The sequence below is a fragment of the Bos indicus x Bos taurus genome, chromosome 7 (assembly GCF_003369695.1).
Source record: "Bos indicus x Bos taurus breed Angus x Brahman F1 hybrid chromosome 7, Bos_hybrid_MaternalHap_v2.0, whole genome shotgun sequence".
In the NCBI taxonomy this organism is placed as follows: Eukaryota; Metazoa; Chordata; class Mammalia; order Artiodactyla; family Bovidae; genus Bos; species Bos indicus x Bos taurus.
In genome coordinates this window covers 14,833,934-14,978,112 of record NC_040082.1, presented here as the reverse complement: position 1 = coordinate 14,978,112, position 144,179 = coordinate 14,833,934, and the positions used below count along the sequence as shown (strand labels likewise).

Genomic DNA, 144,179 nt, shown 5'->3' with positions numbered 1-144,179 from the left:
GCAGCATGTTGGTGCCAGGAGGTGGGTGCTGGAAGGGGCGGCTGCTCTGAGGATAGAATGGATGAGACTAAACCAGCTGAAGCGCTGTGATGCTGGGTGGCCTTAGATAGAATCCTTAGCCTCTCTGAACTCTATTCTCATTGGTAAAATATTCTAAATATTCTAAATATTTATAATATTATATTTATATATAAATCTAAATATTTAATAATATTTAATTTATATTTAAATCAAATATTATAAATATTTATATAGAATATATAAAATATTCTGCAGGAGACGCAGCAGAACCTAGACTGAGTTCAGCAGATCTCTTCCAATATCAGCATTCTTTGATCCCATGAGTCTAAAGATTTAAAAACTGATTTTATGTGGCTCAGACCCTTCATTCAACATGTATTCCATGTTCTCCTCACTTTGAGCAAACTTTCTGTCTGCTTTGTCAAGAAAATAGAGATGTGTTGGGGATGAAGTTTCTCCATGATGCTCAGGTGCAAGAATGGTCATATTGCACTATTAAAAAAAAAAAAATCAAGTTCCAAATTGTCCCTTAAGAGTGGTGTTAGGAGTCATTAACGCAGTGCCTTCTCTTTAGGGATGGTCAGGCCTCCTTGGAGGATGGCCCAGCCCAGAAAATTCAGAGAGAGATATCTTCCCCCTCCAGCTTATCAGGGTCATTTATTATCTGGGCAGAATTGTCCCTGGTAAGGCTGGAGGCTCTGTTCCCCACGCCTACTCCCACACTCTACCCTGCCCAGTGCAGGCAAGGTGGCCAGGTTCTTGTGGCTGGGGAACTCAGGACCACTCACAGCCACTTCTCTAGAGAGCCTGCCGTCTTCAAGGAGCTGCATGGCTTTCAGCCTCTTGCACAACTTGCTACCTCGTCTGGCCCCTTTCTTCATTCCAGGGAAGTCACCCCCAGGGTCTCACACTTACCTTCTTCAACTGCAGTACGCCAACTCTGTCTCCTCTCACCTCACCTGTGAACCCAGTCACACAGTAGGGTTCTTCACTCCTAATGACCATTTGGAGAAACCCAATATGTTTTTTCCAGTAGTCATGTATGGATGTGAGAGTTGGACTATAAAGAAAGCCGAGGACTGAAGAATTGATGCTTTTGAACTGTGGTGTTGGAGAAGACTCTTGAGAGTCCCTTGGACTGCAAGGAGATCCAACCAGTTCATCCTAAAGGAGACCAGTCCTGAATATTCACTGGAAGGACTGATGTTGAAGCTGAAACTCCAATACTTTGACCACTTAATGTGAAGAACTGACTTATTGGGAAAGACCCTGATGCTGGGAAGGATCGAAGGCAGGAGGAGAAGGGGACAACAGAGGATGAGATATTTGGATGGCATCACCAATTCAATGGACTTGAGTTTGAGTAAACTCTGGGAGTTGGTGATGTACAGGGAGGCCTGGCATGCTGCAGTCCATGGGGTCGCAAAGAGTTGGACACGACTAACTGAACTGAGTTAAATAAATACTTGAAAGGAAAGGCTGGGAGGGAGTTTCCACCCTGGTATCCCAGAGACTCGCTTGCGGCCCCAGAAGCACAAAAGTCATCCCAGTTCTTCGAGGCGGGACCAGGAAACACAACACAAAGGCTGACTTGTTCGTTCACTAGAGATTACTACAGTAAAGTGAGCAATATCGAATGTGATATCTCAATGGATTTTCCTGCCGCAGAAGCAGCAGGGCATGAATTCCCTCAGTCTCTCGCCTCCCCCACACCCGGACGCGGAGCTGCACTGACAGCTCTCAGACTCTTCCTCCAGTTTCCTAAGAGGTGGTGCCCCCTTTCGTTCTGGGCCAGGATCAGGCAAAGCCATTCTCCTTGAAACTCCATCTTTGCCTCTTGCAGGTATGTGTTCCCTTCAGACGGTAAGCTTATTCGTTTCCCTGCCATTTATTAAAAAGGAAATCTATCTGTGACCTCATGTGCCCTGGAAAATATCCCATATCCCCTTCCCCCTTATTCAAACTTCTTAGAGGAGGAACGCGTACTCAGTGTGACCACTCGAGGTGCCATTCATTCGCTCTGCGCCCCCTGCAGTCTGGCTTGAGCCCTTGTTAAGGCCCCCAGTGCTCTTCTAATGACAAACTCCAACGGACGTTTTCCAGTCTTTGTTTTGTGATGCGTTTCTGGGGCATTTGGCAACGTGGGTTATGCGCACTGCTGCTCCCCCAAGGTAACAGCATCTTTCCCAGTTTGTCTCATTCATTTCTGTTTCTTCTTAACCACAGGCTCCTCTCTCTGCACTCACCACTCACATGCTTATGTTCCCTAGGTGTCTGTTTCCAGCTCGCTGCTTCTCATTATAGCTACTCTTCTTGGGTGAATTTATCTCCTCTCTGGAGTTCAACTACCACCTGTATGCTAATGACTCTCTAATTCGATCTCCTGCTCAGATTCCTTCCCCAAGCTTCAGACTCAACAATTCCATTACCTGTCAGGTACCTTCCCTGGGGATTCATCAGACTTTTCAGATTGGAGTTTTCAAAAACCAAGTAGCACATCCCTCCAAACTCAGTCTCTCTCTGTCATGTCACCACCTCTTTACCCGGTGATCCAGATTATAAAATAATAGCCTTAATGCTTCTGTCTTTCTCACCCTCTTCATCCAACTGATCATTACATTCTGCTGGTTTCCCCTCCCTTGGATTCCTTAAAATCCATCCTCCCATCTGCCACTGCTCCTGTTTCCAAATGTGCCTTCTCTTCCTGGATTGGCACAGCCACCTCAACTGGCTTCCTGGTTTCTAGACTTGCTGCCCTCAATTCTGCTCAGTTCAGAGCTACCTCAGTGATCCACATGAAACACAAGTCTGACCCCGTCCCTCTCTGCTTCCTGGAATCTACATGAACAAGTTCAGCTTCCCTTCCGGGCACACATGGCCCTCTGTGGCCGTCTCTTGCCTAATTCTCAGGCCTTGGCTCCTACCACTTGGGTTCCAGCAACAGTCAACCGGAGGTAGTTCCTTGTACACATCTCATTTTCCCTCTATTCTTTGCTTCTGCTTTTAAAATTAAGTATCAGGCTGGTATTATAAGGGAAGTTTCAAGTTCAGCTGCTATTAAATATTACAGGCTCTGTGCTTGGGGAGGGAGGAAAGAGAAAAGACTCACAGTTATATTCTCATTTCAGCCCCCTTTCTCCCCCACACAGACAAAAAGTATACCAGGCTTGATAGATTTGTGGGTTCTACTTATTTAAAGCTGTTAATAAGTATTTCAAACCCCGCTCGGTTTTCACGCCAGGCTGTTCTTCCAAACCGAGGAGATTCTTGTTTGTTACAAAGAGTGTGCTACCCTCTAGAGGTGGCTTTCAGAGAAAGAGCAGATACCCACATAACAAACCCATTCTGCAGTTTCTCCTGTGAAAGAACTTCATAGTAAGACCTGTACTATTATTGCTGTTTGTCCAAAATGTGTGTTCCCCAGTTGCATCATTTTGATTCACAGAATTTTTATGTGCTTCCATAATAGGGTTTGGGGATAAAGCACACAGTGTACCTCCAGGGGCACTCAATTTGGAGTTAGAGAACTCAAGCTCCAGTTCAAGTTGTTCCACTAAAGTCTCCGAACTTAGATCTCTGACCTGTTAAACAAGGAGTGGAAGACCCCATCCAGAAAACTGTGAATTATCTGAAATTATATTTTGGCCAAACAACTGGGAACAGACTTAGCAATAAATACGTGTTATACACTAAGTATACACAAGGCAGTAGGCTAAGAGCTGTTTTGCAGAGGTTATATATTTACATTTGATTTCTAGACAGTTAAATGAAAAATATTTGAAGAGAATCTGGAAGACATTCAAGGTTTCAATTTAAATGGAGGAGTTTAACCCTGACCCTGAAAATAAAACTGAGCTAAAACAAATTAAAACTTACTCTGAGGTTTCCAAGAGTCTATTACAATATGAAAGCAGAAGTTAATCACACAACAACACACACACACTTTAATTTGTCAGTAAGCTCTGGTGTAAACCACCTTTAGCCTGATCTTCCCTCTGTTTTCAATCAAAAGAAGAAAAAGAAGTCTTTTATTTAATGACTGAGCCAACTGTGATTTCTCTGTATCTGTGTAATGATGACTGATGATAGGTAAAATTATATTTATTACCTTACAATGGCAGTGGACTCCTGAGAATTTCTTTGAAGTTTCCCCCAGAAAGGGAAAAATGATTAAGACACCATGGGTGTTCATAGTCAGATTCGGAAGAAGAGGCCACAAAGCCCAGAACACAGTAGCTGGGAGACGAGAGGTGTGTGTTCTTGTGAATCCACTGGGGGTGTGGGCACCAGGTGAGTCTTCTGAGTCGTGGGGAGCCACATCTGTGTGCTGTGCTTACGGTGCTGCTGCTATGCTGTGTAATGCCCATGCTCCCTCTGGCATCTGCCTCTTTAGGTGGAAAATGCTGCCAAGGTCAAAGCTGGCCTGCTGTGCCAGGAGACCAGTATGGCAGACTGAGTGAATGGAATCTTCTTCTCAGTTACACGTCTTGGCGTCTTTGGACATGATTTCTCACATCAAGCCCATCATTCTCCCTCTCTTCATCAGTTTTACTCTCTATAAACTGCCAAAGTCCTGTGGACAGCATCGGAGAGATGTACCTAAGAGAGTATCCCAAACATTTTGAACACATACAAGGCACTCTTACTTAAAATTATCTCTTTAGATTCTATAGCTAAGGAACCCTTTGAAAATCTTTGGGGGGCCTTGACCTACTCCACTCAGAATTCCTTGCTGGAGGAGCAGCTGGGGAGAAGGTCTTGGACTGAGAAATGAAGAGAGTGAATAGACTTGACTGATGGTGCTTATATTTTCCTTCCAGAAAATCGTGGCACAACTATTGGCTAGACCACGGTCGTTAAGAAATTCTCAGTGTCATCCTCCACGTGTCAGGCTGAAAACACCAAAACAAAGAAACAAACCAAAATGCTAGAACCGAATTTTATCCTGCTCTCATATTTCAAATGCATTTCAAAGTTCGGCTCCAAATCCTGTGAAGGTAAGACCCTTTGCTTGCTGTTCATCGCTCTCTGATTTCTGACAATCACCATAGGCTATTACCTCCACCTTTGTCATGTTTTGTGCTACTTATTATTCTCCTCTTTCCTCTCTTTTTTCTTCGTAATGCTGATTTACCCTATTAATAGAACTTTAAGTTTGGTGGAGTGAGGTCACAGTATAGGTAGCTTGTAAGACCTAACAGTATATCTAGATACCTGATAATATAGAATGCTAAGTCTGGAGGAGGAAAAGTTATTTGTATCACTTCTCGCACAAAAACACACTTCTCTGTGATTCAGTCTATATTTCTGGTGGGAGGGGGGGAGCCACTTCACATGTGCAGCATGTGGAATCCTAGATCCCTGATCACAGATCAAACCCATGCTCCCCGCGTTGGAAGGGCAGAGTCTTAACCACCAGACCACCAGGGCAATCCCATGAGTTCTGGTCTAAAGAGACTGCATCTTCAATGTCAGGACCGTGATTTGGTGGATGGTCTTGTAGCTCTTCCGAGGGAGATCCCATTGCTTTTCCTGGCAGAGGGGGCGTGTGGTGAGCAGGAAGCGGACGCCCTGCCCAGAGGCCAGGGTAATGGGAAATGCAGCAGAACATCCTGTTCCTGGGAGACCTTCCGCCTGGTTGTTTGTGCTCTGGAGACTTGGCTTCTGGTATTTTTGCGCAGACCTTTGGACCTTGGCAAGGCCACCTGTGTTTCTGTCTTGATGCGTGTGCTAGCCTGGCTCTGGTTATGTGTGTGGTGTGGCAGTGGAGACCGCCTGGACTCTCTCTGCTGAGTTTCCGAAGCACTTTACTCAGAAATAGAAACTATTACTTGGGCAAAAAAGAAAGAGTTTCTTTCCTAATTCTTGCCTGAAGAATGAGGGGATAGGCTTCTGGCTTTAGTGGTGATTTTTAAAGTTTCTGCCTATTGTCAGATACCTATGCAGAATACTTTTAGCTGTATAACTTGAATAATATATACCAGGAAAGCACCAAAAGAGGCTTTTGATAACATAGTGCCAAGTGAGGATAATAGCTTAATGATCCCAAGAAAAATCTTTCCAACAACTTGGTGCTTGGTATTTGTATCAGTAAAATGGAACCAAAATGTAAAAGCAGTATGAATAACAAAACCTTCCTCACTAGGGCTTTGGGAAGGATGCCAGGTAGTCCTCATGAATTATTTTAAATCTCCTGGAAGGAGGGCCCATTTTAAACTCAAGTTATTGCTGTCACTCATTCTTTGTCATGACATTGCACACTGTAAATGGGAAATGAAAGAGTGGATGAGTTAAGTGATGAAGCTAAAACCACACAATAAGCTGGGGAAAACCCCTAAAAGCAAAGAGGTATATTTGCTTCATCAAGAAACACAGCCATATCTGGGCAAAGCCCCAGAGTTTAAAGTGACAAGGACACTTAACATAGACCCTGAATTCACAGACATGTAGACAAATAATATAATTACACTGGTGCAATGCACAGGAAATCACCATGGTCCTTTTCTTAGGAGGAGACAGGAGGTGGGACTTGCCCAGGATGAGACTCTTCTGTGATTGATTTGTGGGTGCAGGGAGCAGGTGACCTTGGGGAAGCGCCCCCCCCCCCCAGGTTCCTGATGGAGACTGGGGGGAGAGGCTGAAGGTGGGAAGGGACAGATGCCTTGAGCTCTGTGTGGTGGGATCCTCAACTTCATCCCCCCAGACACTTGAAGTCTGGCTTGAACTCATGGCCTTTCAACCAGAAAAGCATTACAGAAACATGTTATGACAACAGGCTGTGGAACGGAAAAGATGACAGGGCGAGACTTTGTGAGCAGTCAGTATGAAGAGAAAGAAGGAGATTCAGCCAAGTATTATCTTTACTGTTTGCCCCAAGGTTATTTTTTGCAATACATAATGACAACAATTAAACAAGGACACAATATTATTTAATTTGTGCTGCTGTCTCCCTGGAACTGGAACATATTCTGCAGGAGCCCACTTTTATCTCGAAGGTCCTCTGGCTAACAGTTCCCTTTCAACCAGGTCTCTTTGTGGAAGGAACTTGATACCGAAAACCACTGGTTCCTTTTGCCCTCACCTCCCCCTGGTGGTTACCATGTTTTTCATCTTTGTTCCAAGTTATACCAGTCTGCTTCAATTTTTATTTCTGTTAATTTTTAATGGTTTAGTAACTCAATGATCCTGGCTTTGAATCTCTTGAATGTGGATTGTCAGTAAGGATTGAATCAGCCTGTTGGCTCCAAATAGACTCTGAAATCCAGTAACACTCACGGTGTGTTTATTTACTCAGGTGGCTATTGGATCCCAGAAGGAGAAATGGCCAAAGAGTAGAATCCAGTCAAAGCATCTTTGGTTGCCAAGAGAGTTCTGGTTGCATAAGCTCTGCCTTCATGGAAGCATTCTCCCTTCCAAGGAGGATGTGACTGTCCTCTTTTCTTATCACTTACTTTATTTTACAGGAAGCTTTCATATCCTCCCAACCAGTAATCATATCAGATTTGGTTCCAAGCTCTACAAAGAAAATGCTATGATGATTTTCTGATTAGAAATTAACTTATATTACAGCTGTAACTCTATATGCTGAGCCTTATGCAGAATAATGGAAATTAACTGAGTAGTCAGTAATTTATATCTAAGTGTTACCATCACCACATATGCTGAGGGGAGCATTAGTGAGTGTACTTGAGATGTATTTACATGGAAAAAATTAAAACAGTGTAATAGAGAAATTCTGGCCCTAGGATTAATAAAACTGCATTTTGTTAAACCCTACTGCCTAAACTATTACATACAAAAGAATACTTTGTCATAGCATGTAAATAATCATGATTCTCAGTGCGAATTATTTGCATTTTAATTGTCACCAGTAATGAAGAGTTTGTATCTTACTCATCCCCTTGTCATTGGAATGGATACATTACCATAATTCACATTTTTATCATAAAAATGTTATCCTAAAAATTTTGGTTACAATCTCCTTTTGTAGAATGACTTTCTGTCTGACTCTGTTTTGTTTTGTTTGTTTGTTTAAATCAACTGTTGTAACAGTTGATTAAGCTCAACGTGGCTTTTCTGAAAGCCAGCCTGAAGGTTGAATTAGGGATAACAACTTTCACTTTGAGGAGAGGAGCTGAATTTGAGTTCTCATTAGTGTAAGCGCCAGAATAACAACCCACAGTCTTCCTTAATATAGTGGTTCCATTTACATACCATATCCTCAGACTACCTCTACTATGACTTTCTCATGTTGTTCTTTAAAATGATGCATCTCTCACTTAAATAAACTTTCCTTAAGTGGAACTTTTAGATAATGACCTCAGATGAAAAATCAGAATTCCCTACCACAATAGAAGGTAACTGTGAAAAGAAATAATGGTGAAAACAAGAAAATATTATTGAGTTCCAGCTAGAAACAGGAGCCTACCAAGGCACTTGAGCCTAAGGATTTCTATCTTTTGGTCTCTGTTTTGTAGAGAGTTAAAGACACTAAATGGAGACTTTCCTTAGATGTAATGAAGAAAAGAGTGTAGGAAAACATTCTCACACTGTGCTTGAGTGGTGCTGATGCTGAAGCTCCAATACTTTGGCCACCTGGTGGGAATAGCCAACTCATTGGAAAAGACCCTGATGCTGGGAAAGATTGAAGGCAGGAGGAGAAGGGGGCTTCAGAGGATGAGATGGTTGGATGACATCACTGACTCAACGGACATGCGTTTGAGCAAACTCTGGGAGATAGGGAAGGACAGGGAAGCCTGGCGTGCTGCAGTCCATGGGGTCACAAAGTTGGACATGACTGAGCAATGGCGGAACAACAACAGTACCTTCCCCTAGCCCCAAGTCACCTTCAGCTTAGAAAACAATACCTCGGTAAAATGAACTAAACCCTATTAAAACCTCAATGTTTAACAACTGGAGTTTCAGTTCAGTTCAGTTTAGTCGCTCAGTCGTGTCTGACTCTTCATGACCCCATGGACCACAGCACACCAGTCCTCCCTGTCCATCACCAACTCCTGGAGTTCACTCAAATTCATGTCCATTGAGCCGGTGATGCCATCCAACCATCTCATCCTCTGTCATCTCCTTCTCCTCCTGCCTTCAATCTTTCCCAGCATTGGTGGTGTACAGCTCTCCAAGTGAGATCACGTTGAACCTATGGCTCTTATTCTCCAGAAGTCTCCTTCCTCTTGGGGATTCTCACTGCTGCCGCCGTTGCCACCAGGGTGGCCTCGGGATGTGTCCCCCTGGACATCTTGGCTCAAGTAGGAACAGAGCCTTGCTCCTTCACTCCTCTGGGGACATCTGAGAAGAAACTAGACATGTACATAAAACCACAAACCCATGGGATAATAGAAAGGAAATAAGCAGGATAACTTCCTTTGCCTTTTTATCTTTGGAGTTCCCCTGAGGCAGTGGTTCTCAAACTTTCACTTGCATGGAAATCACCTGGAGGGCTTGTTGAACCAACAGCATGCGGGGCCCACCCCAATATCTTCTGATTCAGCAGGTCTGTGCTGGGATGTGAGACGCTCACCAGAGCCCAAGGCTGAAGGTCTGGCGATCGCACTGGGATGAACCCCTGTCCAGAGGAGAGGAGATGCGGTGTCCACCTGCCTTCAGCCCAGGCCCCTGTTGGAGGTTATGTGGGCATGGATCCTAGTTCCAAAGTGGAGAGGCAGCCTATCTCATAAATGAGTTTGAATTTAATTCTCTGTCTCAAGCTAGAACAGCTCTTCCCTCCTGGCTGCCCACACGGCTCCCTTGCACTGAGGTCAGGCTGCCGTGTTTCTCAATCCTAAGGTGCGCATTTCCCTCATTTTTGCATTTCTGAAACTGACATGTATTTCACAGGCATTGTCGGTCATACTGCAAATCCGGTCTTAATTGTTCAAGTTATTTGCACGTGTTTTGGTACTGCCTGAGTGGATTTCATTGTGGCTTAAAATGTTTTTAAAATGATGGTCTTGTGACTGAGCACCTAACCAGAAGTGATTGTGTATGAAGAAAAGCATGGGAACAGGACATTGGGTCCTACAGTTGGTATTGAAGCAAATATTTTGTTACGAGAAGAGTGATAGCAATTCTGTACTTCTAAAAAGCTATGACGTTAAGATACTTTTAAAATAGTAACATTTATAACACAGCCATTTAAATGATGGTGAAAATGTTACTCTCAAAAATAAGGCATACGTAGAAATTTAAAAATTCCTTTAGGGGGATACATAAGCAAAAAAAATTGAAGACCTCAGTTCTACATTGCAGTTCTCTAAATGGTCCTCACAGAACTGACATCTGGCCAAAATGAATTCTTGATCCATTGAAAAATGTGAAAGTAAGGACAGTTTATTCATTTAAAAAAAAAAAACTAAGCTTTTCAGTTAAAGTTCTGAATTCTGAATCAGGTCCTTTCTACATTTTTTGATTAGAGGAAGTTAAAATATTCTTTAGTTTCAAAATAGTGATGTTAACACAGAACAGCTCCCCCCTTTCCCGTATTTCCTTTTAAACAACCATGGCTTCATAGAGCCTATGTGAAGAGGCTATATGAATAAAACCAGATTTCATTTTGCTACTGTGATACACAAGTATGACCATAACTTGAAAAGTATTGCAGTTGAAAGCAGAAAAAAATTGCGAGATCCCTGAGAATACATGGGATAAATGTCAGCATCACTAGATTGTTTCAGGCATTGCAGCACAATTCAACTGACATTACTTTTCTTAGTGGTTGATGATGCTTTAGGTTTGATCAGCCATCCCAGCACCTGGATGAACCCAGGTTCAATACATATGTGCTGAATGAACTGATCGCTAAAGAACTTGGACTAAAGCTCCTACATGGATTATCACTTTATATTTAACCTTATGAACTTGATAGAACTAGTGTTGTTCAGTCACCATTTCCTCCACCAGGGGCTTTTCCCAACCCAGGGATCGAACCCACATCTCCTGCATTGGCAGGTGGATTCTTTACCCCTTGAGGCACCTGGGAAGCTCCTCTTCTTGTATAGCCTGGTATATAGTTAATGCTAAAATGTGTTGAATATACGAGCAATATGGAACAGTTGAAAATTTCTCCCAATACGAATTTTTTTCTGATTAGCTAATAGTTAGCTTTTTTGAGTATTAATCTCATTACTCATCCAGGGTCAAACACGAGTATCAATCAAATGGCGTGAGAAGGAAATCACTTATTAACTACAAAAGCAAGCAGTGGCTCATATGTCATAAAGATAATTCAGATTAGAATGAATGAGAATCAGGTAGATGGAATTAATATTCTGACAATTGGACCATGATCTAATGAGAAATGAAACATAGTCTCCTTTTGCTTTATGTCCTCATTTATTTTTGTTGGGGCTTGTGGGGATATGCTGGCTTAATTTGCTTTTTGTTGAGTGTATTTCTTGGGACTGGAATAAACGACTAATACCTGGAAAGTGGGTGGCAGGCACGCTGAATTGAGAGGCAGAGCAGACATAATTTCTGTGTCAAGCACAGTTTCTCAGGCTGGATTATATTTGAGATTTGTTTGTATTGGTTCTTTCATTTTCTCTTAACACAAACCTCTGAAAAACCACTTCAAGTGGTTAAGCGTGGAATCACAGGATGCAACGTCTCTTCGACGCAAGAGGTCAGCATTTCAACACAGATGAACGGGGTGAGGGTTTGCCTTCAGTTCTGCTGCTTTTCACGGGCTTGATGTGCTTACGTGTGCAAGGGTGTAATTTGTCTTTTGCACGCCGCTTTCATTTCCAGTTTAGAATGTAGACGGCTTCCTTTTAATCAGTCTGCTAGTGCTGTGGGAAATGGTGTCTAACAGTGAGTCTTCCCAGTATTATTGCCCCCACCCCCGCCCCTGCCATGGTTTCAGAAAGCTTCAGTCACCTCTTGATTTATATTAATTTTCCTTTCCCTAAAAGAGGTTCTTAAACTGAGAAGTCTTTAATCTGTGCTTGCTTAATAAATGTCTTGGATGATTTCCTAGACTGCACTATTTTATTGATTCCAATTTGCCAAGAAAAAGGGCCATGGGATGAGTGAGACTGTATATCGATTCTGGGTTTATTTGGGACTTTTGACTTGGCATTGGGTTTCATGATCATGACTCTTTTTTTAAATCGAAGTACTGTTGGTTTACAGCACTGTGTTTCAAATGTACCGCAAAATAATTAAGTTATGTATGTGTGTGTGTATATTTACTTTTTCAGATTATTTTCATTACAGGTTATTATTAGATATTAAATATAGTTCCTTGTGCTATACAGTAGATCCTTACTGATTATATGTTTTATGTATAGTAGTGTGTATCTGATAATGTTAAACTCCTAATTTATCCCTCTTGGCCTTTCCCCTTTGGTAACTATAAGTTTGTTTTCTATGTCTGTAAGTCTATTTCTGCTTTGCAAATAAGTTCATCTGTATCATTTTTTTTTAATTTTAATTTTTAAACTTTAAAATATTGTATTAGTTTTGCCAAATATTGAAATGAATCCACCACAGGTATACATGTGTTCCCCATCCTGAACCCTCCTCCCTCCTCCCTCCCCATACCATCCCTCTGGGTCGTCCCAGTGCACCAGCCCCAAGCATCCAGTATCGTGCATCGAACCTGGACTGGCGACTTGTTTCATACATGATATTATACATGTTTCAATGCCATTCTCCCAAATCTTCCCACCCTCTCCCTCTCCCACAGAGTCCATAAGACTGTTCTATACATCAGTGTCTCTTTTGCTGTCTCGTACACAGGGTTATTGTTACCATCTTTCTAAATTCCATATATATGCGTTAGTATACTGTATTGGTGTTTTTCCTTCTGGCTTACTTCACTCTGTATAATGGGCTCCAGTTTCATCCACCTCATTAGAACTGATTCAAATGTATTCTTTTTAATGGCTGAGTAATACTCCATTGTGTATATGTATCACAGCTTTCTTATCCATTCATCTGCTGATGGACATCTAGGTTGCTTCCATGTCCTGGCTATTATAAACAGTGCTGCGATGAACATTGGGGTACACGTATCTCTTTCCCTTCTGGTTTCCTCAGTGTGTATGCCCAGCAGTGGGATTGCTGGATCATAAGGCAGTTCTATTTCCAGTTTCTTAAGGAATCTCCACACTGTTCTCTATAGTGTCTGTACTAGTTTGCATTCCCACCAACAGTGTAAGAGGGTTCCCTTTTCTCCACACCCTCTCCAGCATTTATTGCTTGTAGACTTTTGATCGCAGCCCTTCTGACTGGTGTGAAATGGTACCTCATAGTGGTTTTGATTTGCATTTCTCTGATAATGAGTGATGTTGAGCATCTTATCGTGTGTTTGTTAGCCATCTGTATGTCTTTGGAGAAATGTCTATTTAGTTCTTTGGCCCATTTTTTTGATTGGGTCATTTATTTTTCGGGAGTTGAGCTGTACGAGTTGCTTGTATATTTTTGAGATTAGTTGTTTGTCAGTTGCTTCATTTGCTATTATTTTCTCCCATTCTGAAGGCTACCTTTTCACCTTGCTAATAGTTTCCTTTATTGTGCAGAAGCTCTTAAGTTTAATTGGGTCCCATTTGTTTGTTTTTGCTTTTATTTCCAATATTCTGGGAGGTGGGTCATAGAGGATCCTGCTGTGATGTATGTCAGAGAGTGTTTTGCCTATGTTCTCCTCTAGGAATTTTATAGTTTCTGGTCTTATGTTTAGATCTTTAATCCATTTTGAGTTTATTTTTGTGTATTGTGTTAGAAAGTGTTCTAGTTTCATTCTTTTACAAGTGGTTGACCAGTTTTCCCAGCACCACTTGTTAAAGAGATTGTCTTTAATTCATTGTATATTCTTGCCTCCTTTGTCAAAGATAAGGTGTCCATATGTGTGTGGATTTATCTCTGGGCTTTCTATTTTGTTCCATTGATCTATATTTCTGTCTTTGTGCCAGTACCATACTGTCTTGATGACTGTGGCTTTGTAGTAGAGCCTGAAGTCAGGTATGTTTATTCCTCCAGTTCCATTCTTCTTTCTCAAGATTGCTTTGGCTAATCGAGGTTTTTTGTATTTCCATACAAATTGTGAAATTATTTGTTCTAGCTCTGTGAAGAATACCGTTGGTAGCTTGATAGGGATTGCATTGAATCTATAAGTTGCTTTGGGTAGTATACTCATTTTCACTATATTGATTCTTCCAATCCATGAACAATGTATATTTCTCCATCTATTAGTGTCCTCTTTGATTTCTTTCACCAGTGTTTTATAGTTTTCTATATATAGGTCTTTAGTTTCTTTAGGTAGATATATTCCTAAGTATTTTATTCCTTCTGTTGCAATGGTGAATGGAATTGTTTCCTTTATTTCTCTTTCTGTTTTCTCATTATTAGTGTATAGGAATGCAAGGGATTTCTGTGTGTTGATTTTATATCCTGCAACTTTACTATATTCATTGATTAGTTCTAGTAATTTTCTGGTGGAGTCTTTAGGGTTTTCTATGTAGAGGATCATGTCATCTGCAAACAGTGAGAGTTTTACTTCTTCTTTTCCAATTTGGATTCCTTTTATTTCTTTTTCTGCTCTGATTGCTGTGGCCAGAACTTCCAAAACTATGTTGAATAGTAATGGTGAAAGTGGGCACCCTTGTCTTGTTCCTGACTTTAGAGGAAATGCTTTCAATTTTTCACCATTGAGGATAATGTTTGCTGTGGGTTTGTCATATATAGCTTTTATTATGTTGAGGTATGTTCCTTCTATTCCTGCTTTCTGGAGAGTTCTTATCATAAATGGATGCTGAATTTTGTCAAAGGCTTTCTCTGCATCTATTGAGATAATCATATGGTTTTTGTTTTTCAATTTGTTATGTGGTGTATTACATTGATTGATTTGCGGATACTGAAGAATCCTTGCATCCTTGGGATAAAGCCCACTTGGTCATGGTGTATGATCTTTTTAATGTGTTGTTGGATTCTGATTGCTAGAATTTTGTTAAGGATTTTTGCATCTATGTTCATCAGTGATATTGGCCTGTAGTTTTCTTTTTTTGTGGCATCTTTGTCAGGTTTTGCTATTAGGGTGATGGTGGCCTCATAGAATGAGTTTGGAAGTTTACCTTCCTCTGCAATTTTCTGGAAGAGTTTGAGCAGGATAGGTGTTAGCTCTTCTCTAAATTTCTGGTAGAATTCAGCTGTGAAGCCGTCTGGACCTGGGCTTTTGTTTGCTGGAAGATTTTTGATTACTGTTTCAATTTCCGTGCTTGTGATGGGTCTGTTAAGATTTTCTATTTCTTCCTGGTCCAGTTTTGGAAAGTTGTACTTTTCTAAGAATTTGTCCATTTCTTCCACGTTGTTCATTTTATTGGCATATAATTGTTGATAGTAGTCTCTTATGATCCTTTGTATTTCTGTGTTGTCTGTTGTGATCTCTCCATTTTCATTTCTAATTTTATTGATTTGATTTTTCTCCCTTTGTTTCTTGATGAGTCTGGCTAATGGTTTGTCAATTTTATTTATCCTTTCAAAGAACCAGCTTTTGGCTTTGTTGATTTTTGCTATGGTCTCTTTTGTTTCTTTTGCATTTATTTCTGCCCTAATTTTTAAGATTTCTTTCCTTCTACTAACCCTGGGGTTCTTCATTTGTTCCTTTTCTAGTTGCTTTAGGTGTAGAGTTAGGTTATTTATTTGACTTTTTTCTTGTTTCTTGAGGTATACCTGTATTGCTATGAACTTTCCCCTTAGGACTGCTTTTACAGTGTCCCATAGGTTTTGGGTTGTTGTGTTTTCATTTTCATTCATTTCTATGCAAATTTTTATTTCTTTTTTGATTTCTTCTATGATTTGTTGGTTATTCAGCAGCGTGTTGTTCAGCCTCCATATGTTGGAATTTCTAATAGTTTTTCTCCTGTAATTGAGATCTAATCTTACTGCATCGTGGTCAGAAAAGATGCTTGGAATGATTTCTATTTTTTTGAATTTACCAAGGCTAGATTTATGGCCCAGGATGTGATCTATCCTGGAGAAGGTTCCATGTGCGCTTGAGAAAAAGGTGAAATTCATTGTTTTGGGATGAAATATCCTGTAGATATCAATTAGGTCTAACTGGTCTATTGTATCCTTTAAAGTTTGTGTTTCCTTGTTAATTTTCTGTTTAGTTGATATATCCATAGGTGTGAGTGGGGTATTAAAGTATCCCACTATTATTGTGTTATTGTTAATTTCTCCTTTCATACTTGTTAGCATTTGTCTTACATATTGTGGTGCTCCCGTGTTGGGTGCATATATATTTATAATTGTTATATCTTCTTCTTGGATTGATCCTTTGATCATTATGTAGTGACCATCTTTGTCTCTTTTCACAGCCTTTGTTTTAAAGTCTGTTTTATCTGATATGAGTATTGCTCCTCCTGCTTTCTTTTGGTCTCTATTTGCATGGAAAATCTTTTTCTAGCCCTTCACTTTCAGTCTGTATGTGTCCCCTGTTTTGAGGTGGGTCTCTTGTAGACAACATATGTAGGGGTCTTGTTTTTGTATCCATTCAGCCAGTCTTTGTCTTTTGGTTGGGGCATTCAACCCACTTACATTTAAGGTAATTACTGATAAGTATGATCCCTTTGCCATTTACTTTATTGTTTTGGGTTCGAATTTATACACCATCTTTGTGTTTCCTATCTAGAGAATATCCTTTAGTATTTGTTGGAGAGCTGGTTTGGTGGTGCTGAATTCTCTCAGCTTTTGCTTGTCTGAAAAGCTTTTGATTTCTCCTTCATACTTGAATGAGATCCTTGCTGGGTACAATAATCTGGGCTGTAGGTTATTTTCTTTCATCATTTTAAGTATGTCTTGCCATTCCCTCCTGGCTTGAAGAGTTTCTATTGAAAGATCAGCTGTTATCCTAATGGGAATTCCCTTGTGTGTTATTTGTTGTTTTTCCCTTGCTGCTTTTAATATTGTTCTTTGTGTTTGATCTTTGTTAATTTGATTAATATGTGTCTTGGGGTGTTTTGCCTTGGGTTTATCCTGTTTGGAACTCTCTGGGTTTCTTGGACTTGGGTGATTATTTCCTTCCCCATTTTAGGGAAGTTTTCAACTATTATCTCCTCAAGTATTTTCTCATGGTCTTTCTTTTTGTCTTCTTCTTCTGGGACCCCTATGATTCGAATGTTGTAGCGTTTAATATTGTCCTGGAGGTCTCTGAGATTGTCCTCATTTCTTTTAATTCGTTTTTCTTTTATCCTCTCTGATTCATTTATTTCTACCATTCTATCTTCTAATTCACTAATCCTTTCTTCTGCCTCTGTTATTCTACTATTTGTTGCCTCTAGAGTGTTTTTAATTTCATTTATTGCATTATTCATTATATATTGACTCTTTTTTATTTCTTCTAGGTCCTTGTTAAACCTTTCTTGCATCTTCTCAATCCTTGTCTCCAGGCTATTTATCTGTGATTCCATTTTGATTTCAAGATTTTGGATTAATTTCACTATCATTATTCGGAATTCTTTATCAGGTAGATTCCCTATCTCGTCCTCTTTGGTTTGGTTTGGTGGGCATTTATCCTGTTCCTTTATCTGCTGGGTATTCCTCTGTCTCTTCATCTTGTTTAAATTGCTGAGTTTGGGGTGTCCTCTCTGTATTCTGGCAGTTTGTGGAGTTCTCTTTATTGTGGTGTTTCCTCGCTGTGTGTGGGTTTGTACAGGTGGCTTGTCAAGGTTTCTTGGTTAGGGAAGCTTGTGTCAGTGTTCTGGTGGGTGGAGCTGTATTTCTTCTCTCTGGAGTGCAATGAAGTGTCCAGTAATGAGTTATGAGATGTCTATGGTTTTGGGGTGACTTTGGGTAGCCTGTATCTTGGAGCTCACGGCTGTGTTCCTTTGTTGCTGGAGAATTTTCTTGGTATGTCTTGCCCTGGAACTTGTTGGCCCTTGTGTGGTGCTTGGGTTCAGTGTAGGTATGGAGGCATTTGATAAGCTTCTGTCAATTAATGTTCCTTGGAGTGAGGAGTTCCCTGGAGTCAGGGTTTGGACTTAAGCTTCCTGCTTCCAGTTATCGGTCTTATTTTTAACAGTAGTTTCAAAACTTCTCCTTCTATACAGCACCATTGACAAAACATCTACATTAAAGATGAAAAGTTTCTCTACCGTGAGGGTCACCCAGAGAGGTTCCCAGCGTTACATGAAGAGAAGAGGGAGGAGGGAGTTAGAGGTGACCTGAATGAGATGAGGTGGAATCAATAGAGGAGAGAGTGGGCTAGCCAGTAATCACTTCCTTATGTGCACTCCACAACTGGACCGCTCAGAGATGTTCATGGAGTTATACAGAGAAGAGAAGAAGGAGGAAGGAGACAGAGGTGGCCAGAAGGATAAAAGGGGGGAATGAAAAAGAGGGAGACAGATCCAGTCAGTAATCAGTTCCCTAAGTGTTCTCCACTGTCTGGAACACACAGAAATTCACAGAGATGGGTAGAGTGGAGAGGGGTTAGGGAGGAGACACAGGCGACCTGGTGGAGAAAAATGAGAGTTCAAAGGGAGAGAGAGCAGTCAAGCTAGTAATCTCACTCCCTAGTGAAAAATGGGTACTGAAGATTGGGTTCTTAAAGGTACAAAATTGGTAACAAATACATAAAAGCAAAAATTAAAAATGTAGAGTAGAGTTTGGAATTTCAAAAATATGATGTTAAAGAAAAGAAGGGAAAGAAAGAGAGAAAAAATGAACAAACAAAAACAAACAAGGTAGTGAAAATTATAAAGAAAATATAGGTACAAAATTGATAACTAATACCAAAAAGCAAAAGTTAAAAATCTAGAGTAGAGTTTGGAATTTCAAAAATACAATGTTAAAAAAAAGAAGAAGAAAAAGAAAGAGAGAAAAACAAACAAACAAACAAAAACAAAGTTGCAAAAATTATAAAGAAAATACAGGTACAAAATTGATAACAAATACCAAAAAGCATAAATTGAAAATCTAGAGTAGAGTTTGGAATTTCAGAAATACAATGTTATATAAAAGAAGAAGAGAAAGAAACAGAGAAAAAGAAAAAAAAAAGAAAAAAACAAGTCACAGAAATTGTAAAAAAAAAAAAAAACTATAGGTTAAAAATCTAGAGTAGAGTTTGGAATTTCAAAAATATAATGTTAAAGAAAAGAGGAAAAACAAAAACAAACAAACAAAAAAAACAAGGTCAAAAAAATTATAAAAAATATATATGTGAAGTTTGCTTTAAAAAAAAGGGTCTTTTTTTTTTCGCAAAGTAATAGGTTATAAAAGTGAAAATTAAAGGAATAATACAGGACTTAAAATTTTTTTTAAAAATTAAAAAAAAAACAGAAAAAGAATGATCGTAAAAATAGTAAAAACATATCTAGGACTTTCTCTGGTTTTGTTGTGAGTATTGTGGGTTCAGTTCATTTTCGGCTAGTTCCTTGGTCCGACTTTTATTTCTCAAGATCTATAGGCCCCTTCCGATATAGTTGGTACTAACCACAGGGTTTTAATCTATTGCCTGTAGCTTCCAAGGCGGTTCCCTCTGTTATAGCTTCTTCTGTTTGCTGGTCTCTTCAGTGTCTGGTTTCCACCCTGACACAAAGGGGACGGTGGAGGACACTTTTTTTTTTTTTTTTTAGGCTCACTTGTTCAGTCGCACTGTGGGGAGGGAGGGAGGGAGGGATGCTGTAAGCAAATAACACTGGCGTGTGCTCTCAGTGCCTCAGCCACACTGGGTCTGCCCCCGCTCACGGCGCATGTAGCCTCCCTGCCCACACTGCTCAGGTTTTAGGTTGCTCCTACGGGAACCATCTGTGGCCGGCCCTGGGCTGCCTGCACCTCCCAGATCCAAGCCGCTTAGGTTCAGGCACTTGGGTAGTCCTCAGAGGCGCAGACTCGGTTGAGCTTGCGTTTTGTGCCCTTCCCAGATCCGAGCAGCTCAGGTGATGAGGTGTTGGCGAGCACGATTGCTGCGACTTATCACCTCCCCACCGCTCAGTTATCTAGGTGTACAACCGGCTCACCTTCTCAGGCAGATGTTGACCGTCCAGACCCCCAAGAAGTTTTAGTTAGCAAAGAAGCCTGCTTACAGTTTTATAGATAATGTCTCTCTGGGGCTGCAATTGCCCCCTTCCGGCTCTGGCTGCCTGTCACCGGAGGGGGATGGTCTGCAGCCGGCTATCTCTGTTCGGTGCTTTGTTCCGTGTGCGGGCCTGGCGGTGTCTTAGGTTAGGGCTGGCTTTTCACGTGGTAGATATCCCACAGTCTGGTTTGCTAGCCCAAATTATTTTCCTCAGAAAGCGCTCAGGGTATTCAGGCCAGATCTTTACTCTAAGCGATGCAGCCCGTGCTGCGCCTCCCTACCCAACCCCCACTTGCTAGTGGCGTGTGCTGGCATCTGTGCCACTTCTCCGCTGGGGGAGTTACCGTAGGGCTTGCAATCTGTGAGTTTTAATTGTTTATTTATTTTTCCTCCCTGTTATGTTGCCCTCTGTGCTTCCAAGGCTTGGCACAGATTCAGCAGTGAGAAGGTTTCCTGGTGTTTGGAAACTTCTCTCTTTTTAAGACTCCCTTCCCAGGACGGAACTCCATCCCTCCCTCTTTTGTCTCTTTTTTTGTCTTTTATATTTTTTCCTACCTCCTTTCGAAGACTTGGGTTGCTTTTCTGGGTGCCTGCTTTTCTGGGTGCCTGATGTTCTCTGCCGGTATTCAGAAGTTGTTTTGTGGAATTTGCTCGGCGTTTAAATGTTCTTTTGATGAATTTGTGGGGGAGAAAGTGTTCTCCCCGTCCTACTCCTCCGCCATCTTAGCTCCTCCTCCCATTTGTATCATTTTTTAAGATTCCACTTATGGGTGATACCATATGCTATTTATCTTTGTTCCAGTTACTTCACTTAGTATGATAATCTCTAGGTCCATCCATGTTGCTGCAAAATAGTGCTAGTGCGTTCTTTTTATGGCTGAGTAATATTCCATTGTGGACTTCCCAGGTAACTTGGTAGTAAAGAATCCACCTTTCAAAGCAGAAGACTTGAGTTCAATCCCTGGTCAGGAAGATCCCCTGGAGGAGGAAATGCAACCCACTCTTGTATTAAGGAAATCCTGGGAAATCCCATGAGCAGGGGAACCTGGCAGGAAGGGGTTGCAAAGAGTTGACACAACTTAGTGACTGAGTAGCAGCAGCAGACACAATATTCCATTGTGTGTGTGAGTGTGTGTGTGTGTGTGTGCGTATGTGCGTGCATGTGTGCATGCTTCCCGGGTAGCTCAGCTGGTAAAGAATCCGCCTGCAATGCAGGAGACACTGGTTCGATTCCTGGGTCAGGAAGTTCCCCTGGAGAAGGCAACAGCTACCCACTCCAGTATTCTGGCCTGGAGAATTCCATGGACAGAGGAGCCTGGCAGGCTGCAGTCCATGGGGTCACAAGGAGTCAGACACGACTGAGTGCCTTTCACATATATATATGTGTGTGTGCACACCACATCTTCTATATCCATTCATCTGTCGATGGACAGTTAGGTACCTTTCCTGTCTTGGCTCTTATAAATAGTGCTGCTATGAATGTTAGGGTGCATGTATTTTTCCAAATCAGAGTTTTCATTTTTTTTCTAGGTATACGCCCAGGAGTGGGATTGCTGGATCATATGATAACTCTATTTTTAGTTTTTCAAAGAACTTTCAGACTGTTGTCCACAATGGGTGCACCAATTTACATTCCCACCAATGGTGTAGGAGGGTTAACTTTTCTCCATACCCTCTCTGACATTTATTATTTGTAGACTTTTTGATGATGACCATGCTGATGGGGTGAAGTGATACCTCATTGTAGTTTTGATCTGCATTTCTTTAGTAGCAATTTGAGCATCTTTTCATGTACATATAAGAGCATCTGTCTGTCTTCTTGGAGAAATGTCTATTTAGGTCTTTTGTTCATTTTTTTTGGACTGGGTTGTTTGTTTTTTTAATATTGAGCTGAATGAGCTGTTTATATATTTTGGAAAATAATCCCATTTTGGTCACATCATTTGTGAATATTTTCTCCACTTCCACGGATTGTCTTTAATTTTGTTTATGGTTTCCTTTATGCAAAAGCTTTTAAGTTTAATTAGATCCCATTTGTTTTTATTTCCATTACTCTAGGAGATGTATTCAAAAAATATTGCTGCAATTTACGTTAAAGAGTATTTGCCTATGTTTTCCTCTAGTTTTATTGGAGAAGACAATGGCACCCCACTCCAGTACTCTTGCCTGGAAAATCCCATGGACGGAGGAGCCTGGTAGGCTGCAGTCCATGGGGTCGCTAAGAGTCAGACATGACTGAGCGACTTCCCTTTCACTTTCCACTTTCATGCATTGGAGAAGGCAATGGCAACCCACTCAAGTGTTCTTGCCTGGAGAATCCCAGGGACAGGGGAGCCTGGTGGGCTGCCATCTATGGGGTCGCACAGAGTCGGACACGACTGAAGTGACTTAGCAGCAGCAGGAGTTTTATAGTATCCAGTCTTACATTTAGGTCTTTGATCCAATTTGAGTTTATTTTTGTGTATAGTTTTAGAGTGTTCTAATTCTTTCTTTTACATGTGGTGTCCAGTTTTCCCAACACCACTTTACTGAAAAGATGGTCTCTTCTCTCTTTATATCCTTGCCTCCTCTGTTGTAGATCAGTTGACCACAAGGTCGTGGGTTTATTTCTAGGCTGTCTATCCTGTTCCATTGGTCTATGTATCTGGTTTTGTGTGTGTGTGTGCCAGGACCATACTGTTTGATTACTATATGGTAATCAAGTCAAACTTTGTAATCTGTTATGAAGTCATGGAGTATGACTCCTCTAGCTCTGTTCTTTTTCAAGATTGTTTGACTATTTGAGGTCTTCTGTGGTTGCATACAAATTTTAGTTATGTGAAATATAGTGTTGATAATTTGATAGGCATTGCATTGAATCTATAGATTGCCTTGGGTAGCATCGTCATTTTAGCAACATGGATTCTTCCAGTTCAAGGATGTGGTGTATCTTTCCATCTCTTTATGTTATCTTCAGTTTCTTTTATCATTGTCCTAATAGTTTTCAGAGTGCAGCTCTTTGTCTCTTTGGACAGGCTTATTCCTCAGATGTCATTGCTTTTGGATCTGCCCTTTCACTGCTATTCCTAACTCAGTGTAAGTGCATGCTGCAGTATGTCTTGGGACATGCTGTATGTTCCTCATAATTTAAAAAGAAATTGCAGTAGAGTTCACCCCATTTGGTGAAAATTTCTATTAATTTTGACAAGTGAATAGTCATGTAGTGAAAGTGAAAGCAACAGTTAGAACTGGACATGGAGCAACAGACTGGTTCCAAACAGGAAAAGGAGTACGTCAAGGCTGTATATTGTCACCCTGCTTATTTAACTTATATGCAGAGTACATCATGAGAAACGCTGGGCTGGAAGAAGCACAAGCTGGAATCAAGATTGCTGGGAGAAATCTCAATAACCTCACATATGCACATGATGGAGAAGGCAATGGCACCCTACTCTAGTACTCTTGCCTGGAAAATTCCATGGATGGAGGAGCCTGGAAGGCTGTAGTCCATGGGGTCGCTGAGGGTTGGACACGACTGCTCGACTTCACTTTCACTTTTCACTTTCATGCATTGGAGAAGGTAATGGCAACCCACTCCAGTGTTCTTGCCTGGAGAATCCCAGGGACAGGGGAGCCTGATGGGCTGCAGTCTATGGGGTCACACAGAGTCAGACACGACTGAAGTGACAGCAGCAGCAGCAGCATGCATATGACACCACCCTTATGGCAGAAAGTGAAGAGGAACTAAAAAGCCTCTTGATGAAAGAGGAGAGTGAAAAAGTTGGCTTAAAGTTCAACATTCGGAAAACGAAGATCATGGCATCTGGTCCCATCACTTCATGGGAAATAGATGGGGAAACAGTGGAAACAGTGTCAGACTTTATTTTTTGGGGGCTCCAAAATCACTGCAGATGGTGATTGCAGCCACAAAATTAAAAGACGCTTACTCCTTGGAAGGAAAGTTATGACCAACCTAGATAGCATATTCAAAAGCAGAAATATTACTTTGCCAACAAAGGTCTATCTAGTCAAGGCTATGGTTTTTCCTGTGGTCATGTATGGATGTGAGAGTTGGACTGTGAAGAAGGCTGAGTGCCAAAGAATTGATGCTTTTGAACTGTGGTGTTGGAGAAGACTCTTGAGAGTCCCTTGGACTGCAAGGAGATCCAACCAGTCCATTCTGAAGGAGATCAGTCCTGGGTGTTCATTGGAAGGACTGATGCTGAAGCTGAAACTCTAATACTTTGGGCCACCTCATGCAAAGAGTTGACTCATTGGAAAAGACCCTGATTCTGGGAGGGATTGGGGGCAGGAGGAGAAGGGGATGACAGAGGATGAGATGGCTGGATGGCATCACTGACTCGATGGACATAAGTTTGAGTGAACTCCGGGAGTTTGTGATTGACAGGGAGGCCTGGCGTGCTGCGATTCATGGGTTCAGTCAGACACGACTGAGCGACTGAACGGAACTGAAGCTTTTATAATGCTTTTAATTCATTAAAGAATTGTTACTTTTGTCATAACCTGTCCCTCCCTAGTTTTTCCCATCTTGGTTACCATCACCTCCATTCATCCAGTTACTCAGGCAAGAAACTTCATTACTGTCTCTGTTCTCAGCTTAGAAAATTTCCCATCAGAAAGCAGACATTCAATAAATGTTTGTGGAGAGAAAGAGCACTTGGACAAACATATGCACTTGAATGTCTAAAGTCTGATTGATTCGCACTGCTTTCATATCCTAGGTTGTAAAGGCTTTCGCATGAGCAGTCAATCTCAGACATTTGGCACATAAAGCATGGGATGCTTTTTGGTGTGCTTCCTCGTGTTTAAGGTGGTTTGAAATAATCGACCATATTTTGTCATGCTGTAAGATGATACATTTTTCTCAATTTGTTGGTCCGTTGCTTCCCTTCACGAATAATCAATTTATGAGGTTGTTGCCGTGTACCAGACCCTGGTGATGAGGACGTGAACAACGGAGTTATCTTCTCTGCCCTCAGGGCGTTTGCAGTTTGGCAGGAGAGGCAGGCAGAACAAATAATGACAAATATCCCTTGTCATGTTGGGGTGATGTATTATGGCAATGTGTCACGGGCAATGCTCAACTTAGCCTGAGATGGAATCAGTAAAGCCTTCTGGGGGAGGTGACGTCTGAGACGATCTGAGAGCAGGGTGGCAGTGAGCAGGCGAAGAACAGGGGTGCATGTTTCAGACGGAGGGAACAATGTACAGAAAGGAGGAAGAAACATTGCTTGTTAAAGACAAAACAACAACAACCCCAACAATCTGGAAGAAGGCCTGAGGGGTTGGATCAGAGTGAGTGGATGGGAAAAGGGATGTGAAATGAGACCAAAAAAAGAAAAAAGCCAGCTAGAGCCAGATCACGGGGGCCTCAAAGGGCAGAGTAAAGATTTTTGGCCTTAATACCAACAGCAGTAGGCAATTTGAGGGTTAATAAAGAAAGCAACACAACTGTAGTTTTCTCTTGTAAAGGGAGACTTTGGCTTCAGTGGGGAGATTGATTAGAGAAGGTAAGAATGAATGCACAGGCGGACACCAGTAAGGTGACTGTGTTCAACCTGTTGAAAGTGAAAGTCGCTCAGTCGTGTCAGACTCTTTGCAACCCCATGGACTATACAGTCCATGGAATTCTCCAGGCCAGAATACTGGAGTGGGTAGCCTTTCCCTTCTCCAGGGGATCTTCCCAACCCAGGCATCGAACCCAGGTCTCCTGCATTTCAGGTGGATACTTTACCAGCTGAGCCACAAGGGAAGCCCAAGAATACAGGAGTGGGTAGCCTATCACTTCTCCAGGGGCTCTTCCCAACCGAGGAATCCAACCAGGGTCTCCTGCATTGTAGGCGGATTCTTTACCAACTGAGTTACTCTTGCTAAGTCGCTTCAGTCTTGTCCGACTCTGTGCAACCCCATAGACGGCGGCCCACCAGGCTCCCCCGTCCCTGGGATTCTCCAGGCAAGAACACTGGAGTGGGTTGCCATTTCCTTCTCCAATGCATGAAAGGGAAAAGTGAAAGTGAAGTCGCTCAGTTGTGTCCGACTCCTTGCGACCCCATGGTCTGCAGCCTACCAGGCTCCTCCATCCATGGGATTTTCCAGGCAAGAGTACTGGAGTGGGGTGCCATTGCCTTCTCTGAGTTACTGTTACTGTATCACAAATCCCTCCAAAGCTTAGCAGCTTACAGCAAACACCCTCATCGTTCGTGGGTTGGGATCCTGGCCCAGCTTGCCTAGAGACACTGGTTGAGGCTTCACAGGGCTACAGCCCAGGTGTCTGCCAGGATGATGCCAAGTCTCAGGCCCACAGGAGGGAGGGCCACATCCATGCTCACTCATGTGGCTGTTGACCAGAATCAGCTCCTCTGGGACTATTGGACTGGGGACTTCTGGTCCTTGTGTGATAGTTGTTGTTGGAGGCTTCTGTTCGGTTCTGTGCCATCCAGGTCTCTGCGGGGCGGCTCTCAGCACAGCGGCAGCTGGATTCCTTCAGAACAAGCAAGTGAGAGAATGAGAAGGAAATGAAAGCTCGAGTAATCTTGTCACCCTCTCAGCAGTCGCATCCCATCATGTTCACTGTGTTCTATTAGAGGTGGAGGGCGAGAGGGCCATACCACAGTGTGAACAGCAGCGGGTGGGAGTCCCTGGGGGTCGTCATAGAGGCTGCCACCATGTGGCTGTTCCAATGATCTGACTCAGAAAGATGCAGTTTGACCTTGGAGGGTAGGAGGTAGAATTGGCAAAACTTGATCATTGCTTTGGATATGGTGGATAAAGAAATGAGAGATTTTAAAGACTGCAGATTTCAGGCTTGAGCTCCTGAGTTGATGCCAGCACTGTTCACTTGCAGTGACATCCTGCAAGAACGGAGAGATAAGTTCAGTTCTGGACATACTAGGTTTCAGGTGACTCTGCAGTATCTAATTTGAAAATCAGACAGGTGGTTCTGTATTCAGATTTGGAGCTCATAAGAAAACTATGGGTCAGATGATTGTTGTTCAGTCACTCAGTCGTGTCCGACTCTTTGCGGCCCCATGAACTGCAACCTGCCAGGCTTCCCTGTCCTTCAGTATCTCCTGGAGTCCGCTCAGACTCATGTCCATTGAGTCAGTGATGCCATCCAACCATCTCATCCTCTGTTGCCCCCTTCTCCTCCTGCCCTCAATCTTTCCCAGCATCAGGGTCTTTTTCAGTGAGTCAGCTCTTTACATCAGGTGGCCAAAATATTGGAGCTTCAGCTTTAGCATCAGTCCTTCCAGTGACTATTCAGGGTTTATTTCCTTTAGGATTGACTGGTTTGATCTCCTTGCAGTCCAAGGGACTCTCAAGAGTCTTCTCCAACACCACAGTGTGAAAGCATCAATTCTTCAGTGCTCAGCCTTCTTTATGGTCCAACTCTCACATCCATACATGACTACTGGAAAGATCATAGCTTTGACTATATGGACCTTTATCAGCAAAATGATGTCTCTGCTTTTTAATATGCTGTCTAGGCTTGTCATAGCTTTCTTCCAAGGAGAAAGTGTCTTTTAATTTCATAGCTGCAGTCACCATCCACAGTGATTGGAGCCCAAGAAAATAAAATATATCCCTGTTTCCCCATCTATTTGCTATGAAATGATAGCACCAGATGCCATAATCTTAGTTTTTGAATGCTGAGTTTTAAGTCAATGTTTTCACTCTGTTCTTTCACTCTCATCAAGAGGCTCTTTGGTTCTTTTCTTTCTATCATTAGAGTGGTATCCTCTCCATATTTGAGGTTGTTGATATTTCTCCCAGCAATCTTGATTCAGATGATAGAGCTTGCATTTGTCAGCATGGGGATGGTAATTAAAGTCTGTCTAGGTCCCTGGAAGTGCAAATTTCCCAAGAGACAAGAGGCCACTGGGAATGGGGTGAGTAGACTCTAATTCTACTCTGGTTCCTGGATTCATCCGTTCTACATACTGGAGACAGAATAACACGTAATGAACATTGGCATAACATGTTACATCCTGAAAGCAACACCCTGACCTCACTGGGTGTCATCTCCAGGCTGTAACCTTAGTTGTCCCTTCATGCTATTCCAGCCTGTTTCAGGACAGCAATGTCTGGGTTATGCAGGGTGTGAGAGACTAGCAGCAGTCTGTGTTTAGTTTGTACCAGTGTACCAAGCTGACCCACCTATGAACCAGACCTAGCTACTTTCTTCCTCCATCACCAGATGGGTTCTCGGGTATTATATAACAGGGCCATTCCAAAATGCCCACATCTTGGAGCCTTTAGATCTTCTCCTTGGAACTCTAATGAGACTGTCCTGGTATCTTCACCTCATTTAACATGAAGCAGTGTCTTTGACACTTACGTCCTAAGAGTCGTCTCAGAAATGCGTTAGAACCAACTCCAAAGCTTGAAGGAAACTGGAGGTGCCACTGAAAGAAAAAAGACCCAAAACCAAGGGAGAGGCCCACAGACTGGTAAAAGTGATTTGAGGGGACCAGTAGACCCCCCTTGATGTCTACTACAAAGTGATAGGGGTGGATGATGTGAAGAGAGTGTAGAGAGAGAAGAGCAAAGATTTCAGATAAAGCCCTCCCAACATGACCCCAGTAGTCAATGGTTAAGGAGAAGAGATTGCCAACAAATGAGACAGGAACAAAGTTGCATAAGAGACGATGCTCAGGTAGAAAAAAAGGATCATTCTATTGAATTGGCAGGTGCTAAGTCATTAAGTTAGCTGAGATCTCAGATACCTTCAATGGATGTAGTGTCAAGCGACAATGATGACCTTGGTGAGAGCAATGTCAGTGGGATAGTGAGCCCAGGAACCAGATTTAAAGTGAAGAGGGGAAGAGAAGAAAATGAAGTCAAATTAAAAAAAAAATTAACACCAGAAGGAAGTAAATAGGATGGTGGATGGAAAGACTATGGGGTTATCTAGGGTTTTATTCTGTATTTGATTTTTAAAGAAAAAAGTTTGCAGAGACATGAGCATGGCTAAATGTTAGTGGGAAGGAGCTAGGAGACATAGAGGGAGAGGGGAATTTTGGGGTGGGGGGAGAGAGAGAGGCAAACTGAGATTCTTTTGTACACAATTTTGGAGAAGAAAAATCTAGAAGAGTTTAAGCCTGGATGGAGGGATTGATTTTGATGGGAATAGGCAACCTCTGCTTTGAAACAGGAGGGAAGAGGATGGGAGAGTTTAGGGCTTTGGTGTGAGAAGCTGAAATTATATAATTTAAACCTGATGGCTTATTTTCCTTGAGTAGGAGTTAAGGCCATTTGAGAAGAGTCTCAGGGTCAGAGGAAGTAGGAGGTGTGAGATTGGTGGACAGTGTCTAAAAGGAAGCTCAGCTATTGTGCAGAAGGTGGACAGATGACTTCAGCAATGACAATTAGAGAGTGGTCTTACCAGGTAACACGCAGCTCAGCAGGGTCAGTTCAGCAGGTCCAGGGTTGGCAGAGAATAGACAATATGTGTCTGAAGCGTGGACATGCTGCCAACCCTGAGGTTCTTGGGAAACTAGAAAATAAGCAACTTTTACTAGAAGGGAAGTGGTATTAGGTTTAGTTAGAGGAAGATTAGAGGTTAGGTTAGAGGAAGTTGGGTTTAGTTATGAGCAGGAAGTAGAAAAGTGCGAAGTTTGAGGTTGTGGAGTTGTTTGTAGTAGAGCTGGGCCTTCTAGAGGGAAAACCCAAAGGGAGCAAAGATTAGAGTGCGTATAAGGTCAGGGAGAGGGCTTCCTGGTGGCTCAGAAGGTAAAGAGTCTCCCTGCAATGCAGGAGACCTGGGTTCTATCCCTGGGTCAGAAAGATCCCCTGGAGAAGGAAATATCAATCCACTCCAGTATTATTGCCTACAAAATCCCATGGACAGAAGAGCCTAGTGGGCTAAAGTCCATGAGGTCACAAAGAGTCAGACACAACTGACCCACTAATACCCAAGGTCAGGGAGAAGAAAACAGAACATTATACAAATAAGCTAACAAACAAAAATACTCTAAATGTGTCTTTTAACCAGTGAAAACACTATTGTTTTCTACTCAACAGTATAAACTTTCTTAGCCAGTGTAGCCAATTGGGATGATTTGAAAAATTGAATTAAAATAAATCTTACCAGGAACTGAAGTTTATTAGTTGCTCAGGTCCAAACTAAGCTATTGGTTTTAAGGCTACATTCATGTTTGGGTATTAAAATACACCGTTTTTGCTGTGATGATAACTAAATATAATCATTTCTTCTTTCTATTCTTGACTTCACTCTGATATGACTGTTTTAAGATAATTTTTAAGTGATCTACTTTTTATTTTTAAATGCAACATATATAACTGTTCATCAAAAACTGGCTGCAGATATTCCGTTTCTATCTGGAGGCCTGTTATCAATGAGTCTTTCAAAGACCATTTGGGTCAGTGAAAAGTGAAAGTCACTCAGTTGAGTCCCGCTCTTTGTGACCCACTGGGCTGCAGCCTGCCAGGTTCCTCTGTCCATGGAGTTCTCCAGGCAAGAATACGGGAGTGTGTTGCCTTTCCTTCTTCAGGGGATCTTCTCAACCCTGGATTGGATCCAGAGAGACATACAAGTTTATGGAGAAGAGCAGCTATACCTTTATCTTTCAAAACCGGGCATGTTTGCAGCTGAGAAGTGTTCACTGTTGTCAGTTTCATACTGCACAAAACCTGAGTGTTTTGGAAAATAAAGAATGAAAAGTAAGTTGGATTGGAATTGTTGACAGAATGTTGTGCTTAGGGTCTCTGTAAGTAACTCTGTGTTGCATTCTTTAAGCAATAAGGTGCCACTAAACTCCTTGCTGATGGTGACTTTCACCATCAGAACTGAACTTCAGTAGGATAACTCTTGGCTGCTTTGTGGAAGTTGGAGTGAAAAGCAAAAGGCAGTGAGACTAGAGGCAAAAGAAAAGTGACATAGTCTAGGGAAGAAATATCGAATCGAGTCTGTACAAATGACCACTATACGAAGATGGTTGGCAGGCAAGCTTTTTTTTTTTTACCACCAGTGCCACCTAGGAAGATACCATACAAAGATGGTAAAAGAACAAAACTCTTTTCTGTTTCTCCTCTACTTTAAACATTTCTGACACCAAGTGTCTATTTTTTTTTCCCCACACCAACTAATTTTCCAACTTCTTGGACACCGATTAAATAGGTGCCATACAATTCAGTTATAACACTGTCTGGAGTCAGCTTAGACCCCACAAGTTAAGAACTCAGTCCCCAAAGGCTGCCCTCCCCAGAGCGTCAGACATCAGTCACAGCTCCATGCTGTCATCTGTGTTCTGGCTGACCAGCTATGAATCAAAGGTTTCTGTGACCCCCCGCTTCCCTTCAGTTTGACAATTTGCTAGAACAGCTCACGGGACAGGACTCAGAAACAACAATTTATTTACTATATATCTATATGTGTATCTACTATATACTATATATACTATTTATTTACTATATATTTATATATAATAATTAATAATTAATTAGTATTAATTATTAATTGTTATTTATATATTTGTATACTATATATTTACTATATCATTTTATTATCAAAGGATACAACTCAGATGCAAGAAGGCACAAGGCAAGGCATGGGGAAAGGGAGGGGAGCTTCCATGTCCTCTCCAGGGGCACTGCCTTCCAAGTACTTCCATGCATTCACCAGCCAAGAAGTTCTCTGAGCCCCTTTGGTTGTTAGGATTTTCACGCAGGCTGTATTACATTGGCACGATTGATCAGATCATTGGTCATTGGTGATTAACTCAACCTCCAACTAGGTCAAGGGGAAAGACTGAAAATTTCAACCCTCTCAACGTTGAGCCTTCTTGCGCCCAGCCCAACCATCCAGGAGTCACCACATTAGCATCAAAACAAGTATGGTTGAAAGGGGCCTCTCATGAATAACAAAAGCTGCTCCTCTTACCCCTGCCACTTAAGAAATTTCAAGAGTTTTAGGAGTGCTGTGCCAGGAACTGGAGACAAGAGCAAAATATTTCTTACTGTATCACAATATCACAGATGGGGATGGAGTAAGCTGTGGATGTACAACCTACACGTGATTGGCAACTGGGTGAACTGCCTGATTTGTCCAATTATACTAGAAAGGTCATGATTCCTGAACTTCACTGCTCCTACTTCAATTAAATCCTTCTCCACATGCACCCAAATATCTCCCTGAGCCATGTAGACTCTGTCAGAAAGAACAGCACGTTTCCTGACACCAATAACATTAGGGAGAAGGGAGGGAAAACAGTCGCATAATTACTGTTGCACAATTGCAATTGGAACTGATTCTGCCAGCCAGAAATTGGCTCCTGGCCTCCCCTGCTGACATTTCAGACCTTCATTATAAGTGAAGAACCTTGGTAACCGTGTCACACATTTTCCTGTGGTCTGAAACATACTCATTTAATGAGATGATGACCTTTATTTATCTACAGAATGTGACACCATTAGCCAAACACACAGAGTGATTTGGAACTCACAATTTAGATGTTTTTCTGAAAAACATCTAGGCAAAAATGAACAGAAATGTCCTCTATTACTAGGGATTGTGATTTAAGATCAGATGCACTGTAACTTGGGTGTAGAGTGTGAATAATAGGGTGTATAACTCTTCACTCATATTCAATGCCCCTTTTGCAAAAACGTTAATGCTTACCCGACCCTTTGAAATGAGGTTTGGTCACATGACTTGCTTTGTTTGAAGAAATGTGATGGCAGTAATGCGCATGTCCTTTCCAGATGGATGTTTAAGAACCAGTGCATTTTTTTCAGGGCTGCCCTTCTCTTCTGCCTTGGCAACTGATAGTTGTAGCGTCTCCAGCTGGATCTTTGGGTGAGGACGCAGTGACATGGAGCTAGCACGTAAAGGAAATGTATTATGCTCGAGAGAGAAACCTTTATTGCGTTAAGCCACTGGGATTTGGAGCTGTTTGTTACCACAACATAGTCAACCTATCTTAACTGATAAAAGGTGTATATTTCTACTGTATACCACTATTATATATATGGAGTCATTTTTATAAGAAAAAACATTGGGGGGAAAGGCAGTGTGGGTGTAACAAGAAAATTTGGTAGAAAATAGTCTTTAAATTGTCACTAGAAATTGGTGAAAATAACCTACTTGTTCTTTCATGTTTAACTATATACTGCTATAAAAATGATCAAATATTTTGTTTCAAGTGCTTAGGGGTAGAGAAAGAGGTGGAGGAGTTGGAACTTGAAAATAATGAATGTACAAAAAATGGAAAGTTCTCCGGATTTTCTAAAAGGATCAAAGAAGTGTGAACTAATAGAAATGTCTGTAACCGCAGAGAGCCAAAAAAAACCTGTTGGCTGGGTGTTTTTCTGACTCCTCATCTAGAATTAGCCTGTGAAGGTCAACCCACTCTGCTTGGCTCATCTTAGAGGATCATTCCAATGCTTGGAATATTGAAGGGATCTATCAGATCTGCCCCGACACATGAGGTAGGTCAAGTACGACAGCCAAAAACTAGTCAGAACTCAAGAAAAGTCTTCAAAGAGCCTTTCTGTAATTGCTTAAGACCTTATCAGGTCAATATGTTTTCTTGGTTCAAAAGGATTTCTTTATGTCTCTTAGAGTGTTTCTCAGAGTGAAATGTGAATTGAAAAGTCAGATGAGATGCATTTATGTATTGCAGTATGATTACCACCATAGCAGGGCTTTCCTGATCGCTCAGTTGGTAAAGAATTTGCCTGCAACGCATGAGACCCTGGTTCGATTCCTGGGTTGGGAAGATCCACTGGAGAAGGGATAGGCTACCCACTCCAGTATTCTAGCCTAGAGAATTCCATGGACTATACCCATGGGGTCACAAAGAGTTGGACATGACTGAGCGACTTTCACTCACCACCATAGCATCAGCTAACACCTCTGTCATATCATGTAGTATGTGTGTGTGTGTGTGTGTGTGTGTGGTAAACAAAATAAAATATGGAGAACAGTTAAGGTATAATCTCTTAGCAACTCTTAAGTTTATGGTATGGTATTGTTGACTATAATCATATATGAATGTATCAAATCAACATGTTGCACATGTCAATTACAGCTCAAAAAAAGTCTGAAAAGATAAAAGCAGGACCTGACTATAGTGATCTTTGAAGAATGTAAGCTTGAGTTGCTTCATCTGACTTGAATGTAGTTATCTTTAATTGCTTTGCAGGGTGTGTATGTGTGTGTGTGTGTGGAGGGAGTGCCGAGAAATTAGACATGATGTTATTGACCAGTCAGCTGTTTGCAGGGGCTTCCAGCAGGTTACTTAAGAGATGTGGCATCCATCATTCAATGCAGAGAGGAGCCCTGGTTTTAGATTTTTCTCCAAGCAGGATGTATCCACTTTCACAAACAGGGTTTATAGCATCCCTTTAAACACAATACTTAGAGTAGAATAATTCTGCATAAAAGAACCAAAGTCTAAGTGAAACCTGCTTAGATTTACTGGAGGGGTATGCTGTCTTACTTTGCTGTAATGTGCATTTGCTGACAATGCCTGGCTGCTGTGGCGGCAGTGGCACAGAAGTGTGATGGCAGCAGTGGCAGCATACAAGCATTGCCGAGAGGAGCAACCCCATGCCCAAGGTCAGGAGCAGCCATGAAGAGATACCCCACCTCCAAGGTAAGGGAAACCAAGTAAGATGGTAGGCACTGAGAGAGGGCATCAGAGGGCAGACACACTGAAACCACAATCACAGACAACTAGCCAATCTAATCACATGGACCACAGCCTTGTCTAACTCAATGAAACTAAGTCATGCCATGTGGGGCCACCCAAGATGGATGGGTCATGGTGGAGAGGTCTGACAGAATACGGTCCACTGGAGAAGGGAATGGCAAATCAATTCAGTATTGTTGCCTTGAGAACCCCATGAACAGTATGAAAAGGCAAATAGGACACTGAAAGAGGAACCCTCCAGGTCAGTAGGTGCCCAATGTGCTACTGGTGATCAGTGGAGAAATAACTCCAGAGAGAATGAAGGGATGGAGCCAAAGCAAAAACAACACCCACTTGTGGATGGGACTGGTGATAGAAGTAAGGTTTGATGCTGTAAAGAGCAATATTGCATAGGAACCTGGAATGTCAGGTCCATGAATCAAGGCAAATTGGAAGTGGTCAAACAGGAGATGGCAAGAGTGAACATTGACATTCTAGAAATCAACAAACTAAGTTAGACTGGAATGGGTGAATTTAACACAGATGACCATTATATCTACTACGGTGGGCAGGAATCCCTTAGAAGAAATGGAGTAGCCATCACAGTTAAAAAAAGAGTCCAAAATGCAGTACTTGGATGCAATCTCGAAAATGACAGAATGATCTCTGTTTGTTTCCAAGGCAAGCCATTCAATGTCACAGTAATACAAGTCTATGCCCCGATCAGTAATGCTGAAGTTGAACAGTTCTACGAAAATCTACAAGACCTTCTAGAACTAACACCCCAAAAAGACGTCCTTCTCATTATAGGGGACTGGAATGCAAAAGTAGGAAGTCAAGAAACACCTGGGGTAACAGGCAAATTTGGCCTTGGAGTACAGAATGAAGCAGGGCAAAGGCTAATAGAGTTCTGCAGAGAGAATGCACTGGTTATAGCAAACACCTTCTTCCAACAACACAAGAGAAGGCTCCACACATGGACATCACCAGATGGTCAACACCGAAATCAGATTGATTATATTCTATGCAGCCAAAGATGGAGAAGCTCTATACAGTCAGCAAAAACAAGACTGGGAGCTGACAGTGACTTGGATCATGAACTCCTTATTGCCAAATTCAGACTTAAATTGAAGAAAGTAGGGAAAACCACTAGATCATTCAGGTGTGACCTAAATCAAATCCCTTATGATTATACAGTGGAAGTGAGAAATAGATTTAAGGGACTAGATCTGATAGATAGAGTGCCTGATGAACTATGGACTGAGGTTTGTGACATTGTTCGGGAGACAGGGATCAAGACCATCCCCAAGAAAAAGAAATGCATAAAAGCAAAATGGCTGTCTGAGGAGGCCTTACAAATATCTGTGAAAAGAGAAGTGAAAAGCAAAGGAGAAAAGAAAAGATATAAGCATCTGAATGCAGAGTTCCAAAGAATAGCAAGAAGAGATAAGAAAGCCTCCCTCAGTGATCAATGCAAAGAAATAGAGGGAAACAACAGAATGGGAAAGGCTAGAGATCTCTTCAAGAAAATTAGAGATACCAAGGGGACATTTCATGCAAAGATGGGCTCAATAAAAGACAGAAATGTTAGGGACCTAACAGAAGCAGAAGATGTTAAGAAGAGGTGGCAAGAATACACAGAAGAACTGTACAAAAAGTCAAGTGGGCCTTAGAAATCATCACTATGAACAAAGCTAGTAGAGATGATAGAATTCCAGTTGAGCTATTTCAAATCCTGAAAGATGATGCTGTGAAAGTGCTGCACTCAATATGCCAGCAAATTTGGAAAACTCAGCAGTGGCCACAGGACTGGAAAAGGTCAGTTTTCATTCCAATCCCAAAGAAAGGCAATGCCAAAGAATGTTCAAACTACCGCACAATTGCGCTCATCTCACACGCTAGTAAAGTAACGCTCAAAATTCTCCAAGCCAGGCTTCAGCAATATGTGAACCGTGAACTTTCAGATGTTCAAACTGGTTTTAGGAAAGGCAGAGGAACCAGAGATCAAATTGCCAACATCAGCTGGATCATGGAAAAAGCACAAGAGTTCCAGAAAAACATCTATTTCTGCTTTATTGACTATGCCAAAGCCTCTGACTGTGTGGATCACAATAAACTGTGGAAAATTCTGAAAGAGATGGGCATACCAGACCACCTGACTTGCCTCTTGAGAAATCTGTATGCAGGTCAGGAAGCAACAGTTAGAACTGCACATGGAACACCAGACTGGTTCCAAATAGGAAAAGGAGTAAGTCAAGGCTGTATATTGTCACCCTGCTTATTTAACTTATATGCAGATTACATCATGAGAAACGCTGGGCTGGAAGAAGCACAAGCTGGAATCAAGATTGCTGGGAGAAATATCAATAACCTCAGATATGCAGATGACACCACCCTTATGGCAGAAAGTGAAGAAGAATTAAAGAGCCTCTTGATGAAAGGGAAAGAGGAGAGTGAAAAAGTTGGCTTAAAGCTCAACATTCAGAAAACTAAGATCATGGTATCTGGTCCCATCACTTCATGGCAAATAGATGGGAAACAGTGGAAATAGTGGCTGACTTTATTTTTCTGGGCTCCAAAATCACTACAGATGGTGACTGCAGCCATGAAATTAAAAGACACTTACTCCTTGGAAGGAAAGTTATGACCAACATAGACAGCATATAAAAAAGCAGAGACATTACTTTGTCAACAAAGGTCCATCTAGTCAAGGCTATGGTTTTTCCAGTGGTTGTGTATGGATGTAAGTGTTGGACTATAAAGAAAGCTGAACGCCAAAGAACTGATGCTTTTGAACTGTGGTATTGGAGAAGACTCTTGAGAGTCCCTTGGACTGCAAAGAGATCCAACCAGTCCATTCTAAAGGAGATCAGCCCTGGGTGTTCTTTGGAAGTGAAAAGTGAAAGTGAAGTTGCTCAGTCGTGTCCGACTCTTTTCGACCCCATGGACTGTAGCCTACCATGCTCCTCCCTCCATAGGATTCTCCAGGAAAGAGTACTGGAGTGGGTTTCCATTTCCTTCTCCAGGGGATCTTCCTGACCCAGGGATCGAACCTGGGTCTCCCGAGTTCCAGGCAGACGCTTTAACCTCTGAGCCACCAGAGAAGTCCTTTGGAAGGAATAATGCTAAAGCTGAAACTCCAGTACTTTGGCCACCTGATGCAAAGAGCTGACTCATTTGAAAATACCCTGATGCTGGGAAAGATTGAGGGCAGGAGGAGAAGGGGACGACAGAGGATGAGATGGCTGGATGGCATCACTGACACGATGAATGTGAGTCTGAGTGAACTCCAGGAGATGGTGATGAACAGGGAGGCCTGGCCTGCTGCGGTTCATGTGGTCACAAAGAGTCAGACACAACTGAGTGACTGAACTGAACTGAACCAGTTGACAGAAAATAAAATTTTACTTTTGTTTGAGTATGTGTGCAAACAAAAAAAAAAGGCTTACTTTATTACTATCTATAGAAGCAAGCGAAAAATTACCCTACTGTTAAAGGGGGGAGATAGGAACATGAAGAAACAAAGCCACACTTGACCTTTGGTGTAGCTAGAACAGAGCTCCAGGTTTAGGCAGTCTGCCTGCCAGCCACGCCCACTTGGGCATCTAATGGGATCCTGACGTCCGTCCGTGTCTCGCCTGCACTCCTGATGTTTTCCTCCTTTAACCTGCTTTCCCTGCAGACTTTCCATTGCCGGAAACGGAAACTTCATTTTCTGGCTGCTCAGGCCGAACACTTTGGAGTTACGTTTGACTCTCCTTTTTCTTTCATGCTAAATCCATGGGAAGATTTGAGCAGCTTTTTAAAAAATATATATCCTGTATCTGGCCACTTATCACCACCTCCATTGTTCTCAGTCTAGTCCAAGCCATCACCAGTCCCCTTCTGATCTATGAACAAGCTCCTACTCATCTCCTCCTTCCCAGTCTTGTCCTCTTAGGGACATTTCTCCACAAGGCGGTTGAAGGAATTTTTTTTAACATGTATTTTTAAAAATAATGTATGAAAAAAGTGAAAGTGTTTTCCCCCTCAGTCCTATCTGACTCTTTGTAACCCCGTGGACTGTGGCCTGCCAGGCTCCTCTGTCCAAGGGATTCTCCAGGCAAAAATCCTGGAGTGGGTTGCCATTTCCTCCTCCAGGGAATCTCTTGACACAGGAATTGAACTGTTGCCTCCTGCACTGCAGGCAGATTCTTTACCATTGGAGCCATCAGAGAAAATAATGTATACCTGGACATAATTTAAAGAGTCAGTTTCAAAAGTTTGTTACTTAAACAGTAGTCCCTTTCACCCGCCCTCCCAATTACTGCTTCCCAGAGGCAGGCAGCCAGCCTTTGTCTGATTTTAATATTGGCCGCATTTCATTCAGTCACTAATGCCTGTGATTATATGATGCTATAAAGGCTGCCAGTTACACTGTGTCACACCATGGGTTGAGACATAGCCTCATTATGGACATGTTGAAATGCAAAAAAGTTGTCTCAGAATTGAAGAAATATGGTACTTTCATTTCTTTGAATAATTTGGGGATATATAAATATATTTTATTTCTTCTAAAATTGCTCAGTTATGTCCAACTCTTTGAGACCCCATGGACTATACAGTTCATGGAATTCTCCAGGCCAGAATACTGGAGTGGGTAGCCTTTTTCCTTCTTCAAGGATCTTCCCAACCCAGGCATCGAACCCAGGTCTCCTGCATTGCAGGCAGATTCTTTACCAGCTGAGCCATAAGGGAAGCCCAAGAATACAGGAGTGGGTAGCCTATCCTTTCTCCAGCAGATCTTCCCAACTCAGGAATTGAACTGGGGTCTGCTGCATTGCAGTTGGATTCTTTACCAACTGAGCAATTACGGAAGCCCCATATAAATATATATATTATATATATATATATATATATATATATATATATATATATGGCTTCCAGGTGGTGCTGCTGCTGCTGCAGCTAAGTTGCTTCAGTCGTGTCTGACTCTGTGTGACCCCATAGACGGCAGCCCACCAGGCTCCCCCATCCCTGGGATTCTCCAGGCAAGAACACTGGAGTGGGTTGCCATTTCCTTCTCCAATGCATGAAAGTGAAAAGTGAAAGTGAAGTTGCTCAGTCATGTCCGACTCTAGCGACCCTATGGACTGCAGCCTACCAGGCTTCTCCATCCATGGGATTTTCCAGGCAAGAGTACTGGAGTGGGGTGCCATTGCCTTCTCCCCAGGTGGTGCTAGTGGTAAAAAATCCCCCTGCCAATGCAGGAGACGCAAGAGGCTCAGGTTTGATCCCTAGGTAGGGAAGATCCCCTGGAAGAGAATGGCTACCCACTCCAGTATTCTTACCTGGAAAATTCCATGGTCAGAGGAGCCTGGTGGGCTACAGTCCATGGGGTTACAAAGTGTCAGACATGACTGAATGACTGAGCAGCAGCAGCATGATTATCTATATTCCTAATTCTTGGGTTTAGCCATTAAGCACTGACTTCCCACTATGGAAGGTGAAGGTCTATTATGCTTTTATAGCCTCTCCCCTACTGTCGTATCCCTCATCCACAGTAAGACATCATTTGATTATCCCATATCTTCATAGTATGACTATATAAACATTTTCATAGCTGGATCATATAATACTCTTTAATTATCTTGTCTTTTCCTCCCCATTCCTTTCTGTTTGCCACTGGAGTTTTTAATCATCTTTTTAAAACTTTCAGTTATTTATTTAATTTTTAAAGTCACTCAGTCATGTCCGACTCTTTGCGACCCCATAGCCCATGGAATTCTCCAGGCCAGAATACTGGAGTGGGTAGCTTTTCCTTTCTGCAGGGGATCTTCCTAACCCAGGGATCGAACCCAGGTCTCCCGCATTACAGGCAGATTCTTTACCAGCTGAGCCACAAGGGAAGCTGAAGACTGGAGTGGGTTGCCTATCCCTTCTCTATGGGATTTTCCCACCTGAGCAATCACAATGGGGTCTCCTGCATTTCAGGCGGATTCTTTACCAACTGAGCTATTATATTTACTTATATTTCTGTGTAATTATGCTCAAGCTCACTCTCCTGTGTATAAATTTTAGGCACTCAGGTCTTCATCCTAGAGTCTTCTGAGTTCTCTAGCCAGGTTGCAGAGTTGTGAGCTTGGCATTTCTTTTTACCATCTCTCTGGTATTCTTGTTCCCTATGTCAACAGGCTCCTGTTCCTTGGATTTTGTAATCTTTCTTGTTTTGCTTCTTTGTATGGAACATCTATTGTATTACTTTTCTGAGTAAGTTTTAAAGTAATGTTTTGAAACCTTGCATGTCTAAAAATAATTTTATTCTACTCCTGCGTTTAATTGCCTGGGTACGAAATTTCAAGCTAGAAAGAATTTCTCCCAGTCTGGATAAAGTATTGCTTCATTTCCCCCAGTATAGTCCAGGATCGTTGTGTGAAACCTGTCTTCTCCCCTTTCTGAAAATGCTCCTTTCTTTGTGCCCAGGGTTCTGAAACTTCATAATGATTTTGGTAACTTATTGAATTATTTAACTGAAAATTTCATTCCCTCCTCCCCAATATTCTCTTCTCTCTATTTAAAAACTTTCATTATTTGAATATTGACCTTGTGGATGGTTGTCTTTTTTAACCTATATATATTTTTTCTATTTTTATTTTTCACCTTTGTCTACATTCCTCTATTTTCTATAATTTTTAGTTATTTTCTAGGAGATTTGCAACCACCTCACTGAGTTTTTTTCCTTCATCTCCAGTATAGATTTGTTTATTTCTTAGAGTTATTTTATTTTCCAAATTTTTCTTTAAACAGTTAAGTATCCATTTCTTCTCTCCTCTCTCTGAAGACATCAAAGAACTTTGACCTTTTCTTTTTGTGAAGTTTTGTTTCTTCTAAGTTACTGTTCGTTGGTGTTGTCTCCTGACCTTAAGATGAGCAGCTATCCTCAAACACCTGTCAGTCCCGGATGCCTGTTTATATTTAAGAGTTGTTGTTTGGTCACCCAGTCGTGTTTGACTCTTTGCAACCCTGTGTACTGCAGCATGCCAGACTTCCCTGCCCCTCACCATCTCCCAAAGTTTGCCCGAGTTCATATCTTTTGCATCAGTGATGCCATCCAGCCATTTCATCCTCTGTTGTCCCCTTCTCCTTCTGCCCTCAATCTTCCCCAGCATCAGGGTCTTTTCCAGTGATTCAGCTGTTCTGTTCACATCAGGTGACCAAAATACTGGAGTTTCAGCTGTAGCATCAGTCCTTCCAATGAGTATTCAGGGTTGATTTCCTTTAAGATTTACTGGTTTGATCTCCTTGCTGCCCAAGGGACTCTCAGGAGTCTTCTCCAGCACCACAGTTCAAAGGCATCAATTCTTTGGTGCTTTGCCTTCTTTACGGTCCAGCTATCCAAACCATATGTGACCACTGGGAAGACCATAGTCTTGACTATATGGACATTACCAGCAGAGTAATGTCTCTACTTTTCAACACACTGTCTAGGTTTGTCATACTTTCCTGCCAAGAAGCAATCATCTTCTGATTTCATGGCTGTAGTCACTATCTGCAGTGATTTTAGAGCTCAAGAAGAGGAAACTTCTTCCACATTTTCACTACTTCCACATTTCTCCCTTCTGTTTGCCATGAAATAATGGGACTGGATGCCATGATCTTAGTTTTTTCAGTATTTAGTTTTAAGCCAGCTTTTTCATTCTCCTTCACCCTCATCAAGAGATTCTTTAGTTCCTCTTCACTTTCTGCCATTAGAGTGGTATCTGCGTGTCCGAGATTGTTGATATTTCTCCCATCTATCTTGATTCCAGCTTGTAACTTATCCACTCCAGCATTTCTGATGATGTGTTCAGTGTATAGGTTAAATAAACAGAGTGACAACAGACAGACCTGTCATACTCCTTTCTCAGTCCTACACAAATCAGTTGTTCCATACAGGGTTCTAACTGTTGCTTCTTGACCCGCATATAGGTTTCTCAGGAGACAGGTAAGATGGTCTGGTGTTCCCATCCCTTTAAGAGCTTTCCATAGTTTCTTATGATCCACACAGCCAAAGGCTTTAGTGTAGTCAATGAAACAGAAGTAGATGTTTTTCTGGAATTCTTTTGCTTTCTCTATGATCTAGAGAATGTCAGCAATTTGATCTCTGGTTCCTCTGCCTGTTTTAAACCCAGCATGGATGTCTGGCAGTTCTTAGTTCACGTAATGCTGAAGCCTAGCATGCAAGATTTTAAGCATGACCTTACTAGCATGGGAAATGAGTGCAATTGTCCTGTGGTTTGAACATTATTTAGCATTATCCTTCTTGTGAAGGGTTGAGGATTGACCTTTTCCAGTCCTGTGGACACTGCTGGGTCTTTCAGATTTGCTGACATATTGAGTGCAACACTTGGATAGCATCATTTATTAGGGTTTTGAATAGCTCTACTGGAATTCCATTGCATCCACTAGCTTTATTGACAGCAGTGTTTCCTAAGGCCCACTTGACTTCACCCTTCATGGATCACTGCCTTGTCATAGTGAAGGGGCTTGCATGACTCAATGAAGCTATGAGCCATGTCGGGCCACCAAAAATGGTTGGGTCATAGTGGAGAGTTCTGACAAAACGTGATTCACTGGAGGAGGGAATGGCCAACCACCCCAGTATTCTTGCTGTGAGAACCCCATGAACTGGCTGCCCAGCCGATGTAGTGCTCCTATTTTCCTATCTCATCGTGGAGAGTTGCTGCCAACTGGGCACTCGTGTTCGGGTTGTCAGGACAAGTTCCGAATACATGAGCCCGGAGCAGCTGGCTGGCTTTGATAAGTACAAGTACAGTGCTGCGGATACCAGTCCACTCTCTCTGTATGTCATGCACCCATTTTGGAACACTGTAGTACAGGTACTTCCTACTTGGCTGGCTCCAGATCTGATAAGCTTCTCTGGCCTTCTGCTGGTCGTGTTCAATTTCCTACTTATGGCATACTCTGATCCTGACTTTTATGCTTCAGCACCAGGTCACAAGCATGTACCCGACTGGGTCTGGATTGTAGTGGGCATCCTCAACTCCATGGCCTGCACTCTAGATGGCGTGGATGGAAACCAAACCCGCAGAACCAGTTCCAGCACCCCGCTGGGGGAGCTTTTTGACCAGGCCTGGGGAGTTGGTCATGTGTTTACTTTGTTGTCACCGTGTATTCCATTTTTGGTTGAGGATCATCTGGTTCCAGTGTTTTTGTTCTTTATCTCCTGCTATGGGTAGTTTTGTTCTCTTTCATCCTGTCTCACTGGGGAAAGTATAACACAGGGATTCTTTTCCTGCCATGGGGACATAACATTGGCCTGGTGACTATTGCTTTTGTCTACATAGTGACTGCGGCCGTGGGAGCTGAGGCCTGGTATGAACCTTTCCTGTTTAATTTCTTACATAGAGACCTATTCACTGCCATGATCATTGGTTGTGCACTGTGTGTGACTCTTCCAATGAGTTTGTTCAATTTTTTCAGACGCTATAAAAATAACACGTTGAAACACAGTTCAGTCTATGAAGCTGTGGTTCCATTCTTTTCTCCATGTTTGCTATTCATTTTGCCTACAGCATGGATCCTCCTGTCACCTTCAGCTATTTTAGAGTTACACCCTAGAGTGTTCTCCTTAATGGTTGGAACAGCCTTTGCCAACAGCACATGTCAGCTGATTGTCAGATGAGCAGTACCCGGTGCCCAACTTTGAATTGATTGCTGCTTCCTGTTTTTGTGATTGTCATGGTGGTGAATGTAGGAGTAACCCCTTACGTTGAGAGCACTCTCCTGTTTGCCTTGACGGCTGCTTTCACTCTGGCCCACGTCCACTATGGAGTACGAGTGGTAAAGCAGCTGAGCAACCATTTTCACATTTACCCCTTCTCACTGAGAAAACCAAACTCGGATTGACTGGGAGTGGAAGAAAACAATATTGGCCTGCAATCTGCAGAAAGAAGTACTGTAAATAAGATGCTTGTAAATATTCATCCATCACCGCTGAGCTAAACTGATCTGCTTAACAGACATGGGAACGTAGTGTGTGTGGTACTTGGACAGCAGGAATGATACATATCTGAACTTGTGGGATATTGGACCTAATAACTCCCAGCTTAGTTTTTTTTTTTTTTTTATAAAACCATGTGTTGTTTTGGTTAAATGTAATAGCCCAGCAAAATGTTCCTTGTAGTTTAGGAGTCCATTATGCTTTGGTTCATACGGAGTTAAAGATGCTTGGATTTTATTTTTCAAACCCTCATATGTGTTTAGGAACACTGATAACATTCAGAGGACCCAAGTCTCTGAGAAGGCAATGGCAACCCACTCCAGTACTCTTGCCTGGAAAATCTCACGGACGGAGGAGCCTGGTGGGCTGCAGTCCACGGGGTCGCTAAGAGTTGGACACGACTGAGCAACTACACTTTCACTTATATAAGTATTAGACACCAAAAACCTCTTCTGGAAGCTGTGCACTGGCTGTCACTCTAACGTGATTTGGGCGAGCCACTTTGTTAACAAACATTAGCCACTTTGATAACAAATATTAACATCTAACATTAGTGTCTTTAGATCTTTTCTCTTGGGATAATAATATTCCTCAGAGAACAGTATTCTAATAGTTGCTTTTCTAACGTCTGTCACCTTCCTGCCAGAAATCTGGAGCAGCGTAAGGAAAGACGCTGAGGGTCTCCACATTCAGTAGGTAAATTTCTCTCAGTCTCTCTAGTCTCAGTATGTACCCATGCTCTTAAGTAATTCTCTGCCTCTTTATCCTGTTTTATTTTCCTTCTTGGTGCCCTTCACTGCATGACTCATGATATATTCATTTGTTTGTTTATTCTTTGTCTTCTCCAAGTAGAATGTAAGGCCAGTGCCTCTTTTTGTTCATTACTGAATACCCAATATCTGACAACAAAATGTATGTAGGAGGTGCTCAATGAAAATTCATGTAATGAGATAGGTTAAATCATTTGAAATTTCTGCTATTCAGCTATTTTTGACCTTCAAAATGCAACTTCATATAGTTCAAATGAAATTAAAGAGCATCCTCATGGCTAAGAGTTTTTAGTGATTGGGAAGTGATTATAGGATATATTGAATATCTTTTATATAGTATATTGTATGAAAGTAATTAATAAATAGTAAGTGAGGAAACTCAAGCCCAGAAAAGTTAAATGACTTGCTCAAGACCAGGGTGTATTAGGCAGCGTGGAACCAAGACCAGAATCTTATATGTACCAGGCACCGTTGGAGGCTCCGGGGGCACACTACTGACTGAAGCAGACATGGTCTCTGCTGGGTGTTTCTGGGAGTGAGAGAGGCAAATGCCAAGCACACAAGCATACGAGGATATTGACTGGAATTGTTCTCAGTATCTTGCGGTTTCAGCCCCAAGCAATGGGCCATGTGAGCCCTCAAACTAAGGAGAGCAATGTGGAGCTGTCACATGCCCCTCCAGGGCCAAACTGGTCCTTCAGCTCTCACCCTGACAGCCACAACCAGCCTGGACACTCAGAATGCAGAAGACAGGGGGACAGCCCCGGATCACGGTATAGTTCTTAGAATCAAAAGCACTGTGGCTTTATCTGTACTGTCTCTGTATTCAGACTGGGGATATGGTAAGGAGTGCCTAGCCTGAATGCTTCTACAACTTGGTGCAGTTATGACTCCAGAGAGATTTAATGTGGTGAAATTATGAGTGTATATGAATCCTAAATGTTTAAGCAAAATGACGGAATAAAGTACATATCATTCCTATTTCTCCCAGAGAAGATCAAGAGAAATCTTGAGGTGCTGAGTTAAAGATTCCCCTGTTCATGACTTAAATCAAGTAGGAGGGCTCTCCAACCATCTGGGCCTGAAAGAAGCAAGGTTGATGTCCATCACACTTCCAGTTCTTGGTATCTGTGTGCATGTTGAAAGGAAATGAAAGACATTCAGTGAGCAGATGGCAGTCTGCATCAGGGCCTACCGAGTACACCTGTGTGTCACGGGCCACAGTTACAATGGAAACAGCTGTTGACCTGGGCCAGCGTGTGTTAGTTTTCCATTAGCTCACCTTGTTCGCCAGGCCATTTGTAGCTCAGAGCTAAGTAAATCGAGTCATATTGCCATGACTGGCTTATTTCCATAGGTCGTTAAGTAGAAAAACTGATAAAGCATGATTGCTTCAGAGTGGGGGAAAAGATCTGCTCAGAGATGCTGGCAGAGTTTCCAGGAAGGTCATCATTAACAAGGCTATTCAATAACCTCCCCGCCACCTGGAGGTTCTTTACTGATCCCATGGCAGCCAGTTGGGGGTGGGCGGGGAAGTCCGCTTGGATTGCTGTCAAATGTCAATGACGTATGGGCCGGAAGCTTAGCATATCCATGTCTATGTTATTTTTCGATGGCGCACTTCCTCCTCTCTCTCCCTTCCTTTTCCCTTCCTTCTTTCAGGAACATTCTTGCCAGTGATATGGGAATGAAGTGTTTTATAAGGTGAATGGACTCTCAAGGGGTGAAACAGTACTTTTCTTCACTTGTCTTACAATAGGAATCTCTGTGTCTCTTTTACCTGTTGAAATATACTTTCCAGAAAGGAACGAACCATTCTGAGTATTGGATCCTCATTGCCTGCCGTAGTGTCTATCATAGTAGGTGCTCAATAATGCCCACTGGCCCGAAGCATGGATCAACTGTGTACGGACACTGGGAGGAATCTGGGCCGTGAGCCTAGATGGCCAACCTATGGAAGTCTTTAAATAGCACACTAGACATATAGCCATGGGCTGAAAATGGAATAAAAAATAAAGACAAGCAGGAAAAACCTCTAAACACAACAGGATTTGTAACCAATATAGAGGTAAATGGCACTTGAAAATCTAATACTTAGGAAGTAATTTGTTATCTGGCTGCTTTTGTTATCACTGATAGAAATTCCCTAGCTCACTTTCTGGTTTTCCTTCTAATAAATTGACTTTGATTAATTTATATTTATTAATTACAGATACTCTGCCAGGATATATCTTTTTTTCTCTTCGTTTTTTTTTCTTTTTATTTATTTTTATTCAATTTTAATTAAAAAAAAAATTATACATGTGTTCCCCATCCTGAACCCTCCTCCCTCCTCCCTCCCCATACCATCCCTCTGGGTCGTCCCAGTGCACCAGCCCCAAGCATCCAGCATCGTGCATTGAACCTGGACTGGCATCTCGTTTCACACATGACATTTCACATGTTTCAATGCCATTCTCCCAAATCTTCCCACCCTCTCCCTCTCCCACAGAGTCCATAAGCCTGTTCTATACATCAGTGTCTCTTTTGCTGTCTTGTATACAGGGTTATCGTTACCATCTTTCTAAATTCCATATATATGCGTTAGTATACTGTATTGGTGTTTGTCCTTCTGGCTTACTTCACTCTGTATAATAGGCTCCAGTTTCATCCACCTCATTAGAACTGATTCAAATGTATTCTTTTTAATGGCTGAGTAATACTCCATTGTGTATATGTACCACAGCTTTCTTATCCATTCATCTGCTGATGGACATCTAGGTTGTTTCCATGTCCTGGCTATTATAAACAGTGCTGCGATGAACATTGGGGTACACGTGTCTCTTTCCCTTCTGGTTTCCTCAGTGTTTATGCCCAGCAGTGGGATTGCTAGGTCATAAGGCAGTTCTATTTCCAGTTTTTTAAGGAATCTCCACACTGTTCTCCATAGTGGCTGTACTAGTTTGCATTCCCACCAACAGTGTAAGAGGGTTCCCTTTTCTCCACACCCTCTCCAGCATTTATTATTTGTAGACTTTTGGATCGCAGCCATTCTGACTGGTGTGAAATGGTATCTCATAGTGGTTTTGATTTGCATTTCTCTGATAATGAGTGATGTTGAGCATCTTTTCATGTGTTTGTTAGCCATCTGTATGTCTTCTTTGGAGAAATGTCTATTTAGATCTTTGGCCCATTTTTTGATTGGCTCATTTAGTTTTCTAGAGTTGAGCTGTAGGAGTTGCTCGTATATTTTTGAGATTAGTTGTTTGTTGGTTGCTTCATTTGCTATTATTTTCTCCCATTCTGAAGGCTGTCTTTTCACCTTGCTAATAGTTTCCTTTGATGTGCAGAAGCTTTTAAGTTTAATTAGGTCCCATTTGTTTATTTTTGCTTTTATTTCCAATATTCTGGGAGGTGGGTCATAGAGGATCCTGCTGTGATGTATGTCAGAGAGTGTTCTGCCTATGTTCTCCTCTAGGAGTTTTATAGTTTCTGGTCTTACGTTTAGATCTTTAATCCATTTTGAGTTTATTTTGTATATGGTGTTAGAAAGTGTTCTAGTTTCATTCTTTTACAAGTGGTTGACCAGATTTCCCAGCACCACTTGTTAAAGAGATTGTCTTTAATCCATTGTATATTCTTGCCTCTTTTGTCAAAGATAAGGTGTCCATATGTGCGTGGATTTATCTCTGGGCTTTCTATTTTGTTCCATTGATCTATATTTCTGTCTTTGTGCCAGTACCACACTGTCTTGATAACTGTGGCTTTGTAGTAGAGCCTGAAGTCAGGTAGGTTGATTCCTCCAGTTCCATTTTTCTTTCTCAAGATCGCTTTGGCTATTCGAGGTTTTTTGTATTTCCATACAAATTGTGAAATTATTTGTTCTAGCTCTGTGAAGAATACTGTTGGTAGCTTGATAGGGATTGCATTGAATCTATAAGTTGCTTTGGGTAGTATACTCATTTTCACTATATTGATTCTTCCAATCCATGAACATGGTATATTTCTCCATCTACTAGTGTCCTCTTTGATTTCTTTCACCAGTGTTTTATAGTTTTCTATATATAGGTCTTTAGTTTCTTTAGGTAGATATATTCCTAAGTATTTTATTCTTTTTGTTGCAATAGTGAATGGAATTGTTTCCTTAATTTCTCTTTCTGTTTTCTCATTATTAGTGTATAGGAATGCAAGGGATTTCTGTGTGTTGATTGTATATCCTGCAACTTTACTATAATCATTGATTAGTTCTAGTAATTTTCTGGTGGAGTCTTTAGGGTTTTCTATGTAGAGGATCATGTCATCTGCAAACAGTGAGAGTTTTACTTCTTCTTTTCCAATTTGGATTCCTTTTATTTCTTTTTCTGCTCTGATTGCTGTGGCCAAAACGTCCAAAACTATGTTGAATAGTAATGGTGAAAGTGGACACCCTTGTCTTGTTCCTGACTTTAGAGGAAATGCTTTCAGTTTTTCACCATTGAGGATAATGTTTGCTGTGGGTTTGTCATATATAGCTTTTATTATGTTGAGGTATGTTCCTTCTATTCCTGCTTTCTGGAGAGTTTTTATCATAAATGGGTGTTGAATTTTGTCAAAGGCTTTCTCTGCATCTATTGAGATAATCATATGGTTTTTGTTTTTCAATTTGTTAATGTGGTGTATAACATTGATTGATTTGTGGATATTGAAGAATCCTTGCATCCCTGGGATAAGCCCACTTGGTCATGGTGTATGATCTTTTTAATGTGTTGTTGGATTCTGATTGCTAGAATTTTGTTAAGGATTTTTGCATCTATGTTCATCAGTGATATTGGCCTGTAGTTTTCTTTTTTTGTGGGATCTTTGTCAGGTTTTGGTATTAGGGTGATGGTGGCCTCATAGAATGAGTTTGGAAGTTTACCTTCCTCTGCAATTTTCTGGAAGAGTTTGAGCAGGATAGGTGTTAGCTCTTCTCTAAATTTTTGGTAGAATTCAGCTGTGAAGCCGTCTGGACCTGGGCTTTTGTTTGCTGGAAGATTTTTGATTACAGTTTCAATTTCCGTGCTTGTGATGGGTCTCTTAAGGTTTTCTATTTCTTCCTGGTCGAGTTTTGGAAAGTTGTACTTTTCTAAGAATTTGTCCATTTCTTCCTCATTGTCCATTTTATTGGCATATAATTGTTGATAGTAGTCTCTTATGATCCTTTGTATTTCTGTGTTGTCTGTTGTGATCTCTCCATTTTCATTTCTAATTTTATTGATTTGATTTTTCTCCCTTTGTTTCTTGATGAGTCTGGCTAATGGCTTGTCAATTTTATTTATCCTTTCAAAGAACCAGCTTTTGGTTTTGTTGATTTTTGCTATGGTCTCTTTTGTTTCTTTTGCATTTATTTCTGCTCTAATTTTTAAGATTTCTTTCCTTCTACTAACCCTGGGGTTCTTCATTTCTTCCTTTTCTAGTTGCTTTAGGTGTAGAGTTAGGTTATTTATTTGACTTTTTTCTTGTTTCTTGAGGTGTGCCTGTATTGCTATGAACTTTCCCCTTAGGACTGCTTTTACTGTGTCCCACAGGTTTTGGGTTGTTGTGTTTTCATTTTCATTCGTTTCTATGCAAATTTTGATTTCTTCTGTGATTTGTTGGTTATTCAGCAGGGTGCTGTTCATCCTCCATATGTTGGAATTTTTAATAGTTTTTCTCCTGTAATTGAGATCTAATCTTACTGCATTGTGGTCAGAAAAGATGCTTGGAATGATTTCTATTTTTTTGTATTTACCAAGGCTAGCTTTATGTCCCAGGATGTGATCTATCCTGGAGAAGGTTCCATGTGCGCTTGAGAAAAAGGTGAAGTTCATTGTTTTGGGATGAAATGTCCTATAGATATCAATTAGGTCTAACTGGTCTATTGTATCATTTAAAGTTTGTGTTTCCTTGTTAATTTTCTGTTTAGTTGATATATCCATAGGTGTGAGTGGGGTATTAAAGTCTCCCACTATTATTGTGTTATTGTTAATTTCTCCTTTCATACTTGTTAGCATTTGTCTTACATACTGTGGTGCTCCCGTGTTGGGTGCATATATATTTATAATTGTTATATCTTCTTCTTGGATTGATCCTTTGATCATTATGTAGTGACCTTCTTTGTCTCTTTTCACAGCCTTTGTTTTAAAGTCTATTTTATCTGATATGAGTATTGCTACTCCTGCTTTCTTTTGGTCCCTATTTGCATGGAAAATCTTTTTCCAGCCCTTCACTTTCAGTCTGTATGTGTCCCCTGTTTTGAGGTGGGTCTCCTGTAGACAACATATGTAGGGGTCTTGTTTTTGTATCCATTCGCCAGTCTTTGTCTTTTGGTTGGGGCATTCAACCCATTTACGTTTAAGGTAATTACTGATAAGTATGATCCCATTGCCATTTACTTTATTGTTTTGGGTTCAAATTTATACACCATTTTTGTGTTTCGTGTCTAGAGAATATCCTTTAGTATTTTTGGAGAGGTGGTTTGGTGGTGCCGAATTCTCTCAGCTTTTGCTTGTCTGAGAAGCTTTTGATTTCTCCTTCATACTTGAATGAAATCCTTGCTGGGTACAATAATCTGGGCTGTAGGTTATTTTCTTTCATCATTTTAAGTATGTCTTGCCATTCCCTCCTGGCTTGAAGAGTTTCTATTGAAAGATCAGCTGTTATCCTTGTGGGAATTCCCTTGTGTGTTATTTGTTGTTTTTCCCTTGCTGCTTTTAATATTTGTTCTTTGTGTTTGATCTTTGTTAATTTGATTAATATGTGTCTTGGGGTGTTTCGCCTTGGGTTTATCCTGTTTGGGATTCTCTGAGTTTCTTGGACTTGGGTGATTATTTCCTTCCCCAGTTTAGGGAAGTTTTCAACTATTATCTCCTCAAGTATTTTCTCATGGTCTTTCTTTTTGTCTTCTTCTTCTGGAACCCCTATGATTCGAATGTTGTAGCATTTAATATTGTCCTGGAGGTCTCTGAGATTGTCCTCATTTCTTTTAATTCGTTTTTCTTTTATTCTCTCTGATTCATTTATTTCTACCATTCTATCTTCTAATTCACTAATCCTATCTTCTGCCTCTGTTATTCTACTATTTGTTGCCTCCAGAGTGTTTTTAATTTCATTTATTGCATTATTCATTATATATTGACTCTTTTTTATTTCTTCTAGGTCCTTGTTAAACCTTTCTTGCATCTTCTCAATCCTTGTCTCCAGGCTATTTATCTGTGATTCCATTTTAATTTCAAGATTTTGGATCAATTTCACTATCATTATTTGGAATTCTTTATCAGGTAGATTCCCTATCTCTTCCTCTTTTGTTTGGTTTGGTGGGCATTTATCCTGTTCCTTTATCTGCTGGGTATTCCTCTGTCTCTTCATCTTGTTTAAATAGCTGAGTTTGGGGTGTCCTTTCTGTATTCTGGCAGTTTGTGGAGTTCTCTTTATTGTGGCTTTTCTTCGCTGTGTGTGGGTTTGTACAGGTGGCTTGTCAAGGTTTCTTGGTTAGGGAAGCTTGTGTCGGTGTTCTGATGGGTGGAGCTGTATTTCTTCTCTTTGTTCAGTCACGCTGTGGGGAGGGAGGGATGGATGCTGCAAACAAATAACACTGGCGTGCGCTCGCAGTGCCTCAGCCACACTGGGTCTGCCCCCGCTCACGGCGCGTGTAGCCTCCCTGCCCACACTGCTCGGGCTCTAGGTTGTTCCGCCGGGAACAATCCGAGGCTGGCCCTGGGTTGCATGTACCTCCCAGGTCCAAGCCGCTCAGGTTCAGGCACTCGGGTAGTCCTCAGAGGCACAGACTCAGTTGGGCCTGAGTTTTGTGCTCTTCCCAGGTCCGAGCAGCTCAAGTGATGAAGTGTTTGGCGAGCGCCAATGCTGCGACTTACCGCCTCCCCGCCACTCGGTTATCTGGGTGTAAAACCGGTGCACCTTCTCAGGCAGATGTTAACCGTCCAGACCCCCAAAAAGTTTTAGTTAGCAAAGAAGCCTGCTTACAGTTTTATAGATAATGTCTCTCTGGGGCTGCGATTGCCCCCTTCCGGCTCTGGCTGCCTGTCACCGGAGGGGGAAGGTCTGCAGCCGGCTATCTCTGTTCAATTCTTTGTTCCGTGCGCGGGCCTGGCGGTGTCTTAGGTTGGGGCTGGCTTTTCGCGTGGTAGATATCCCACAGTCTGGTTTGCTAGCCCAAATTATTTCGCTCAGATAGTGCTCAGGGTATTCAGGCCAGATTCTTACTCTAAGCGATGCAGCCCGCGCTGCGCCTCCCTGCCCAGCCCCCGCTTGCTAATGGCGCGTGCAGGCGTCTGCGCTGCTTCTCCGCTGGGGGAGTTACCGTAGGACTCGCAATCTTCGAGTTTTAATTGTTTATTTATTTTTTCTTCCTGTTATGTTGCCCTCTGTGCTTCCAAAGCTCGGCACAGATTCGGCAGTGAGAAGGTTTCCTGGTGTTTGGAAACTTCTCTCTTTTTAAGACTCCCTTCCCGGGACGGAACTCTGTCCCTCCCTCTTTTGTCTCTTTTTTTGTCTTTTATATTTTTTCCTACCTCCTTTCGAAGAGTTGGATTGCTTTTCTGGGTGCCTGATGTCCTCTGCCGGCATTCAGAAGTTGTTTTGTGGAATTTACTCGATGTTTAAATGCTCTTTTGATGAATTTGTGGGGGAGAAAGTGTTCTCCCCGTCCTACTCCTCCGCCATCTTGGCTCCTCCCAGGATGTATCTTTGTTTTGTCCTGTAAATTACAGGAAGCCGATTCTATCACTATTTTTGAGATAAAGAAATTGAGGCTCGTAAATAGAATGGCTAAGATTTGAACCCAGGCTTGCTTGACTGCTATATCTCACTGTCTATTAAACATCAGAAGGCCCCTTTAGTGCTCCCTAGATATACCTCATCCTCTTGAATTCTACGTAGAATAGAATTTCCTGAGAGCTTTGTTCTTCAGTCTTGCATTTGTTTCTTTGGCTCATGAATTTGATGACCCTGAAGTTGCACCCATGACCTTTAGAATTTGACCCAACCTGGGGTAGAGTTGGCTCTTCTAGCCAGTGAGTACTGTGGTAGCTGTCTTCAGAAGCCATGAGAAACTAGCACTTAGGGAAGATTAACTCTACTTGCTCAAAGACACACCAGGGAGCGTGGCATTGGTCACAAAGGTGGATATCATGGACTTGGGTAGAAGATGAACCAGTCAGATGCCAAGGTGAAGGGTAAACTGGGAGGTCCTATTTCCAGATTTAAATGTTGCTCTTGTCTCTACAAAAGCAACATACCCTGCTGGGGGTTCCTTCACGCCATCCTGGCTGAAGTCTGCCATCTCTCTGCCTTTCCTTGGGCTGTTCTTGGGAGCCACTCTCTCATTTCCTCTCTCTTCTGTGGTCTTTCTTCCTTTCTTCATGGATGCCCGCCCCAGACCCCATCAGTGCACACTGAAGAGAGCACCTTCGTTGTCTTAGAAGATTAGCTCCTAGATGTCTTTTCATCAATTTATACTCTAGCCCAAAGAAACAGAGCTTCGCTGACTTCCTGACAGCCTCTCTGCCCAGCGTTTGGAACAGGCATGGAGCCGCACCACCATTTCTGAAAGGCAGGGTTTCTTTCTGTTCCTCACATCACTGACACCTTGCTTTCAGCCTGTCCTCTCTTTGTTCTTCCTGGTCAGGCTCCCAAGCTGAACTGCAGCAGTTCTTTTCTCAGGGGCTTTGGAATTTCTTTAGTGCAGACGTTGTTTGCGAATAAGGACATACAGCCCTTCTCTTTTGAGTTGGTCCTCCATTTTCTTTGCTTTCTTCCTATGAGAGCATCCGTAGCATCTGCTTGAATGCAGGCAGGCCTATCTTTCCACTGTGATACTTGCTCTTCATTTGACAGGCAGGACTGTCTTAAGACAGAGCTGAACACTCTGACAGCTGATAATGTTAGACGCCTTTTAAAATTTTGTTCCTTAAAGAGCATTGGATGACAGTGATGATGACCTATGGAAAGCAATTAAGGCTTCAGGATCATTTCTACCTGTGAGCTGGGAATGAGATGGCAGGGATCACCAAGGGACTCTTCATGATGAGTAATAGCTTCTCGGGGTAAGGTAGCTTCTGTAACAGTGAGGTTTTTTTTCCCTGCTAAAATAGGTAGATAAATAATGCACCTGAACTCTCAGATGCTGGTAGATCAACTTAATCTTCTCTATTTTGCCAAAATATTCTACAGAGAGTGTAGCCACTTCCCCCTCCCCGACTCCCCAGCCAGGAACACCAAGTTTTCCTCTCTTACTAAGGTGTAGGGCTTTCAGAAAATTGCTTATTATCCCAGAAGATTTACAGCCCTGTAGAAGCTTCCCTAGGGAATAAAAGCAGCGACTGCTTTGAAGACTTGTGAATAGCTTCACATCTAAGAGTGGAACTGTAGTGTTCAAAGGCACAGCATGAGCAGTTTTGTCATTGATGAGGCTGGTTTTTCTGGATATGGAGCATGTGATTTCCTGTTGGTAGAACCTGAGTTGTTGGAGCAATGGAAAGTCTTGTCATTCTTTGAGTCACTGGCAGAAGCACCTTGACTAATTATTGACCTATTTGAGTGGTGGGAAGAAACCTGATTGAGATTTCTCAGTCTACCAGGATTCCAAAAATCTTTGGGCTTCCTTGGTGGCTCAGATAGTAAAGAATCTGCCTGCAATGCAGGAGACCAGGGTTCGATCCCTGGGTTGGGAAGATCCCCTGGGGTGGGGGCATGGTAACCCACTCCAGTGTTCTTGCGTGGAGAATCCCATGGACAGGGGATAGCCTTGTATGCTATCTTAAACTGATTGTTTTTGCTGAAAAGAGTTGACATTTTGCCTATTATGAATGTGGGCAGTAGGACTTGCAGTTGTTCATTTAGCGTATGAAGTTGATATAAAACATGTGTAAAAACATTAAGATTGGGTACCTTGTGTAGAGAACCTCTTTTGCACCACTGAAAATTGGATAATTGCCGGCTATTTAGATATACTTGGTGGAGAACAGCTGTTTCCATGGCATTGAAACAATGTCTGCCTGAACCATATGTTTTCCAATACAAATACAAGGGTTTTTTTTTTTGTTTTTTTTTTTTTTTTAATTCAGAATCTTCTCATTCTTTATTGGAGTTCTGCTATTATGACAAATTAAAAGACAGCAGGAAATGTTTAGGACCACATAACACAGATCCATTTCCAGAAAACAGGTCAGTCCTTTAGAAAAGGACATTCCAGAAAAAATCCGCTCTATGCCCATAGTAAGTTTCAGAATAGATTAAACACTTTGGACGTAGAGAAGGTGTAATAGAAAGCAATGTGGACAGAAATAATTTGATTTCCATTCTCCAGGCTCAGGTTGAAAGAGATGGGAATGCTAGACAATGAGAATACCATCCTGAGCCTTCTTTGTGGCTCAGCATATTATCAACTTCAATCTGAATAATTATGTGTCTTTGGGTACAGTGGGCACCTATGGCTGTTTAACGTGTTGTTGTTTTTTTTTTTTTTCCAGGACTTTTTTTATTATTATTATTATTTCTTTTTTTAAATTTTATTTTATTTTTAAACTTTACATAATTGTATTAGTTTTGACAAATATCAAAATGAATCCGCCACAGGTATACATGTGTTCCCCATCCTGAACCCTCCTCCCTCCTCCCTCCCCATACCATCCCTCTGGATCCTCCCAGTGCACTAGCCCCAAGCATCCAGTATCGTGCATTGAACCTGGACTGGCATCTCGTTTCATACATGATATTTTACATGTTTCAATGCCATTCTCCCAAATCTTCCCACCCTCTCCCTCTCCCACAGAGTCCATAAGCCTGTTCTATACATCAGTGTCTCTTTTGCTGTCTTGTACACAGGGTTATTGTTACCATCTTTCTAAATTCCATATATATGCGTTAGTATACTGTATTGGTGTTTTTCCTTCTGGCTTACTTCACTCTGTATAATAGGCTCCAGTTTCATCCACCTTGTTTGTCTTGACCATGTCCCCATTTTTTTTGTTCTACCTGTTGGGATATGATGCAGAAGTCTGCACCAGAATCCCTTGCTGCTTAAGGTATGAAAAGAGCTCATAACCTAGATTTCCTCATTTGGACACACCTGCACCAAGGTCAGCTGAGGAAGGAACAGGGCTGGGATGTGTTCCCACATGGACTCGTCTCCTGGTGCGCTTGGCGGCAGGCGGGGTCTTGCTTGTCTGACGCCCAGGCCCAGGTATGCTCAGGGTTGGGCACTGGGGGTGGCAGCAGTGGCATTTTCATTAGGACGCTTCCCCGTGGGGGGATGGGGATTGTTCTCAGGCACTTGATGACTCACTGATTCTCCCTGTAAGTCTACTTATCTGCTTCTCCTTGAGATTCTGGACACAAAACATGGTAACAGAGAAGTCATTTCACTTCAGCAGAAATAGATTAGAAGTGCTTCGGAAAAGGAAGAGTCAAAGTTGTCCATAGCATAGGGAGGTGGGAGGGGAGTTCAGGAAGGGGAACACATGTACACCTTTCATGTGTTTCATGTCAATGTATGCCAAAACCAAGACAATATTGTAAAGGAATTAGCCTCCAATTAAAATAAATAAATTTATATTGAAAAAAAATGATGAGAAAAATAAAAAACCTAGGCAGATAGATTTCATCTGCCTTCAAATTTGAAGGTTCTTTTCTTAATTAAATATGAGATTTTTCCCCTTTAACTTTTCCCATAGCTGTACAAGGAAAGGCATTACAGAAAAAGATCTTGAGTATTTTCAAGGGCTTGTAAAATAGTATGAAGGAAATAAAAATTATCTAAATTCATCATTTGGGATAATTTGTCATTAACTTTTTTTTTTATGCTACAGGTTTATTGAGATATAGCTGACTTACAGTGTTGTTTAAGTTTAAAGTGAATAACCATGATCTGATACATGTATATATTGTGAAATGATTCCCACAATACAGTTAGTTAACATATTCATCACTTCATAGTTATCTTAACATATCCATCACTTCATAGGTATCTTGTGTGTGTGTGTGTGTTTGTACAGTGAGAACTTTTAAGATCTACTATTTTAGCAACTTTCACATGTAAAAATACAGTATTGCTAATTGTAGTTGCCATGTTGTATATTAGATCCTCAGAACTTATTCATCTTGTAGTTGGAAATTTGTACTATTTAACCGCTTTTATCCATTCCCTGCTGCTGCCCCTGCCTCTACCTTATTTCAGTTAACATAGTGCTCTCAAAGTTCATTCATATTGTCACAGATGGCAGACTTTCCTTTTTTATGGGTGAATAATATTCTTTCATCTATATTGTCTATCTGTCTCACCTTTTTTCTATTCATCTGTCAGTGGACACTCAGCTAACTTCTTCTTGGTTATTATAAATAATCCTGCAGTGAAAGTGAGGATACAGATACCTTTTTGAAATAGTGTTTTCATTTCCTTCAGATATACACCCAGAAGTAGAAATACTAGATTATATTATAGTTCTATTCTTTAATTTGTTTAGGAACCTCCATACCGTTTTCCATAGTGCCTATACCAATTTACATTTGCAGCAACAATGCACAGGTATTTCCTTTTCTCCACATCGTCAACAGCACTTGTTATTGTTTGTCTTTCTGGTAATAACCACTGCCATTTTAATAGGAATGAGGTGATATCTAACAGTGGCGTTGATTTGCAATTCCCTGAGATTAGTGATGTTGAGCACCTTATCATGGACCTGTTGGCCATTTGTATATCTTTGGGAAAATGTCTATTCAGTTTCTTTGTCTATTTCTTAACTGGATTATTTTTTGTTTGGTTTTTCTATTGAGTTGTGTGATTTCTTATGTATATTGGATATGAACCTCTTATCAGGTATAGGATTTGTAAATATTTTCTCCCATTCCATAGTTTGCCTTTTCCTTTAGTTGATCATTTCTTTTACCATGCAGAAGCTTTTTAGTTTGACATAGTCTCATTGGACAATTTTTTTTAAATCTTTTGTTGCTTATGTTTTTGGTGTCATATCCAAAAATTTATTGCCAAGACCAATAGCAAGGAGATTTTCCCCCTGTGTTTTCTTGGGAATTTTTTAGCTTCAAGTCTCACATTTTAAGTCTTTAGTCCATTTTGTTTTAATGTTTGTGAGTGGTATACGATAGGAGTCCAGTTTCTCTCTGTTGCGTGTGAACATTCCTTTCCCAACATCATTTTTTGAAGAGGCAGTCTTTTTTGCATGGAGTATTATTGGTCCTCTTGTCAAATATTAGCTGACTGTATATGTGTGGGTTTATTTCTGAGCTCTCAGTTTTGTTCTGTTGGTCTATGTAAATGTTTTGGTGCCAGTATCATACTGTTTTGTTTATTATAGCTTTGCATATCGTTTGAAATCAGAAAGTCTGATACTGCCAGTTTTGTAGTATAGTTTGAACTCAGGAAGTGTGATACTGCTAGAATTTCAGTAAAATACTAGCAAGCCAAATCCCACAGTGCATTAATATGATCATACACTATGATCAAGTGGAATTCATTCCTGGGGATGCAAGGCTGGTTAAACATATGCAAGTCAATAAATATATGAAGCATCACATTAATAGATGGAAAATCAAAGATCAAAATTATATGATCATCTCAATAGATGCAGAAAAAGCATTTGATAAAATCAACATCCTATCATGATAAAAGCTCTCAACAAATTTGGTGTAGTGGGCAATGTACTTCAATGTCATAAAGACTGTATATGACAAGTCCACATCTAACATGATACTTAGTGGTGAAAGGTTGGAAGCTTTTCCTCTAAGGTTGGGTTCTCACTTTCATTGTGCCTATTTGCCATAGTGCTGGAAGGCATAGAGGTCTTTTTAAAGTATAGTCCACAGACCTTTGGAGGCTCCCAAACCCTTGAAACCCTATAAGGGTGTCTGCAAAGACAAAACTATTTTTGTAATAATCCTGACATCATTTGCCTTTTTTCCTTTAACATTTGCACTAATGGTGTAAAAGCAATGAATAATAATTGCTTATTATTGCTAAATAATTCAGCTTATTTAGGCTACACTCATCTGGACAGCCCTGCTTCAAACTGTGGGTTGACTGGATTTGGTTCCAGAATGTGAATCTGCTCCATATACATTTGTTTTGGAAACAGGCTGAAGGGGCTGTAGCTCCCAGGAGCATACTCTTCTCATAGCACTGACACACTGAAAAGCAAGAGCCAAGCCAAACTGTGGGAACAGATTTAAGACCTTGATTGTATCATGTCCACTGATAGACCAAAGCAGATCAAGCTTAGCATCCATAGGCCATGAAAGTACACTGTCCACTGGGGCAGAGAGAGTAGCATGAATACTAATGATCAGCAGTGGCACCAGCGACATCACTAGTCATTATATTCTTCACCATCATGAACTCATGGGTAAGAAAACCCCCTGAATCCCATGACACTTAAGACTACCCTTGGTGGAGCACTTTGCTGTGTACCTAATAATCATGGTTGTCTTGAGGAAGAGCATTCGTGAAGTTTGAGTTGCACGTTGAATGAGCTGTTTTGTTTTGTTTTTTGACATATCATCTTTACTTAAAAAAGAGTGGCTGGAAGACAAGCTAGTTATTCTGAATTGGATATTTGGCAGAAATTTATTGATAATGAATAAAGTGAGCCTGCTACTTCATGGCAGACACCACTGGCAGTATTTATGGCAAATGATACAATTTTAGCTTTCTGGTGAAACTAAAATTTTGGAAAATTTGTATCTACCATCATGAGCTTGACAACTTCTTAATACTTAAAGACTTTTATGAGATTGTAATCATAATAGCAAATGTGCTTTTAAAAAATATTGTATGATAAAAATGTGTCAACAGTTGAAATGTGTATATGACTCATTGAATCAATATTTTCCAACTAACAGTGCATGGTCTTAGAAAATTATGTGTGGGTGAAAATTCTATTTAAAGTTTAAGATAGACCAATGGATTTTAGTCTTAGAGAGTGCAAAAGGTTTGATTCCGTTTCAGAGTCTACTTGCTTCTACTCTTTGAGAAGCTGCTGGTTGAGTTTTGATGTAGCATCAAAGAAGAATATCCATGAGTATACTGCTTCCTTTCTTCCATTTGCATGTATATTTTTGAGAGACTACATTTTCTTTATATACTTCAACCAAAACATAATTTTGTAGCAGGCAGAATGCTGAAGTAGGTAACAGAATCCAACCTTCTATTAAGACAGTAAAGAGATTTGCAAAAGTATAAACCAATGGCATTCTCACTAACTTTTTGTTTTGGAAATAGTTATTATTTTTTTTAAATATGTCATTTATGCTGGTATACATTCACTTTATTATTGTAATTCTGGAATTAATAGCTTAAACATTTTTTAATTTAAAAAAGTTTCAGTGGATATAACCCACATTAACAAAAGCTCTTTGAGGTCCTTAGTAATATTGAGTGTAAAACAGATTTGGTTCCAAACAAATTTTTAATTGCTACCTGAATAAATCATTCTTGGGGAATTTTGCATTTCAGTTTTATGAGGCTATACCAAGCAAGTTATATAGTCAGCAGTAGATTAGGATGACCTCCCAATTTGGATATGAAACAGGGAATAACAATCAGTATCAGTCACATAAATAATTAAGTCCAAAAGAAAAACAAAGCTTTAAAAAGCCTGACCCTTTGTTCACACGCACTAAAGACCGATGAGCTTGGTTACTGACATGAGATGGTAAATGCAACTCTTGGTCTCTAGGGAAGCTCTTTGCTTTGCCATGTCACATACATGCTTTTTTGATGTCAGATACTGGTCTTCTGTGTGCTTTCCTTGTGTTTAATACCTCCAACATATGGCTTGTTTCTCTGTCTACCTTTTATAATGTCATTTCACTGGGGGCTTTGAGACTAGTATGAGGAATAATCAGAAGACTACAGTTCTGTTTCAAGTGGGTTTCCTTATCAAAAATACATAGCATTATATGACATTCTTAGGACTCAGTGCTTCTGCTGATGGCATATAATACAGAGTTGAATAAAACTATTCAGTTCGACATAGTCAAGTGTATTATTACCTGATATAGAGCATAAAAACAGAAGAGGGAAAGCAGCTGGGTGAAAATAGCCAGAGAAAGGAAAGAAAGATGTTTTCCTGCTGCTTTTCTGATGTCTGCACTTCTTTTTCTGAGCTTTGAATATATCTCTTCATTTCCTCTCTCCCTGGGACTCTGGCTTCTCAGCTAGAGTTTGATAGAACTTGAAGCGTGCCCTCGGTACAGTGAAGTCACCTGTGCTCAAATGTGTCCTCGCCACTTATTAGCTCTGTGACCTTGATCAAGTGACTTCGCCTGTCCGTGTTCCAGTTCCCTTTCTCTAGGATGGAGATAATAATTGAGTCTACATCACTGAATGAAGATTAAGTGAAACAATCCACGTGCCACGCTCAGCATCTTACCTGCTACCAGTGAGTCCTCCATGGATATCAGCCATGACTCATGCCCTCATCGGTGGTTTTATCTCAACTGTACTTTAAATGAGTAGGAAAAGCAAAAGGGCTATATTAGATACTTCAATGAATGCATGTTAAATTAATATATACCAGGCATTGTGCTAGGGTTAGGAGATACAAGATGAATGAAAACAGTGTCCAGAAGGGCAGATGCCTTGTCCAGGTAGCATATTATTTTATTCCTAGCCTCTATCCAGCTGTCTGACATAGAGTAGATATTTTTAAAATGTGTGCCAAAATCAAATAATCAGCCTATGAGGTAACTATAATTACTCTTACCATTTTGCAGGTAAGCTAAAAGGTAGGAAGATTCATTTATTCCATGTCACCTAGCTGTTGCTGCTGCTGATGCTAAGTCGCTTCAGTTGTGTCTGACTCTGTGCGACCCCAGAGATGGCAGCCCACCAGGCTCCCCTGTCCCTGGGATTCCCCAGGCAAGAACACTGCAGTGGGTTGCCATTTCCTTCTCCAGTGCGTGAAAGTGAAAAGTGAAAGTGAAGTCTCTCAGTTGTGTCCGACTCTTCGTGACCCCATGGACTGCAGCCTACCAGGCTCCTCCGTCCATAGGATTTTCCAGGCAAGAGTACTGGAGTGGGGTGCCATTGCCTTTTCCCATCACCTAGCTAGTAAGTGACAATCAGAACTGAAACCACCTCAGCTTGACTCAGCTTGGAGTTGGTATGCTGCATCTCTAGGAAGGCAATGCTAACACTGGCTATCATGGTGCTTGAGAGGTATGCATTGGGATCCTTAATTTCTAGTTTCTAAAGAGTGTCATCACCCTGCAGGTAATCCAGCTGTTCCACAAAATATATCCTAAGTATTTACTGAGTATTCACGTTTGTGAATAGGACACTGTACTAATGTTTGCGGACCTATCAGTTGACATGAAAGATGTTAGTGAAACTTACACCCCATCCAGGGGGACAGCCACTAATTAATTAATTATGTGATTTGCCTTTGTGATGAATTCTGTATGTGTTTATCAGAAATTCTAACTTAATCTGATTGAGTGGTCAGAAAGTCTATCCCAGTGAAGGGGTTTTTAAATTGAGCTCTGAAGGGTAAATAGAAAATAATTAACTAGACAATAAATTGAGAACCTTTCTGGCAGAATAGTAGGTACCCAACAAGGACTTGGGACACTGCTGTAAAAGGAAGAAGGCCGGGGGTGAGAAAGGCAGTAAGATGCATGAAGCTGTAGAGACAGGATAGGGCCAGGTTATCCAGCACTTCAGAACCAGGTTAAGCATTTTGATCTTCTCCTAACTTCAGTAGGATTTATAGAAAAGTGTGTTGTGACAAGATACACAGTCTAGAAAAATCACAGTCTGAAAGGACTCACAGGCGAACGCTGTTGAAAGATGTCAGTGTAGACCAGGATAATGAACTGGAGGTGGAGAAAAGTGGGTAGATTTGAAAGCTATACCCGTGGGATAGGCTTTATAGACTCAGTAACATAGATCAGGTAGATGAGCAGGAGGCCAATCCTATTTTGTGGGACCTGAAGCTTATGGAACTGGGAAGCTCCTCCAGAAATTGATTTTCTATAAAAAGGGAGGTCCACAGACCTTGCATGCAGAACTCAATGAGGTCGAGAAGATTAAGGGAAGGGGCTTCCTTTCCTGCAGCTCGTTTTATTGAGGGACAACCCTTTCCCCAGAATCTTTTGCAGCATTTCTCTCAAGCGTAGGAGGTTGGATAGAAAAATAGATGATCCATTTCAATTTTAAGACTCTCTGACTGTGGCGGGTAGAAAACAATTTAGGCAGGCGCGTTATCTGTGAGACAAAAAGGCAATCCACACCCATGCTCCGGTAGCAAAATACAATTATTTAACAAGATACTTTTGAAAGAATAATGTATGCTTGGACAACAGAGATAAACTGAGTGGTACTCAACAAACTGGGACAATGACCAGTCTGTCTATTATGGACATGAGTGACTGGGTGGGTACCTTCTTTTCTCTTCTCAGTTGTCACCCCTCATGAAGATGAGTTCCAGCTCTTCCTGGGATCACTGTGGGTGGACTCTGACTCATCCCCTCGTTGGTAACGGTTGGCACCTGTTTTCTGTCAGCTAATGTGTGCTGCAGCATTTTGTACTGAGGCAAGGAGGAGGCACGAGCTGTACACGCTCAGAAATAATCAGGCATGTGGTGGTTGTAAGCCTTACTTGTGGTAGAACCCAGAATCATGCTGGGAAAGTATTAACTGGAGATGGTTTGCTGGAAGATCACGTCTCCCCACATGAGCTGAGAGAATACTAATCCTGGAAGATGGTCCAGGAAACAGGGGTTATGTCTGGAGAAATGAATACCCCTCTGGAAGAGTGAGGATCCAAAGCATTGTTTTGAGAGGACTTCTGAGAACTCCTATACAGTAAAGGAATAAAAAAAACTCACTGTTCATTCACTTTTTCACTGCTGCACTTGACCAGGGAGTCCCTTTTTAAGATACCTACCCACACACACACACACACACCACAGATTAAGAATATACTTTGGGGGATAAAAAGATACATTAACATCAAGACAGGAAGGGCAAGGAGTGGGGAGAAAAGTAAAATGGCCCACCATAGTAGAAAACGCCTAGAGTTTATGCCCAGACTAGCGACATCCTGGTTTTCAATATGTTTTGGTAGCCCTTGGGCTGGACTACACATAAATTTATGTGGAGCTGATTCTTGATCCAAAGGATGCCTGAGCTAGTGGGTTGGTCTCTTGGTCCTTTAAGAAAAGGGCTTTGGTTCATTTCAAAATAGGTCAAAGTGATTATTGAGAAGGACAACTGCCTCTCTCATTTTTCAATATATTGAGATTTGAAATTTTGAGTAAAGAAGCAGCATAAAACTATCTAGTTGTTCCTGGAACTGTAAGATTGTCTATTAAGGTATCAGTTTGAAAAATTTGGAGCTACAACTGAAAAGTCAAAGAGGATGACATAGTGAAGAGTCAGGGTCAGATAGACTAGTTTTAAAATTCTGGCTTGGCTCTGTGATCTTGGGCCAGTGACCTCACCTCTCTGAATCTCATTTTCAGTATCTGTAAAAACATTTCCCTTGTAGCATAATGCAAGCATTAGAAATAATACCTCTGTTCTCATGAATTATCTCATTATTGACAAAATATAGAACCCATATGCTTAATATGCAGTAAATGTTCACTTAATAAAAAGCTATTTCTATTCATTCTAATGGCAGAAAATAACTGATAGTATAGGACACACAGTATCCATTTGATCCCATGCTATAAATATTTTCTAAGATGTATGTCCTCTTTTTGTCTTGCTAATGTAAGGCAATAGCCTGAAATTTCTGCCAGGTTAAAAACCTCATTTCTGCTGCTTGTTATCTATGTGACCTTGAGCAAATCACAGCACCTCTCTCTGCCTCAATTCTCTAATCTAAAAATAGGGACATGTATTATTTATCTCCTATTTCTTTTGCAATTCCTGGGTGCCTTCAGCTGAGCAATGCACTGTGCTGCTGATACAATAAAGGACTTGTTGTTTTTAACATCAACATTTCTCAATATTTTATAAAATGCTTGCATTTGAAAATTCCCAACTCATTTCACACACAAAAAATGATTGGCCATGAGACAAATTTAGCCCACGATTTCCTTTTTTCTTCATCTCCTTTCTCTTCAGTTGTCACCTCTAGCTTTCTTTGGCCTTGAGTAGCTGTTCTTTGACATTCTCTTCTCATTGTGGTCCAGTCTGCATTGGCTACAATTAAATGGTTTCCAATGTGACCCTAGGAGAAATTTCCCATTGGAATGACAATTCTCAAGGCACCATCACTTTGACCAGCAATAATTTATGGTATTTCCATCTTCTTTATCGATTCTAATTTTTTTTCCTTTCTTAAATTTGTAGACAAGAACTACAAATTCACATCTACTTGACTCTCTTTTCACAGCACCATGATAATAATACGAGCAGTAGTTTCACTAATAATAAAAACTAACATTTATTGAAAATTTATTAGGCATAGGAACCATACTAAATAACTTATCTGCATTATCTTATTTAATTTTATGAGCAGTAGACTTCATTGTCATAAATGAAGAAGCAGAACTCAGAAAGGTGAAGTAACCTTCTCAAGAGCACACAGCTAGAATACGGTAGAGTCAGAATTCACATTCACTTGTGGCTGATGGAAGAGCCTACACCTTTAGCCACTTTGTGTTGCTGTTGCATTTTCAGACTTGCCCTTTGTAAAAGCCTCTTGATGAAAGTGAAAGAGGAGAGTGAAAAAGTTGGCTTAAAGCTCAACATTCAGAACATGAAGATCATGGCATCCGGTCCCATCACTTCATGGGAAATAGATGGGGAAACAGTGGAAACAGTGTCAGACTTTATTTTTCTGGGCTCCAAAATCACTGCAGATGGTGACTGCAGCCATGATATTAAAAGACGCTTACTCCTTGGAAGGAAAGTTATGACCAACCTAGATAGCATATTCAAAAGCAGAGACATTACTTTGCTGACAAATATCCATGTAGTCAAAGCTATGGCTTTTCCAGTAGTCATGTATGGATGTGAGAGTTGGACTGTGAAGAAAGCTGGGTGCCGAAGAATTGATGCTTTTAAACTGTGGTATTGGAGGAGACTCTTGAGAGTCCCTTGGACTGCAAGGAGATCCAAACAGTCCATTCTAAAGGAGATCAGCCCTGGGATTTCTTCGGAAGGCATGATGCTAAAGCTGAAACTCCAGTACTTTGGCCACCTCATGTGAAGAGTTGACTCATTGGAAAAGACTCTGATGCTAGGAGGGATTGGGGGCAGAAGGAGAAGGGGACAACAGAAGATGAGATGGCTGGATGGCATCACTGACTCGATGGACATGAGTTTGGGTCGGCTCCGAGAGCTGGTGATGGACAGGGAGGCCTGGCATGCTGCGATTCATGGGGTCGCAGAGTTGGACACGTCTGAGCAACTGAACTGAACTGAATAATGATGCAAGAAGTAAGTGTCAAGGATATAAGGCAGAACCAGACATAGAGGCTACTCTCCTCACATCAGAACGTCATCTAGATTGATGATCAAAACAGATAAGTCATCTGATGCTGGGGCTGCAAGAGACAGCGATAGAGCTAACGGTAGAAGAAAACAGTCACAATAGCCTTGGAGGAACAGATCTGAGATTGTTTCCCCCTACCTTTTCCTATGAACAAGAACCCTTTTTGAGCCTGTGGGCCCTTCCCCAGGTAGGTAAATGTTCAATGAAGATACCTACAACATGGGCTCTATGGAGGTAGAGGGTGTGTGGCTGTGGATGAGAGTGCTTTGTGGAGTTCCGGGCAAACTGTTTGGAATACAATGGAGGCCGGTTTTAGAAACCAGGAAGTGATTTTTGCCTCCTTTGCACATGCCCTGGGAATGGTGGACACATAATGGCCATAGTCACCTCTTTGTCATGCACTGATGATAAGGGTGCGTGTGTTAGTCACTCAGTTGCATCTGACTCTTTGTGATCCCATGGACTGTAGACTGCCAGGCTCCTCTGTCCATGGGATTTCCCAGGCAGGAATACTGGAGTGGATTGCCATTTCCTGCTCCAGGGGATCTTCTTGATCCAGGGATCAAACCCAGGTATCCTGCATTGCAGACAGGTTCTTTACCATCAGAGTCCCTAGAAAGCCAAGAATAGTGCTCACTTAGGAGAAGGCAATGGCGACCCACTCCAGTACTCTTACCTGGAAAATCCCATGGACAGAGGGGCCTGGTAGGCTGCAGTCCATGGGATTGCGAAGAGTCAGACACGACTGAGCGACTTCACTTTCACTTTTCACTTTCCTGCATTGGAGAAGGAAATGGCAACCCACTCCAGTGTTCTTGCCTGGAGAATCCCAGGGACGGGGGAGCCTGGTGGGCTGCCGTCTATGGGGTCGCACAGAGTCGGCCACGACTGAAGTGACTTGGCAGCAGCAGCAGCAATATACAAGCAATACAAATTATACAAATGTACAAATTGCAGGCTAAAACCGAAGTGAGCCAAAGCTTCTTCATTATTTTGTGACAGAACTTGATTTCTGTTAAAAGTTGCTTTTCTAATTAGTGGTATGAACTTGATCTCAGCCAATCACGTTTTCTTCCCTTACTCTGGGGTTTCATCTAGCTTCTGAGAGAGGCCAGTGGACTGTGACAGTTTTGGATGAGGGAGAGAGGGGAGCATAGATGTCTGCTCTGAGCTACCTTCTTCTGAAGCCATTGTCAGCTGAAACGTCCATTCTAGTCTTTGGGAAGTCTTGTGCTGATGATCAGTGTGGCTCCATTGTGTTACTCCTTGTAGGTTTGTGAGAGTCAGTTTTTCTCTCTGCTTTTGTTTACCTCCTAAATAAACTACCTGAACCCAGTCATTCATTGTCTGAGGCTCTGCTTTTAGGAGGAGCTGAACTAAGATCTTTAAAGATGAAAATTTCAGAGCTTGGGTAGGGTCTTTGTTTATCCTTGGGATCAGTATTAAGAAGTTTATGGCTTAATACTGGCTCTTTTTTGTACTCTAAGCTCAGGAATGGAGAAGGCAATGGCACCCCACTCCAGTACTCTTGCCTGGAAAAATCCCATGGACGGAGGAGCCTGGTGAGCTGCAGTCCAGGGGGTCGCGAAGAGTCAGACACGACTGAGCGACTTCACTTTCACTTTTCACTTTCATGCATTGGAGAAGGAAACAGCAACCCACTCCAGTGTTCTTGCCTGGAGAATCCCAGGGACAGGGGAGCCTGGTGGGCTGCCGTCTATGGGGTTGCACAGAGTCGGACATGACTGAAGTGACTCAGCAGCAGCAGCAGGCTCAGAAAGGCACAGTTTGAAAGGGATAGTATCAGTAGTGGAATGAACATGTGGAACTTTTTCTTTCATTATTTTGTGATACAGTAAGGCTGTGTAACCAACTACTCAAAGACTGTTGTCAAGGTGACAAGTTCAGTTTATTTAGGCTGCACTCATCTGGACAGCTCTGCTTCAGACTGTGAGTTGCCTGGATTTAGCTCCAGAATGTGAGTCTGCCTTGTATACATTTGTTCTGGAAACAGGCTGAAGGGGCTGTAGCTCCCAGAAACATGCTCTTCTCATAGCACTGATGCACTGAAAAGCAAGATACAAGCCAAACAGGTTTAAGATCCTTGATTGCCTTCTGTCTGCTAGTATTTCACTGACCAAAGCAGATCAAGCTTAGCATCCATAGGCCACGAAGGTACACTGTCCACCAGGGCAGAGAGAGTAGCATGAATAATAATCACCATCATGTGTATTAGTGTTATAGCCTTGCAAAATTATCAGGCAGTTAGGAAATGCGCTTCCTTCTTCTGGGTTTAAATTTATATTTAGGAATTGTCTGTCCTTGAGACATGTGTGTGTATTTGTGTTTTTACTTGCAGCCTGCGCATGGTTAATCCAGGACTTACTAAGTAGACATTTCAAAGAAATCAAACTATCTTTAATCCCCCTGGTGGGAAGACTTTGAAGATGGCTAGATGTGGAGAACAAAAACAAGTTGAATAGTCCTTCTGGAATTCTTGAGAAATCATTTTGGTTTTACTGAGTATTTATGACTTAGGAAGGGGGAATGCAGTCTGGGGGGGAACCAACCTCTGCGTAGGAAGGCGTCAGATTCTGAAATGGTGGGTGCAAAATCCTGGAATAAGGGTTTGGAGCAGGAGAGAAAATGGGCTGAGAATAGGAGATCAGAATTAGAAACTAGCGGGCTTCTGACGAGGGGCCCCTGAGAAGAATTTAATGCTGAGTTGCTGTAATCCGGCTGGTAAACAAAGTCACAATTAGTAAACTGTTGCAAGTGACTGCTCTCACATGCTGTCCCTGTAGTTATTATTTTTTTCCTCAGCACCTCAGTTAATGCTGTCACACAACTTTGTGTGTTGTCAAAAAAAAAAAGAAAATGGAAGACTGGCCTCTAAAGCAAGGAGAAATATACCTGTTAAAGTAGATTCTTAAATTGCCTTTAAGAAAGCCCAGTGAACTTAATGGAAACCTTCGCCTTTTAGTTTTTACAGTTCATTTAGGAAATATAATAAGAGAAGGAGATCCTGTTTTTGTTGGAAACATAAGCTTCTTTTTTCTTTTTGCCTTAGTGAGGAACCATTTATTCTTCAGATTTATAAGCATATTGTACATATTCTGGTTAATACATCAAGCGTATAATGTGGGAGTTCCTTTAAAAATGCTAAGATCACACATGTTAAACTCAGCTACACATTATATTAGGTTATGAGACAAATGTCACTTTTAATACCACAACATATACATATTACACTTTTTTTTTTCTCACCGACAGAGGAACATGCCTTTCAAAAATATTTTATTGGATGAAATGTTTTTACTCTCAGGAAAATTTTGGTTTTTAATATAATTTATTATGCCTTTTAAAATTCTGTTTGATAAAAGCATTTGGTAAAGCATTACAAATACCTGTAAAGAAAATATAGTTTAAAATTCTGAGGGAAATATTATATAAGTTTCCTCTTTTTACATTTTCACAAAAATCCACACAGGTACTAAGAAAGACTGACAAAAATATTTCAAGTCTGAACAATATGCTCCATGTTGGAAACATTCAAACATGACTTTATTTAACTATTAAAGCTTCTCTTGATTGAACCTTTGGCTATGGTCCAATGGTTGGTTGGGGTTTTAACCAGAAAAAGATACTGTTAGAAGGATGAAAAAGAAAGCTTCATACAAATTAGCACTAGTTTGGGAATGGGGTCAGGAGGTGTTTTCATCTGTTATTTTTTATTGGCCTCTCTGGGCCTTAGCTTTATTTTTTCATTGATTTATTTTTAACTCATTGAAAACTTAGTTATTTTTTTTTTCATGGTAACTGTCTGGTACTTTTCAGCTTTATGTAATACTTTTTGATGTGCTGCAATTTCCCAAAATTCTATTTAACACTGTGAATCATACAACATGTGATACCTCCATGATAGAGAGATACTGCTATTCCTTCAGGGGGACATCCTCAATACATGGTGCGTATTGCTCTAGAAATACCCTCATTCTGCACAATCGGGGGTGAAAGTCTGTCTTACCAAATTCACTTTAAAGCAAGTGACAGACCCTAGGGTTCCCCTGATCTAGTTCAGTGGCGTTCTCTTCCTGGTCCAGCAGCCTAATGAAGTTCAGACTTCATGGAAGGATCGCAAACAGCCGACTGAGTGGGAGAATGCCAGTACTGTCAGTGACTGGAGCCTTTATGAGAGCAAGAAACTAGGGCCTTGGCCAATTCATGAATTAGAATATGTGAGCATCTGGGTGAGGTGAGATAAAACACGTAAGTAAAACAAGATTTCAGGGGTATTTTCAAAGGTCTAAAATACCTTTTCTTTTTTGGCCAATAAATTAGATCGTGACAAATTCTTGTAATTATTGATTATCATACAGCTCCTACCTGAAAGAAGTTGGGGATGTTTTTTCCCTAATGCCTTTACACTGTGCATGTTCGTTTAGTGCAGGAATAGGCAAAATCAAATGCCTACTGAACGCGTGCCGGTCAGGCGGCCGTGATAAGCAGCATGGGTGGAGAGGTACCGTGGGGACGTGTGTCCAAGTCTGTAACTGCTCTGCCCCTGCTACTCAGCTCCGGTCAGCTGCTGCTGCGAGGGAAGATACATCTGACAGTCAGGTTTTATGTGAAATCTTACAGTTCCAATAATCATTCCCATTTTTAAAACATTTAACGTGCCAAACAAAATCTAGCTGAGGGTCAGATGCTGCCTGTGGGCGGCCAGCCTGTGTCCTCTGAGTTGGAGCTTGGAAACAATTTGAGAATTTGGAGACTATCATCCATAAGACTGGAGAAGCGCCTTCGGTGTCAAAGAACATAAACTCAAAGATCCAGAAAAACCTGCTCTAATGAATGTAGTTTAAAACACAACAAAACCTTCCATTGGCTCTCCCTATGATGAACATGTTCCTGTTATTACATTGCTTTTCCATGTTATGAGTGGTGATTTCCTGTTATGACCATTTAAAACAAAAATTATGACTAGGAATTGGCCAAGTCCCTAATACAAGCTTGTTCTAAGAAAGTGGTATCAATAGCTCTCTCAGTATTTAGTTTGTGGCTGAGAAAGGAGAATGCGACGGGGAAGAGAGGAAGGCCAGCACTCACAGCCTGAGTCGCAGTCACCTTCAGATCCATGGAGGCCTCTCCATGGTACACCAAGCAAAGAATATTCTGAAACTGCTCACACCAGCCAATGCAGGGTTTGAGGCCTGTTTCCAGATCTGAATAACCCAGCCTTTCCCCAAAGTGACCTAACGGCCTCTTCCTGAATGAGCAGCATTTTGGAGCAGAAAAGCCTGGGATATGAATCTAATTAAGAGCTCCTTCATTAGAGACTTTCCAAGCCCTTCTTTGGCATCAAAATTTGAAGAATCGTATGGCAAAGACAGGGGACAAGCTATTAGAAACTGTCTTCCTTCCTCTCATTTTTTTTTGCAGGCTGCTTTTTCAAAGTAATCTGTTGCCCTGTGTACCTTTTATTTTGAGACATGAAATGGGAGGCCCAAGTAGGCGTTCTCGTGTGGTATGAGGACCAGGTGTGAACTGTGGCCCCAGAAAGAACAAAACATTTGACTTGTGCAAGCAGGGAAGACGTGCTTTGTGCAATCAATTCAGGAAGTTGGATTTACTGCTTGAGCTCCTAGCTTTCAAATATCCAGTTTAGGGAGAAAAAGAAAAAGTACCACAAAGGATATTAGAAGCAGAAGAATCAATGACAAAACACCCACTTCAGACACAGGCAAAATCTAAGGGGGAAGGAAGAAGCGTGACTATCTCCGGCTTCGGACCAGCACGCATTTTAGTTTTCCTCCCTCAGAAGGTCCACCAGAGCTTGGAGCAGCCGGTCGTCCCTGTGCTTGTAAGGTTTCGTGTTGTAGAAGCCATCGACATAGTCGTTATACAGACTGTCCTCAGCGTCTTTAAGCTGGGAGGGTTTGTTCAGCCTTTCCAGGGCTTCATAGAAGTTTTCATAAGGGATGTTGGGCTTCGCACTTGGGGGCTTCTTTGGTGATTGCTTTGAGGGTGAGTTTTTGCTGAAAGCGCTCTGCAGGAGTCTCAGCATGGCTTCAGAAGGGGCGCCCTCTGCCAGCTCATCCCTTCTGCCCCCGACTCCACTGCCACTGGGGCTTTGGGATGCCTGAGCGTTCTCATCCAGGCCCTCTTGTGTAGGCTGCTCCTGAAACACAGAAAGCCACCGGCCAAGGGGAGAAAGCTCGTTATTTAGGAGCCAGCAAGGCAGCTACAACACACACCCACTGCCTGTCCCTCACGAGGCTGTCTGGGGAGCAGAGAGAGTGCAAAGCTTGGACTCATACTAACTGGGGTTTCAGTCTGCATTTTCCCATTCACTAATTCATCTTTGAAGCGAAGTGAAATAAGAGTCACTCAGTCATGTCTGACTCTTTGTGACCCCATGGACTATCCAGTCTATGGAATTCTCCAGGCCAGCATACTGGAATGAGTAGCCTTGCCCTTCTCCAGGGGCTTTGGCACCTTTTTAAGTGGGGAAGTTCAGAGGAAGTTCTCCCTGAACTTCCCCTGTCATATGGCAGGAAGAATTCCTCCGTTTCTTGTGGGTTTTGAAGTCTGAATGGGATGATGTAGGTGAGTGCGCATACCTGTTGGTTTCCTTTGCTTTTTGGCCTGCTATAGTAGAATGCATGTTATTTAATAACACTGAATTCATTCACTTTAATGTCTTTTTTTTTATCATATATATAATTTTTTAAATTTTTTTTTAATTTTATCTTACTTTAAAGTCTTAAGTTCTGGATGGAAAAGTTAATTGTAAAAGATAGTATGGCCTTATTGTATGGAAAATCAACAGTGTGGCACTCCCTTTCCTCCCATCCATGTTTTGGGAAGGAGCTGCTGATAAGACAGGCAGGAACTCCTGCAGAGGCACCAGTAATGCTGTTGTGTGGCAGCTCTCTGGAGGCCTCTTGCTCTGTTAGGAGCTGCCCTTCCAGCTGCTGAATTGTCAGAAAGGGTCTGGGAAGAGACTCAGGCAGTGGTCTAGGAAAGGCGGGCACTGGAGAGATCAGAGAAGCGTTTCTTGGTCACCTGTTGTGGAACTATTTCACTATTTTAACAATCAAAAGAAAAGTGAAGGTGAAGTTGCTCAGTCATGTCCAACTCTTTGTGATCCCATAGACTATAGCCCACCAGGCTCCTCCGTCCATGGGATTTTCCAGGCAAGAGTACCGGAGTGGGTTGGCATTTCCTTCTCCAGATCTTCCCAACCCAGGGATTGAACCCAGGTCTCCTGCATTAGTAGGCCGACATTTTACCATCTGAGCCACCAGGGAAGTCCTTAACAATCAAAGGGTTCTGTTAATACCCCTTAGGGAATCTTGGAGGAAAATTTCCTGCAGGGCGCCCCCTGCCTCCAGGACTGTGATGAGGAGGCCTCTGGGATAGGGCCCCAGCGGAAGCTATTTTGCAGAATGTAAATGGGGCTAGAATATGAGCTGAGGCCTTCACACAGCTAGTTTATACCTTTCTTGAATAAAGAATGTCTTTGTATCTTCCAAAACACCGGTCACAGAGCCAGGCCTGATCAGGGAAGGTCGTCCTGGAAACTCTGATAACCTACCTGCTACAATCTGAGGCACAGTGCCAGAGGCCTGGGGGGACACACAGATAAAGAAAATGTGTTTTCTGCCCACCATCTGATAAGGGAGAAGCCAGTGGCTTCTGGCTGAGACCTGGGAATGTAACTGACTGACTTCAGCTTTCCTCAGCAAGTTTCTGAGAAAAACTGGGATTCTGTAGCTCCCCTTGGAGTTACCAAGAAGCATCAGTTAAGGAATTAGTAAAGAGAAGCATGCATGATTTGGTCACTTGATCCTTGGTCTTCTTTCTGTAAAATGAACATACTGAGATCTATCCTTTTTAGGTTATAAGCATTATAAGTTAAATGAGACAGTGTGGAAAATCCTTTAAAACTAGGTGCAATACCAACATTAGGTATATGTGAGCCTACAAAAAGATAGCTTTCTTTAAAATTTGATACTGTTCTAAATGGAGAAAATTCATGTTCAAGAATTGAATAATATTGAATTCATTCATTTTAATTTCTAAATTTTGGATAAAAGAAGAAGTGAGACAATTTTCTATCAAAAATAAAGTTCACTTCTACTCCCTTTCCTCCCAACCCATTTTTTAACTCACTTCCTGCCTAAAAGGCGCAGGTTCACCCACTACATTGTTGATTGCGCGTGCATGCTAAGACGCTTCAGTCATGTCCAGGTCTTTGTGACGCTATGGACTGTAGCCCACCAGGCTCCTCTGTCCATGGGATTCTCCAGGCAAGAATCCTAGAGTGGGTTGCCCTGCCCTCCTCCAGGGGATCTTCCTGACCGGGGGATTGAACCCACATCCCTTATGTCTCCCGCACTGGCAGGCAGGTCCTTTACCACTAGCGCCACCTGGGAAGCCCAGTTCAGAGAAGAGCATGCCAGGAAGAACAGAGCCGCACGGACCTCCCCGGAGTCCACCACCTTCTCCACGCCTCTTCGGTCGTTCTGCACGGTGTTGTAAGATGTGTACACCCGGGGCTGTTTCATGTGCTCTGGCTGGGAAGAGGTCCCGTGCAGGATCAGCTTCCAGGTCACGATTCTTCCCTCGTTTTGTATTCTTCCAGACTAACGAATAAGCATACATAATGTTAGTGTGTGTTCTGAGCAGTATAAAACACACGGCTTCAAGATAGCTGAGAGATTTTATAGTGAAAACCTAACTTTCAAATTCTGTGCATTCCGTGTGTAGAGCTCTGTGTATAAAAACATAAACCACTAGACTCACTCTTGCGATGAAAACGAGTAGTTGACAGGTTCAGAGATTTACAAACTGGTTGTTTTTAATTTATAAAGGAGAACTCTCTGTGTGAACCTTCTTTTCTATATTGGGTGTGTTCTTGAAAAGTTGACAGTACCATATATAATGGGAATTATATTTACCAATTATCAACTTGTAGAAACATTCCATTGGAATGAAAGTCTAGAGTATTATAAATAGCCTTCAACACTGAGCAGTCCTTAAGAACTGTATATTTGTGGGAATAATAATTTTTACAGGCTCGACAATTATGTTAAAAATAATGTGCTAAAATCTAAAATATCTAAAAAAAAAAACAAACAAACTCTAAAACTGTAGCCAGATTTTGCAAACTTGATATAAAACAGTCCCATCTTGGTTAACAGATTTTCTTAGTTTCCTTGTGGTGACATTGAGTTAAAGAATGGAGGCCAACTTCAGGAACAGAACCATCAACTAAAAACGTTTTTTTCTGCCCCGTATGAGAGCAGAAATTTTTACCACTTCCATGGCTAAATCACAATTTTAACGGTCTTTAGGTGAAAGCTATTCTTGGAGAAAAAAGTAACAATGACTGTAGAATTTCTATTAATTTAATTGACTCTTCAAGGATTTAAAATCATTTATTTTTGAAAAGTTATCTAGACATTAAATCTGGTGCTACTGATACTTATAACACTGCTAGCTCTGGAGAACTTGAACCCGAAACACCATTCATTTATATGCTCACCTATAGAAAATGCTGGAGAAATGATATAAAAATAAATGACTCAACTGAATTTGAATTTTGCTCCGACACTATATTTAGGGACTGTGTCACAATTATAGAAGAATATCAGAGTGTTAGCAAACAAAGAAAACTGAGAAATACTTTTACTTGTTTCATAACTGAAATAAAACAAAAAAATCATATTAAATAAAATATCTTGTCTAACAAGTAAACTACTTCTAAATAACCACTGTGGTAATATTGTTAAGAGTTTCTTTATATGACCCCAGCAGATGTTAGTCGCTCAGTCATAACTCTTTGCAACCTCTTTGCAACCTCATGACCTGTAGCTTCCCAGGCTCCTCTGTCCATGAAATTTTCCAGGCAAGAATACTGGAGTGGGTTGCCACTTCCTACTCCAGGGGATCCTCCTGACCCAGGAAAGGAACCCCCATCTCTTGCATCTCCTGCATTGATAGGCAGATTCTTTACCACTAGCATCACCTGGGGAACCTTGACCCCAGCAGAGTGTCATAGTAAAGCTGGTGTAGCATTTACAGCCATGCTTGTAAATACAGCTGATTCTGGTGTCTGAGTAGCTCACGTGGCTGGCTGTGTTCTGACATGGAAACATTTGTCCCACAGTCTGTCACGATGTGCATCAAAATGTTTTTTCTCCCTTCTTACATGGCTGGTGCCTAATTTTTTTTTTAATTATTATTTTTTTAGCCAAGTGGGCAGAGCTTAAAATATATATACCTTCTCCTTGGCCTCTCTAAGGAGTGATCAAAGTTCCTTTGGGTCCTTACTGATGGGCTAACTTTAAAAGTGCTTCTGAGTGTTTAAAAGTGAGCTTGTGGGTCAGTAGCCTTTCATTCATACTTACCATGTCTGCAATTCGCAAAGTCCAAGTGCCTATGGGGTTCTCTCCCCACGTGTGAACAGACATGAAGTCCCAGTTCTTAAAGCCATTGGGAGAGGTGTCCCGCTCTCTTTCAGCCAACAGTACGGTGCTGGTTCCTGTTTTCATGCAAGAAACACAAGTTAATGTGTGTCCTGACAGAACCGATAGCAGGACGCACTCCAGCGTTTGATAACTGAAAAAGAAAGCGGGGAGACATAAGCCTTAATTTCCCTTTGAATATAATGCCAGGATGGCAACATGCCCAAGGGAAAAAAAGGTTTATTCCCAGTACGTAGTGCATTGCCTGGCATATAATAAGTTCTCAGTAAATATTCTAGAAAAATACATAATGGCTGGATATATTGAATAAGGTTTATTTGAATAAGGAGAACTCAGAGAACTATGCTTATGAACTACATTGAAGAAGAGGATCAGAGACCTAACATACATATTAATGGAACTATCATTTTGAAATTTAAGAGAAAAATTTTAAAATTTAATAGATTCCTGGGTCTATAATATAGCATAGACATAACAAAACCATGTATAATTTACTAATATCTTTTGATATAAAAATTCCTAGTAAGAGTTACTGTAAATGTTCACATCCAAGTTCTCTATAGATCAGTAAATAATATTTTCAAGAGAAAATGTCAGTAAAAAAGCATTCTACCAGTATTTGGGGCCAGTTCCCAGATATTAAGAAAGCACATTTCCAAAATTAACAAAGCCAGCTCCAAACCTCTAGTAAGTTCATATTCTAGAAGGATGTTATAGAGATAGCTCATCTTTTTCATACATCACTTATAGGAATTGAATTTAGTCACTTGAATCCTATTAAAGTATAAAAAAGGATTGGGACAGCTTCTCCTAGTTGGATTGTAGCTTATATTTCACAAACTACCACCCATGATCTTGTTTGATTTAGTAACTTTACAGGAAAGGACAAATATCAATATATCATATCATATACCCTTAATCATGTAATTGTGGAAAATTTCTTTAATCTTCCTAACTCTCATAGATCAGAATTCTCAGTTTTTTAATTAATTCCTTGGATGTGTCTGATGTATCTGTCAGTTTAATTATTAGACTAACTTTCACTAATGAGAGAAATGAATGATATGGATCAGTGATGTGGGAAAATGAACAGTTTCAAAATGCATAACTCAGAGGGTTTATTAATTGGTATTATCTGAGTAAATGTCATTCTTCGCTTATCTAAGGATCAGTTGAAATAAACAGGGTAGATAGAGTTCTGATGCCAAAAAAAAAAAGCATATTTTTTAAGTCCTGAAAGTATCTATTGAAAGACTTAGGCCTATATATAAGCAAAAATCAATCATCGATTTGAAATCATTTAATTTATGCTTAAAAATTTAAACACATAGTTTAGAATAAATTGAATTTTTTTTTTTAAACTTACCAGCGGCCGAAGTGAGGGTGACATGAAGGTCTCCTCTGCGGGAATATTCAATTGTTGCTTCAAATTGCACATGTTCCAGTGACTTGATAGCATTTTCTTGACCTTCACAAGCTCTTGTTGGAATTTCTATGATGACTTCTCCATTAGCTTTCAGGGCTCTAAATACATTACAGAATCATCAGTGAACAAAGTTGCATCTCTTCCTTACATTTTATGGAAATGTGTACACAGCACTCTTAAGTAGATACTCGGCTAGGCGTGTTATCTCTGTTATGAGTAGAACCCCATGAAGACAGACCGGTAAATCTCTGGAGGAGGAAATGGCAAGCCATTCCAGTAATCTTGCCTGGAAAATCCAAGGACAGAGAAGCCTGGCAAGCTATAGTCCATAGGGTCTCAAAGAGTCAGGACTGAGCATGCCAGCACGCATACATACAGATAAACAGAGCAGAGTAGAAACCCAGAAATAAACCCACCCATTAGACCTGAAACTGTAAAAGTTCTAGAAGAAAACATAGGGACAAAGTTTCATGACATTGGTCTTGGCAGTGATTTAATGGATATAGCAATAAAAGCACAGGCAGCAAAAGATAAATAAAAATAAACGAGGACCACATCAAAAAGCTTCTGCACAGCAAAGGAAACAGACTGAAAAGGCAGCCTAAGAACAGTAGACAATACGTGATAAACGGCTAATCTCTAAAATACATAAGAACTCCTATAACTTGATAGCAAAAATCCTAACAATCCGATTCAAAACAATGAGCTGAGGACCTGAATAGACATTTCTCCAAAGAAGACATACAAATGGCCAATAGATATGTGGGGGGCGGGGGACAAAGTTCACAGTAATTAATCATCAGGGAAATTCAAATCAAGACCCAAATCAAGATACCTATCAAGATCAGGATGACTATTACTTAAAAAAAAATAAAGATAAAAAAGATAAGAAAAGACAAGTGTTGGTGAGGATGTGGAGAAATTGGAGCTCTTGCACAACTGGTGGGAACGCAAAATGGCACAGCCAGTATGTAAAACAATATGAAACTTCCTTAAAAAATAAAACTACCAAAGTGAAGAGGAACTCAAAAGCCTCTTGATGAAAGTGAAAGTGGAGAATGAAAAAGTTGGCTGAAAGCTCAACATTCAGAAAACGAAGATCATGGCATCCGGTCCCACCACTTCATGGGAAATAGATGGGGAAACAGTGGAAACGGTGTCAGACTTTATTTTTTCTGGGCTCCAAAATCACTGCAGATGGTGACTGCAGCCATGAAATCAAAAGACGCTTACTCCTTGGAAGGAAAGCTATGACCAACCTAGATAGCATATTCAAAAGCAGAGACATTACTTTGCCAACAAAGGTTTGTCTAGTCAAGGCTATGGTTTTTCCTGTGGTCATGTATAGATGTGAGAGTTGGACTGTGAAGAAGGCTGAGCGCCGAAGAATTGATGCTTTTGAACTGTGGTGTTGGAGAAGACTCTTGAGAGTCCCTTGGACTGCAAGGAGATCCAACTAGTCCATTCTGAAGGAGATCGGCCCTGGGATTTCTTTGGAAGGAATGATGCTAAAGCTGAAACTCCAGTACTTTGTCCACCTCATGTGAAGAGTTGACTCATTGGAAAAGACCCTGATGCTGGGAGGGATTGGGGGCAGGAGGAGAAGGGGACGACAGAGGATGAGATGGCTGGATGGCATCACTGACCCGATGGACATGAGTCTGGGTGAACTCTGGGAGTTGGTGATGGACAGGGAGGCCTGGCATGCTGCGATTCATGGGGTCGAAAAGAGTCAGACACGACTGAGTGACTGATCTGATCTGATCTGATCTGATGAGCCAGCAATCTCACTTCTGGATATTTATTCAAAAGAATTGAAATCAGGGTCTCAAAGAGTTACTAGCATCCCCATGTTCATTGCAGTATTATTCTTAATAGCCAAGCTGTGGGGACAACCTCAACATACCTCAATAGATGAATGGATAAGGAAAATATGATATTTATTTTCAATGGAACATTAACTTTAAAAAAGAAGGAAATTCTGCTATATGTGACAGTATGGATACAACGTGAGGATATTATGCTGGGCGAATGAACCAGCCACAGGTAGATAAATATTGCATAATTCTATTCATACAAGATGTCTAAAATAGTCAAATTCATAGACTCAGACAGTGGAATGTTGGTTGCCTTGGGTTTGTTGGGGTGGGGGGATGGACAGTTACTAATCAGTGGGCATCAAGTTTCAGTTAAGCAAGATGAGTAAGTTCTAAAGATCAGCTATACATTGTACCAATAGTTAACAGTTATGTATTGTACACTTAACAACTTAAGGGGGTAGATCTCATGTTGAGTTCTGAACATAAGGGGAGAAAAGTAAATGGTAAGGAACACAAACACAGATATTTGAATGCAATAAACTATTTGTTATGGCATGAAATTCAAACAGGTTTCTCTTATATTAATCCAAAAATGGTCCATTACTGAAACATACCTTTTTCAGAAATGATTTTATCTCCCTAACGCATGCCCTCCAAGCCTCCCACCCTTGGGTATTTTGTGTGAGTGTGCCTTCAGTATAGTTGTGGTTGTCTTGATACCAGATTCTGCTTCTGCACCTAGATGTAGATGGACAAGTATATTCTAAATGAAAGCCTTGGGGCATAAAGCGGGGTTCTTTTGGAAGTCGGTTTTGGGTAACACTGGTTGGCAAGTACTGCATCTCATCAATTCTAAGATGCATTAAAAAAAATTTAACATCTTTGAATTTGGGATGAATTTTAATAAACTGATGATTTGTAATAGTTCAATTGGCAGTGATTTTTCTTAGTGGTCTATAGGACAGTGGAGCACATTTAGTTCAATCACTCAGTCATGTCCGACTCTTTGCGACCCCATGAACTGCAGCATGCCAGGCTTCCCTATCCATCACCAACTCCCGGAGCTTGCTCAAACTCATATCCACCGAGTTGGTGCACATTAGCTTACTGCTATATTGTTGGAGATGGGCTATGAAAGGAAAATACAAGTGTGTTGTTAACATGATTTGCAAATCTTCAGTCTCTGTGACCTCTCATGGAGCCGCAGGGAACACTGGCAAATGCCATCCCTATCTACTTCAGAAGGGCAGGGGAGAAAAATTAGGCAGAGTGACAAGCATCATTCTCAAATAGTGCCATGGCACACAATTGTTTAAAATTCCTGGAGACACTTACCTGGGCTCAAAGTCATTGTCCTTGACAACACATTCCTTCTTCTCAGGCACACTGCTCCAGGTGCTGGGATCAGCCAAATCCACCAGAGCCTTGGCATTTAGCAGCCCGAATCCAAATCGACTGTTCACCATCAAGCCTGCTCCGTTCTTTTTCCATCCAGGGTTATTGGCCAGTGGGTCATACTCAGAGGTCCATACAACCAAGTGCTGCATATCTCGCCAGGTGAGATTGGGACTGGACAGGAAGTGACCGAAAGAATGTTCAGGGGCAAAAAGGAGTTTCCTCGCAAAAGCAAGTGTTAAAAACAAGCATCTCCATTCAGAGATGGTGAGGTGTCTTTTTGCAACTGTGCCTCTGTAATTTTAATGTGCATCACTATTGGTATATCTTTCATTCAGAATTAAAAATTCAGTCTTATAAATTATTAAATTTTGGTTTTCAGTGCTGTAGAAATGTAGGACCAAGTTCTAATGACTTACACTTGACTGGAGCAAAGATTGAAAATGATGACACTTCCTTTGTGTCCTCCATCCTTATGCTGTCCCTTATCAGCCTTAGAATTTTCAACATTGTGAACCCACAGTTGAGGTCTTGACTTAGATTTAGACACAGACTGGTTACCCACTCCTAAATGTTTTTTTGTCTCTTTTTTTATATGGCAAAAGTGTCAAGAAGCTCTTAGCGACTTGAGCTCATTCTTACAAGCACCATGCTGAACAGAGTGGGAATATGCAAGAAAGTAGTTCATGTCTTTAAGAAGCTTCAGTCAGTTCAGTTGCTCAGTCATGTCCGACTCTTTGAAACCCCATGGACTGCAGCACATGAGGCTTCAAATCCAGTAAAAGAACTAGTCTTTTAAAAAACTGTATCTATTGAATCCTGTATTCATAGCATAATGTATTGTTGGACTTACACCCGTGGTGGATTCATATTGATGTATGGCAAAACCAATACAATATTGTAAAGTAAAAATAATAATAATAAAAAAATGATAAAAAGGCAAAATATTCAGATTAATACTTGTTTGGCCAGTAATATAGCATGTAATCAAATTACTTAAAAAAAGAAATAATTCTTTGGGAATGGAAGGGTTCTAGGAAGGCTCTTCTAGGAGGAAATATTTTGAGATGAACTTTAAAGGATGGGTAGAACATTAAGAAGTGGAGAGAGAGAATGAGAGATGAGGCAATGGAGCAAAACCTCTGAGCAGGGGAAATATAGGATATGCCCAGAGTATGGAAACAGTCTGGTTTATTGGAGCAGGGAAGAGGTGAGGAGGAATACTGAGCCAGGTGGTGAGGACCTTGAATGCCAGGAAAAGGAGCTTATACTTTATCCTTTGGGCAAGGGGGCGCCATCGAGGATTTTTGAGCAATGAAATGGTATAATCAGAAGTCTTGGTAAAATTAATTTAATAGCAACATAAGGATAAATAAGAGGTGCATGGGTGTGTTGGGTCTCTTAATAATGAAGACAAAGCCTTCCCTGATCACCTTATTTAAGATTTCAACTCCCCCCAAATACTCCTGTGCTCTCTTATCTTGCTGTACTTTGTTTTTATTCTTTTATACTGCTTATCATCTAGTAACATACTGAGCAACTCATTTCTTTTGTGTGTTATTAGCATCTGTCTCACCTCCTAGAATCAGCAATGAAAAGAGCTGAGATTTTTTTCCTTCTTGTTCTCTGATGTGCACCAACCACTCAAAAGAATGCCAGGCACAGGGTATATGCTGGGTAAATATTAGCTGGTTGGATGGTTGAATGTGTCTAAGTGTTGTTGCTGCTGCTGCTACTAAGTCGCTTCAGTCGTGTCTGACTCTGTGTGACCCCATAGACGGCAACCTACAAGGCTCCCCCGTCCCTGGGATTCTCCAGGCAAGAATACTGGAGTGGGTTGCCATTTCCTTCTCCATGAATGAAAGTGAAAACTAAACATTAAGTCGCTCAGTCATGTCTGACTCTTCGAGACCCCATGGACTGCAGCCTCAGATCAGTTGCTCAGTCGTGTCTGACTCTTTGCAACCCCATGAATCGCAGCACGCCAAGGCCTCCCTGTCCATCACCAACTCCTAGAGTTCACTCAGACTCACGTCCATCGAGTCAGTGATGCCATCCAGCCATCTCATCCTCTGTCGTCCCCTTCTCCTCCTGCCCCCAATCCCTCCCAGCATCAGGGTCTTTTCCAATGAGTCAACTCTTCACATGAGGTGGCCAAAGTACTGGAGTTTCAGCTTCAGCATCATTCCTTCCAAAGAAATCCCAGGGCCGATCTCCTTCAGAATGGACTGGTTGAATCTCCTTGCAGTCCAAGGGACTCTCAAGAATCTTCTCCAACACCACAGTTCAAAAGCATCAATTCTTTGGTGCTCAGCCTTCTTCACAGTCCAACTCTCACATCCATACATGACCACAGGAAAAACCATAGCCTTGACTAGACGAACCTTTGTTGGCAAAGTAATGTCTCTGCTTTTGAATATGCTATCTAGGTTGGTCATAGCTTTCCTTCCAAGGAGTAAGCGTCTTTTGATTTCATGGCTGCAGTCACCATCTGCAGTGATTTTGGAGCCCAGAAAAATAAAGTCTGACACCATTTCCACTGTTTCCCCATCTATTTCCCATGAAGTGGTGGGACCAGATGCCATGATCTTTGTTTTCTGAATGTTGAGCTTTCAGCCAACTTTTTCACTCTCCACTTTCACTTTCAGCAAGAGGCTTTTGAGTTCCTCTTAACTTTTTGCCATAAGGGTGGTGTCATCTGCATATCTGAGGTTATTGATATTTCTCCCAGCAATCTTGATTCCAGCTGTGTTTCTTCCAGTCCAGCCTTTCTCATTTTGTACTCTGCATATAAGTTAAATAAACAGGGTGGCAATATACAGCCTTGACGAACTCCTTTTCCTATTTGGAACCAGTCTGTTGTTCCATGTCCAGTTCTAACTGTTGCTTCCTGACCTGCATACAAATTTCTCAAGAGGCAGATCAGGTGGTCTGGTATTCCCATCTCTTTCAGAATTTTCCACAGTTGATTATGATCCACACAGTCAAAGGCTTTGGCATAGTCAATAAAGCAGAAATAGATGTTTTTCTGGAACTCTCTTGCTTTTTCTATGATCCAGCAGATGTTGGCAATTTGATCTCTGGTTCCTCTGCCTTTTCTAAAACCAGCTTGAACATCAGGAAGTTCACGGTTCACATATTGCTGAAGCCTGGCTTGAGAATTTTGAGCATTACTTTACTAGCATGTCAGATGAGTGGAATTGTGTGGTAGTTTGAGCATTCTTTGGGATTGGAATGAAAACTGACCTTTTCCAGTCCTGTGGCCACTTCTGAGTTTTCCAAATTCGCTGGCATATTGAGTGCAGCACTTTCACAGCATCATCTTTCAGGATTTGGAATAGCTCAACTGGAATTCCATCACCTCCACTAGCTTTGTTCGTAGTGATGCTTTCTAAGGCCCACTTCACATTTCAGAATGTCTGGCTCTAGGTCAGTGATCACACCATCGTGATTATCTGGGTCATGAAGATCTTTTTTGTACAGTTCTTCTGTGTATTCTTGCCATCTCTTCTTAATATCTTCTACTTCTATTAGGTCCATACCATTTCTGTCCTTTATCGAGCTCACCTTTGCATGAAATGTTCCTTTGGTATCTCTGATTTTCTTGAAGAGATTCCTAGTCTTTCCCATTCTGTTGTTTTCCTCTATTTCTTTGCATTGATCACTGAAGAAGGCTTTCTTATCTCTTCTTGCTATTCTTTGGAACTCTGGATTCAGATGTTTATATCTTTCCTTTTCTCCTTTGCTTTTCGCTTCTCTTCTTTTCACAGCTATTTGTAAGGCCTCCCCAGACAGCCATTTTCCTTTTTTGCATTTCTTTTCTATGGGAATGGTCTTGATCCCTGTCTCCTGTACAATGTCACGAACCTCATTCCATTGTTCATCAGGCACTCTATCTCTCAGATCTAGGCCCTTAAATCTATTTCTCACTTCCACTGTATAATCATAAGGGATTTGATTTAGGTCATACCTGAAGGACTGCAGCCTACTAGCCTTAAATACAATTTTAAAACTTACTGCCATTAGTCATTAGAAGTCTTTCATGATCCCAGGCCTTTCCTTAGCTTTGAGACCTGCATTGTTTCTATCAGGCCAGTCAAGCCTTATTTAGATAAAGAAATGCCTAAGTTGCATCCTCCAGGCTTCTGTCTTATCACCAGGTTGTGAAACAGCCAACAGGGGAGTCTGGCTCAGTTTGCTGTTGTCTCCCCAGAGCTGATCATGGGCGGATTTAACAATCCCTCAGTGACAACAGGGGGTGGTGCATACTCCTAAACATGGAGGAGTCTGCTCCTGGTTACAATCCCAGTCCTCATAAGAAGCTTTACAAAGTCTGTATCTGGTGGCCTCGTGGGCACGCTGCCCTCTGCATGCCAGCCTGGGTGCCAAGCCCACGTATCGCCCTCTCTTAAGGGAGCTGTAGTAGTCAAGGACTCCAGTCCTCCTCTCCCAGCAAGCTCTTCACATATTTACATTCCTGGGCCTTCTTATCTGAGGTCTTGGGCAGCTCGGCCAAGGCCTCCTGATGGGGGCAAGAGGGGGAAACCTTGAAAACACCTCTCCCCACTCTGACTCAGTGCCCAGGACTTCTCCACTCCCAGCCTTACCCATCACCCCCACCCTATCCCAGAGGCTTGCGTTGGCTCCCTCAACAGTGAGACAACAAGCCCCCATGTCCATACTTTTAACCTGACCTTCAACTGGTGCACCTTTCCATGGTGGGGGTGGGGGGGATGGATCAGGGAAAGTTGGTGTTTTCTCTGGTTTTAGACTCTGGCTTACACCGTCATGGTAAGTCATTGAAGGCTTAACTCTTTCATTTTTGGTGTGTTACTTTAAAGCTGCTCTGACTCCTAGAAGCTTAATATGCCTTCTCTCTGCTCAGCTGAGCTCCTGGCAAATGTCAGGCTTCAACCCAGGGAGTGACTGATAGAGCCCTTGGAAAGACTCTAGTTCAGTGATTCTCCAAGGTTCAAGGCGGCTTGCATCATAATCACCCGGTACACTTGCAAATAATGAAAATTCTTGAGTCCCACCCTGAACCGACTGAGCCAAAATACTTGAGGGTAGGGAGGGATTTTATATTTGAAAAAGCTATCCAGCCAGTTTTGTGTTACAGCTACAATAATAGGAGTTGAAAGAAAGAATACAAGTATCTATCTAATTAAGGTAATTAGAAGTCACTGGGGTCAGAATCATGGCGTCAGAATAGGGAGTAGTAAAAAGCACATTAAATTATATTCTATTACCAAGGACCCGTGTGACCTTAAGCAAGCCACTTCGTCTCCCTGGGCCTGAATGGACTCACCTCTAAGATGAGAGGTCGAGTATGACAGTCTGACCTCCAATCTGCCCAGGATCATATATATTCTCCTTCATTGTAGATCTCGTATCCACACTGGCCATCCCACGTTGATGAATAATTAACTAGCTGAGCAGAAATGGCTGTTTTCTCCATGTGGAAACTAATTCTGGCCTATATAGCATGTTATTGAAATTCGTGCTTCCTTCTAGTCTTTTAAAAGGAGTTTTAGGTCAAAGCCTCTTACCAAAGGTGGTCTCACTGAGCTAGGCTGTGGGCCACATGCCAGTTTACCTCTTGGACTCTCGTGTGTGTGTGTGTGCACGGGTGTGTGTGTGTGTGTGCACGTGTGTGTGTGTGTGTTGGGATGAGGATAGGTACCAAGGAGGTAAAAGTCATGGTCTTGATAATCATGCTAATCAAACACGAAGCAGATTTCTATAGTTAGAGCATTGGTTTTTATTCACTTGCAGGTTTTGTTTTATTTTTGATTATTTTCTTTTACCTATTCTTTGCAAAATATCCAAAGAGGCTTCATTGTCAGGCAGTTAGGAAAATTAAGGCTATTTCTCTAACAGAGTTATTTTTCATTTGAGTGATTGCATTTCATAAAGTGAAAGGGACCTTCTAACAGCAGTGCATCTCATTCCTGACAGCCTTCCTCTGTTAATTAGCATCTCGCTCCTCGATGGCATCCACAATAATTAAATTTTTTAAAATCTGCATTGGGTTGCTAATCAAGGATATGTTTACAGAAAATAAGGGCTTTGGAATTAAACATTGGAATTAAGCATTGCTTCTAATTAGGAGAATGTAGGTAAAGTATTCTGGAGACAAAATTCTAAAATGAAAAAGTCTTAGAGGCTACCTGGTTTAGCCTCTAATCACAACTAGGAAAGCCTGGATGTTAAAGATTTTAGTTAAAGATTTCTTGGTTACATTTCCCAACCTCTCGAAGCCTCAGTTTCATCCTTAATAAAATGCAATTAATAATTTATATGTCACAAGGATGTTGTAAGAATTAGAGTTAGCATTGTATAGAAAGAGATTAGCACGGGTTATGGCCCATGGTAGTAGCCTGATAAATGCTGAATGCTGTTATTCATGATAAATTTAGCCCAGAGTTGTTCTTCATTCTCCATAGGTGTTACTTAAGGAAGAACACATGGTTAAATGATTCTCCCAATCGTGTTTGTCTACGGACTCTTCTAGAAATTCTGGCATTCCGATTTTCTGAAATAATCATCTGATATAGACAACTGAATAGAGCAAAGAAAACTGTCCATCTGAGAACAGACATCTCAATAATTTGTATGTACTTTGGCAGGAAGTTTATAAATGTTGAGATAGATTATGTCCATCTTACTGATGACTGAATCAAAATGAAAGGAATTAAATTCTTATGACGTGCACTAGGGAGATCATAGACTCTTAATGTCTCTCAAATCGTGAGCAGCGTAAGAATCTGATGGAACTGCAAACCATTCTCCCCAAAATGCCAGACACACACTCCTAAACATGTCTGCATCTAGTCGCAAAGAAGTTCTTGGGCCCCGTATGTTTTGTAACAATCCGTGGGGCCCCTGCTTTATAAAGTAATCCATTAGGAATCAGCTGAGATTAATGGGCTAGATCATCCTTAGATAATTTTCTCTGTATACCAAAAGAGGAGCTTTGAAATTTTAGAAACCAGATATGACAATTTTAAAATTTCAGTTCTTAGTCAAAATAACATTACATCTGTTCAGCTAGATGAATGTTTCTACTATTCTGGTCACTAGACAAGATGGTTAGGTCTGGCTGGTTATATTTGTACACATCTGATAGGTGTTGGATAGGGAAGACAAGATCTTTAAGGATAGTTTTCTTCTAAAAGCTCCCTGGAGCTAAAACTTATATCCTAAAATCATAAATAACATGATCTTTTTTCCCACCTGTGTAACTGCTTGCCTTCATAAGACCTTACTTCTTCCGCTCTGGACCTCTTCCCACCAATCTCAGCAATTCATGTTAGATGATCTGTATAAGCTGACACCTTCAATTTCAAATTGGAGGATCCTTTTAAAAGGAAAAGGCTAGAAAAAAAATGATCTGATCTGACCCCTCTATTTTATAGATGATTAATTGAGCACTCAACTGGAGATTACTTTGCCTAAGGTCACATAGCTAGTGGTATGCCTGGGACTTGAAGCCAGGTGTTCCCTGCCCTTTTCACTGCTTAGATGATCTTTCCTTAAATTTGGTTTGGGGCTGCCGATGCTAGTCTTAGCTTGTGCCTGTAGACTTTGCTCTCTGTCCATCCTCTACTTGTTGAAACTGAGCTCAGATTCTGAGCACAGCTTTTCTGCTGGACCCAAGAGCTTCAGATTTGCTTGTTTCTGATTGAGCATCTGGATTTGCTCTTCCCTAATCAGATATCTTTCCAGCTCCTCCAAGTAGGTCGGCCTCACTCAGCCTGTCTTGCTTAGCTGCCGTGGCCATCACAACTGAGATACCAGAGACTAAACCGCAACTCCACAGGTGGTCCCAGGGCTCCTGGAGTGATGCTGGGCTCTCTAGCAACTGCACATCTTTTCCAGCTATGGCCCAGGCCAAGGCACTCTGTTCTTCTGCTACCGTGAACCTCATCTACTGAACATGACATGAGGGGACTGCTTTGTCTTCTCTGTAGAGAATATGGATGATATTCTAGGGTAACCTGCTTATTAGGAAGGATAATAGTAATCTGTAAGTTTAAACACTTCCTCTATCACTCAACCATAGCACCTGACTTAACATTTAAAGATTTCTCACCACACAACATCAGAAAGTAGAAATAAGGATGAATAAAAAGGTGTGGCCATATAGTGTGAGACAGACTTTTTTTCCTCTGTATTAAGTATTAGACTATTGAATAACTATTTTGAAGGGGAAATGTTGCTAAATCCCTTTTTGGTAGCATACACTAAGATAAATTCCAGGGGGATTTAGAAAATAAATATCTAATAAAAGACACATAAATGTATATTTATATAATTTGGGGTTGCAAGGATTTTCCTGAGCATAAAAAAAAGGGAAAAAAAGAACTTAGAGACTGATAAAGGTAACTGTATACATAGTAACTTCATTAAATTAAAAATTACATGTAAATAAAATTAAAAGATAAATGTCAACTAACCGAGCATTACTAGCTTTTCTAACTAAGACCATAAAACAAAATCAAGATCATAAACAGCAATCACAGATGATAAATGGCAAAAGAATATAAAATATTGAGCTTCATTAGTAATGAAATAAAAGCATATAAAGATGAGATGCCATTTTCAACTATCAAAGTAGCAAACATTTAAAAGATAAATATAGGTTTGATAAGGCTTTAGGAAACTGGCACTTTCACACATATATTGCTGATGGGAATATAAAATGGTACAGTCTTTCTAGACTAACTTGACAATATGTATCAGGATCATTAAAGTAGGCATTCCCTTTGATGCCAAAATTTCAGTTGTAAATGTTTATCTTCAGGAAATTATCAGAAACAGTAACTGCTATCAATGGACAAGGGTGTTTAAGCACAAATGGCTTTAGTAAGATTTGCATTTACATAATGACTCCCCTTGTGGCTCAGACGATAAAGCATCTGCCTACAATATGGGAGACCCGAGTTTGATCCCTGGGTCAGGAAGATCCTCTGGAGAGGTAATGAAAAGATAAAAGTCCTGTTTTTAATTCTTATGTCCCCTGATGTGTTTTGTCAGCTTTACGACTGGGCTAACCCTAACCTAAAAAGAAAAGGGATAGTTTTAAAAACATGGTATTCCTAATACTACTCACAGGAGACTATCTGTGGGTAGTCTCGGTGGGAATAACCAGAAGTGAGAAGGCCTTAGAGCTGAGTGGGAGGAGGGCATGCGTTTCTAAAGATCAGGGAAGATTGATTTGGATACAGACGGATGAAAAAATTTACAGAATAGTGTGTGAATTAAGATCCCAATTTTGTAAGACAAGTGTGTGCAAGAAACCTACCTCGAGATGTTAACTGGAAGAGAACTTACTATTTTTGGTAGTTTTCTACTATAACTGTATATTCAGAAAAGAATATATGCTATTTAAAAAGAAGGAGAAGCAGCTTCTTACAGGTGATTAGAAGCTTTCTGGGCCTTACTTTGCTTCCAGGGCTAGAGCGAAGATGCCAGCGGCCAGGGGTGCAGAGGCTGAGGTGCCCGTATGGGTCTCCGTGCAGTCGTTGTGCAGGTCAGCGCTCGTCTGGGGGGTATCAGGAGAGAGAAACGTGGGAGAACATGTGAGGCGTGTGATCCTGGCCCTGGGGGTTAACCCTACCAAGGGCTGCATCTGCTCTGATCAGGAAGCCCAGCTGATGCGATTCCCTACTTCCTCTTCTGAACCACAGGCGGATGTTTGCCATCTGCTGATATTTTATCTCCCTCTCCTCTATATGCAACTTGTCTATAATTCTGGCATCAGAATGCCTTTTCTGGGGATGAAGTCCTCCCACTGTGAATTTTTTTTTTTCCCTCTACTGAGATTCCCAAATGAAATGCTGTCTGTAAAAAAGGGACTGTTTCAGAATCACTGTGAATCATGCTGGCCCATTAATCATCAGGTCCATTGTGTTTGGCCTGGCATATTTAGAAATTTTGCCTCATTCCCAGCTCCCCATTGCCTTCAGATTGACATTTGCCTGCCTCTTCAGCAAAAGGAAGTTGTGCTGATTTTGGCCACTTGAACTACTTGTGCAAAACGTGTTGAGTGTGTTTCGCTTGCACTCACTGTTGATGTCTTCTGATGGCCAGGAGTTAGCATCATATTTTCACTTTGAAAATGGTGAGTTTTTCAAATGAAAGTGTGCTAGACACAGATCTGGGCTCAAATTCTAAACTTGCCACTCGGTAGATGTGTCCCATGGGCAAGTCACTTGGTTGTCCCTGTCTGTCAAGTGAGGTTGACACTTCTTGACTCATATTCTGAAGCTGAAATGAGATCCTGTCTGTGAAAGCAAATTTTCACACGATGCCATTGCACGTAAGGAATTACCTGGGCTAATTTTAGCTTACTGAAGAGGTTGCTGAAATGAAGGGAAGAAACCAAAAAGACTTCCAGTTAGTCTTCCTTAAGGACCACTGTGTTGTTGGTTGAACCAGAAGTTGGGCCAAAGGACTGCTAGCAAGACACCCACCCAGGCTCTTGCACTGTGATTTTCAGCTAGAGATTTCAATGTGTGGGAGGGAAGTGTAAAAAAATAATCTGTTCCATTATCGCCTCCTTTGGCTTCCCACTTGGAGTCGCTGAATATCTCAGGTGACAGTGGCTGTGCTCCTCCGAGGGCTGCGGAAGCAAGTTTGCCCTTTTACCTGTTGACGCGAGTAAGCCCCCAGAGATGACTCTGCTGAGGAAGAGGTTTGCGTAAGACAAAGGCTGTGTTACTGCAACTGTCTCAAATAGACACCACCAGCTGTCTCTTCTATGGCTGGTGTACCTAAAGAGGGATCTTTACAAAGATGCAAATTCTTCCTCCTGCTTCGGAGCAGAGTGGCTCAGATGAGGGTCTGTCTATGAAATGGTGACTCCGTGATGGACAACAGGCCATTTTTTTTGAAAAGCTACTCTGGACACCCCTGGGATCATTAAGAGCTGGAGGCTGTGCATGCAGGCAGGACACACGTCTCACAGGCTCCTTTCAAAGGCTCTAAGTTATCTCTGCTGTCAAGAGGCCCTGGGTGGAATGTCACCGTCTCTTTGAGTAATTGAAAATACCAGAATGAGAGGCAGGCCAGGGCTTCCAAGTTGAGACCCCAGTTTTACTGTCTTAACTAGAGTAGGTTGCAGAGACAGAGTTCTAGAAGAGTGATCCTGCATGAAGATCTTAGTTCTGACAACTGTGTTGAGATGTCATTAATATGAATTTTACACACATTCCAAAGGCTAATTATTAGGGGGTTGACCCACAATCTAATTGGATCTTGACCTATTATTTTATTAAGGTCTACATGCTTTAACTAGTTGGTTCTTCTCTGTGTCAGGAGTTAAGTTTGAGGCTTTCCATTTTTAAATTAAAAGTGCCTCTCTTTGTTCTCAAAGCCCCTGAATGGCCCTTCATCATCATGCCCTTGAAGGGAAATCCAATAATTGCCCTTGGCAGTCTGACTCATGGAAGAGAAGGCACAGCCAAGCGTGGGCTGGAGATGCTCTCTGAGCATATAACCTTCCTAAGCTGCTTATTCAGATGCTGAGAAGTTCACCTCAGGGGAAACTTAGGCTGTTATTTTCCTGTAGGTCATCCGTTCTTAGGAGACATAGCTGGTGCATGCTCCATACTTTTATCGTCCACTAAAGGGCAAGTCAGACATTCTCCCTGCTATTAGAGGATCAACAAGTACAAGGATGATAAGCCCCCACAACCCTAAAATCTCCTTTAAGGCTGTTTTCAGGGAGGCATCACACAAGCTGAAGAGCCATTTAGAGTCTTGGTCGTTGAATGACAAGTTGGTGGCTTCTCAGGGCTGAGTTTAGACATGACTGAGGGGCAACAACATCTTAGCAGATGTATCATTATCCCTGAGAGAGAAGACTTCCCAATACATACCCACCCTTCAGGTGAGTAACGTGCGAGTCTCCCTAACTGAGACAGGAAGCTTAAGCAAATCCATCTGACCCAAGGATCCTTTGGAAGGCGAACTGTGCTCTCCTACCTAAGCAGAGAGAGGCAGACAAAAGCAGCTTACGATTCGCTGGTCGGTGTAGTCCCCACTGCTGTACGAGGTGGCCAGCGTGGAGGAGCACTTCTCTGCGTACCAGGGGGATAGGCCTTGCTGCGAGGCACTGCTGATGGAGATGGTATAGATGCTGTCCGTGTACCCGTCGCAGTCACAGTTGTCTCCCTGACGCCCCCCGTTCCCGGAGGCCCAGACGAAGATAGAGCCCTTTCCTTGTCTGCCCTAAAGGAAAAGCCAAAATTTACCATGTCTGTTATCATCTGCTGAGATTGCTGTCATCGCCCAATAAAATCCCCAAGAAGTATATAAATGCATGCATGAAGTTCTCAGAGACAGGAATTTGTGATCAGTTTTGTCTCCAGGTCCTCCAGCAGGAGGACTCTCCCAAGACTGTGTGTTATAAGCCCCTGGTGGGCTCTGGCATGCTGGTCCTCCTCCATCCTCCTCTCTGGGATGGTGTGGAGTGAGGACTTTTCTTTTCTTTTTTTTCCTTATTATGTGGATTCATAATCTGGCCTTTAGCACTCACTCATTATTATTACTAGTATTTTGGCCGTTCCCTTGGCTTATGTCACTCCATTTGAGTCTTTGAACTTCCTCTCTTCATTTCTGGTTGAATCTTCTGGCTGACTGATAGCGTGACAAAATCAGGCATTATTCAGATCTGCTTTGCAGCTGCGTTAAAAGGGACTCTTCAATTGAATGGAACTCGTCAAGGCTACTCTTTCTATGGTTTTTCAATTTGTGCTTTCCAAAGTTTCTACTTTTGTTCCATCCTGTGCAGAACTAGGCCTTAGAATCTTGGCAAGGATGCCCTCAGCCCCAGTTTTAGAGCAACACAACCAAGGCAGAAGTGTCCACCAGGCACGTGTAGAGAGGGAGGCGGCACGCTCCTGCATTGAAGGCGCCTTTTCAGAGTGTCCGAAAGAAGTCTGGGGAGTAGTTTACCTAGGGTAGACATTCAGAAGCAGCAGGAAAATGAGAAAGGACCTATCCAGAGTACTTTTTTTTTTTAAGTAAATATTCTAAGAGGAATGAATATCTGTTGAATGTCAGGCCCAAATGGGGAAAACATTAACTTCCATCTCTCTGAAGAATGATTTGGGTCTCTAAATGCAGTTCAAATCATTAACAGCAGCAAGAAATTCACAACCATTTCTTTGCACGTAAGCTAAGTGTTCTTCTCTTCTCTTCCTTTTCCAGTGGTCAGCTTTCATTTCAACTGGGTCTGTGTTAAGCATCTCACCTGTTTGACACCATATTCAAAAGCCTTCTGGGCCAGTCGACCAGGCCCCTCCACGGTTTTCCCGTCATCGTTAGGGCCCCAGCTTGCGCTGTAAATATCCACATGCCCAGGATTAAATCCAATTGAGCTGGCTTCAATAGCATCGGTCACAATGCCATCTAGCATTCTTATGCCTGAACAGCAAAACAGACAAATACAAAATATGTTGATGTCAGTGTGTGCATGCAGGATGGCACAAGGCTCTTAATATTTTATTCTTCAAAGGACTATCCAAAGAGTCAAAAACAGGGTAACCATTGTATGTCCCAAATGCCTGTGACCCAGCTGCTAACAGCACCATGGGGAGATACAAGCCACTGCCTCCAGAAGCTTTCTTTATCTGCCCTTTAGAGGTAACTATTTGTGCTATGCAGTGGGCATGGTTGTTGTCGATTATAAAATGTCATGGGCATGTAGACACTGCTGTACTTAAATTGGGTAACTGACAAGGACCTACTGTGTAGCACAGGGAACAGTGTTATATGGCAGTCTGGGTGGGAGGGGAGTTTGGGGGAGAGTGGATACATGTATATGTATGGCTGAGTCCCTTTGCTGTTCATCTGAAATGATCACAACATTGTTTGTGAATTGGCTCTACCCCAATACAAAATGAAATGTTTTCAAAAAAGCTAAAGTATAATCAGTAAGAATAAAGTCTTATTTTTCCACTGGAAAAAAATGTCTCCCCTCCCCCTGCTGACCTAATAAGCTGAAAATGATGGGACAGTTTTCAGAAAGAGGCATCAAACAACCCTCTGTCAACATGCCTGCTTATGACTATCCCATCAACGGCTGTGGCCCAGCCAGCACTTTACAAAGGGCTCTGTACGGGAACCTGTGCAGCTTGAGAAGACCTACCTACAAAAGAAGACTAACAAGTAGGGAAAGAACTCCTGTTTCTAAGCACTGATTGAAAATAACCCAGAGGCCATTCTTTTATGTGTTTGCTAAGAAACATTTGCAAAGGAACATGCTTCCTTTTCTCCTAAATAATTTCAAGGATGAAATCATTGCCATGGATTTCACTCCTGAGGGGGAATCGTTTTTCATCCGGAGAAGGCAGATGCAGTGGCTCATTGTGCTTTCCAACAGGCTGTCGCCCATCATCAGACTCACGGACGCAAGAGCCAGGAAGGCAAAAGCAGTTTAGACAGATATCGGCAGCTACCTGGTTAGTGCTGGCTTCAGGCTAATGATGCGACGGAGTGCACGGCCTCAGGTTTTCACATGACTGTTTACGATGGAGCATGGGTAAAGGAACGTGGAGCTGACATGACTAGTAGAAGTCACATTTATTTTTTTAAGAAAATTGTTTAAAATGCATTTGGGGGGAAAAAAAATCCCAGCTTTACTATTTGCTAGCTCTATGATCTTGGGCAAGCCACTTCTTTGTGCCTCAGTTTCTTCAACTGTAAAATGGGTTTGATCACAGCTCATGTGCATTGAGGATATATTGTATGCAGTTACCATTACACAGGCCTTAAATGTGTGAACTCATCTATCCATATGAGAACCATTTGAGGTGGATGCTGTAATTTTTCCCAGGGAGAGAGACTGAGGTCAGAGAGGGACGGGGACTTGTCCAAGGCCACATGGCTTGCAACTGGGACTTGAAGCCCAGAAATCTGGTGCTCAGATCCATCCTGTTAACTTCCAGGATGTAGATCCTGTCTTGGGAGTTAAATGATGGACACACAGTAGGTGTGTTTTAGTTTCCTTGAGGATCTTGCTTCTGATTCCTCCTCTGTAAAATGAAAGGGTGAGATGATTCTCTTACAGACTATAGCTACTTGGTTCATCACTCCTTAGAAAGGGCTTTCTTTTTCTAGGTGATAATGTAATTTGTGCTCCTGCCTTCATTTTCTGTAGATTAACGTGTCACTTTGACAACACTGGCATCAAAGGAATCAGGAATGACACCTAAAACCTAGGAGTATGTGCTGTGTTAGTGAGAGATGCATTCTGTAAGCTAGGATGTATATTTATTTGATTTCTGAAAAGGATTACAAAACCACATTCAAGGTATGCTCATGTAGAGCTTGAAAGAGTCTCACCATCATGGCCATGTTCTACAATGAATCTTTTTTGTTGTGATTTTAGAAAGCAAATTAAGTGCAAAACCAATAATGTCTCCATGAGCTCCAGAGGAAAGGCTAGTGTGAAGAGGAGAGGCAAGTGCTTTATTCTCTCTGATCCCCTGCAGATCCAGAGGAACCTGGATGGCAGCAGTGGGCTCTCTTGTCTTCACGTCGGTGTCAGCCAACTGACACGGCGGCAGGAGGTTGGGGGGTGAGGGGAGAATGAAGCGCTCCTTTCAGGATCCTCCCTGCCTCGAAGCCCCTCTGCTGTTGTACTCCGGGCCCCAGCTCTTGTCCTGTGGCTGTCTCATGTGGCCACAGCTTTCTCTTCCCAGGTTCCATGACTACTTCCTCCCCCGGCTCCACTAGGTCTGAAGGTGGTAACATCTGCTTGCAACAGCCACTTGTTCCCTTGGACTCTTGTAAATAGTTCCTTTATCAAATTGTGCTGATGGAACTTACCGTATGCTTACCCATAAAGACATTGAAACAACCAGAGATTCTAAATTCTTGCTACTACAGATAACCTTTGTCTTCTTTCTGTGATACATATGCATTCTTTTTATTTAATTTTTGACTGTTCATTGTGAACTGAAGGACTACAGAACCGAGAGGCAGGGAAAGTCTTTGCCTAAATTTACCTTTTCCTTCTGTTCTCTTAGCCAGAACTCAATAACAAGCCCTTCTAAATCAGAACACAGAGAAAATCAGATTTGCTTCAAAAGCTATTCAACATTTCCACCCCGCCCTCTCCTCCCCCAGAAGAGAGGTATGGGCTTTATTCAGGTATCATTTTTTGAGAACCCAGATCCACTGATTTGCAGATTTCAAATCACACTCAAGCTCTGTAGTAAATTTTGCATGGGGTTCACTTCTCCCTCTGGTTGTTGAAAAGTCCCCTCTGCCCACCCCATTTACACCAGTTAACATAAGACTCAAAGCGCGAATCTACGGGAACGACCCTCTGCTTTACCTCCAACTTTGGAATTGTATGCAACTCCGACCCCACACTTGTGATTATTTGCTTGCATCGCAATTTCTCCTGCACATCTGGTTCCATGTCTGAGGATGAGAAAATAGAATTTATAAAATGTAAATGAGGGCAAACATTGGTTTTGCATACAAATCGATGGTCCATGGATATACTAACTTTTTGTCAGCCTGTTGCTGGTTTTTATCCCATCAGTGTTAGATGACGTGTAGATAGGTGAAGGGAACAAGTACCGGAGCCCAAGTAAATGAGTTTAAATTCTAGCTTCTGCTAGGTATATGACCTTGGGAAAGTGACTGGCCCTCCAAAAGATGTGGCATCCCATGAAACACTAAGTATTCAGAACACTTAGAACAGTGGCTGGTATACAGAAAGAACCAGGAAGTGTTAGCTATTAATACTTACTATGAGCAGCTCTGACACTTTGAGAAGCCACGTGAAAGAAATGGTTTCGGTCCCATGCTTTTTGGTGTTGAAGTGACCCCTTCCCTCCCCCTCCCCCACTAGTGACTTCCTTGGATTAGGTTAATCTGGACCAGTCTTAAGGGGATATGTAGAATAGAGCCCCCTTTCAAGGCTTCCTCTCCTCTTCTAACCATACACCAGACTAAAACATCTGAAGGTTTCCTGGTCCCAAGGGGATTTCGAAATTTTTAACAAGGCACTCCAGGCTATTTGGGATGCCAGGGTGCTCCTGCAACTCTAATTGGGACCAGAAGCCTGAAAAAGACTAGTTTTGCAACCAGATGATGAAGGTAATTTACGATTTCAGAACATTTGGGGGAAAAGAAAATCCATCTTAAACAGACCAAAGTATAAAAGTATCATTTCTGAAATTCTAGACATAGTGATTATCTTTTCCTGTCACCTTCCTGACTTGAGGAAGGTAAATAAGTTGAGGGAACTTTAATGTGAAGTTGGTTGCTTCATGATTTTATTCCATTGTGAAAGCTCCCAGGAGCAGCACGAAGGCTGTGGATACCTTTGGAGGAGCCGCTGACCACATATGCTGACACAGAGGGAAAAAGAGCAAGGGTTAGGTTTGAGCAAATGTCAGCCAGCTCCTTCTGATTACTACTCTACTGGACATCTATTTAGGCCAGAATGAAATAGAAAATTTCTGAATTGACTGGTCTTTTAAAATAAACCAGTTTCACTTTTCTTTTTTTACCTAAAATACCAAAGATGATTTCCTGGTCTCCTTCCACTGAATGATGGCCTCCTTTATGTTAATACTGGATAGGAGTCCTAAGTCAGAACAATGCAATTCACAGTCTTCCCTGATGTAGCAGGCACCAACTTGTTTTCGGTCTTCTAGCATTGTCCCATCTGGGGAAGTAACCCTCAGCCATTCCTTGTGAGTCTCTATCATGAGACTTGTCCTCCCAGACATCTTTCAAGAACTGATGCTTAAGTGTCTTGTGAGCCTTGTGGATCTTGCTATGAGGCATTCTCTGTTGAAAATGAAGCTAAGGGGAGGTGAGCAGCGCCAGGAGATGGAGCTAGAGTAATTGGTGTCCTCAAGGCATATTATTTGAGTTTCTGGATCTTGCCATGCCTACAGCTGATCATCTCTTGGGTAAAAAATATTTTTAAACCTCCATTTTACTTAATTTTCAAGTTAGGATTCTCTCACTTGCAACTGAAGCTGTCCTGACCAATATACATCCATTCTCTGCAAAATGCATGCATATTGAACATGAAGAAGGCATCTTATGCTTCTTTGGGGGCTTAGCCCTCTCTACCTTTGTAGAAGGGAAAATTCAGTTGCCATCCTCTGAGAAATATGCTACCAGAAGTCACCGTCACCTGAATTTCTGTTCATACAAAATGGAAGACAGGACCCAAGATAGCAAAGTCTCCAGGTGGATAGATAGAACTTACAGAAGCAGCCTGTGAGCAGACATCTGCACCACTCTACCTCTGTCCTAAAAATGATGTGGCATGACACTACCTATTATCTCTCTTTACATACTAAGGACTATTTTCTTTAAAAAATGTAGGATCATGTACAAATAGGGATTGATATCTTTTCCTCCTCTTATCCTCCCTTCTCACCTCTGTTCCTGGAGAAAAAGAACTTTTATCAAAGTGCTTCCGTGTCATTCTTTTTAGACCTATGGCTTTCTTCCCTTAAATCAGCCTCTGGGGTAAAAGCAACCTCTATTATCTTAGAACAATGGTTGTAACTGGCATTTAAACAAATTTATGTTTAAAAAATTATTTCAGAAGGTAATTTAAAGACTACCACGGCACTTGTTAAAATATCCTTGCCATATATGTTATATAGCTAGAAAAATAATCTGAAATTTTTGTTGAAATATTGATTACAAATTCATGCTAGATTACTAGTAAGAGTTACCTGTACTTTTAAGATTTTGTTATTTAGTGATGCCTCTCTTGATTTCCAGAGGAGAATTCAAATGCAGCTTTTATTAACTTCATTTACATAGTAATAAAGAACAGCAGCAACACAGATCGTTTGGAGAGATAAAGCCCTTGGAACTGGGAGATAATAGGTCTCTAACTGCTGTGAAGGCCAAAACAAAATGGGGCAATTCATTTTCTAAACCTAAGGGATTTATTTCTGACACTATGCTGGAAGGGTAACTAACTCTATTTTTTTATTGTGCCTTTTGATAAATGATGGAGATGTTAGCTTTTTGGTTGATAATCAAGAGGACCCTGAGAGATAGTTGCTTTTTGTGTAATTTTCAAATAGCAGATTCCGAATTGGCTCAGAAAATTGACTTGTCTCTGCTTCTGCTCTTATCAGATATTATTCTTGTCATGCTTTTTTCCTCACTGAAAGGAGTTCTACCTTAGTTGCTAAATGAGAAGCCTTAATCATCATTATCATAGTTCATGTTTAACTTGTTCTATGTACCAGACACTATCCAAGTCAATTATATATATAAACCTATTTAATCCCCACAAATCCCCAATGAAATAGGTACCATCATTATCTCTTTGGTTGTTGTTCAGTCGCTCAGTGGTGTCTGACTCTTTGAGACCCCATGGACTGCAGCATATCAGGCTCCCCTGTCCTTTACCATCTGCAGGAGTTTGCTCAAACTCAAGTCCATTGAGTCGGTGATGCCATCCAACCATCTCGTCCTGTGTCATCCCCTTCTCCTGCCTTCAGTCTTTCCCAGCACCAGGTCTTTTCTAATGTGTCAGCTCTTTGCATCAGGTGGCCAAAAGTATTGGAGCTTCAGTATCAGTCCTTCTAGTGAATATTAAGCATTGATTTCCTTTAGGATTGAGTGGTTTGATCTCCTTGCAGTCCAAGGGACTCTCAAGAGTCTTCTCCAACATCACAGTTCAAAAGCATCAATTCTTTGGTGCTCAGCTTTCTTTATGATCCAACTCTCACATCCATACAGGATTACTGGAAAAACCATAGCTTTGACTATACAGACCTTTGTCAGCAAAGTAGTCTCCCTGCCTTTTAATATGCTGTGTAGGTTGGTCATAACTTTTCTTCCAGGGAGGAAGTGTCTTTTAATATCATGGCTGAAGTCACCATCTGCAGTGATTTTGGAGCCCAAGAAAATAAAAGTCTGTCACAGTACATGATAAAACTGGTCACAAAGTTAAATAATTTGCTCATGGTCACTCAGCTATTAAGTGAAAGATCTAAGATTTGAACTAAATCTAACTGTAAAGTCTGTGCTCTTAAGTGTTTGGCTCTGCTGCCCTAACCCTATGCTATGTGCATGGTCCATGGTCTGCTGTGCTCTAGAAGCTCACAGTTTTCAGGCACAAATTAAATAAAATTGTATAGGCTGCTATCTTGGGGCCTTTGAAAATCTGTGAATTGGCTATCATCAGTACCATGAGTTGCAAGTCCCTTTTGTTTGGCAGTGGGAAAGAAGGACACCTGAGTTCCCCTTTTCACAAGTGCAAAACTCCAAGAATATCATTTCACCAGGTATTCACCTATCAGGCGTCTGCCACACAAATCATCACCCATGTTGGATCCTGGACCAGGCCCAAGGCACTGCCTAAGAAAGAGGCTGGGCTGACACCTCCAGCTAACAGTGTCCTCAGCTGAACCCATGTGGGTGGGAGCGGATTTCCCTCTTAGTCTTGACCAAGGGAAAGGAGTGAGAGTTGTCACTTCTAGTTCATTCTAGGAAGAGTGCCCTTTTCTTCTCAGCACTTATTGCCCATTTCCTAAGGTAGTTTCTTTTAGGAGAGTAGGTAAACAGGGACCTTGTCACCTTGTTTTGAGACAAAATTTAAAAAAAAAAAAATAGAGGCAGAGTGAGGTGAGTGACTTCCTCAAAGCCATCCTCCTTTCTGGTGATTGGCAAAGCTCTCACTACCAGCCAGGCTAACATTGCAAGGTCCTGCTGTAAAAGGATAGAAGTTCCTCTTGCCCCCACACCGCCCTCACTCAGAAATATGGCTGAACATTTGTCTGGGGAGTCCTACTTTAAGCTTCTGAGACATCCCACTTTCCTCCAAGGGGGCCCCCCTCATGGTTCCTATTGTGTTGTTAATGGAATATTCTAACCTGTAGGGCTGCTTGCGGTTGACCCCTTTAAAAGATAAATGCTAGAAGAAATAAGTGGTACTGAAGGAAAGTAAATGGTGCCTCCCCAAACCTCCCCTTCCCCCCGAGGGAAGAAATAACCACCCAGAAGTTGAAGCCAAGTCCTTGAGCTCCAGACTCCCTTCCTGGGGTTTGTGAGCCTTCTGGAGGAGGACAATCCAGTGTAACAGCTTTCAGTCAACAATACCACACCAGCCACGTGGGAATTCTGAGACAATCAGGGAGAAACTGAGAGGGAAAGTGAAAGTGAGAGAGAGAGAGAGAGAGAACTGATTGACCCAAGTTGGATACTAATCCAAGAGGGAGGAAGAAAGGAAAGGGAAGTATATTACATGACAGACACAAAGAGCTTTTCCCTGCTTGCTCTTTCCACCCCATCTACCCCCCCACCTTGTAGCAGTACTCATTTTGCCTTGACTTTTTTCCTCTTTTGGTATGAGTTTCTTTTGGGTGAAGCAAATGAAAGAGTGAAATGTCTCCTTCAAGTCTGTGAAAGATGTCTTTATGCACAAAGATGAGTTTTCCCATGGGCATGGACATGGGGCTGTGTGCCTAGAGGGTGAAGTTCCTTTGGAGCTAAGAAAAAAGGCTAAAATGTCTCCTGCCTTTGGGTCTTCATTTGCCTTGTTGCTTTGCCAAGTCTGGCTCTTAGCCTCACTCATTACCCGGTGGATACTCTGGAGAGTTAGTTTAGGGGTCAGAAGATGTCCTTTGCCTCTTCCTTTTAGCTTTAAAATACCCAGAAGAAACTCTGGAACAGACTAATTAGCCCAATGCCCTGGAGACTGTGTTGGATTTGAGGGCCAAGCCTTATGGTATATTTCTCTTGTCTGGTGTCTTTCCATGCTCTTCTGAGGGGCCTAGAAGAAGTCGTAGGGATTTGTTATTTTGGCCATCTGTATTTCTCTTCATGGCTAGCAACAAGCATGTTGGTAATAGTAAAAGATCCATAGAGGAAGTAGGTGCAATGGTAATGGAGTGAAGATTTTTATTCTTTAATGCTTTGGACTGCAAGCAAATCAAACCAATGAATCTTAAAGGAAATCAGCCCTGAATATTCATTGAAAGAACTGTTGCTGAAGCTGAGGCTCTAATAAATACTTTGCTACCTGTTGGACGGCTGACTCGTTGGAAAAGACCCTGATGCTGATAAAGACTGAAGGCAAAAGGAGAAAGGGACAGCAGAGCATGAGATGGTTAGATAGCATCATCAACTCAGTGGATGTGAGTCTGAGCAGGCTCTGGGAGATAGTGAAAGACAGGGAAGCCTGGTGTGCTGCAGTCCATGGGATCTCAAAGAGTCAAACATGATTTAGTGACTGAACAAGAATAAATGTCCCAAATATTTCTTCTAAAGCCATAGATATTCAGTAACATTTTGAGGGGAACATTTCACAGTATAAGAAGAAAGTTTAATTGAAATATAGTCCTATAAGCCAAAAGGAATATAAAAATAAAAGCTTCTGTTTCCTGTTTTAAAAGCAACAAAATGTTGTAGTATGGATGGTGTACATGAGCATTATCTGAGAGCAAAAATATGGATCATATTTATAGTGTAATTTTCTCAAATAAGATGAAAGCATTTTAAAGCACTTACCCCACCCCCAAATCCACATTTACTTACTTGTTCTCATTTGTGGGATCATATCGGGGAAATGGATCATGGTCATTATCGTTAAAATCATAGCTGGCCTCCGGATCCTAAAGAGAAAGCAAAAATTACACTGTAGCATCAAAAAAAAAAAAGCAGTGTTTTCCAAGTCTTCTTCAGTTCAGGTCAGCTCAGTCGCTCAGTTGTCTCTGACTCTTTGCGACCCCATGAATTACAGCACGCCAGGCCTCCTTGTCCATCACCAACTCCCAGAGTCCACCCAGACTCATGTCTATTGAGTAGGTGATGCCATCTAACCACCTCATCCTCTGTCATCACCTTCTCCTCCTGCCCTCAATCCCTCCCAGCATCAGGGTCTTTTCAAATGAGTCAGCTCTTCTCATGAGGTGGCCAAAGAACTGGAGTTTCAGCTTCAACATCAGTCCTTTCAATCTACCCCTGTCCTATTCCCATCCTGGCTGATGGCTTGAGAGTCTGCAGTTTAGAGTTTCTGGCCCCGTTTTTTATCATTCATCATAGCCAGAAACCAGGCAGAGATGACGTGCACAGAGAAGTGAGCCAACAATTCTTAGTGAATGTTTCCAAACCTATAGAATCTCATAGGCTATTAGAACAGGAGGAGTCAGAGTTTACTTAGTTCAATCATGTCATTTTCCAAATGAGAAAATTGAGGTCCAGAGAAGTGGAATGGTTCAACTGGCTCCAGATCTAGTTAGTAACACTTTGACACTCATCTTTCCTAAGGATACAGGTGTAAAGAGCTGGCTGTGGGGTGGGGCTCAGGTCTACAGTGAGCTCCTTCAGCCACCCCAGTTACACTAAATAGACTTAAAACAGACTGCTATTCTCTGTATTTCTCTACTGCTTCTGCTTAGTCAGTCCTGTCCGACTCTTTGTGACCTCATGGACTGTAGCCTGCCAGGCTCCTCTGTCCGTGGGATTCTCCAGGCAAGAATACTGGAGTGGGTTGCCATGCCCTCCTCCAATAAAGAAGGCTGAGTACCAGAGAACTGAAGCTCTTGAATTGTGGTGCTGGAGAAGACTCTTAAGAGTCCCTTGGACTGCAAGGAGATCCAATCACCTTTTAATAATTGTGTCACCACTCAGGCTGTTCTTTATGTTTCTCTGTCTTAATAATTGCTAATCTTTTTTGTCTCTTTTCCACCCCATTTCCTTTGCTCTTTAGCTTTAGAACGTTGGTTGAGTAGAAAGGCTGGCATAAAGACAGGGGGTAGTATTCAAGATAAAACACAGATCTTTAAATCAAGACCTGAAATATTTTTAATTCATTAGTTTGCCTGTGCTGGGTCTCAGGTGTGGCTCATTGGGTCTTTGATCTCTGTTTCGGCATGTAAGATCTTTTAACTGTGGCCTGTGGAATATTCATTTGCAGGGTGTGAGCTCTTAGTTGTGGCATATGGGATCTATTAATAGTTCCTTGACCAGGGATCGAACTAAAGACCCCTGCTTTGGGCACATGGAGTCTTATCCACTGGACCATCAAGGAAGTCCCCTAAAGACCTAAAATATTATGGAGAACTTCATAAACAAGTAAATAATTTACTTCCCATTTTTGGTAAACTTTTCTCAGCTTGTCATTTTTGCAGTATGAAGTACATGCTTTGATTTGCATGGATGGAGTCACGTTCATATAACTTCACAATGTGAGAGCTATTGACCCACAGGGAATGTGAGGAGGATGACTGTGAAAATGATCTCAGACGTGAGGCTTGATCTGATTGCTTTCATGTTCCCCAGTACTGAGTGGCATAGAATTTGAATGGCTTTTTAATAATCTAGCCGATATAAGTGCCTCCTCCAACCCCAACACACATAACTTTTGTACAGTCCTTGGCTTCAGTGAATTCTTTCAAAGTCTAGTGATACAAAAACAAAAAAAAAGAAGAAGAAGAAAGAAAGAAATTTATGTGCACTGGCAGAGGGGTGAGGGAAATAGCCAAAGCTTGGCTCATCAACCCCAGGGCTCACTCAGAGCACCTCCTGCTTGAGGGAAGTGAAGCCTTAACTGTATGTCTGTGTAGACAGCTCCCTAAGCTGCAGCAATAGAAGGGCTTAGACTCACATAGTTGGCATAGATGTCTGTGTGATTCCACTCCAAGCCATCATCCAATACAGTGATAACAACACCTTTGCCTGTGATGCCTTTTTGCCAAACAGGTATCACATGGAGATCCAGCTTGGGCAGGGTTGCAGTCATCCTTGTATCTTGCTGGTGAAAAAGAACAAAGAAGCGTTGGTAAAATCATTTGCTGCACAATGAGAACTGAAGCTCCAGTCTTGAGACCCATCTTTCTTTTTCTGGGGGTCACTCTATTCTTTAGAAGCAGGAAATTAGGTGAAATAAAAGACAAAGTTGAGGGGAGGACCAAGTGAATCATCATAGTTCTGCTCTTTTTCCAGTTGTTCCAATGGAAAATCACTCGAAAAGATGAATCACCCTGTGCCCCTTGTCTTTGAGCTGTGTGGCTTTGAAGAAGTTTATCCCTAAGTTGCTTTCATTTATAATAACATGCTCAAGCTTTTCATCTACTGAAGCTTTATTTGCTGCCCCAAGTTTCCATCTCCCCAAAATCCTAAACCTCCACTGCCACACTGAACATACTTTATTTTGTCTGGTTCACAGTTACTCGTGGATTTACAGAACCTGGAATGCCCACGAAGCTGTAGTCTTACCAGGACTTGGAATTGAACTGCCTGTTTCCAATTATAAGTTATTTAGGGAGTCAGTATCTGTGAGAGGTGATTTAGGATTTTTTTTTCAGGTAACTTTTCTGAGAGTTACAGTATGTGGGGCTGTAGGGAAGAGAGATTGGACAGCAAAGAAATACAGATATGAGCACATCTCCAAGCATTCAAGAGAGATGCATTAGAAGAAAGCCAGGTTTTTAGTGAAGAGATCAACAGGAAACTTACAAATGACAGCAATCAAAAGTATCAATGAATGCATTGCTCCCTGGCCGATGCCCATCAGAAAGAGGAGGAGCAAAACCAGAATTTTCTAGGCCAACATGAAACTGAATCCCAGGAGGCTGGAACTGCACACAGATTGTTGGCCAAAGCCAGAGAAGGACTCTCTGTCAGTGGGAGGAACAATCGGAGACTGTGGCTGTTAAGAGTATGGCCTCTGGAACTATGAACTATGGTCCCACCACAAGAATCATGTGATTTTTGGCAAGTTATTCAACTTGCCAATGTCTCTGTTTCTTCATCTGTTAAAAGGGAATACTTATTATATGACCAACAAAATGTTGCGTGAGAACTAGATGAGTTAATTCATGTCAAACAGGATAGTATTAATATTTGGCACATGGTAGATGCACAGGTGTTAACGAGTGTCTTCTGCAGCAAGCAAGTATCACTTAGGTTAGGAGAGTTTCAGGAGGAATTGATCTCCTTTCCCATCCTTTCTGCAACAAGGACGTCTAGACCTCAGCTTATGGTTCTCATGAAATTTTATCTTTTACAGTATTCTCAACAATAAGCACATCTATTCCATGTGTTACTACAGTAGAGGCTTAATGTGAAAACAGAAGGGAGAGCACTCTGCAGGCAGGCAGGCAGGAGCATGTACAGTTTCTCCACTCACTGCCCACATTCCTGTAAGGATTTAGTAACTGTCTTAAAGGTGGACTAAGTGTGTGTTAGTTGCTCAGTCGTGTTCGACTCTCTGCGACCCCATGGACTGTAGCTTTGCGAGGCTTCTCTGTCCATGAAATTCTCCGGGCAAGAATACTGGAGTGGGATGCCATTTCCTTCTCCAGGGGATCTTCCCGACCCAGGGATCAAACACATCTGCATTGCAGGCAGATTCTTTACCATCTGAGCCACCAGGGAAGTCCTTTAAAGGTAGAACTGGTTTGCAAGTCTAGACATTCACAGATAGATGCCTTTTGTCTTTCCTCATGTTCCTTCCTTTAGCCTAGTTCAGAGATTCTCACCTGGGAGCATGTAAGAATTGTCATTCAGGGCTATATATCCTGAATCACGTTCACTGTCCTCTTTGGATAATTTAAAGGGTTCTCAGGAGTAACCTTGAGCAGGTCTGATTTTTGCCATGAATACTGTTTTGCAACCCTACCTTGCAAGACCCAATTCTTCTGTACTTATTCCAGATAAATGTAAGGAGACTTCCTCTTGTAGAAGCTAAAGATCTGTGTTTTCAGATGTTCTCACACAGCCAAACAGAAGATCCAGATCATGGAAGGTCCCATTCACCCTGATCTCTGGGTAACACAGCCCTGTACTGAATTATCTGTTACTTAAAAATATCTAATGTTCAGAGATAACAAGTAACCCGGGGCCTATGCAGTCCTCATGCAGGCACTTACCAAGTACCACTGCTGATTCCACATCGGATCATTGAAGAGATCTAGTGCTGAGTCTCTTAGAACTGAACGTTTACTTCTTTCTTTTTCATACTGTTGTTCCGCCCATATCACCTACCAGGAGTTTTATAGCAAGAAAATCAACAGTTAAACAGCCACCTCTGGTGTAATCATCTTCCCTCTAACTAGCTCTAGTATTCTCTCCATCAGTGTTTCCACCTGACTACAGATCACACTGGCAGCTCAGTGAGAATAAGGGCTTGCCCTCTGGGGAGATGACCATTTCCTCTATTATGGTAAAGTGTGCCTTTACGAGGAGGAGAAGTACTCAGTGAAGTGATGGTTCCCTCAAATTATTGACACTGTGATTCCAGTGGAAGTAAAAGTTCAGCCTGCTTTCATCAGCAAATGGACCATAATACCCATTTTTATATTGAGGTTCCAGGGTACCATAGCTGAAAATTTGTCCATTTGCACGGAATGAGTCAACAAGCTAAGAGATCTCAGAGACTGCTGTTATGTTGCTCTTACAGCTTAATGTCCCTTTCTTTATTCACAAAAATAGAAATTGCAGATGTGACAAAAGACAGGAAAGGTGCTGTGTCTTTGCTGATTCAAAATTCTGGCTCCCCTGTGCTTCAGCCTTCTGCTTAAGAATATTTAATATGAGAAACAGATCTGGGATGATGGATGAGCCTTACTGGCCATGCACACTTATCATTAATTTTGTTTCATGTATTATGCAAGGAGATCTGACAATACAAAAATTACCTTTCCAACATTTATAGCATAATCCTATTATACTTGAGGCCCCAAGAGGTGAGGGGCTGCCTTGTGGTTATATTCATTATGAGATGCTACCGTGCTCTGATTCTGCTGAGCAACATGACTGTTTCCTACCCAAAACATATCCTCTCTTTCGTACACACGATGATAGTCCAGTGTGTGATAGGATATTGCTAATGTGAGAATACTAATGAGTCAGATCCAAAAATAAAAACTGAAAAGTAATTTGCAGCTAAAGGATAAAGCCATCCAGTAACACCATCCTAAATTTCCAATTAGAAAACATACTGCAAACCTATTATAAACATTGGGAGGGACTTGAGGGTTGGAAATTAGTCATTATAATTTATTTTTAAAGTGCCTGTATTTTCAAGCTTAATTGTTTTGGCTTAAAATACCTCAATGCTTGGAATATACTGCCTGCCATCTGAGTTGGTCTTTGGAAGCTGGCTGCTAGGGAACAAGTACTAATCTTTGAGGGAGAGAGTCACTTACAGTTAGAGATTTCATTAACAGACTTGCAGATAGCATATTGGTGCACTTCAGAGTGCTAATTTGGAAGAATAGTATCCCTATCCAAAAAAAAAGAGCAATAAAATGAAAATCAAGAGCATTTTTTAAAAAGTGGAATAAAAGAAGAGGCACTCTGCCATCTGATCAGGTAAACAACCAATTGGTGGAAACAGAGTTGTGATTAATGTCATTAACTCCAAATCCCATATTAGTCTCTGTAAGAGCAGACCAAATGGAACAGAGCAAATTGGTAGCATCCTTCTATTGTATATATAGTAAGTATCATGTACTTAATGGTAAATAATCCTTTTGGGATTTAATGCCCTTTGCAAAGGGCATTAAAAAGCATCTAGTCCAACCTTCCACTTCAAGCTTCAATGGGTTCTAGAATTTTTCCTGAAATTAAATTATTCTGGGGATAACTTTCATAGGATTATATAGACTCCCTTCTAATGAAGTTATGCTAGAGAGTAAATTCTTGGCTCTTCTTCACTATGTTTTGTGATTTCTCCCCCAAGTCAATTACTAAGGAATTACAAATCAATTATCTAAAGAATAGAACTGGGCCATCTGTTCATTTTAGTGAGATACTTTGAATAATAACTGCTTCACTCTATCCGGTTTTCTCCTGTGAAGATGAGAAGGGAGGTCGGTTTGACTTCCTTGTACATTACTTAATGTCAGGCATGCATTTAGGCAGACAAGGAAATAGTTCTCTTGGGTTTTTGCCCAAAGACTAAGCCTAGCTAGAGTACTGGAAGCTGTCCTACTTTCAGAGCCGATATACAATTAGCCATCTGCCTTGGGACAGTGAAGGGAAGATTTTATTGGACAAAAAACTTTTAAAATGATGTTAAGGGCCTCTGCTTAGGTCTGTCACTTCTAAGCCGTTTACTTGAGTAAAAGCCAGCAACGGTTGTTTATGAGCTGCGGGTTGCCGTCCATGGTCCTGATACAACGTTCTTGGTCTGGGTTAGGTTGCTGCTTTCATGTTGGAACACTGGTAACCCAGGCCCAGTCATTTCCTACTCTCATAATTTGCCTTCTTTTCCCTCTTCTTTTAAAAATTCTATCAGGTGCATAACAAAGTAGCAAACTATTTTACAGTGATTGTGAGTTCCATGAACTTTCAACAATTTTAGCCCTGTTCTGTCACTTGTACTTTTCTTTATGGGAAGTTGAACATGTATGTTTCATCTCTCACAAAGCCTTCATAATTCTTGAGAATGTTCTAGACAACAGAAATCATGTATCCAGATATCAGGCTTCCCAGGATAAATTTTCATCAGTACGGCATATTCTTGAGAAAAGGCAAATTTTTCTCAAATTTTACTTCAAATTTTTATTTCATATCAGCATTTCTATTGATGTTTATGACCTTGAAAACGACTTCAAAAAGACCCTGAGGGATGGGATGGGGAGGGAGGTGGGTGGGGGTTCACGATGGGGACCACATGTACACCCGTGGCTGATTCATGTCAATGTATGGCAAAAACCACTACAATGCTGTAATTAGCCTCCAATTAAAATAAATAAATTAATTTAAAAAATCAAAAGGTACATTAGATATACATGAAATTGGCCCCACACTTTACCTGTGTTCATTCTAGACTTTTCCTGCTGGTACCTAATCGTTGAATATGTATACAAACCAGAATAAAAGGAGATCAAATACTCTGGGTCAGATAATATAATACTTATGGAAACATTGCCTCCTGAAGACATGGATTTAAAACTCTCTCAAAAACACTAGTTCCCTATATAACCAAATCAGATAGAAACAGCAGAATGCATTTTCAGATAACACTGAAATGTTACTAAGAATGGAGTTTCTGCATTATATTTGTTTGGCATCATCACATTGAATATCAAAATGCTTGGTACATAGATAGCCATATAATAAAAGGCTGTTCATTGATTGTATTGTCAAACAGTTCATTAGTGCTGCCACTTGATTCTCAGGATTCATTTTCATGCTCTTAGAATGAATTTGTGAACTGATATTATATAGTTCATATGTGTGTGTGTGTGTGTGTATGTATATACACACATATACTGTAGTCAACCAATTAGATTCAGTTATTATTATGTGCATTTATAACCCTATGGAAATGATAAGAAACACTACAGATAAATAATTGTGAAAACAAGAAAAAAGAATAATATTCACTTTTGTTCTTGTTAGCAAGCACAAAGAAAGCAGATAAGTCAGGTTACTGGCTTGAAGACAAATGCACAATACTTACACGATCATCATCAGACAATCTCTTAGTGATGTGAAGGGCACTCCTTCGAGACCTCTGAGGATGGTTTCTGTGTTTGAATAAGTAGTGATTTTCAAGTGATCCAATCTATAAAAGGAAAAATTAAAATAAAAATCCTCTTTCCAAAATAAGTGTGTATAGGTCAGATTAAAACCCAGCTAACTTGCAAACAGGCAATTTTTATTAAGTCCATTTCTTGTATTTGAAGGTAACCTTTTTCTTGATGAGGAAGACACTGTTAGAAGCCTTCCCTTTCTTCTTAGTCTGTTCAGTGAGATGAGCTTCCCAATATTATCATTTGGGGTCACAGCATTCTTAAGGGCTGATGATGCTTCTGTCTTTTATATTTCAGAGAAACCACATTTTCTTTTCTAGGTGATGTTATGTAGATAGACATTTCTAAAAAGTATATTCACTTTACAAAATGTATCCTGTCAGAGAACGATACTGTGTAGAAAGCAGGAGAACTCTTTTGTACTATATATGTGTAGTGCTGCACTCAGCTAGAACAATTTGTTGTTATAAAATACAGTGATTGAATCCATAGTGATGATTGTTATAAGCTACTAGTAATGACTACTTGATTTTCCAGTAGTTCAAAGCTTTGAGCAAGAAGTCAGCATGCTACATTTAGCACAGGTATTCCACTTTAGAGTGTGTAAATTTCTCTAGATGACTATCAATACATTTGGTATCAATACAAATGGTCCAATTTAGAGCTAAGTTCATTATTCTTTTAAGATAATTTCCCTTTATTCCAAATAGTACTTAATTTGAACCTACTAAATTCTGTAGATGCCCTGCATTTTTTTTAAATTGAGACAAGCAATTGACAACAGGTTATTTCATAAGAATTACTTTCTTTAAATTGATGTTTCTCATCACCTAAAGACTTTTTTCATAGAGATGCTTAGGTCCTGCTCCAAGCCTGAATCTCTGGAAGTAAATCTGCTATAAGCTTTACGTGGAGTTGGGGGGAGAGAATAGTAGCCTTAAGAAAAGATCACCAGTGCTTAGCTCTGTTTCTGCTATCAATTGGTTTTGCCTTTTGTCACCTCCTACCTATCCTAGCTTTATTTTGAGGCCTTAAGAAGTTCAAGATGGTGATACATCTAAGTGTAAACAAAGGAAGAAATAAACAGAACCAGGAAAGCACCATCAGTCTTTTATAAGGAATTATTATTTTAAAAACATTTATTAGTAATGTCATTTAACTGGAAATATGTGTATGCAACTCTAGATAGGTTTTCCCACTCTTTTCTAAAGTTTCTTGTTACTATGCCACCCTTTCCTTGAAGATCCTACCAACAGTACTGATTTACTGTTATTTGTTTGTTTACTGGGACTTGTGATTTTAAAAAGCAGTTCCCACAATGAATGGTCTGGGTTTGGATGAATGTCTGAGGCTAATAGGTGAGAAAAGGAAGAGGGAGTTATTTTTTGCTCTCTCCTCCAGTCTCCTTCCACACAGTTACCAATGCTATTTAGCTTTAGTCCAAAGGATTAAGTTCCCAGGGTTTTTTTCCCTTCATAGGACACACAAGATGTCCATGGTGCCCACAGTACCCACCAGTATAGTTCTACCCACTACTCACTCTCTTTTTAGACTCCAAGAATTCCTTGCAGTTTCCTGACTTCTAAATAAGTCACTTTCTTTGTATCTCCCTGGTTTCCCACAAGCCGTTTTCTATGCCTTGGGTGCCTTCCCCAATCTCATCGTGTTCCCACCTTTGACTCTTCTTCTTAAACCCTGTGCAAATGTTTCCTCCTTGGATTGTCTTCTTTCCCCTCTTCCCAATTCCCTTCCATCTTCAGTCTTTCAATCAAGACTCCAGGAACAGTTTCTGTTGCTATACCAATTACTTGCAATTGCAATCATTTATTTTTTAATCAGTCTCTAGACTCTTGGTTTCCTGAAGGTTTCTTTTCCTCCTATTATTCCTTAGCCCCCAACGCGGAGCCTAGCACAGAATAAGGACTTGGCAAAAGCAAAACTATTGGTCTGCTACTGGTACACAGAGAAGAGAAGTCAATATGGGCATTGACTTTCGTGCTGGGCATTTCAGGCAGTTTGGCTCATAAAGTTGGAGCATGAAGCCTCTGGCAAGGAAAGGCACATTCTCCAGAGGATTTGAATCTATGGAATCGCAACGCCCACACCGATTACTCATCCCTGACTTCAACTACATCTCTACCACCACCTCTAGAAAAAACGCGCCAAAATGTTTTACAACTCCCTTCTCCCTCATTTCAGTGAACAACTTACAAGGCAAGAAATAAGGGCTTGATTCTGAGCCAAGGGAAGTGAAAGCTTCCATGAGAACTCACAGCCCCCTACACAATGGCTCAATGCCCATACCCCCCAGCTATTTATTAACCCAGTCCTCACTTGAGCAGGCAACAGTTCCTTCCCCACCCCCCGCATCCCCCCAAATGGAAACCCCTGGGAAGCTAAAACACATTTGGCTGAGGAACAAGAAAGAAATCCTTTCCCCACCGTCACTTCAGCAGCCTGACCCTTCAGGGGAACTGACCGGGCAAAGTTATGAGGCTCGGACTTTGCAAGTTTCCAGTGAGAGTCCGGTGCTTGCAGTAGAGGGCTGGAGAGTTGGTCCCATGCCTCTCACCCACCTCATCTACCACTCCGAACCCCCCAGCCCCAGGTTGTGAGTCGAGGCCACTGGCACTCTCCAGAGAGAGATGAGCCGTGGGCGTATCTGAGAAGGCTGCAGCCAACATCTCCAAGCCTACTTGGCCCCTTGCAGCAGGACTTGGATCTGATGCTGCCATATTGAAAAGAAGGAAACAGCCGGCTCCTGACGCAGACCTGCTGAGACCCAGGGGGACAGAGCGCACTGCCTCTCCCTGCCCTGGCGCTGGTTGGTACAAGCCTGCATGCATCTCAAGTTGCGTGAACGACAGTTGAGGGATTTTTCTTCCAAACCGCGCGGGAAACGGATTTCAGTTCCAGGAAGGACAACAGCCAAGACTAAGCTGTACCCAGCTGCGGCGGCTGGGTTCTGCCTGGCTGCGCCCAGCCCAAGCAATAAATAATGCAAGGCTTCTGCAAGCGCGCCAGGGGCGAGAGCCGGAAAAGCTCCTGCTCTTTGCCACTGGGCTCAGGAGAGTGCAATCTGGGACTACCACTTGAGAGATAGCGCTCCAGTCCCTCCAGTCCCTTCGGGCCCCAGAAAGTTTCTTGAAAGTGCAAACTCTTACCTGACCCAAAAGGTCATAGCCTAGCTCCTGGGCTATCGCCGAGGCTGCCTCAGGTCCCCCGGGGATCTCCGCCGCCCATTCATTCACAAACTGCCTCTTCGCTTTTACACTGTTCATTGCACACCAAGCGCAAAACAGAGAGAAAGCAGTACACTGCAGAGTCCAGGCTCTTCGCCCCATGGCTCTCACACCGGTTCGCACCCAAGTGGGGAGGGAGGGGAGCGAGACGCAAGCCAGAGAAGCCAGAAACGATCACCCCTTCCACTGCGAGGCTCGGGACCACTTTCGCCCCGGCTTGCTCTGCGATGAGATAAGAGACGCGCCGGAGACGCTGGGCGGTGGCGAGCGCTCAGTGCAGCGTTTCGGTCTCCCTGCCGAGTGGAGCCCCAGCCCTTCCGAGGAGGAATGGAAATGAGTGTTTACACGTCAAATCTACGAAAGCCATCTCTTGACGTCAGATCTACCTGGACTGAGATCTGGATGGTATTCCCGGCGGGGTGGAGAAGCTGCTAAAATAAGCAGCGAGGGATTAAGAAAAGGAAGAAACATTGGCTGGTATTGGTTAAGTCGGCTCCCTTTCTGACTGTAAATTTTGCAGCCGCGAGAAACACCTTCACTTCTCTTTGAGAAGTGCCCCCCATTTGAATATAACTACCAAGAATCAAAGACCTGGAGCGCAGAACACTTTCCTTCCCTTTTGTCCTTTTGTCCATTTTCTTGATCTATGCTTAATTATCTCCTGTGTTGGGGGAGGGAGAGAGGAGGATTTTTATGACGACCCTGTGGATATCAGCACCTGCTATGAAGAACAGGGCCTTTCAGTCTTTCAAATGGGACAGAGGCTGGGAAGGCAGAGACCAGAAGGGAAGCTTCTGATCTGATTTGCCCAGGAGAATGAGCACCTCTGGGAAGACAATGTTAAAGCAACATTTTAAAGAACATATTTTTAGCCATTCAAACCACCTTAGTTAACAAGTTTACATCCTTCTCTCCTCTGTTTCTTAACCTCAGTAAAACAATATCTAAAATTCTGTCTCAGATATTGCAGCACCCACTACCACCCACTTTACAGTCTTTATCAGAAAAAATGATTAATCACATTATTTTAAATTTTTATTTATTTTTATCATACAATTTTTAAAAAGTTTCCTTTATTTATTAACAAGGAAGTGTACCCAAGTAGTATTGTGTTGATTCAGAGAGAGGAAGAGTAGGTTTCATTAACTCTGAAATTTCCATTCTTCCTTCAGGAGACCTTTTCACTTTGGTGTTGAACTGAAACTGTGCCATTACTTTCCCGTAAGAGGCAGTTTCTTTTGGTGGAAGAGTGTTTTCTTATGGAAAGAGAATAAGAAGATGTCTAAATGGTCCTCTATCCCAGAAAAGGGAAGTGAGTACAGTGTACTGTGGATGAACCTTTTCTGATCCTGAGAAGCTGAGCCTGGTGGTAAATGCCAGGGTCTCTCTGCATTCAGCACCAAGGAGTGGACAGCGCCACCAGCACGGGTTGCCTGCGGGAGCTCCGCTTCTGAGTTCCAAGAATCGCCGTCCCCGCAAGAATCAAACTATTTCCTTTTGACTGGTACCACCCCCCTCTTTAAAAAGGAAAAACAGGAACTTGACCACAAGGGAGAAGTATGGTTAGGTCATAATCGTGACTAATTGCATTGGAATTCTCGGGAACACAATGCACTCAGCCCCAAAATAAAATTGCAGGGGATTCAAAGTCACCCGAGAAAGGTTTTTTCTTTCTTGTTTTTCTTTTTAAAGCTCCCAACCGCTGGGGGGCGCAGCCTATTCTAGAGAAAAGAGAAAAGGGTTAAGAGTGGGAGAAAGCATATGCGCTTGTGGAGAAAGGAAGCAAGAGATAACTCTTGACAGAAAGCAAATGAAATGGAGGCTTGATGGAGGATAAGGCTAGTACGGATTTTTCATTTGCCTCCATGTTTTCATAAATGTGGAGGAGATCAATAATTTCTTTAAATATAAAGCTTCTTAATGAGAACAAATGCCAATGTTAATAAACCATGTGATGCAGTTAAGTCTATTACAATAATGTAACTCTCACATGAGCTGCTGTAGAATGGACTCAGATTGATAGTTTTTCTGTTGGCACTGTAAATTCACATGTGTGAGTATTGATGGATAGGTGAGCTGTCTTTTCGTATCTCAGCTGAGTTGTGGACTCAAGCTCTCTAAGGTATTTCATTCTTACAGCAGACAGATGTTAACTGTGTGCTAGCAAAACAAGAGACATTTGTTGCAAATGTTTAATAATGGTAGGAATGGTTAGAGCAGGAACATGTTTGCCCTTATTATTCTTCAAGCAAATCAGTTGGCAGTTCAAGTAAATAATTAAGGAAGCCGGTATCTCATTAATGAATCATTTATCTTAAACGGAGCACCCAACGCACCTGGAATAAACATTCAGTTGATATACTTAAAAGTACAAACTAAATTCTCACAATAGAAACATAGTATCCCCATCCAAATATATATATATATATAGTAATTTATTTTGAAATTCTCTGAATTTTATCTGATGGACCTTAATTGCCACAGTTTCTGGGATGCAGAAAGGATGAATGTTTGCCAAGGCTAAGGGTGCAAATATAGAAGTAGGAGTCATCTTAAATTTGTCATATCAAGGGCTAACCCTGTCCTGCTATGAAGATCATAGTAATAACCTCCAAGCCCATCACTGTCATATTTTATATCATAAATTAGAAGTCCCAATTATCACCCTTAAGTTGGTTTTAATAGCATTTGATTCATCTGATTAATTTATGCAGGAAACAGGATAATTCAGAAACTGCAAAGGACTGTTTCTATTATGAATTATCAAGTCTCATGCCTTTCATGACTGCTCCCAGCTGCACAGTGATACAGTTAATCATTTATTAGGTTTTCTTGGAGGGTAGTGAGGTATTATAAACAGGAGGTAAAAGATGTTCAGAGATCTGTAGATCACCATATCTCTTTAGTATTAGAAAATAAAAACTTCAAACCTTTTGTTACAGTGAAATAAAGTAGATATACTAGAGTGTATAAAACCATGTACCCAATGATTTATCACAAAGTGAACACCATATAACCATTCAGGTCAAGAAAAAGAGTATTGCCAGCCCTTCAGAGTAATTTTTCAGTTTTTTTTTTCTTCAAGAAGCATAAGGGAAGAAGTGAGGAAATAACTTAGATCTAACATTTCCCAACTGTTATATAGACTTACATGTTTTCTTTGGGTAAATTTCCAGTTTTTTAAGGAATCACCACACTGTTCTCCATAGTGGCTGTACTAGTTTGCATTCCCACCAACGGTGTAAGAGGGTTCCCTTTTCTCCACACCCTTTCCAGCATTTATTGCTTGTAGACTTTTGGATTGCAGCCATTCTGACTGGCGTGAAATGGTACCTCATTGTGGTTTTGATTTGCATTTCTCTGATAATGAGTGATGTTGAGCATCTTTTCATGTGTTTGTTAGCCATCTGTATGTCTTCTTTGGAGAAATGTCTGTTTAGTTCTTTGGCCCATGTTTTGACTGGGTCATTTATTTTTCTGGAATTGAGCTGCAGGAGTTGCTTGTATATTTTTGAGATTAGTTGTTTGCCAGTTGCTTCATTTGCTATTATTTTCTCCCATTCTGAAGACTGTCTTTTCACCTTGCTTATAGTTTCCTTTGTTGTGCAGAAGCTTTTAATTTTAATTAGGTCCCATTTGTTTATTTTTGTTTTTATTTCCAATATTCTGGGAGGTGGGTCATAGAGGATCCTGCTGTGATTTATGTAGGAGAGTGTTTTGCCTATGTTTTCCTCTAGGAGTTTTATAGTTTCTGGTCTTATGTTTAGATCTTTAATCCATTTTGAGTTTATTGTTGTGTATGGTGTTAGAAAGTGTTCTAGTTTCATTCTTTTACAAGTGGTTGACCAGTTTTTCCAGCACCACTTGTTAAAGATATTATCTTTTCTCCATTGTATATTCTTGCCTCCTTTGTCAAAGATAAGGTATCCATAGGTGCATGGGTTTATGTCTGGGCTTTCTATTTTGTTCCATTGATCTATATTTCTGTCTTTGTGCCAGTACCATATTGTCTTGATGACTGTGGCTTTGTAGTAGAGCCTGAAGTCAGGCAGGTTGATTCCTCCAGTTCCATTCTTCTTTCTCAAGATTGCTTTGGCTATTCGAGGTTTTTTGTATTTCCATACAAATTGTGAAATTATTTGTTCTAGCTCTGTGAAAAATACCATTGGTAGCTTGATAGGGATTTCATTGAATCTATAGATTCCTTTGGGTAGTATACTCATTTTCACTATATTGATTCTTCCGATCCATGAACACGGTATATTTCTCCACCTATTTGTGTCCTCTTTGATTTCTTTCTTCAATGTTTTATAGTTTTCTATATCTAGGTCTTTTGTTTCTTTAGGTAGATATATTCCTAAGTATTTTATTCTTTTAATTGCAATGTTGAATGGAATTGTTTCCTTAATTTCTCTTCCTGTTTTCTCATTGTTAGTGTATAGGAATGCAAGGGATTTCTTTGTGTTGATTTCATATCCTTCAATTTTACTATATTCATTGATTAGCTCTAGTAATTTTCTGGTGGAGTCTTTAGGGTTTTCTATGTAGAGGATCATGTCATCTGCAAACAGTGAGAGTTTTACTTCTTCTTTTCCAATTTGGATTCCTTTTATTTCTTTTTCTGCTCTGATTGCTGTGGCCAAAACTTCCAAAACTATGTTGAATAGTAGTGGTGAGAGTGGGCACCCTTATCTTGTTCCTGACTTTAGGGGAAATGCTTTCAATTTTTCACCATTGAAGATAATGTTTGCTGTGGGTTTGTCATATATAGCTGTTATTATGTTGAGGTATGTTCTTTCTATTCCTGCTTTCTGGAGGGTTTTTTATATCATAAATGGATGTTGAATTTTGTCAAAGGCTTTCTCTGCATCTATTGAGATAATCATATGGTTTTTATTTTTCAATATGTTAATGTGGTGTATTACATTGATTGATTTGCAGATATTGAAGAATCTTTGCATCCCTGGGGTAAAGCCCATTTGGTCGTGATGTATGATCTTTTTAATATGTTGTTGGATTCTGATTGCTAGAATTTTGTTAAGGATTTTTGCATCTATGTTCATCAGTGATATTGGCCTGTAGTTTTCTTTTTTTATGGGATCTTTGTCAGGTTTTGGTATTAGGGTGATGGTGGCCTCATAGAATGAGTTTGGAAGTTTACCTTCCTCTTCAATTTTCTGAAAGAGTTTGAGCAGGATAGGTGTTAGCTCTTCTCTAAATTTTTGGTAGAATTCAGCTATGAAGCCATCTGGACCTGGGCTTTTGTTTGCTGGAAGATTTCTGATTACAGTTTCAATTTCCATGCTTGTGATGGGTCTGTTAAGGTTTTCTATTTCTTCCTGGTTCAGTTTTGGAAAGTTGTACTTTTCTAAGAATTTGTCCATTTCTTCCAAGTTGTCTATTTTATTGGCATATAATTGCTGATGGTAGTCTCTTATGATCCTTTGCATTTCTATGTTGTCTGTTGTGATCTCTCCATTTTCATTTCTAATTTTATTGATTTGATTTTTCTCCCTTTGTTTCTTGATGAGTCTGGCTAATGGTTTGCCAATTTTATTTATCTTCTCAAAGAACCTGCTTTTGGCTTTGTTAATTTTTGCTATGGTCTCTTTTGTTTCTTTTGCATTTATTTCTGCCCTAATTTTTAAGATTTCTTTCCTTCTACTAACCCTGGGGTTCTTCTGCCGTATGACCCAGCAGTCCCACTGCTGGGCATATACACCAAGGAAACCAGAATTGAAAGAGACACGTGTACCCCAATGTTCATCACAGCACTGTTTATAATAGCCAGGGCATGGAAGCAACCTAGATGTCCATCAGCAGATGAATGGATAAGAAAGCTGTGGTACATATACACAATGGAGTATTACTCAGCCATTAAAAAGAATACATTTGAATCAGTTCTAATGAGGTGGATGAAACTGGAACCTATTATACAGAGTGAAGTAAGCCAGAAAGGAAAACACCAATACAGTATACTAACACATATATATGGAATTTAGAAAGATGGCAAAAGAGACACAGATGTATAGAACAGTCGGTTGGAGTCTGTGGGAGAGGGAGAGGGTGGGATGATTTGGGAGAATGGCATTGAAACATGTATATTATCATATGTGAAATGAATCGCCAGTCCAGGTTTGATGCATGATACAGGATACTTGGGGCTGGTGCACTGGGATGACCCAGAGGGATGGGATGGGGAGGGAGATGGGAGGGGGGTTCAGGATGGGTTCAGCCATGGGGTACACCCATGGCTGATTCATGTCAATGTATGGCAAAACCAATACAATATTGTAAAGTAATTAGCTTCCAATTAAAATAAATGAATTTATATTTAAAAAAAGAAAAATAAAAAAATAGTAGCTATATACTAAGACAAGTATGTGATTAATTAGTCTGTACTTATACTAGAGATATTTGGTAATAGAACATATTATAGAGGGAAATATACCCATAGCAGTATTTTTTTCCCAAATAGAAAATTATAATATTTGCATGACACATGGGGTAAGCTGGAAGACATTTGGGAATATCTGTACAGCACTTACTAAAGCTATTTTTTGCATTTTTAAAAATGTGATACAGTTTTGACAAGAAAATACAATATAATATTTGGAGCAATATACTAAAATTGAATATGCTGCTGCTGCTAAGTTGCTTCAGTAGTGTCCGACTCTGTGTGACCCCGTAGACGGCAGCTCACCAGGCTTCCTATCCCTGGGATTCTCCAGGCAAGAACACTGGAGTAGGTTGCCATTTCCTTCTCCAATGCATGAAAGTGAAAAGTGAAAGGGAAGTCGCTCAGTCGTGTCTGACTCTAGCGACCCCATGGACTGCAGCCTACCAGGCTCCTCTGTCCATGGGATTTTCTAGGCAAAAGTACTGGAGTGGGGTGCCACTGCCTTCTCCAAAAATTGAATATAGATAACATTAAATTAAGAACTATAAATATACTTCCACCAATGTAACCATTTAATCTCAGATTTTATGCTTGAAAGCCTATATCATTTCTAATCAAAACATTCCAGTGTCAGTCTTTTTTAATTGTTTATGGCTACTGTCAATGAAAAAACAATTTTGTAGAAGAGAATAAAATTTTGAAACAACTTTTACAATCATTAAAAATTTGCAACATTTGATCTTAAATATAGCAATTCTTCCTTTTAGCTCCTTGCTAAATTTACCTTAGGAATTTCATAAGAGGTTGCTGTAAATTTAGAATTCACCTAAATTTTATAAAGCATTACAAAATCATTTTTCTATATTGAAAAATACATGTGCCTTTTAGAAATGTTACAATGAACCTACTTTGCCACAAATGGATAAAGGTATTTAATGCATGGGAAGACTGACATTGGTGCCATTGCCTAAAGATATACCTGCCAAAAGCTTCTTTCTCATCGTCTAACCTCCCATGGCCAAATTTTGGTGGGGATGGTATGCTAATTAACCACTTAGGACATGAACTTCTCCAACAGATCCATAGTTCCTTCTCCTAAGATAAAAACTGGCGTACTTGCAGCACAAAGGTGATAGCAAGACAGACACCCAGCTTGGTTGAGCTCACTCTCTTGAGGCCAGGCCAATGAGTGCTAGGTGTCACTAATCATGATTGACTAATTGCCGACCTGGTTGAATCTTCTCCCCAGGAGCCCAGGATCAGGCTGCTTGCATGGCCCTCCCAAAGGATGAAAAGACCAAATATCTTGAGGCACATCTATAATCCTACAGGCTAGGAAGTTCTATCTACAGGAATGAAGGTAAGAGGATAATAAAGCAAAGTCTGTACACTGAAAGGCTCCAGAGTGGATAAGTAATTATAAAGGACTTATTGAGTGAACTGGACAAAGTATTGAATTTAATACAAAGTTGAATTATTAAAATTGAAGAAATGAGTGTTATTAATTCCAATTATTGAACATGACTTGTCACTTCCAGTGAAAGTAGGTAATTAAATGTAGTCATATGCAAATATTTATTAATATTTCTTTTTTTACTTTAGAATGGGGTCCTTAAAAATTTGCATTTACTGAGAAAGTTTTGAATTCTAGGCAATGCTCCTGCTTCCTCTGTGCTCTCAAACACTACCATTTTCGTATGGAAAACACAGAATATAATTGCTTTTGCTGTTCCTGAAGTGTATTTTTTTTTTTTTTTTTAGTGAAAATTATAGACTGTCAGTATCAAAAAGTAACCTTAACAGTTATCTGGTTCCTTGCTTCTCAGAGTGTGGTTCACATACTACATGATAGGCATCACTTTGGAGCTTTTTAGAAATTCATTTAGTCTATCACCCCCAACCCCAACACTACTGAATCAGAACTGGCTTTTCTAATGAGTCCATGTTGATTCATATACAATTAAAGTTTGAGAAGCATTGATCTAGTTAACACGTTCTTAAATATATGAAACTCCTAAGGAATATTCCTTTTCACCATTGAGAATGACATTAACTATGGGTTTGTCATACATGACCTTTTTTGTGTTAGGATAAGTTTCCTCTATTCTCACTTTCCAGAGAGCTTTTTATCATGAATCAGTATTGAATTTTGTCAAAAGCTTTTTGTGCATCTGTTGAGATGATCATATGGTTTTCATTCTTCACTTTGTTAATATGGTGTTTCACATTGATTGATTTGTGGATATTAAAGAATTCTTGCATCCCTGAAATAGATCCCACTCGATTGTGGTATATGATCCTTTTAGTGTATTGTTGGATTCAGTTCTGTTGAGTATTTTTGCGTCTATGTTCATCAGTGATATTGGCCTATAATTTTATTCTTTGTGTGTTATCTTTGGTTTTGGTATCAAGGTAATGGTGGCCTCATAGAATGAACTTGAGTGTTCCTTCCTCTGTGATTTTTGGAAGAGTTTCAGAAGGGTAGGTGTTAACTTTTCTCTAAATGTTTAATAGAATTCACCTGTGAAACTATCTTATCCTGGACTTCTGTTTGTTGGAAGTTTTAAAATCACTGTTTCAATTTCAGTACTTGGGATTGATCTGTTCATATTTTCTATTTCTTCCTGGTTCAGTCCTGGAAGGCTTTATCTTTTTTAAGAATTTGTCTATTTCTTTCAGGTTGCCCATCTTTTGGCATGTAGTTATTTGTAGTAGTCTCATGATTCTCTTAATTTCTGTAGTGTCAGCTGTAACTTCAAATTTTACAGACTTGAGTGGATAAAAAATACGTGGTGCAAATAAACAATGAAATATTTTTTACCTATAAAAATAAAATAACACCATGAGTCTAGAGATTATCATAATAAGTGAAGCAACTCAGAAAAAGACATGCAAGTGATATCACTCATGTGTGGACTCTAATAAACAAATAAAGATAAAAATGAACTTATTTACAAAACAGAAGCAGACTTACAGATAGCGAGAACAAACTTACGGTTACCAGAGTGGAAATGGAGGGGGTAAATCAGGAGCTTGAGATGAAGCAGCAAGGACCTACTGTGTAGCACAGGGCACTCTACTCAATACTCTGTGATAACCTATGTTAGAAAAGAATCTAAAAAAATAAACAAATGTGCATATATAACTGAGTCACTTCGCTGTACACCTGAAACTAACACAACATTGTAAATCAACTATATGCCAATAAAATTAGAAATTTTTAAAAAGGAATATTTCTATCAAATAGGTAATTCAGGGTCTCTCCCCAAACAGCCTATTCTTTGGTTTGGGTTAGCTCAAATGGTTACAAAACGTTTCCTTATAACGACATAAATCTTTGCTCAATGTTTTCCTCCAGTCATGCTAATTTTTCCCTACTGCACCACACTGGTAGGCATTAACCTTTTTTGTGTGTGTGACAGCTTTTCTGATTTGGAAGACAGATTTATTATGTCTTGTCTAAGTTTTCTTACTTTAGGTTAAACATTCTCAATCTGTTTTAATGATTTAGCATTCTGGTTACTCTTGTCTGAACAGGATCTTTCAAACATACTTTTAAAAATATGGCACCCAGAATTAAATGTAATATAGTCAGCCAAACCTGTGTTGATTAGAACAAGAATTTCACCTCTTTCTCGAAATTATCCGTCTGCCACGATAGCATAAAACTGAGTTAGGTTTACTTTTTCCTTGTTGAACAAATAATTTACAATAATCTCTATTTATAGTCACATGTGCTATTAAGCCACATTTCCACCCTGATTTGCAGTTTTTGTGTTCTTGTTATCTGTGTATATGGATGCAGGAGGTTTGCAATCTTGATTTTATCATCCATTGATTTGCTCTGAGCTTTATGGTGTATACAAATGAAGTCAGCTTTCTATTAGTAGCTTCGTTCAGGTTATTTATAAAAAGATTTAAGTTAGTTAATTTATTGAAAGAGAAAAGACATAACTACTAGAAACTTCCTTACAAGTTAATTTAATAATAGTATGCTTTAGAAGCAGTTTCAACTCTCCCTCACCAGTGACTATTCAAAAGAGTAACAGAAGACCTTGTTACATGTTATGTAGAAGTCTAGATATACAGTTTCTATAGGATTGACTCTCTCCATGTCATGCTGGGTGTCAGTGATCAAAATTTATTTTGTGAGTAATTCAAACCAAAACTTTAATACTTTGATCTGAAATTGATGATTGCCCATTGATCTAGTTCATAAAACTTACTTTCTTTGCATTCTTGGAACTGAGAATTTTTGACCAGCTCATCTTTCAGCACTGATCTTTATTCTGCCTTCTAATATTCCTCAGTGATCTTTGACGCTGGTTCAGGTGTCTCCCTTTTATAATGGATTTATTCTTCATTGACATTTACCTGTATTATCTGGCCCCTCCCCTTGAATTAGTCCCAGGTAGTATTGGTATACAACAAAAGGCATCTTGGATGAATCAAAATTATTTTGGTTTCAAAAGACAAAGAGCTGTGTCCTAACTAAAACCAGCTTAAGCACAAGAAGGGAAATATATTGGGTTATGTTATTAAAGCATGAAAAATGAAATATAGAACTGGCCCAAGAGACTGGAATCAGAGACTTAAATAGCTTTTATCAAGTGCCCTCCTCATCCCCGCTCTCATTTCTCAGCTTCTACATCTTCATAGTTCTCATTTCTCAGGCTTTTCCACAGGGCGACATATGTGACCATTGCCACTTCTGAGATCACAGCTTTTGAGTTCATAATATAAGGGGGGAAAGAGGATTTCCTTTCAGTCCTCAGTGTGAAAGTCCCAGAGCAAAACTATGCGTGCTAGGCTTCACTGATACGGATACCTTCACCCTGGGTCAGTGTGTTCTGATTGGCTGGATGTAGACCGTGTGACCGACACTGTATTTGAAAGTTTAAGGAGGGTATTAGCTTTAGTATGACTTGTAGGTACATCATCAGTTCAGTGTTTTCAGTAAGGAAAGAGCAATTCCCCAAAGAAAGGGTGAAGTGGAGGTTTGTATAATAAAGAAAGCAAAAGTGTTTAGAAACAAAAGGAAGTTCCCATAATAAAAAAAAGAAAAAAGTCTAGAAACATAAACAATCACCATGCCCTTCAGCAGACAGAAAGCAAGTAAAAAATAGTCATTGACAATCCATATTTTCCCATTCTGTGGTATTCTGTCTCCTGTGGTTCATGCATTTAAGCATTGTTCAACATTTAAAAGCAAATACTGATGTTGAATTAGTTAATTTAGACAACATAAATATAGCAAGTAGTAGATTTAAATCCTTTTAAATTGTTTAAAAAAGACTTAGGGGTGAGGTTATAAAAACAAGATCTTTTCTAGCTTTTCATCATGAAGTAATTTTAGATTTACAAACAGTTGTAAAGACAGTATATAGGGCTCATTTATCTTTCACTCAGCTTTCCCATATTATGTAACTATAGTACTAGTTAGCTAAACCAAGACATTACCATTGGTATACTACTATTAGCTATTCTAAAGAGCTTCTTCAAATTTCTCATGATTAGGTTAGAATTATGCTTTTTTTTGTTTTTTTTTAGTAGGAAGTGATGTTATGTCATTTTCACTGCTGGTGTCAGGAGGTACAGATATCCACATGTCTAAATTACTAGAGATCCTGTTTCTGACCACTTGAATAAATTGGCATTGTCCAGGTTATTCTCCACTACAAAATTACTGTTTGAGAAAGAATATTTCAGTGCAAAAATAATTGTTGAAGTCGTGATGAAAAGAACCAAAGTATATTAATAATATCCAATTTGATAAAATGAAAATAATTTCACTTCCACAGGCCCTTGTACCTTGTGATCCTCGTTATTTATTATTCCACAAGCCAAGAGATGGCTTTTCAGTCTTACTGAGTGTATTTCTTACTTGTCATATCTGGGATCAGGGTTGGTCCACTCTTAGAACCACAGTTAGAAACAATTGTTTGAGGCCTGCTTTTCCTTGCCTATTTACAACAGCTTCAGTGCAGTCCTTCAAGGATTACGTTTATTTAAACAACAGGCAGATTAATCCCAGCGTTCACTGGAAGGAGATGAGAAGCAAAGGAAAAGTTAGGTTCAATCTATTACTGTTGTTTATCCCTCAGTGGTCCTGCTAGAAATAGAACCTGAAGATGACCAATCCTACAACTGACGCTGGGGAGTCTTAGATTGCTTTCCACCCTAGCGCAGAGGTCTCAGTCCTCAGCTGCCTTCGCAGGCCTCTTTGAGCACCACTAACTCACTGCAAAGAGCAAACAAGTCTGTGAAAGTAGAATCGGTCCACTGCGCATTACCTTAAAATTCTGAGCTGATTTCTGACACTTAAACTTGACAGTTGTCTAGTGCAAATCTGGTTTTCTGACTTCTTAAAAAAGACATTAAAAAAGAAGAAAACTAAGAAATACATTATCAGTGTCTGATAATGGTGAATTCCCACCATTATCAGACACTGAGACAAAGGGTAAATTTCTGCAATTTTGTTTACCTCCGCTTTTTTTTTCTTATGATAAAGTTCAGGTATCCTTCACTCTATCAAAAGTAGGAAAACAAAGCATAGCAGGAGTCAGAGATTTAAAGAAAACTTTGTCTTAAGCTTGACTTACACAATCAGTTGTGGTATCTGCTGTCTCCTCTGAGCATTTGTGTCTGTACTCTTTTCCCTGAAGCCTCCTGCAGACTCTTTCCTGCATTGTCCAAACCCAGCCACACTGTAGCCATAGCTCTTTACTCACAGCAAGGAAGAGGACAACAGGCCCAATATCTTAAGCAAACGTGTATTGGCCAGGTCTGGCTTGTTACATCCCAGGAAGAAATTTATATCCCAGGAAGTAATGTTATGTCATTTTCACTGCTGGTGTCAGGAGGTACAGATATCCACATATCTAAATTACTAGAGATGCTATCTCTGATCACTTAAGTGGCATTGTCCAGATTATTCTCCACTACAAAATTACTATTTGAGAAAGTATATTTTGGTGCAAAAATAATTGTGGCCAAGAGTTCCTTCCCAGCCCACAAATTTGGGAAAGAGATGGACTTGTGTGTGTGTGTGTGTGTGTGTGTGTGTGTGTGTGGTGGTAGGGGAGATGGAACAGATGTTAGCAAGGTGAAGGAGTCAATTTAGGCTATTCATGTTCTTCTGACTCTTCAGTCCAGGTTAATCAGGATTCTGGGGTCACACCTACACTTGGGGAAATATGGGGCTTTGTCACTGGGAAAGCTTGGGAAAAATAGCTTTGAGAAAATGGTTTGTGGAGGGCGGTGGCTGGTGATCCGGTTTATTCTTTTCTGGTGCTTTATCACTAGAAAAAGCAGAAGCAGTGCCTTTAATTTTATTTGCAAGGTGAATTGAGAGTTGATTGGAAAACTGACAGCATTTGACAAACAGATCCCAAACTCGACATGGACACTCTTTTGAGAAGCAGTAAGTGCAGAGGCAAGAGCGGGCTCTGGGGCCAGACTGTCCGGGGTAGGATCCCGGTTCTGCTACTTTTATTCCCTCGGGAAGTTTGGTCATGGTTTTGACGCTTGCGTGCTTTCATTTCTTCATATGTAAAAAGGGCTGTAGTGGGAACTCACCTGATGCAGTTATATGATATACCTAGTGCAAGTTAATGAGTTACTTTTATTAAGAAAGTAGCACCTTAGTTAGGACACAGTTCGCTGTCAAAGCGTTTTTCCAGTGGGGAGGATGTGGCACGGTTTTGGAGGCACATTGGTTGCTTGATTTCCAAGCTTAAGCCTGCCTGGCTCTGGTACCCAATTCACACATCATTCTCTTCTCTTCTTCTACTCCAGTATGCTCCCCTTCCTCTTTTATTTCTTTCGATCATAGTCTTGCATATTCTGAGTAGATTTTTGCTGTAATCCTGCTGAGAGAAGCAAGACAGATTTGATGGACTCCAGTGCACTGAAATGCAGAAGAGTGAAGTGAGTCACCTGTGGCTCATGCAGCTGGTGTGACCAGGGTACCAGCTCCTTCCTCTTTGAACTCTTGGCATTTGATTTCATGGTGGAAAATAGTCATTGAGTTTAGGCTAATGGGAAGAACTAGAAAGACTAGAAAGTTGCTCCTCCAAACACAGTCTCTAAAAATGGCACTTTAAAAAAATTAGGTACTATATTGAGTTGATGTGTGAAATATGATGGAAATGTATTGTGAAAGCTCGAGCCCAGTGGATCCTGCAGTCAGTATCAAGAGTGGCAGTCAGACCTTGAGGCACACATAGACAGCCGTCAAAGGAGCATCTTTTAGAAAACTTGACTTCACCCCTCCATTTTGCCCTCCTGCTGTTAGAACCTGCCTATGATTCTATCTGTGTGATTGAACAGTAACACAGTCACTTCATTTCTATTTCTTTACTTCATCTGGAAGGTTTAGATCTGGCCCATGTGCCCCATGATTATAGGAATATAATGATAACTGGCACTTATACAGTACTGTATGCTCTTCATAAGGACTTAACATTTACTAGCTTCTCACTACACTGGTACCACCAATTTCATTTTACAGACACGTAACCTCAGTCATAGGCTGAGTCTGCCAGAGTTTGCCTAATTGATCTGATAGAGCTAAAAGGAGAACTCAGGCTTGCAGTACTTCTATCTTCATTCGCATGGACTATTTTGACGTTTAGTAGTTTGAGCAGTTGAGGGTATGAGTCCCCTCTGCCCCTTACTAGCACTGTTGTTTTAACGTGAAACTTCAGCTTCCTTATCTGTGCACTAGGGGAAATAAAACTGGCGACTCTTCATAAGAACTGGAGGTGACTCAGTCATGTAAATCTTTTAGAACAGGGCTTGCCACATGCTAAGTGCTCAGTAAAAGCTAACTGTTATGATTCCCTCTTTGTCTTCTCTGGTCATTTTCTTGGTGTTGCAGCAAAGAGAACTGCCCATGGTTTGAGATTAATCCTAGAAACACCATGTTCCTGAGTTTATATTACCTGAAAAAATGATTACCCTTTGTTGCTCTGGAAAGACTGGGAGCTCAAAAAATAAATTGATTAAATTGAACAGCATCCCTGACCATTAGTACTAGGCATATCTTGAGGCCAGTAATTTTCAAACAGTTTATTTTGCGTAAAGCTCATCTCGGGTGCTTGTCTAAAATGCAAATTGCTAGGTGTCCCTCTTCCCATTCTGATTCTTGTATAACATGGGGCCTAGGAATCTGCAATCTTTAACCAATACCCTTGGAGGACATAGGAAACTTGGAAAGACCCTCAGCTAGTGTTGGCTCCTATCCTGCTGTTGCTTCTCCTACTCCTTTTCCTTCTGTTCCTCTTTTTTGTTTTTGCCATCATGACCATTGTCCTCTTCATCACCTTATCTTCTCTCTCTTCTCATTGCTTGCTTCTTCTCCCCCCACCCTTTCAAATAGACTGCCTGAGGTTATTTTCCACTGTTACACTAACTCTATTATTATCTCTCTAGAGAAAATGCCACTGAACCTGGGGGAAAAATACAGAGTAATTACTCAAAGGAAAAAATATATATATATAACTTCCCTGGATCCAATTAGGAAGACAGTCATTAAGTCGAAGTGATCATTTTGCCCTCACATCATTGTAAGACTCTGGCCCTCTCACAAAGAGTAAAATAGCCCATGTTTGTTTCCTGAGCTTATCAATGTTAGAGCCCAATTTAATGCCCTGAGAGTAAATTTTAAAGTCTTTCCCATTAAGATGCGACTAAGCACACCCACACAGGTATAGGATTGTTATCTAGACAATCCAATAGAAATCTTACTTATATTGCTATTTTGCTTCAAATCATTCAGGCATCCCCAAAAAGATATTCTGGGTTCCTGTCTCCTCATTCCAACCCTCAGCTTATTGTACCTTATTGCTGAGAAACTAGAGAATAGAGCCAGGTGCTAGCTATGAAACCACTTTAACAAAGTATGGTCACCTATTTGGACACTATATCTAGATAACTTCAGAGTAAGTAGATATTTAGCAATTACCAGCTTTGAAAGAAATATAAATAGCTGATCCAAAGCATGAGTTTCAAAGTGTTTTTAGCCCAAATTATAGATGTGATTATCAGTGGTTTTCCGTTCTTTCTGTCCATTAGGGTCATTTAAGTAGCTTTTAGACAATATCAATGCCGTGGCCTTACACCTAGAGATTGTGATTGAATTAGTGTGTCACAGAGCATGCTACTGATGCTGCTGGTGTTCAGTTGCTAAGTCGTGTCTAACTCTCTGAGACCTCATGGACTGAAGCCTACCAGGCTCCTCTGTCCTCTGCTATCTCCCAGAGTTTGCTCAAATTCATGTTCATTGACTCCGTGATACTATCATCTAACCATCTCATCCTCTGCTGCCCCCTTCTCCTTTTGCCTTCAATCTTCCCCAGCATCAGAGTCTTTTCCAATGAGCCAGCTCTTCGAATCAGGTGGCAGAGTATTGGACTTTCAGCTTCAGCATCAGTCCTTTCAGTGAATTTTCACAGTTGATTTCCTTTAGGATTGCCTGGTTTGATCTCCTTGCAGTCCAAGGGACTCTGAAGAGTGTTCTCCAGCACTACAATTTGAAAACACCAGTTCTTTGGTGCTCAGCCTTCTTTATAGTCCAGCTCTTACATTCATACATGACTATTGGAAAAACCATACCTTTGACTATATGGATCTTTGCTGACACAGTGATGTCCCCGCTTTATAATATGCTGTCTAGGTTTGTCATAGCTTTCCTTCCAAGGAGCAAGTGTCTTTGAATTTCATGGCTATAGTCACTGTCTGCAGTGATGTTGGAGCCCAAGAAAATAAAATCTGTCATTGCTTCCACTTTTTCCCCTTTGATTTGCCATGAAGTGATGGGACTGGATGCCATGATCCTATGAGCATGGCACGGCTCATAGCTTCATTGAATTATGCAAGCCTCTTTGCCATGACAAGGCTGTGGTCTGTGAAGGGGAAGCCAGTGATAGGGACAGAGTAAAGGGACAAAGTAAGTGGCTAAATAGTTAATCTCACTAGGGGATTGTCAGTAAAAATAAATAAATAAATATATATATAGGAAACCCCTGTAAGTTAATGATTACTCAAAAAAAAGCAGGTTTGCCTAACTGCAAAACCAAGCAGGCTTACTTAGCTACAAAACGGTTTAATGGAAACAAGAAATATCCCTGAACAATGGAATAATGCTGGTGTGAGACCCACATCCTATCCGGTGAGCTCGGTAAATTAATGATTCCTAGGACATGCTCCTCTGTGTGCACTAAAAACAAAAATATAAGCAAAAGGTGACAGTATACCAAAACCTGAGATGATTTACCATTTATAGCATGTGTTATGGCTTTTTGGCTCATTTCCATTGCGCCATGACAGTCCCGACTTGACCATGTAAGACAAGAAGACCCCCCTGTCCAACGTGGAAGAGGAACTGATGATGGAAGCATGATGTCTACTCAAAAATGAGGAAGAACATGGCCTTTTCCCTCCGCATTTTTCCTTTGATTATAAAACTGTAGCCCCCTAAGTTCTCAGGGCAAGGGACCTTCTCATATGTCTGCTTGTAAACCCCACAAGGATCCTATTCTATCTAGTAAATCACTTCTTATCTATCACTTTGCCTCTTGCTGAATTCTTTCTGCACTGAAATATAACCAAAAAAACCAGAGTTCCTTGGAATGCCCCCAAATACCACCTAGCAATTTCACTGGGAATTCTCCTGAGCACCAAGGGGTAGTTATTAATATACCTGTGTCAGATTTACTTGACCATTGCAGCTTTCTGCCTCCTTATGCAAGGCTGAGGCACAGATTAAGATTAGAAATAAACTAAAGCAGAGAATTTTAAGAACATTTTACCCTCAATTCCTGTATATTTTAGGGAAAGTGAAATACTTGGTCTAGGATTTCTTCTTAATTGCCACAATTTTCTGTTTCATTTTGCTAGGGTATACTTGATCTTGTCAACATACTCTGAGCACCTAACAGTATGTGGAACCGCAAGGACATTCCATGTGAATCTTAGCAATACAAAGAATAAAGGTAAAAGGCAAGTTACATCTGCTGGTCAATAATTTCTCATGGCTGAATCTGAGTAGTCCTAGAAGCAGCCACAGGAGTTGAGAGTTCATTTATTCCTCACCTCACCCTTTCTGGAGCTTGTGAAGATTAGCTGGAAAGATTTACATAAAGAGGCTGTTCTTTGCCCTTGTCTTCATTTTTGGCTTAGGCCTTTTAAGCTCTCATTGAAAATAGGTGCATTTAAATCATGATTTGCCAATGTGCCTCATGTAAAAGATTTTTAACTTTGCAGGTGTTAGGCATTAAATTTACTTAATTTAGAAAGATTGCTAATTGAGTTCCAGTACTTGCTATCTACCTAGATGTTCTGGCACTTGAGAATAAACTTTCCCTGTTTTCTGTGTTTTAAAGGTTCAAAATCTTTTAGGAATTGAATTCTTTTCTGATTTTATCCAATACTACAAAATCTGTTGGCTTATATAGTTTAAAATCTTTCTTTCAAATATTTCCACCAAACAATTTTCTGTAATAAATTAAAAAAAAAATCCTGTCTCATTTACAATCTTTTTTTTTTTTGCTGCTAGTTCTGGAAATTTTTCTTATATTCTAGCTCTTCCACTGAGTTCTTCATTTTCGTTTTTGCCATCATGTTGTTAATTTCCAAGAGATCCTCTTTGTTTTATGAATGTTCCTTTTTATTTGTCCTTGTTCTCTCATCACTGCAAAATGTCCTCATGCCTTTGAGAATATTCATGCCAGTTTTTTGCTTTCAAGATGTTTCCTCTCCCCGTGCAGCCCACCAAGTTGTTGTTTTCTGTTTCTGCTCTGTCAGAGCAAAGGCATTCTTCAGATCTCTGGCAATCCTTGATTGCCAGACCTTGTTTAAGTGTGAGTCAAGGAAAGGGTGGTTGGAAGCTGTGGTCCTTGTGGAGGGAACTGGCGACCATGACCTTTGCTGTCGGATGGCCTAGCAGATAGTTGAGGTGAGAAAGCTCTGATTCCGGGTCTTTAAGTCTCTCCTCTTGGGTTGTTCAGGTGCCACAGAGAAGATTCTAACCTCCGACCTTCAGTCTGGAGGGAGCGGGGCTGGCTGCAGAGGGAAAAGAATCCTGGGAACCTTAGCATCCATTTGCCTTGCTCAGTTCCATATGAAAACCCCACCTTTAGTTGTGCCTGTGTCCTGGTGAATCCCTGTTTTACTCTCTCTAGGGAAGAATCCTCTAGTCTTTGGCCGAGGTAGCAAGAGGTAGCAAATAAGTGGTTTTCTGAGAGTGATGAAGGGATCCGGGAGTATGGTTGCTTCTGAAACAGACTTTCGAGTAATCCATTTTATTTTTGCGTGTCTTTTCATCTCAGCTTCCAGAGCTATTTGGTGCCACCAATTCCCAAGCCGTAGGGGAATTCTGAAATGTAGAAAGGCTTAGTTCTTAGCTTTCCCTTCTGCTGACTGAAGACTCCATTTTCTTGGGTGTGCTAAATTATTTGTTTTTCTGCTTCCATAATTCTATTGCTAGTGCTTCCATGCCTGTTCTCATTCCAATGAGTTTATGCCTTTAAAAAAATCCCTTCCCTGTAGTTTTTGAGAGGTTTGGGGAGGGAGTGCATATAGATATATATATTTAATCAGCTAACTTTACCTAAAAGGATAATAGACAAATGAACACAGTCTAACTGACCCCTAATATTTGACTAGTTAAATAAACCATGCACATGTGCATGCTCAGTCACTTTAGTTGTGGTCGCCTCTTTGCAACCTGATGAACTGTAGCCCACCAGGCCCCTCTGTCCAAGGGGAGCTCTCATAAAATGGAAGGCTATTCATAATCATTAAAGGATTATGCCAATGAATAGTTATGGACATAGTAACCTACAAAATTCCATGTGGGAAATGACAGGTTAATAGTATTAATAATAGTACCTAACAAAGAACTTTCTCTGGCCTCACCCTTTGCTAAGTTCCCAAAATTTATAGGGAAGTTATCTTTATTATCCATTTTATAGATGAAATAGAGGGTTGGAGAAATGAAGCAATCTGCCAAAAATCACAGGGTCTTTGTCCCAGATTTGGGATGACTGTGACTGGCTTCAAAAATGACAGAAATACACCCAGACACAGTAGGAAAAGGAGAGGGTGGGCCACACTGAGAGAAGCATTCATGTATATACATTGGTGGTGGTGGTTTAGTTGCTCAGTTGTGTCTGACTCTTTGCGACCCCATGGGCTGTAGCCCGCCAGGCCCCTCTGTCCATGGGATTCTCCAGGCAAGAATACTGGAGTGGGTTGCCATTTCCTTCTCCCAGGGATCTTCTGGACGCAGGATTTCAACCCGGGTCTCTTGCATTCAGGCGGATTCTTTACCGACTGAACTATGAGGGAAGCCCCACTAGATCGCTAGTGGGAAGCTGCTATATAGCACAAGGAGCTCAGCTCCATGCAGAGGGTGGAAGGGAGACCTAGAGGGAGGGGACATGTGTTATACATAGAGCCAACTCACACTGTTGTACCACAGAAACTAACACAACATTGCAAAGCAATTATACACCTTGGGTTTTTTTTTGTTTTTTTTTAACAAAAATGACAGAGAAGTCAGAGGCAACAATGAGTTCTATTTACAACTGTATCCAGCATCAAAAGGGTATGAGGACAGTGTTGACTAGGATCCCTCTGACCAAGAAGTGTGCCTCTTCTTCCCCCAGGGACAAGGCAGTAGTCAGCAGCTTGAGCAGGTGAGAAATCTGACACGTCTGAGAGGCCCAGGGCAAAGAGTGGTCAGGCTTGCTTCCTTTTATGCTTCCAGGTCATTTCACTGCTTCTTCTACTGTGTAAGGTAATGTTTAGCAATCTTACCACCTGGCTATGTCCAGGTTCTAGGTCCAGAGATGCCTCTAATGGCACACTTTTGTGATCTTCTCGATTCTATACCTTCACTGGGTGAGTCTTCCACCTACGTTGTATTTCGTGGTTCTCCATAGCTAGGTCTAGTCGCAGCCTGTTTTATAAATTAATAAGCAGAATGTGTAGTATATGAGTCAGTTTCCATAAAGTGAAAAGAAACATGCTAGGTTCTGAGAAAAACTGAACCCAGGTCTCATTATTGTGTGTGATATCAGGGTACAATGTCAGGGGGCTGGGATTCCATTTGGAATTGCAAAATAATTTTGTGCTGAAAAAGCATCCGATTCCCTCCCTGCCAGAACCCTCATTGAGTCTGTATAAGAAAGCCATCCTTCTGTTGTTAACTTGACTCTTTACTATGGTGCGGGAACCATTTACTCATTTTTTTTTTTTTTCAGTCCTGTGTCTTTATTAAAGAAAGTTAGAAAGAAACTAGATCTGACAAACAATGGGTGACGTGCTGGCTAGAAGGGAGGGGGCTGGGCTTAGGCCCGAGGGATTCAAGGGCAGACTGATGTTACATTATAAACTTCTCTACTGTTAACATTACTTCGAAGGGTACCATGGCCAGTTGCTTCTCTCTGATTTCTTGGCCTTCTTCTGTATTTGAAAAAAGAAAGGACTGGATAGGCCCATCACTTTTACTGGTGTGGCAGGATCAAATTTTGAGATATTAGCCAGGGTCCAACCTCCTCACTGGGGCTTCCCTGGTGGCTCAGACAGTAAAGAATCTGCCTGCAGTTCAGGAGACCTAGATTCGATCCTCGAGTTGGGGAAATCCCCTGGAGAAGGGAATGACTACCCACTCTAGTATTCTTGTCTGGAGAATTCCATGGACAGAGGAGACTGGAGGGCTACAGTCCATGGGGTCACAAAGAGTCAGACACAGCTGAGCAGCTAACTACTACTGGTCACTTCCTGTCCTGTCCAGTCAGTAGCAAGCATTGCTTCAGAGAAGATGTGGGGTTTTATACCAAGAACATAAAAAGAGAGTAAGCAGTCAATGCTTAGTTTTGAATCTCTAAAAATAAAACCTCAACCTCACTTCAAAGAGAGTAATCTGTAAAGAGAAGGGTATTAATATTCAAGTTTCCTTTGAGCTGCAAAAGGCCAAGCCCCAAAGGAGTTTGGACATAAAGTTTGTGCTGTAAACAATAGAATGGAAAGAAATTGGGGACGAGTTACAGTGCCCTATCCTAGGGACTAGATAAAGGTTATCTAGGCTCAGGGATCAGTCCTGGGTATTCATTGGAAGGACTGATACTGAAGCTGAAAATCCAATACTTTGGCCACCTGATGTGAAGAGCTGACTCATTTGAAAAGACCCTGATGCTGGGAAAGATTGAAGGTGGGAGGAGAAGGGGATGACAAAAGATGAGATGGTTGGATGGCATCACCCACTCAATGGACATGAGTTTGAGTAAACTCTGGGAGTTGGTGATGGACAGGGAGGCCTGGCGTGCTGCAGTCCATGGGGTCGCAAAGAGTCGGACATGACTGAGCAACTGCACTGAACTGAGGCTAGGGGAAACAGTTACCTTGAAGAAAAAGCAACAGCAGAATATGGACATGAGACTTCAGCTCCAGTCCCAACATCTAGGAGAGAAAAGAGGTGACGGAGCTTTCTGTCATTTCAGAGATTTGAGAGTAAAGTCATCATTCTAGGTTTTTAACAACCAGAATAGCACAAAGATTGGCCAATTAGAAAAGACAGCCAATCAGAGCAACTGATCATTCTGGTGTGTGGTGGCTAAATAACAGACTTGGACAGAATGCAGTGATGCCAGATTTCCATTTGAGAATTCACGGTGGCAGAAGACTTGTATATGTGAAATAAATGAGCTAAACATGAGAAGGCATTAGATACCTCTTTGAGTTTCTCTCAGGCTTCCAGTCATGTGGTGACAGCTGAAAGTATGCAGCCCCAAGGGGGCTTGGGAGTGGCTGAGAGCACCGATGAACTCTAAGAAGCTTGAACCCATGTTAGGATCTCAGGCAGTAGCAGAAGTCGTGGGCATAACATCCAATTTCTAAAGGGTAGGAAAGACAATTTAAATAGCTGATGCCAGCAGAGAATAGAGAATGCCTATTGACCAGACACATGCACACCCTGTCAAGCCCTCTTTGGAATTTCCGTGTCATTCAGGGGAGAAAATAGAGTAAGGCAGAGTCTTATCATTGCCCAAGTTTGGACTTAAAATAGCTGAGCAATAGTTTTACTATGTTCTTGGGAACAAGTACAAAGTACTTGTATTTGATCAGGTTTTGTGCATTTCGACAGCAATGTGGATTTGTGATAAACATTACATTTATTCACTGATAAATAAGGAAGCACTTTACCCACTGGGTGCCTAATCAGGTGTGCATGTGCACTGGTACTTATGCACTTATTTATAAAACCCAGGTGTCAGCTGAAGGGCCGACATCTCTTTGAGGTTCTAATTAAATCTGCTCCCATGCTGTCCACTGTGTGGTGAGACTGCATTTCTGTCCCAGCCTCTCTAGAAAATGCGCAAGAAGTAGGACGCCGCTCTGCTAGAGCAGCACATTTCTGCATCGGTGGTTTCAGACATTGGAAGTGGTAGAGATGTCCTGTGGGATGGAACTCTCATATGTAAAAAATGGTAAAAGCCGGGTCACCCTGACTAAGCGGAGAGGAGGGACCAGGAAGCAGCTTGGGGGCATCTGTCTGGAGTATTTTCATGGAATAAAGGTGCCTCTGTAAAGAACACCATTTTGAAAACCATTGCTCTATTTGTGCCGCTGGATATGTTACAGAGAGTGTATTAATGGGTGGGGGTGCTATCAATCTTCAAGGCCTAGGTTTGATTCCAAATGGAATGCAAAGTTTGTGCAGAGAATGTTTCTAATTATGTCCCTTGGGCTTATAATTTCACTTGAGTCCTTCCCTTGCTGGATTTAAAGGAGAAGTGAAAGTTTTACCCTGGCATATGTAGACCATCCTGTCGGCTCTCTCAGAAGAGCTTGCTATATTTCACTCATTCATGTATTGGTGTACTCATTCACTCATGCAACATATGTTTATTATGCTTTCACCAAGTACCAGGCATAGTGCTTAGAAACAGTTTCCCTGCTCCCTCTTGACCATGACATCCTTACACGAATCCTTGGGACTATAAATGCTTTTGCCTTTTCAAGATCAGAACAAGCTGGGAATGTTTGGATATGTTTCTGTTGTTCGGTTGCTAAGTCATGTCCGACTATGTGTGATCCCATGGGCTGCAACATGCCAGGCTTCTCTGTCCTCCTCTGTCTCCCGGAGTTTGCTTAAATTCATGTCCACTGAATCAGCGATGCATGCGAAGAGGCTTGTGTAAATCAGTGAAGCTATGAGCCATGCTTTGCAGGGCCACCCAAGAATGATGGGTCATAGTGGAGAGTTCTGACAAAACGTGGTCCACTGGAGGAGGGAATGGCAAACCGTACCAGAATCCTTGCTGCAAGAACCCCGTGCACAGTATGAAAAGGCAAAAAGCAGATGTGCTTCTAACAGTGTTTAAATTCTTGAAGCTCTTAGTGCAGTTAGTGCCTTTTGGAAAGAGAAACCCAGAAACTCAGAATATCTAGAGCTTGTCCAGGTTGTCATGTTCACATAAAGAAGGATTCTGGTCTAAAGACACAGGGACACAAGGATTATATCACTGATCAAAACAGGTAGGCCAGCAGAGACCCTCAAAAGCATTTCTCTTTGCTGATTCATTGGATCAAATGCCATTTAAAAATGCAGCCATGCTCTAGACCTAGATTCCTGGGTAAATTGTGATGAAAAATAGTACCTTTAAAAATATCTGGCACTTTATTTGTATCAAGTTATACACATAGTTAGATTGCCTGTTTTCTGCTGGGCTCATTATGAAATGAGGAGTCTCTCCCATCTCCAGCTTCTCCACCTTCTTATCTTTCAGTATTTCAGCTTCATTTTATTTCCATATCTTTAAATTACCTTATTTTCCATTTTTTGTTGATTTTTCATTTTATGCATTATCTAGCCTAAAAGCATCTAATTTTCTTCAACCATCATTGCACTCCAGCCATGCACAGTAATTTCTGTCTCTTTATACAGGTTATATGACAACCCTACTTAAACACCTATTCAGGGTTTACATGATTAGATTATGAAAAGTCTTTTCGCCTCTGAGGCATATTCTCTACTATGATTGATTTCCCCTTCTTCTGCACTCTGTCCTGTGAGTTCTTTCCTTAGTTTTCTATGTGTTTCTCACCAGTTCATCTCAAAATTCTCCCTGATTTATCTAAATCTCCTCCCCTCTTCTTATGTTCAAATGTATCAATGTATCTGTCTGTCTCATCTTCCTAGGGATGTTCTTCCAGAGCCCTCCTGGTCTGTCCTGTTGGGACAAGACTTTCTTTGTACCTGATGCATCTGGGATACCTTCTTCATCATCAGAAGTTCTCTTCACCATCCTTTTAAGTTGGAGCCAATTTCCTGGATTCTATCTCTTCTCTCTTCTTGTTATTTTCCCTTTTGTTTATAGAATACTGTTTAAAATGTAGTCCTGAAAAGGGGCATATATCTAAAAATACCTCAGATCTACCCTCACATTTCAGTAAGAATTTAATTGGATATATAATTTCACGTTGGAAAAAATAATTTTCCTTGGAAAACTGTAAACATTTCTCTAACGTCATATTACTGGCAAAAGTTTTGTCGAGAAGTTCAAAGTTATTTATGATTCCTGTTGTTTGCTCTTTTTTCTTTCTGGAGGTATTACATTTTCTTTAGAAAATTATCCCCAGTATTCTGAAATTTCACAGTGAAGAACCTTGGTGTCCATTATACTGGGCATTACATATATCTTTCAATCTGAAAACTCATGTCCATCAGGAAATCTGAAGGACAATCTGGAAACTCATTTCCTTCCCATCAATATTCCTGGTTCTCTCTTTATAGGACTTCTATCTATCTATTATTTGGATGCTAGATCTCCTGGATTGGTCATTTTTATGCTCTGGTATTATTTTTCATTCATGTTTTTATCTCTCAGAGTCCCAAGTATCTTATCCTTAGCAGTTGCTCTGCAAATGACGGTTCAGTCAGACAAAACTGAAGGAGTTCATATTAAGAAAATTCTCTCCTGCTGGGATGCCCTCCTTCTATACTTCTGTATAATATTTTTTACATTCTGACATTCTGCCTTTCCTCTAAAATCTGAGCTGTGTCCTCTCTTCTGATTCTTCTACTCTTTCCCCACAATACTTCAATACATCTATTATTTACTTATGTGGTATATATTTTAGTGCTTATATGAAATCTATATAAGCTTAGATTGCAAACTCTTGAAAGGCAGGGACCTAGTCATATATCTTTGTGTACCACTTACTGCCCACACATTGCCTCAAAAAATTGACTCAGTGCTTACCACTGCCTAGTTCTTAATAAATGTCTGTTGAATGAATACATAAATGAAAGAAAGTGAGGAAATGATGTATTTTTATAAATCAGGTCACAGAAATTCCAGGTAGCTAAGGAATGACTTCAGCCAGTGAACAACCATGACCCCCAACAACTATAGGTTAAAAAAAAAAAACTTTAATTTCAGTCGAGAAAGAATGAAGAAAAATAGGCCTGTTAAATATGATGAAGGATAAGGCCTCAAAGTTATTGTTTCTGAGTCTCAAAACACAGCAGAAACAGCTATTTTAAAAAGCCAGTTGAACACTTAACTGAGAAGGTGAAAGACCTGTACTGTGAAAACTATAAAACACTGATGAAGAAAATTGAAGATGATACAAATAAGTGAAAAGATATCTCATGATCCTGGATTGGAAGAATAACTATTGTTAAAATATCCATACTACCCAAAACAATCTATAGATTAAATTCCATCTCTATCAAAATACCCATTACATTTTTCACAGAACTAGAATAAATAATCCTAAAATTTACATAGAATCACAGAAAACCCTGAATAGCTGAAGCAGTCTTGAGGAAAAGGAACGTAGCTGGAGGTAACCTGCTCCCTGACTTTAGACTAAACTACAAAGCCACAGTTGGAGAAGGCAATGGCACCCCACTCCAGTACTCTTGCCTGGAAAATCCCATGGACAGAGGAGCCTGGTGGGCTGCA

General features: G+C 41.1%; 1 protein-coding gene and 1 pseudogene across 1 annotated transcript; one reads left to right on the top strand and one right to left on the bottom strand.

Moving 5' to 3' along the window:
- The first annotated feature begins 43,236 nt into the window (after positions 1-43,236).
- LOC113894928 lies at positions 43,237-44,592 on the top strand (annotated as a pseudogene).
- Positions 44,593-70,979: 26,387 nt separating this feature from the next.
- Positions 70,980-117,142, bottom strand: PCSK1 (proprotein convertase subtilisin/kexin type 1). Its single transcript, XM_027545568.1, has 14 exons — positions 116,721-117,142; positions 113,484-113,588; positions 109,942-110,052; positions 107,676-107,822; positions 105,605-105,681; positions 99,402-99,490; positions 96,312-96,484; positions 95,075-95,287; positions 92,497-92,597; positions 82,991-83,224; positions 79,776-79,933; positions 78,332-78,465; positions 76,403-76,564; positions 70,980-74,094 (listed from the first exon to the last, which is right to left on the bottom strand). The coding sequence occupies exons 1-14, from the start codon at positions 116,898-116,900 to the stop codon at positions 73,717-73,719; spliced, it is 2,262 nt and encodes a 753-aa protein (XP_027401369.1). The 5' UTR covers positions 116,901-117,142; the 3' UTR covers positions 70,980-73,716.
- Between the last annotated feature and the right edge of the window lie 27,037 nt (positions 117,143-144,179).

What these genes read in the sequence shown, in the direction of transcription:
- PCSK1 (XM_027545568.1), bottom strand. Translation starts at nt 116,900, where the DNA reads ATGGGGCGAAGAGCCTGGACTCTGCAGTGTACTGCTTTCTCTCTGTTT. An exon ending in GGAATCAGCAGTGGTACTTG is followed by an intron (nt 107,823 to 109,941) that starts GTAAGTGCCTGC and finishes CTTTTTCACCAG; the next exon opens with CAAGATACAAGGATGACTGC. An exon ending in CAGACATCTATGCCAACTAT is followed by an intron (nt 105,682 to 107,675) that starts GTGAGTCTAAGC and finishes CTTTCTCTTTAG; the next exon opens with GATCCGGAGGCCAGCTATGA.